Raw genomic sequence first — 142,366 nt, 5'->3', positions numbered from 1 at the left:
TTTGATCAGTTCTTGATCAAAGCACACCTGATGAAGGTGACTGACAGGCAAGAACTTTTTGGATGTAAGTGCTGTTTCCTAATGTATTAGCTATTCTTTCATGTTGTGTCTTTGTTTGAAAATGTAAACAAGGTGTCATCAATGTTGTCATCCAAATCATTATGATTTTCAACAGGATGAGATTTGGAGTGAATCCTGTGACACGCAACTGGAGACCTATCTCTATGCCTGCACTGATGGTTATAGAGGAAATGGGGAAATGGTCATTCAGGAATGAATCCACTTAAGTTAATTCTCCTCTGATCTATTTCTTTCTTGATACAATGTCTTTTTTCACAATTAAGTCAATGGTGCATACAGGGGATGCATAATATAAAATGGTAAAGTATAAATTAAAAATCAGGACAAAGGCAAATTAAATGTTGTCAAGACCAGAGTGGGTATAGGGTGAGGTAGGACATAAAGAAGATATGACGGCAATAAAGTTCTACTGTCGCTCTGAATTGGCTGCAGATCTGCTTTGGACTTCCTACAAGGGAGAGGCAAAGTTCACTTTTCCCCCTCTGGTCCACAAATGTCTTGCTGGAACACCAGTATACCATGTTTCCATTGTTCCCTAATCTGTAGCCCATTACCTCCTAGGAAAACTAACTAAAGATGATACAATTTGCTCTCTGTGACCCAGCAATAGCCCCCAGTGGTCTTCACTTACATTTGTAAGAGCACTTGGGGTATCTCTGCCTGGCTCTGTGCTGCTGTTCCATTCTTGTTTCTACCCTAGGCTTCCACTGCCTGTTCAGAGTTTGTCTCCCTCATAACTCTAGCTCACCTATGGCTTTGCTTCACCATGGGCCTGATTCCACCTTAGGGCTTCTTTTTGAATTCGGCTACCTTTATTAGCTGGCTCAAGTGGCTATTAATATTTCCAAGAGTGATGATCTGGTTGGTCCAGTTCATCATTTTATATCTGGCCATGTTATAGGTTGTTGGCCAGTCTGTGGTCTAGTTAGCCAGGGGTCAAGTTACATGGTCCAAAATATGAGGCAGGGAGTGGGGTGGGGATGTGGAGGGAGCTGTGAGTGAAACCATTTTCCTTACAATGAGGTTTAAGCATGGCAAGCAACCAAAGACTTCATCTGCTCATCTGGGTGAGAGATTGAGCATAAGCATGGCAGACCAGCTGCCTTCTTGCTCTGTTACATCTGTTTATAAAATAAAGGACTTTGTCTTTCTGAAAACCTTTCCTTCTGAGTTGCTCAAGTCATTCTCTTTGGAAGTATGTTAGAGGTTTGGGGAAGCCCTGCAGTAAACAATCCATTTAAAATGTATTAGGCATATGGACTTCTGAATGTATTTTATTATAACTCCCTCCCCACTTAAAAAAAATGTCATATGGATTTATAGTCGGTGGAACAAGTCTTTTTAGACCTTTGCTACTCAGACTGAGGTCAGCATGGGCATCACCTGGGAGCCTGTTGGAAATGCAGAATCTCAGCCTCTCACAGACCTACTGAATCTGCATTCTGACAAGTTCTCCAGGGGCCTCGTGTGTCCATTAACATTTGAGAAGCAGGGCTTGCAGAACAAACTGTGGGAAGCGCTGAACAACTCTGACCAGTAACTGAGGCTTCAAGAAGTGATGTGGCTTGTTTGAAGTCCCCCAATGCATCAGTAACAGATCTGGAGTCAGAACTCCTCGTCATAGTCTCTTTCCAGCACCCCGATATCTCCCTCATCTAGGAAACGAGGAGGCTTGGTTAGATCATTGTTAGAGAAGTAAATTGGCATGTGATCAGGGTGAGCACAATTTATCATCCAAACATAGTCACTTTTGAGAGTGCAAGAAGACACCACGAACTACTTTGGGACAATAGGTGCCAAGTGACACAGGTAGTCACTCTATATGCTATTTTACGGTGCCCTCCCACATCTGTTAACTCATTTAAACAGCATCAACATCCAATGACTACATGATCTAAAGTGCTATGAAACCTGGTTCTCAAGTAAACACACACACGGTTGTACTATCTCTGTTCATCAGTTTATACATCACATAGATAAAATCACAATCTCACTTAATCAAGGAAAAAAGGAGAAAGCCCAAATCAACAAAATATGAGAATGGGGAAACAATCACAGATACACACACATTTAAAACAAGTTTGAAATTACTTTGTGTAAGTCATTCCAATACATTTGAAAACCTGGATGAAACGACTGGTTCCCCCCATCACACCGCATTGCAGTGGCCCAGCTGGGGCTGGAAGCTAAATGTCATGGCTTTCTGCCATCATCTCCCTGAGTCAACCAGACTTTTATAGAGTATGGTTTCTGAAACTGGTGTTCCAGTGCTTTAACTCAGAGCTAAGGTGTCTAGGTAGCTTGGCAGGAACTCAGTTCTTATCCTGGGATGGGAACCAGATTATCTGTGGAGTTGTTTGCTGAATGCACCTCTTATGGCAAATGCCCACCTGCATTCTTCTGATATCAGCTTTATCTGCCACTCTCCAGCTGCCCAGCCCTAGAAATGAAAAATAGGCATGTCCCTGATTCTGAGAATCCTGAGCATTAGGCCTGAGAGGTCTCATGTTGTCGGAGATTAGTTAATTCTAGTCCCTCTTTTTATAGATGAAGAAATTGAGAATAAGGGGAAGGAAGTAACTGTCAAAAAATAGTTGTACATATATACAATGGAATATTGCTCTGCCATAAAAAAGAATGAAATTTTATCATTTGGGACAACATGGATAGACCTAGAGGGTATTATGCTAAGTGAAATCAGTCAGACTAAGAAAGACAAATACTCTGCAATCTCATTGACGAGTATATGTGGAATCTAAAGAAGAAAATGAATGAACAAAGAAAACAGAAACAGACTCAGATACAGAGAACAAACTGATGGTTACTAGATGGGAGGGAGGTTGGGGGCTGGGTGAGAAAGGTGAAAGGATTAAGAAGTACAAATTGGTAGTTACAAAATAGTCATGGAGATGTAAAATACAGCATAGGGAATATAGTCAATAATATGGTAATAACTATGTACAGTGTCAGATGGGTAATAGACTTCTTGAGTTATCACTTTATGAGGCATATAAATGTTTCATCACAATGTTGTTTTGTACACCTGAAACTAATTAAAAAAATTTTTTTAAGTCTCAAAGATCTAAGAGAAACTGGTTTACCCAACATTCACCACCTGTCAGTCAGGGTTCTAAGTAATTTCACATGTTTTAGTTTCATAATCTCAAAACCAAAACGAAAACCAAAACACCTACTGCCCACCCAACCCTCCCCAGCCCCCACCCCCGGAAAACTTAAAACACGCACGAAGACGGTGCAGTATCTCCATTGATCAGATGGGGAAAATGAAGGCCATCGTTTCTATAACTCCCTTGAGATCCTACAGCTAGTGGCAAACCTGGAGCTCAGAGCCAGCTCATGTGGAAGGTGAACATCATTTGTCACCGCCAACCACACTCCGCTGCCAATTGAACCCGGTTATTCCTTCTGCCACAACACCTCACTCACTCGCTTTTCTCTCGTTAGATTAGGAAACTGACACGTAGTGACTCGGTGGCAGGCTAGCCAGGGCTCCAAAGTCCGTGGCAGACTGCTTTACCGCCCCAGGCTTTAGTGGTTGGTGTGAGCCAAGGCTCGCTCTTTGCGACAGACCCTCCCACTCGCGGGTCGCGGACACCCGGTTCTCACCTGAGCTTCTGCTGGGTTCCCGCGGATCAGGACACCGCCCCCTGGCGCATGCTAATGAGCCCGCGGCGCGGCTCGCTGATTGGCTGGAGCGCATTCCAGGGGCTTTCCCAGGGGTGCCAGCTGAGCGAGAGTAAAGAGGTGCCGCAGGCAGCAGCCACCCCCGCCCCGCGACCTCCTGCTTCCCCCACCTCTCCTTGGTCGCCCGGGCCTTGCGGGGCACGCTGACTCTCATTTGAGGGTTTTCCCGTTTCGGTTTGGATGGCATTTCTCCAGAAGATAAGCGTGGTCGGGCCACCTGGGCCCTGGGAAGGGCGCAGGGACCCAACTCTGGGAAGTGACCGCGGAGATGCTGGGAGGCTCTGAGTGTGTGGGCTGGAGTGGAGGGCATCCTTTACGGTCTTAAGTGACTGGTATGCATTGTAACATAACGGTATCTGTTTAGGTTTCTAAGCTGCCTGTTGGTTCTGAAGAATCAGCACTGCTTGGGCAGCATGTTGGAGGGTGACGAGCCTGTTACCAGGAGCTTTCTCCCCTCTCTTGTGGGCCTGTTCTGAGGGTGTTTCTCCCAGAGGCTCCCGTAGCTTAGAACTCCAGTGGTCCACAGAAGGCATCCTGTATTGCCCTCCTTTCTTTCCCTGGCTCCAAGCCCCTGCTGCCACTTCCCGGATCCATCCTCTCACCAACGCCATGAGATACGTTCGATTATTAACCCCACTTTACAGGTAAGGAAACTGAGGCTAGTAAGGACCAACACTGGAAGGTGAGATACAGTGAAACTGGTCTCAGTGCAATGGTAGTAACATAAAGTACAGCACGCAGTGGGAAGGGCTTTCTATGATTCTACGTGAGGAGTTGGGAAAGAGAGCCTTGAAGCTGCGACTGAAGGATGCTGGGGCTTCTGCTGGGTGGAGAAAGGGCAGAAGAAAGACCCAGGCAGCAGGGCAGAGGTGTGTGAGTCTGGTGTGTTTGAAGCAAGTTGTTCACTGTTGCTGAGCTTATTATACAAGGGGATTTAAAGCTGAACAGGCAGGCAAGGATGGATCATAAAGATCGCCTACGCTGTTCAAAGGTCTCCAATTTTTCCCAAAGTAGTCATTCAGGAATTTGGAGCAGGTGAGTCATGTGATCAGATTCAAGTTCAAAAGATCACTCTGAAGTGAGCGAGAGCAATGGATGGGGTGTCATCTTTTTCCTGAGCTAAGAGTTCCGTCACGGTCCTCCTGTGTTCACTACATTCCAGCTGCCTAGGAAATGACAGGTCGAGGAGAGAGGTGTTGGTCAGAAAGGCCCTTCTTTCTCCTGGGGCTCCTCTGCCTCTATCTCAAGTTCAGTGCAACCCCAGGTAGACAGTCCCACCAGCCACACTGCCACTGCCTCTGATGTCTGTTGCAAGGCCTGCTGACTGGCACCCCGCCGGGGAGGGGTCCTGGGCTTGTTTGAGATGTGGTGGAGTGTCCACAGTGCAGAGCTTTGCCTGGGGGAGTTAGCTGATGACACACAGTGGACTTGAGACTGAATGGCAGCACTGTGGTTGGGATATGAGCCCCTACTAGGAAAGAGGGTGCAGGGGTTTTAGGTCGCTAGAACATTTTTGCACAGCCAAAAGGACATGATTAGTATTGTTCCCAGGGAGCCCTCTGGTTTACAGGAACACTCCCTGAGATCTTATGGAGAGTGACACCAACTTAATACTGTGTTTCCCTGAAAATAAGACCTAGCCGGACGGACAATCAGCTCTAATGCGTCTTTTGGAGAAAAAATTAATGTAAGACCCGGTCTTATTTTACTACAAGACTGGAAGGTTGTGATAACAGTGAAACTGGTCTCAGTACAATTAATCTCTCTGGGGTCTCTTATATAAGACCCGGTCTTATATTAATATTTACTCCAAAAGATGCATTAGAGATGATCGTCCGACTAGGTCTTATCTTCGGGGAAACATGGTATGAGAAGAAACTGAGCACAGGTAAACGGGACATTGAAGCCATTGCTAACACTTTCAGGGACTTTCTGGATTCTTTGAAATACTTTATGTCATACCTCACGCAGATGGAATCTGAGAGGGAAAAAGCTAGGCCTGTTGTGGGGTGAGAGAGGCCAGCGATGACCTCTTTCTTGCAGCATCTGTTTGTGGCCTCAGGAAATAATTGCGGAGAAGTCACGATTCCGGGAGAGCCAGGACACTGTCATCAGAAAGAGAGACAGAGGAGAGAGGAGAGAGAGAGAGAAACAATGTGGGGAAGGGCCAGGGGGTCTTCAGTGTGTCTGGTGAAAGGAGATAGCTCAGGAGGGATGCACACAGTACACAAAAATGAGGGGGGGCTGGAGAAAGGCCACAGCAGCACCTTTTCTGGCGAGCTTTAATATCAAGGTAGATTTTCTGTTGACGGTGGGCAGGGTTTCTGCTTAAGGAGATGGCCAAGATCACCTCTCTGAGACGCTACGAGTTAGTCATACTTTCGCACTTTAGATTTATTATAATTTTTTTTAGGGAGCCACTTAAGTGAATTTACATGGGAAAAGGTCAGAGGAAAATTATTCTGTGCCCTAATGGGAAGACTGCTGTCTTCATGAGTTCGGGTGGCTGTAACAAAATACCAGATACTGGGTAGCTTATAAACAACAGAAATTTATTTCTCACAGTTCTGGAGGCTGGAAGTCTGAGATTAGAGTGCTAGCACGATAGGGTTCTGGCCAGGGCTGTCTGTCCAGTCACAGACTTCTGGTGGTGTCCTCACGCGGTAGAAGGAACAAAGGATCTCTCTGGGGTCTTTTATAAGGACATGAATCCCACTCACAAAGGCTCTTCCCTCATGACCTAATCACCTCCCAAAGGCCTCACCTCCTACCCCATCACCTTGGCGGGTAGGTTTCAGCATATGAACTTTGGGGGGACACATTCAGATATAGCACCTCCCTAAACGTGTACATGGCACACACGGTCTCTTCCCAGCAAAACCTTCCTTCACATACAATGGGACCTCCCTACTTGAAAGAAATCTGCCTCTTTATTGTGTTTTTAAAAGTAGTTCTTATGGTCCTCTTTGAAGTTTAAAATTCTTCATAGATTGATTTTTTTTTTTTTTTTTTTTTAACACAAGGGAAAGGAATGAACCTACTGATATTTTTATCACAGAAGTTTAAATTTCAAACTGGCAGCCGGTAAAACGCTTCCATCCACTGTTCAGTTTTGACTCCCTACTAAGAAGATGGTCATTTCATAGTGAAGTACAGTATTTTCAGAACAAGTTACTTCTAATCTGAAAAGTTATGAGTGAAAAAAGGAAGTTTCAAGGCCTGTCACTAGAAATTAGCATAACAGGGTGTGTGTGTGTGTCTGTGTGTGTGTGTGAGAGAGTTAAAGGGACAGCTGGCTGCTGTGGGAAGGACTCCTGTCCCCTGGTCCCCAACCCCCCTGCTGGGGACATTGCTTTGCTCCCCTCGCTGACCCAGTAGCCTGAGACGCTGCCAGGCCTGGACATTGCAGCTCTGAATGGAGCCGAAATGAATAGTTTCTGTTGCAGAACAGTTCTGTGAGCCAAGGAAGTGTCCGCGCAGATGAAGCCTGCAGTCAGTCTTGCACAAGGGGCCCTGGGCGCCACCTGGGCCCCCACTGGTCCTGCTCGCTGGCTGAGCAGCTGGTGCTGTGCCTGGAGTGACCTTGACCAGGCACCTGATCGCAGCTGTTTCTCCAGAAGATGGTTCAGCTGAAAATGCTAGTTTAGCAGCAGACTGACAGAGGAAATCTGCCCTTAGTGTTGATTTAGAACCTTGTCCCACACTCCTTCCCTCCTTGGGAAGGTGGGAGCCTTCCAGCTTCAGGAGCTGTCTGGCCGAGGGGGGAGGTGGCAGGAAGAGTTTTCCCAAGTCAGGGCTCACCTGCAGGATTCTTTCCCGCCAACGTGGACAGGTCTCTCTACCTGGCCACATCATGGGCTCCTTTCAAAATGCACTTCTTACAGGAATCGTTCCTTGATCACCCCGATGGACTCTGCTCCCTTTGAGCTCCTGTGCAGTTTGGATTTCTCTGACCCAAGTGGGGCACAACTAACTTATCCTGTGCTGTTTGTTAATCTCTGTCTGTATACTTTGCTGCCCAAGCTCCTGGAGAACAGAGCTTGTGTATTTGTAGCAATCATAGAATTGGATGCATAAGAAATATTCAATTAAGTCTCTCTTTAGAATCAGTTGTCTGAGTTTTTCTTTTGTAGCTTTATTGCTGGTTCCTAATGAGCATATTGTGACAAAACTTCCATCACTACCACTCCCATCCCAGCTGTCACTATTCCTGCATTGCCTTAAGAGATTATATAACTGTTTCACATTCAATTATTTTCATTTAATCTTCACAGCTGCCCTTTTAATAGATGGAGCAGGTATTTTACCCCCCAGTGGATGAAAACAGGTTCAGAGAGGTTAAATGACTGGCCCAGGGTCACACAGCTGACCCAGAAAGTTTCACTGGATCTGGAAAACCAGTGGTTCCATTCAGACCACAGGTACATTTGTGCATTATGTAAAAGGACTTGGTGAATTTAGAGCTCATACATTATAGAGGATTAAGATGAATTGCAGGAAAATGGTTACCGCAAGATGGAATCAGTTAAACTAAGAGGGAGCGTTCCATTTGGATGGCTCTGGACTTGGTGGGCAGGAGTCAGGGTGTTGGTTCCATGTGAGGGGCCCTCCAGGTAGGGATGCAGCAGGTGGGAGGAAGTGGTTATGAGAAGGGCGGGAAGGACTGAGCGAACAGGTGAGGAAAGACCTTTGTTGACACTGTACCTGTCGGCACAAATCTTGGTATTTCTCGTCTCCATCCCTCTGCTTATGCTGTATCCTCATCCTGATACCCTTCGTGCCTCACCAGTTTGAGGCTGCGTTCCCAGTTATCTCCTAGACATTTCGGCGTGTATGTTTCAGCACTATGGCACTCACTGAGGGCTTTCTCTACCAAAACAAGCTGCTGCTTTTCTGTTTTCTATTTTGGATATTGCTCCCACTATTTGCTTGGCGAGGAGGCTGGAAACCGTGGAATGATGTCCTCTTTCCCTCACCACATCGCATCCAGTCGCTAAGGACCAGAGTCCACATCCACAGAGCTTCCGCTCTCCATTCTCGTCCTCACTGCTCTCCCTGGACTCCCACCTCTCTGCTTGCCCTCCTTTCTGTTACCTTCTGTAATCTTAGAAAACAAAGCGAACTATGATGCTTCTCGCCAATAGCTTTGTCTATTGTTATGGGATGAATTGTGTCCCCCCCAAAAAAAAAAAAATTCATGTGCTGGAGCCCTAACCCCTAGTACCTCACAGCATGACTGTATTCAGAGCCTTTCTTAGTCTGTTCGGACTGCCATTAACAGAATAGTAGACTGGGTGGCTTAAACAGAAATGTATTTTCTCACAGTTCTAGAAGCTGGGAAATTCAAGATCAATGGGCCAGTAAGGTAGGTTTCATTCTGAGGCTTCTCTCCTTGGCTTGTAGGCAGCTGCCATCTTGCTGTGTCCTCACATGACTTCTGTGTGTTCCCAGAGGGAGAGAGCAGGCTCTCTCATGTCTCTTCTTATAAGCACTAATCCTATCAGATCAAGATCCCATCTTTACGACTTCATTTACCCTTAATTACTTCCTAGAGGCCCCGTTTCCAAATATAGTCAAAATGGGGGTTAGGGCTTCAATATATAAGTTTGGGGGGGACACAAACATTCAGTCCATAACAGAGCTAGAGCCTTTAAAGAGGTGATTAAAGTAAAATGAGGCTGTTAGGGTGGGCCCTACTCCAATGTGACTGGTGTTCTTATACAAAGAGGAGAGTAAGACACACAGGGACACACCAGGGGCATGTACACCACCATCTGCAAGCCAAGAGGAGAGGCTTTGGAAGAAACAGAAAAAACCAACCCTTCTGGCACCTTGATCTCAGATTTGCCAGCCTCCAGAACTGTAAGAAAATACACTTCTGATGTTTAAGATACCCAGTCTGTGGAATTTTGTTATGACAGCTCAAGCAAACTCATACACGTATGAAACGATGTTCAAGGTTTATTGAGTCCTAGATCTATTTGCTCTTCACCACACATACCATATGCATACCGTGCATTTTTATCCTTTCATGCCTTTGCACGTTTCCTCCTCAGTCTGGAATGCCCGATTTCTCTGTGGCTGAGGCAATAAATTCTCACCAAATAGTCTATGTGCTCTTTTAGTTAGAACTGGGCCACGAGCAGAAGTGATGTGTGTGGCTTCCAGGCTGAAAGCACTGAAAGGCAGGTGCAAATTCCCCACATTTTTGTCTTTCTCTCTCTCTCTCTCTGCATAGCGATCCTGCAGGCATGTGATGGAATGAGAGACCACAATGGTAGCAGTCTGGATCGCTGAGTCATGACATTGAGAGAGATTGAGAGAGTGCCCTGGATATTGCCAACTTGAATTAGCATTTGCATGAGAAATTAATCTTTGTGTGTTAAACCTTTTGTTACCGCAGCATAAGTCTGTCCTGACTTATACACTCTCCTTTTCTGCCAGTTAAAAGCTTCATCTTTTAAATCCCAATTTAAAGGCTGCCTCCTTCTTTAAAAGCCTTCTAGAATCAACCCACACCCAGTAAGAATTAATTTCTTTCCTTTGTGCTTTCACAGCATGTGTACCTTATGTCTAGCTGATGTTTAATGCTTAGTGTTAGGGTTAGTTAAGTACATGTCGAGCTAGTGACACAGAATGATGAAGAGTATGAATTCTGGAACCAGATTGGCTGGGTCCACATCTCAGCCCTGCCATAGATCAACAGTGGGCCCTTCGATGAGTTACTTAATCTTCCAGGACCTTGGTGCATATCTGTCCCTCTAGTACCTTCCAGAACACCTGGTACAATAATTAATTGTTCAATAGTACCCACTTGCCAGGCTCCTTCTTTCTGCCCTACAAAATGAGGACCAGTCACTGGAACAAGGGCACTCCAATGTAGTTACTGTCATCCTTGGGCTGGTCTTGCTTGAAACTGCAAATTTAGTCACATACTAGTAAGTCACTTCAAAGCTCTCCTTGACAGAGGTTTGTGCCAAACATGTGAAATTACCTCATTATGATCGTCTATTGTTACTTCAATAACTAAGCAATCTTGAATAAAATTCAAGACAATCCTTGTACTAAATTTTATTCTATAATGTTAGGGGAAGTTTCCAGTGAATGTCACTTAATGCATACATGCAACAAACTTAAATGGTTTTTAGCTATATTCTATTTATAGGAGAAAATGTTAATCCTATTTTACTAAAGAGAGTCCTTCTAGGAGTCCATGAACAAATTTCCTAGGTTTGTCAAGAAGAAGCCCTGAGTTTGTAGAATTTCTACTTGGAACAATTCATTTTTCCAAATAATTATTCCCATTGTTTTATAATTATATATTGATAATATCTGCTCAATAATATAGAGATGTTATCTACTGGTCATGATGGTATGTAGGCGGAAAGTTCACAAGGAGGGTTCACTTCCTTTTCCAAATATTGTATGGCTTACAGTACATCATTAATTACGGACCACTTTCTCCAACGTTTGTAAAATAGAAACTATCCTTACTGAAATCCAGTCAGATGATTTTCAAAAAGGAGTTCTCACCAGTCTTTTGAGAAGTGAGAGTGCCTTTAGAGCAGGTCTGAGCCCAGGTGCATGATTTCTTTATGTCAGCATTTCTCAAAATGTGTTCTGGGAAACACCACCTTGGAGAGATATTACTAGGCTATTACTCAAGTTTCTCTGGTCAAAATACTTGAGAAACATCAGGCTGATCAAAGTTAGAAGAGTTCCATTACCACAGGGCTTCTCAGAACAAATTAATATTCTATTATTAACTGTGCTAAGAGACCACAGTTCAAATCCCAAACCTATCTGTCCGTCTTGTATTTTCCCCTTGGGAACACATTATGGTAAAAGCTTTTTTATATGAAATATTCCCCAACACAACCTTTAAAATCGTGCCAGAGAATAGTAAATCCATTTCACAAAAGAACGTACACCACTGCACAATCACACACAGTAGGACAGGATGCCAGACATTAATTATCCTCATTTTAACACGGAGGAGACGCCACTTCAAAAAGTTTAGGCAGTTGGCGCCTGGGACAAGTGGCTGCCCTGGGAGAAGGAGAACCCAGACCAGTGTTTTGCCAGTAATCTAACATCGCCAGAGTCCCATTTCTCCTTGGCAGGAGAACTTGATTCTAAGTCTTCCTCTTCCACGTGGGAGGCATTCCCACACTCTCCCCCCCACCCCGGACCGTCCTTCCCAGTTACACTCCGCCTATTCTCCTTTCACCCCATTCTTCTTCCAGGCCCACAGGTCCTCGTGGGTTAACCTACCTCCGCTCTCCCACAGCTGACCACAACTCAATACTAAAGTGCTAGATTTTTAGTTACTTGACTTTTAAATGAGCAAGTGGATCGTTCTCTCAGATGCCCGAAAACAGGCTCTAAGTTATGTATTTTTAAATTGGGGCGTTATAATAATGGGGCCATTATTTTCTACGAATCTTCTTCCGTTATAATAATGGAAAATAATGGGACCATTATTTCCTACGAAACAGTTGGCGACGAGAAGTTATAAAAAGGAAACAAGTCCACACCTCTGGGCATTCGAGGGGCCGCCTGATTCCCAGGCATCACTTCGGGGGGAAGGGGCTGCCGGCGCCATGGCTTCCAGGTGGCCCTTCCGTGAGGCCTTCCTCTCCGCCCCCCCAGCTCCGCGGCGCGTGGTTCCGCGGGGCAGGCGCCGCCCAGGACCCTGCGCCGGCTTCTGGGGCCCGAGCCCAAGTCTCACGTCCCACCCGAGCCCCGAGCAGGTGTGTTGAAAGTAACAGGCCAAGACGCCACCCAACGCCCGTGAATTCAACCCACTAAGGCAGGTGGGGCGGAGCCGGAAGTGGGCCGCCGGCGGAAGTCCGCCTCCCGGGAGCCTGCGTTTCCTCTCTAGGAGTTTGGAGGGATCCGTACCTCTATGGCCCAGACTTCGCAAGATGCTACGGAAGGGAATCCTGGGCGCAAATAAGTGTCTTCGGGTCACTTTCCTACCTGATTTCATACCTGTGTGCACCTGGTAGCACTACTAGTAGAGAGTAGGAGAACTGCCCTCATCAAGACTTAAAAAAATGAAGATACAGAAACACCCCCAAACTTTTATACAATAACACTGCTAAAGTGACCCTAAATTTAAAAAAAAAAAAAAAAGTTTTTACATTTGAAGTATCTTTTGAACTTGAACCCCAGGCTGGAGCTGGACCTGCTGCTCTTATCACTTCTTACAGGCCCAGCCCTCTTGTCCCCTGGCACTGCAGGCATGAATGAGCACACCTGTCCTTCCCCTCACCGCCAGGGCCCCAAGTGGCTCATCTGTTGATTCAGGGGTTCATGTTAAAACAATTTTTATACATTCTCTTATTTGGATTTTCCGCTCTAAAAAGAGAAAGAAAGCTATACAAATGTAAATACAGAATCTAATAAAATTAGAATTGTCTAGTTGAAAAAAACAACACAATGGCATCGAACACAAATAAGGGTGCGGTGAAATTAGTTCATTCCGGGCAAACAGAATGTAACTATGCAATCCTGTTGAAAAACCTCTCGCTATTCTATGTCAGAAGTCATTTAACGTCTTTAGGCTCTGACCCATGAAAGATCATTTGTAGAAAATTGACCCCAAGCAAATAATCCAAGAGAAAGGAAAAGCTGCATTTCTGAAGTGATTCTACAATGGACAACTGTTGATTTGGCTTGCCCAACATCCAGTTTTCTTTTTTCTGACTTCAGTGCTAGGATTTTTCTATAGGAAACCAGCTAGCGCTCAGTTCATGTCTGGGGTGAGTGCATGACTCCTGCCTGGCCAATCAGAATATCTCAGGATGGCATGGAGGTAAGGTATAAAGTCAGAGGCCATGCTGGCTGGTCCCAACCCTGGCTCTGCTGCTTAATATGTGCGTGAACTTCAGCTTGTTGTGTCTCCTCTCTGAGTCTCAATTTACTCATTTGTTGAATGGGAGTATTAATAATAGATATCTACTTCATAGGGTTGTAATGAGAACTAAATAAATGAATGGAGGTGTACTAATGTCTGTCATGTATGTACTACCATTATCTTTTCCTACCTCCACACCTCTGAGCAGGACCTTATCACCTTTCCTTTCTTTACTTTTCTTTTGCCTTCCACATACTCCAGTATCATTTCCTGCGTTATCCCATAATTACATTTTATGCCTTTCTTTCCTATTGGAAATGTCCTTGTAGTATAAACCCTGACTTTTTTTTTCCCTTCTTTTTTGTAATGCAAGTGTCTGACTTAAGCTTTGATTGCCACTGGCATCCACTTCAAAGACAGCTATTCCAATAAACACTTTGTCAGCCACACAACTTGATAAAAGAGTCAAGCTGCTGAGGTTCAATTGTTTTAGAGATCTTGGTTGATTTCAATAACTGACCAATTGGGCTGCTTGTTGTTTTCTCTTCCTGTGCTTCAAATTCCTGCTCTCATTTTTAAAATTCACTGATAAAGAGTGAGCTCCCGAAACCCTAGGCTCCCACCCTCAACCCCAATAAAAGCAGAACTCCAGGCATGTTCTCTCTCTCTCTCTCTCCCCCTCTATCCCTCCCCCCACAACCTCACTGTGTGGCCCCAGGTGTTCTGTGTAAGTTCCAAGTTCTGTAAGTAATAAACCTGTATCTTTTCTGTTTCCTGATGGTTATTTCTGAAGCGCATCTTGCAATCACAATAAGAACCACGAAGACTGGTTCAGCCACAACATTGGCTATTGATAGGCCGAGACCAGTACGAAACAACCCTAAAGGCAGGACCCCATCTTGTTCACCCTTACACCATGGTTGCTTAATATAGTTTCCACTCCAGAAACAATGCTCCATAAAGGTTTGTTGAACAAAATTGAACACTCTCTAACACAGAGGAGAGAAAATTGGAACAATGAATGAAAATGTCATAAATCCTAGAGGATTAACAAAAGGGAACTAGAACCACATGAAGCTAGAACAATTTTCTTACCAAAAAACAAACAAACAAACAAAAAAACCCAGCTTGATTCTTGGGGATTACAGATTCTGTTTCTTCCTGGCCCTGAACTTCCTCTTGTATAGTGAGCAGATGAATTCTAGCAATAGACTTTCTGAATTACTGCTTCCTTTTTCTGCCTTAGAACCCATCTCTTCCCTTGGGAATTGGCAGGAGAAATGACCATTGCCTTCAGAGAGCCTTGGAGCCACTGAAGATTTCTAAGAAAGGGAGGGATATGATAGTAGCAATAACTTGGGAAAATGAATTCTCTGAGTTTGCACTTTTAAAACTTGAGATATAATTCATGTGCCATAAAATTCACCCTTCTATAGTGTACAATTCAGTGGTTTTAGTATGTTCACCACTGTCCAATTCCAGAACATTTTCATTACTCCAAGAAGAAATTCCGTGCTCATTAGCAGTCACTCCCCATCATTCTTTCCTCCCCTAAAGCTTTGTACTTTTTACAAAATGCTAAATTTGGTGCCTGTAAAGTGGCTTGAATTTTGAACCCAGAAGCGTTGTCTATCAAAGATAAAAAGAGAAAGGAAGGAGCAGAACTAGCCTTTCCAAAGTTCAAGTGATGTAACCAGACATCCGTCTATGTAGAAAGAGAAGAGAGAGAGAAGAGAGAGGAAGCAATACTAGATCCATGATCCATGCATGGGAGCACAGGGAAATGAACATGGGCAAAGCAGATCTTCAAAAGCAGCATCTAGGCTGGCCCGGTGGCTCAGGCAGTTAGAGCTCCATGCTCCTGACTCCGAAGGCTGCCGGTTTGATTCCCACATGGACCAGTGGGCTCTCAACCACAAGGTTGCCAGTTCAATTCCTCGAGTCCCACAAGGGATGGTGGGCTCTGCCCCCTGCAACTAAGATTGAACACGGCACCTTGAGCTGAGCTGCTGCTGAGCTCCCAGATGGCTCAGTTGGTTGGAGCGCATCCTCTCAACCACAAGGTTGCCAGTTTGACTCCCACAAGGAATGGTGGGCTGTGCCCCCTGCAACTAGCAGTTGCAACTGGACCTAGAGCTGAGCTGCGCCCTCCACAACTAAGATTGAAAGGACAACAACGTGTCTTGGAAAAAAAAAAGTCCTGGGAGTACACACTATTCCCCAATAAAGTCTGGTTCCCCTTCCCCAATAAAATCTTAAAAAAAAAAAAAAAGCAGCATCTAAATAAAGTAGAAGTTATGGATGTTAAAAAAAAGGCCTTGCAGGGGTTAATGTTTTTATTTTCTTTGCATTTCCTGTATCAATCATCTTCCTGAACCCTTCCAGAGTAGTTATTCCTGGGGAAACCAAGGGAAAAAAGCAGAAGGGGCAGAACTTTGGAAAATCCCTTGCTCTGGAAAGTCTTAAAAAAGACACTTGCTCTCTGTGCCCTCGGGGCCCTTCACAAAGGGTGGTGACGGCTGCTGGAAGCCAGAGGAGGGGCTGTGGTGCGGAGCCTGCCCCACACAGGCAGAGGGAGCCTCTGCTCGTCAGTAGAGGACCCTCAGCTGGTGTCCATTCGGTTTAAACGTCCTTAGCAGGATGGGTGTGTTTGACAAAAGAAGGGGACTTCAGTAAGACTAATACAAATGGAGTGCACCAAGTAGTACATTTTCTTGGGGGATGGGGGGATCTTCTAAACTGGGTCCTTCTTGGCCCTCACCCCACCCCCTCTGACCACTCTGACAGGAATGGTTGGGATATGTAGATGGTAGTGTTCAGCTGTTTTGAATGTCTGTCACATGGAATCGCATTTTGGGGTGGCTGGTCTAAGTCCAGAGGGACCTCGCTTTGTCAGGAGCACTAAATTCTACCCTGCCAGCCTTCCGGCTAATTGCGTTTTTACTCAGAATACTAAAGTCATATGATTTTAAAATAGCAGGAGACTTTTGAATTCAGCAAGTCTGATACTTTTTTATGACTAGTAATAAACTAGAGAATCAGAGCGATTAAGTAATGTGATCAAAGTCATCCCTCTAATTCATAGTGACAGAAAGGACGAATGGTTTCTGGGGACAGCGGGGGCGGGGCGGGGAGGGGTGAAGAGCACAAAGGGCACAAGAAAACTTTTGGGGGAAATAGATGTGCCCATGTCTTGATCGTGGATGCAGTTTCATGGGTGGATATACATATATACATATCAAAATTATCAAACTGTACATAGTTGAGTGTGCGTCCATTATACCTCAGTAAAGCTGTTTAAAAATGTCACACATCAGTCAGAGGCAGGGCAGGGACCAGAACACACTTCCTGTGCCACGAGGCCTTCATACTTCCCTTAATCTCAGCGCTGTCTTAAAACCAAAGCCTATTTCAAGTTGTGCAAATGCCTTTTCCCGTAATGTCATTTTTTTTAAACGGTCATAGTTCCAAATTTTCTATAGTGAAAAATAATAAGATCCTTAACAAACAAGCAGCAGATGCCGTTCAGCAGTTTCAATCTGACCTGGTCGGTAGGTAGACAGAAATGTACCCCACGGAGTTGGCCGTGGGGGGGGGGGGGCGCAGAGCTCGGCGTGATTTTGTTCTATTTACCTATGTTTACCTCTGGCAATGCTCATGAAAAGTATCATCTCCGGATGCGTCCAAAGAATTTAATTGAGGATAAAAAAGATAAGGATGAGGTTTTTATAGGACTATATTTTGTGGTGTAGTTGGTGGCTCCCATGGGCCAAAATAGTTTCTGAACAATTCCTGGATGAGGAAGAGGCAGGAAACCTTCCAGAAAAGTTCTAGCTCTTCTCTCCCCCTCCCCGCCCCTCTCTCTCGCCCTCACTGAACAGCCAGAGTCACCAGGTGTGGCCAGCTTCCGGGGGTCTCAAATAGCTTCTTTGTGGAGAAGGTGAAAGTGCAGGGAGAAGGGTGGCTGCTCCACCCTTACTTGCTTTGTTGCTGACCAGCAGGTGGCCTGAGAGATTCTGTCCCGCTGGTCCTGTGTGCTCGCTGGGTAGAAGATAAGGCCCTCTGGTGTGCCCACCAGAATATGTTTTCATGAGCTGTTGCCTCTCTAACAGGAGCTAGGAAGAAACTTGCTTGCATCTAAGGTGTTTCTTTCCTCTATACGACTTTTTAGAATTGCAAATGTAATACATACTTGTAACACAGTCAAACAAGATAGAATTACATGAATTGCAAATCGAGGGGAGAGTACAGGCAGCGCCCCAGGGAGTCGGATGAATTCACTGTGGTTTCTGTCCTGTCAGGGAGACTTCTGTGTGGGTGTGGGCGGTGCTGTTAACAAGCTGTCCGAGGTGCTTGGGGACACGAGTCAACTCAGAGACCTGTCAGAGACATTTAACCCCTTGTGCTGCTTCTCCGCAGTTTCCTTCCCCTGGTCCCTCCCACCCTGGAATCCTTTGCCCTCCTGCGCAGGCTGTTAGTCACCCAGGAGGCTAACAGACGGCATCACCCAAGCTCCATTGCCCTCTGGCTTCTGGTCAGGACTAAACAATGGGAAGCAGCAGAAGGAGAGAGTGAGGGTATTTATTCCCCTGTGTTTTTTTGAAGCTTTCTCTTCTCAGCCCTTAGCACAGTGGACTGAACTAAACTGTTCAGTGGACTAGGGCTGTTGGAACATTTTGCTGTGGGAATGACCTTAGACCTTTTAAAGGGCACTGCTGTATGGACGGCCCCATCCTTGTGCCTGGACGAGGCTTATCCTACAGGGACAAGGTCCAGGTCCAGGTCCATCACATTGTACAGCGTCCAATGGGCATGACCCCAAGTTAGGCCCTGAATCACACCCTTCTCTTGATGAGGACACTCAAGTCCATAGTGACGACAATGGTGGTGCAGTCCACTTATGTGACTGAGTCACAGGAGCATTGCATTTTAGTCTGATGGCCCTCTGTCACATTGCAAGATAATATTTGTTTTTTGGGTCAGTCCTTTTATTGAGGTATAGTTTACATGCAATGTCATGCTGCAATTTTAAGAGGACAGTTGGATGAATTTTGACAAACTTATTTACCTGTGTAACCACACTCCCATCAAGATATAGAACATTACTCTCACTCCAGAAAGTTCCATTACATTCCTTTCCATTTAATCCCTGATCCAAACTCTCCAAACCCCCCACTCCTACCAAAGCCAACACTGTCTGTTCCCTGCTCACCTCCCTTTCCCCAACCTCCTGGGACCTTGTGTCCAGTGAATTCCTTGTTACTTCCCTCAAAGGATGCTGATCCTTGCCTCTGTTCCTAATTTTGTGCTGTTCTCTGGGATGTACCTGCATTTATCCCTTTTCACCTGATAAACTCCCTGACTTCCTTTAAGACTCCTCCTCCAGGAAGTCTCCCTGACCTTCTCTTTTACTCAGGCTGGATAGGGTGCCCTGCTACCAAATCTTGTATTGCGTTGAGTGGATCTCCACTATATATAGATTCTGTTTTATAACATTTTTGTTCAAATATTCTTCTCCCCATTCACCGGTGAGCTCCATGAGACAGGGACTGGGTCATATTCCGCTTTGAATTCCTGACTCTAGTGCAATGCCTGACATGCACTATGTTTGTTGTTTAAATGAATAGGTGAAATTAAATTGATGGTTGTTTTCAGGACATGGTCACCAAACTTTTAACACCACATTACACGTTAGGCCCTTCTGGTTGCAAGAAGCAAAGACTCAGGATTAGTGGAGGACTTGCGAAGATGCACTTGCCCTTGGAAAGACATGGAGCCAGGTGAGCTGTAGGGACTTCTCTGTCGGCCTCTTGGCCCCTCTGCTGCACTCCGCCTGCTCCGTTTGTTTGCTTCTCTTTTCTGATCGGTTCTGCTCACCTTTCTTTTTGCATCCCCATAACTTCAGCTTGTGCTTGGCCTCTGCTTCCTCTGGCCCTGACTTTACCTCTGTTTGGCTCAAGCTGACATTAGTGAAGGTAATAATAATCTAACAAGTTCACCTAAGCTTTTCAGATCCACATCTTGACCACATCGTGGGCTGGGGAGTGGTCATTGGGTCACATGTCCAGCATCTCTGGTCCAATGAGCTAAGGGTAGGTCCTACAAAATGTGGTTGCTTGGAGAGTGGGACCAGACAGAAGAAAGGGTGAGGAGGAGAGTGGCAGGCATTCTGAGGCTCTCCTATCCTATGATAGAACAAAATCCCATGTACTTTTGCCCCTCTTCGCTCCAGAATAATTTAAGTTTCCTCATCCTTGATCTTAGGAAAGCCAGTTATCTCTTCTCTGCTTAGGGTTTATAGAATTAAGGGATGTTGAAGCTGGAAGGAACCTTATAGTTCACTTGCTCCAGCATATCCCAGTGTGTGTTCTGTGTAACGCTAAGCCCAAAAGATGCTCCAGGAAAAATGTCAGGATAATCCTGCACTTTCCTTGGATCTCAGCTCATACTTCTCAGCGATGGACCCCTGTAGAGTCGAGGTTCCTTTAAAAGGGGTGTGTGTGGGGGGCTCTCTGGCTCTGAATCAGGAGTCCATGGAAAGCTCCACAGGGGACCAGCCAGAAATCCCTTGAAAATGTTTGCAAACTTGAGTCAGTGTTGTGTGAATGTGAGAGTGTGTGCACGTGCATACACAAGCATGTTTCCTGAGAGAGTGTCCATAGCTTTCATCAGTCTTACAGGTGTGTACCACCAAAAATATAATAAGAACCACTGCTTTAAAGGGCCGTTGGCTGACTGTGCCTTCCTGAGGTAAATCCCTCTTTGTTCTCTTCCAGTTTATCCATTTTATCTGCTACAATTGATGGCCATCCAACTTGTATAAATAGGAAAAGGTGCTTTGTATGACACAATTTGAAGGGTCCTGATGATTCCTTATCTTTCATTTTCTAGATAAGAAAACACTAAGGACCAGAGAAGTAAAATATAACTTGCCTAGACCAGGCAGCTGGCTCAGTAGGGCCTACAACTTTCCTCCCTTTCTTCTTTATTTCCTTTCTTTCTTTTATTAACCAACATCTCATCAATGCCACTTACGATTTCTTTCCCTTAAATATTTATTGAGGGCCAAGCAGTGCGTTACACATTTCCCCATTCAATGATATAGCGATCCTTCTGTTGGAAATTATTGTCTCACTTTTTATTTTTACTTTTCAGATGAAGAAATTGAGACCTAGAGACTTTTAAGGAACTTGCCCAAGGTTGCCCAGCAGGCTAGTGGAAGAGCTGGGAGAGGAATTATGCTTTCCACTGCACTTATTAGTGACGCTGTCTTGTCTCACTTCCGTACATAATTCCGAGCCAGGTTTCAAGGCTCGCTCTCTGCGACAGATCCTCCCACTGGTGGGTCCGCGACACGCGGGTTCTCACTTGAGGGGCCGCTCGGTCCCGGCGGAGCCCAACACCTCCCCCTGGCGGCAGGTGGACGCAAGCGCAGCACATATTAATAAGCCCGCGGCTCGGCTCGCTGATTGGCTAGCGCGGATTCCAGCTGCTTTTCCAGGGGCGTGAACTGAGCGAGAGTAAAGGGGTGCCGCAGGCAGCAATCGCCCCAGCCCCGCGCCCTCCCAGTCCCCCCACCTCCTCTTGGGCGCCAGGACGTTTACAGGGCACGCTGGCTTTTTCACTTGGGGGCTTTTCCTTTTCTCTCCCTTTTGTGTTCTTGTTCTGAATTCATCCAAGGTCCAGGATGACAATCCGACACCAAGGCCAGCAGTACAGGCCGAGGATGGCATTTCTCCCGAAGGTAAGCGTGGCCCAGTCACCTGGGCCCTGGGAGGTGCCCAACTCTGGGAAGTGTCCGCAGAGATGTTGGGAGGCTCCCAGCTTATGGGCAGAAGTGGACGGCATCCCTTCTGATTCATTAGCTGCTGCTGGATTCTATGAAATGACTCGTTTGCTGTGTGTGTGTGTGTGTGTGTGTGTGTGTGTGTGTGTGTGTGTGTGTAAAGACTATAATGTAGTCTTTACACTCTACTATAATGTAGTCTTCATGTAACCTGTTTGTAGTGGAGAATCGAAGCCAGGGGGGATGGTCTGCTGGAGGCTCAAAACAACCTGTTACTCGGGTGCCAGAAGGCAGTGCTGTGGTGGCTGTCAGATTCCAGATTGTCTCCTGATACTGTTGTGAGGCACCCAGGTGTTAAATGAACATTTCGATCATTTTTTCTGATCCAAAACTGCAGGATGTTAAAGGAAGTGTGTGTGGCGTGTATGTACACAGAGACCTTGGAAATGGTGTGATTTGTAGGATAAAGGGACACCCCACTTCTAGCGCCCCCAGATCCCTCCTTCAAGTATGTATATCAGCGTACCTTGGGGGCTCTCTGAGAGAGCCCCCCACCCCTTTTAAAGGAACCTCGACTCTACAGGGGTCCATCGCTGAGAAAGACCCCTGTGCTGGCTGCAGAAGTCAGAACCTTTTCTCTTGTCACAAAGACTTTCTCAAACCAAGTGAAGCCAGGCTCAGAGTGTTCTGTAGTCACGGGGGAAGTAAAATGCATCTTGTGGGGTGATGTGTTTGGGGACAAAGTGGCTCGTTTTGAAGTTTTAAAATAACCAGTGTCGGAAGAGATCGGCAGAGGATTAGGTCCCAGGTCACTTGCCCACCCTTCCTTCCATCCACAACCTCTTTTCACAGAGCAGTGTCCATCTTCTTAGGCTTATCTTGTTGACTAGAATTAGCTGAATGCTTCGTGACAAGCAGGGCCCTGCCCTGAGCCCCTGGAGCTCGGCAAATTGGTGTAGTCAGTGATCAACTGTCCTTATTTGTCCAGGGCTTTCAATGCTGAAACCTGGACAGTGCCGGGCATGCTGGGGTGGTTGGCCGTACTCTTTTCACTTACTTCAAAAGACTTGTGCTATTGCAGGTAGTAGAGGTGGAAGCATCATCCATAAAACAGAGAGGCGGAATGATGTCTCACCCAGAAAGACGCTTGAGACCTTTTATTGCAGACATCAATTCCTAAAAGCAGAAGAAACCACCTAAGCCTGCTATCTGAAAGCCAAACGTCATCTCCCAGGATTTCCCCAGGACTACCTTCTTCTCCCAGGCAGGGCAGCTGTGGCTTGGAGGCTCAGAGAGTAATGGTCTAGAGGCATTCTGTTTGTTTTTTGAATCTCAGACATTCTCATTATGACTCTTGTCTAGCAGATTTTCTTCGCAGTATCTTGGTCTTCTGACTGGGGTCTTGGTCTCCAGCTTCCCCTTCTCCACCCCAGCTTCCCCTCCCACTTCAGCCTTCCCCTCCTCCACCCAGCCGCTCCTCCCACCCCAGCCGCCCCTCCTCCACAGTATCCTGCGTAATTATGCACAAAAGTTTTCTTTCACAAACCAGCGCTGATTTTCTTGACCCTGACACCCTCCCCTGGCTTCCCATGTTCACAGGATGAAGTCCAAACGTCTCAGCCCAGACACTCAGCATCCTGCTCCGACCCATCTCTCTGGCTTTACCTGCCAGGCACCTTCCACACCTGCCCTCCAGGGAGACAAAACCAAGCAGCCACAAGCACTCAGTGAGGCCCTTGCCTCAAGGACCTGCTGACCTTTCTAAGAACCCCGTGCCCTTTTACGCCTCAGGTTCTTCTACTGGGAAAGCCTTCCTCCGCTTCTCACTTGCTAAGCTCCCACGCAGCCTCCTCCTAGGCCCAGCTCAATGTCCCCTTCTCTGTGAAGACCAGTTCTCCTGGCCTTCTGAGCAGAGCGACTTCCTTCTTTGTCCTGCAAGGGTCTGCCCTCACCTCCAGTACTGCCCTTTCCCTTTGCTTTGAGGGAAGAGACCCCGTTACTGAGGTCCTCGGCCAGGTCACAGAGCTCCTTAGAGCAGGAGACAGACTAGAGGTCTGCAGAGCACGTCTCAAGAGCCTGGGCCAGGGGACCCTTAACCCTGAGCCCACTGAAGTAGATGTCCAGCCTTCTGAAGAAGGACCCAGACCACAGGAATGGGAACCTGGGTGCAACTGTCATTAACCACTCAATGAATGAGTGTTCATTGAAACGTTCAATGAATATTTATGAAGGATGTTGTGTCTCCAGTGGAGGTCTTACCAACATCATCTCATTTATAGCACAAGACAGTGGTTATTATCACCATTTTTATAGAGGAGAAACTGAGACTTAGAGAACGTTAAGTGTCTCGCCCCAGTCACATAGCCACTAGGTGGGGGAACCAGGAAAAGTATAGGACTGACCATCATCTTTTGTCAAATGATTACAATGCTATGAATATAAAACTATGTCTTCTATCTTATGATGTCGGGCAGAGTGAAGGCTGTAGGAAGGCCTGGCTAAACGTGCCTGAGAGACGTGGAGCTGAAGGAGAAATGGGTGTTCTAGGCAGAGAGAAAGAAGACTATTCCAGGCAGAGGGAACAGCATGTGCTAAGGTGCAGAGGCATGGGAGAGCTGGTGGGGCTGAGGATATGTTGTTCAGGATGGATGGAGTTTGAAGTATGAAGAGAGTGAGGGGCTGAAAAGGTAGGCAGGAACCAGGGGGCCATCACGTACCTTTTGACCCTTTTCAAGGTCGTTTGATTTTAGCCCATAAGGAGCCATTGAGAAATTTGGAATAGGCAATTGACATGGGCAGACTTGTAAATTAAAAAGACCGCCGATGTGGGTGAGAGGAATAGACGGGTGTCTCTTTCTCCCTAAGCTAAGAAGGTTCACTTGGGGTCCTCCTGTGCCCCCTACAACTCCAGCCACCTAGGAAGTGATAGGCTTGTCACAGGGCTGGGGAGAGAGGTGTTGGTCCTAGGGCCCTTCTTTGTCCTGTGGCTGCTGAGGCTTTCACACCTGTGCTCCATCTCAGGCTGGATGCAGTCCCTGAGCAGAGATGCCCACCAGCCAAGCTACCACCACCTCTGACGCCTGGGCTTGTTAAGATGTGATGGAAAGAGGTGGAGGACCCACTTGTCCATGATTTTGTTGGGGTCAGTAGGGGGGTCGGGGCGGGAGTTAGCTGATGATACACAGCAGAAGACTGCCTTCCATGGCTCCAGCGCGGGCCCATCTCCCTCTGCAATTTCAGATCAACATCCCAGTTTGTGCCAGCTCCCGCTGGCCTTGAGGTGCCCCATGGGATTGACTCTCTTGGTGCCATCTGGAGAAATGTCCTGTTAGACTGCCTTGCTTTCCTGTGTTGCTTCTGGCACCTCCTTTTGCTACAGAAGGGAGTGCAGAAACAGAAGAATTAGGAGACCCGGCAGAGTATGGTTTCTTTTGCTGGTATCATTCTTTCATTCGGCACACATCCATAAATGTGCACTCATGTGCCAGGCCCTGGGCCAGGTGCTGGGGACAGACATGGCTTCTGTCCTTCCGCAGTGTGGAGTCTAATAGACAAAGACAGATGTATAAATAAGGAGAAAAGTGTCCCATAGGTCATGGCAGACGTCGTTACAGGAGCTATGTCTACAAATCCATATCTCTGTCTCTGTCTCTAGCTCTCTATAACAAAGGAGGGAGTCGTCACTTCTACCTGGGGTGGGAAAAATCAGGGCAGGTTTCACAAGGGGAGCTTGCAACTGAGTCGAGGAGTGAAAAGTTAGTAGTGTTTCTTTTTTCTTTTTCTTCTTTCGCCAGGAGGATGATAATTGGAGTGACATTTTAGGCAAATACAAAACATGGACATGTGAAGTTACACGGTGGTTTGGTAGACTCACCAAAGATTGGGATAGCTGGCTGGGTGTGAGCAAGAGATTGATGGTGGAAGGGCCTGGAACGAGGGGCTTTGTATATCAGACGAAGGAGTTTGAGGCTTTCTGTGTTCAACAGGAAGCTGTTTGATGTTTTAAAATCAGGGCTGAATAAAGAGAACTGGTGTACATGTTAGAAAGATGGTCCTGATTAGACGGTCTGAGTGCTTCTGTGCCCTGGCTGCACTTTAAAAAATATTGCTATCAAGTTACCATCCTTAGCGTTTCTGATTTTCTTAACAGGTAATTAAGTAATTAAGTGGGTGGAGGTGGAGCCCAAGCATTGGTGTTTTAAGTAAAGCTTCCTAAGTGATTTGAATGCACAGCTAAGATGACAGCCCCTGGGGACATTTGGAAAACTCTGGAGACGGTTTGGGTGGTCACAGCTGAGGAGAGGAATGATACTGGCATCTTGTGGGTAAAGGCAGGATGTGGCTAGGCATCCTGCAGGGCACAGGAACACCCCACAACAAAGTGATCTGGCCCCAAACATCGGTCATGCCTTGGCTGGAGGGCATGCTGAAGGCTGTAGACATGCCAGTGGAAATGCAGGTGCCAGGTGGGCAGAACCTGACAGCCCAGCGGGGAGGTTGGATATTCCACTGAGGCAGGAGTTAGTGCGCAGATAGGAAACATGTCAAAAACAAAAGTCGAGTCAACAGATATTGGCCACTCTTGACTGGGTCATCTGGAATGCTCTCTGGGCTTTGGACCAGAGTGGAAAGAGAAGGTTTCGGAGAAAGACGACTAGTGCTGATGGGTTGGTGCACATGAAGGTATGCAAGACATCGGGGTGAGATGGCCGGGAGGTCAGCTAGTCTCTGTGTGGTCAGACTTATTGGCTGGAGGCCCCTCTCCTCGGTTAGCAAAACAACCCAGTGGTTCTGGGTCGCTCTTCCCACCCTTGTACAGAAAAGTACTGATTATTATCACCCCCCTGGGAGCCTTCTCTAGCTTAAAGGAAAATTCCAGCCCCAGACTTCTTGCACAGTGAGTGACAGCTCCTTAATTCGGGGAGTGGTGTGGGCGTGGAGGGTGGGATGTGGAGGCCTTCAAAGCCATCATTTCTGCTCCTTCGTGATGTCGGAGGCCCCTGACAGGCCTGCACTCACACCACAGCACGTTGGCAACTGAGAAAGGAAATGTGGGGCTGACATCTCGACCCCACCCCCCACCCCCAACACGGGGTCAGACAGGGTCCCGCACAGCCTGGTTATGTGACATTTATCTGTTGCCTGGGAAGGAGATATGGCTCCTGGGAGGCGCCGGGGAGCTGAGTCTGGTTAGGAGTGGGCATTGACATTTGGGGTGGGGATGGTTGTCCTTTCTCTCATCTCCAGAGGGGAGGGACTCCCACAGGACACAAGGAGGAGGGTGTAAGAGTTGGCGGCAGTTTGGATCAGAAAGGCAAGTGCTTCTCGCTCTCTGGAGAACTTGGGAAACAATTCAGATGCTCTTATCTACGATGGGCAAAGGGGTTTTCTGAGGGAGGTGAGATAGAAACCAAGCGTGTGTGAGTTTGCTTGGGCTGCCATGACCAAGTACCACAGACTGGGTGGCTTAAACAACAGAAAGTTATTTGCTCACACTTCTGGGGGCGGGAAAGTTTGAGATCATGGTGATGGCAGCGTTGGTTTTATCTGCGGCCTCTCTTCTGGGCTTGCAGATGGCTGCGTTCTCCCTATGTCCTCATGTGGTCTCCCCTCTGTGTGTGTCTGTATCCTCACTTCCTCTTCTTAAAGGGACACCAGTCATATTGGATTAGGGTCTACCCTGATGACCTCATTTTAAATCCATTACCTCTTTAAGACGCTATCGCCAAACAGTCACATTCTGAGGTCCAGGGGGTTAGGACTTCAACATAGGAATTGGGAGAGGACACAATTCAGCTCCTAACAGAATCCCTCGAGACACTGCCACAGCCAGAATTTTACTGTTTCCTTGTGGGGTGATTGGGGAGACCCCTCTGATGAATTTATATGAGGAAAGTTCTGAGGAAAATTGATCGGAATTCCAATGGGCAAAACGCCCTCAAAATGTTATCCATGTGACGAGATTCATGTGATGTTCCCTCCTCCCACCAGCCCTTCCTTTCTTGAAAGGGTAACACACCTGCTAGAAAGGAATTTGACACCCCTTCATTGTGCTTTTAAAATAACTCTAATTATTCCTCCTCTGAAGGTTATTTTCAAATTCTTTATAACCACATATATATATGTATTGTTTTTTTTTTAAGTGAAGAGAAGGGATCAAATCTTCTTTCTATCAGAGAAACTCAGGTTTCTTAACTTGGAAGGTAGGTTTCTATTTCGCCTCCAATATCTGGACCCTCTGTTTCCATGAAACGCTGCTGTTTCATCTGAAAATTATATCTGAATAAATGTAGGGTTTCATCTGGCAGGTAATGTGGGGAAGGGGAGGCCTGGGCCCTCACATCTGAAAAGCAGGCACTTCCTGGAGTAGCATCTCAATCAATGAGAACCCTGGACGGCCAGCCTGAGGCTCCTCTGTCCCCTGGTCCCCAACCCCCCTGCTGACGTTTCTTTGCTCCCTTCACTGACCCAGTGGCCTGAGACACTGTCAGGCCTGGACATTGCAGCTCCGAATGGAGCCGAAATGAACAGTTTCTGTTGCAGAACAATTCTGTGAGCCAAGGAAGTGTCCGCGCAGATGAAGCCTGCAGTCAGTCTTGCACAAGGGGCCCTGGGCGCCACCTGGGCCCCCACTGGTCCTGCTCGCTGGCTGCGCAGCTGGTGCTGTGCCTGGAGTGACCTCGACCAGGCACCTGATCGCAGCTGTTTCTCCAGAAGATGGTTCAGCTGAAAATGCTAGTTTAGCAGCAGACTGACAGAGGAAATCTGCCCTTAGCGTTGATTTAGGACCTTGTCCCACACTCCTTCCCTCCTCGGGAAGGTGGGAGCCTTCCAGCTTCAGGAGCTGTCTGGCCGAGGGGGGAGGTGGCAGGAAGAATTTTCCCAAGTCAGGGCTCCCCTGCAGGATTCTTTCCCGCCAGTGCAGCTGAGTCAATCTCGCTCTCTCTCTCTGTCTCTCTCCCTCTCTCTCTCTCTCTCTCCAATTTTATTTAATTGTGGTAAGAACACTCAATATGAGAATCTACCTTTAAGTGTACACACAATATTGTTACCTTGTAGAGCAGATCTCCAGAACCTATCCTCTTGCTTAAACAAAGTTTCGTGCCCGTTGATGAGCAACTCCCCATTGCCCCCTCCCTCCAACCCCTGGCAATCACCATTCTACTCCTTGATTCTAGAAATTTGCCTTTTGGATACCTCCCATAAGTGGAATCAAGCAGTTCTGGTGGGCCTGACATATTTCACTGAGCAGAATGTCCTCCAGGCTCATGCATTTTGTCGCATATTACAGGACTTCCTTCTTTGTAAAGGCTGAATAACATTCCACTGTATGCATGTGCCACATTTTCTGTATCTATTTATCAGTCAATGGACATTTGTGTTGTTGCCACCTCTTGCCTCTTGAGAATAGTGCTGCAGTGAGCATGGGACTGCTAATATCTCTTAGAGATTCTGGTTTCAATTCTTTTTGATAAATACCCAGAGGTGGGATTGCTGGATCCTATGGTAATTCTATTTAATTTATGGAGGACCCTCCATACTGTTTTCCATAGCAGCTGCGTCATTTTGCATTCCCATCAACGTACTACGTACCACAAGGGCTCCAATTTCCATCTTTTCCATTTCTTGCATGGAGGGACCTTTTCACTCCCCCCCCCCCTTGGAATGCAGCCCCTTCCCACTGTCTAGAAAAATCCTGCCTCCCTTCTATGCACTGTGCTTTGATCATCTCAGCCGTCCTCTTCTTCCTGGCTCTTGTTCCAGGCGGTTCCCTCCCCATTTTTTTGGTGCATAATTCCGTCTGCAGTTGCCATCTGATACATTCTTTCTTCGCGCATGGCACGGTACTAAGTGCTTTCAATGCCCAGTCTCACTTAATCTTCACAACATCCCTCTGCTGAGGTAGGTACTACTGCGATCTCCACTTTACAGAGAACTGAGTCCTACTGAGATTGAGCAATTTATCTAGCTTACACATTGGAGCGGGGATTGAACTAAGCTTTTTCTGCCTCCAGGTCCCTAGTGTTTATCTTAGTTAACTTTTTATTCTCATACAAAGGTCTTCCCAACTCTCCGAGGACTGGGAGTATGTTGTTCACCTTTGTGTATCCCCCACCCCAGTGCTGGGTACTTAGTTTGAGCTCAATAAATACCTATATTTGACTGGTTAGTAGCGCAGGATTTTTATTACACAGCCCCACGTGCAAAGTTTCCAAGATGCACTAATCGTACAAATGCTACTCATATTGGTGATTCTAACCATAACTACTGGCATATCTTTCCTTACAAAGTATACATCTTTTTGCATATATAACACATCTGTCCTTATAACGCATCTTCATACAAGTGCTTATATTCTGAGAGATTACAAAACCATACCAACTAGTTGGGCGTAAATGCCCCCATTTTGTGGTAGAGGAAGGAGATTCAGAAAGGAAATCTTACAGTTAGTAGAGAAAAGAAGTCCTACTGAGGCTGCGAGAACCTTGGGTTCCTTTCCTTTGGGCCACGAACACACACAAACTGTGAAAGGACTTTGTAAACTGTAAAGGGCTGTACAGTGTCATTAAATAGCAGGAGAATAATGATGATGTACCACATTAGTTAAATTGAGGGGAAACAGGTGGACCAGCGAGCTGTTTTAGTTTGGGGTGTGGCTTGAATGTGGATGGGTTGGTTTTGAGGTGCCACATTCCATGAGGATATGTCCAGCTGTACGCTGCTGCCCTGACCTTGGGAGAGGGCTGCCGGCCAGAGAAGGACAAGAAAGGTCTTTGTTCCCACTTGCTCCTTCAGGTTCTTTTCTCCTGTTCCTGCTGCCACTTGAGCCTGGAATGCCCTTGCCCACCATCTTGTTTCCTTTCCACTGCCTAATTCCTATTCATCTTTTTAACATTCACCCCAGGGTCCTCCCACCCATCCTGACCCACTCCTGGCACTGTCATGCTCTCATGATATCATGATTCGCCTTCCTCATGGTACTTCCCATGTTGTCCTGTACTAACTTGGCACTAGACAGAGAGCTCCTTGCACTCAGGGACCACATCTTCTTCTGTCTGGTTTCCCAGAGTCAACCAGGACTACCTGGTTACTTGAACAACTGGCTGACCATTTGCAAGCATGTGAGGGGTGGGGTGGGGGAGTGCACCGTTTCCCCGTCAGTGAGGCGTTTCCTGAGGGAACATGAAGCTTGAAACCTTTGCATGTGAGGCTTTGTCAATGCCAACCACAGATATTGATGAGAGAAACACTTGGCCTGTCTTTTCTTTAAATTGTACCAACCCATCCAGTTTGTTTGACGATAGCCTTCCGTTGATTTTACTTCCATTTAAGTTTTTCAAGTGGGAAAATATTTTTTTATTAATAAAACATTTAAAAAATACTCAAAAGACAATCAAGGCCGTCCTTGTGGCTGTCTTCCTGCAGCTCCACCTTCCTCGGACAGCTCGTGGATTCGCTTGGGCTGATTCGCTTTCTCACTGATATTCATGACTCTAATTCATAATCTCTGACCCTTAAGTCTTTGGAAGTTGAGACAGACATTTGCAGTCACCTGCCAGACACGATATCTCAGCAGCCCTTCCCAGACAACATTTCAAAGCAGCAGCTTTTGCTGTCAGAAGGTGCTCCTTTTGCCTTTTCTATTTTGGCAACTGGCAACTCTGATCACATATGTTCATAAACTTTGCTACCCTTACTGAACCAATCACTTGCAAATACAGTTAATTCGAGTCAACTAGAATTAGAATTAGGGCTCTAAAAGCCACACTTTCTTATCATCTTTCCTGCTGCTGCCTTCTTTTGTTTATTACTTCCTGCCTCTGCTGTTTATTGGGTACCACCTGGGTGCCAGGTACTGTTCCAGGCAGTTGCAATAGAGCAGCGAACAACAGACAAAAGACCTGCCCTTGAGGAGCTTAGTTTCTCAGAGCAAGGGAGACACACAATAAGCAATATAATACGTAAGTATATTATTTAGGATATTAGAAGGGGAGTGCTGTAGGAAAAGCGAGTTGGGGGTCAGGAATGACAGAGGTGGAGTTCAAGATTGCAGCCCTAAGTAGGATGGTCAGGGTGGGCCTCCCGAAACTATTACAAGAGGAAGGAGGTGAGGGAGTGAGACACATAGATCTCTTGGGAAGAGTGGACCAGGCACAGGGGTATGGCCAGAGCAAAGGCCCTGGGGCAGGAGGCTGGGCACCTGATTGGCATGGTCAGGAGAAGCACGGTGGCCAGTGTGGCTGGATCGGAGGTGGGGAGTGGTGGGAGAAGATTCAGGAAGGAAGGGGTCCCAGCCATGGAGACCAGTAGGGGGACTTTGCTCTGACTCTGAGTGGAATGGGTCTTGCAGGGTTTTGAACAGAGGAGCGACATGTTCTAAAATAATAGAAAGACTCACTTTGGCTGTTCTGCTGAGAACAGACCAAGGGATAGAAGAGGCAAGGGTGAAGCCCCATCGTTTTTTTGCCCAGATTATTGCAATAGCTTTGACTGGGTCTCCCTGCTTTTCTCTATCTTGGCAAACTTCTTTATACTTTTGTGTTCTTCTCTCTGTCACGGACCCGTTTCCAAAACGCAGGCCACATTATCCTTCCCTACAAAATCCACACCCTGGGAGTGGCATTCGAGGCCCATTGTGATCTGGCCTCCACCTGCCGTTCCAGCTTCATCTCCCACTCACACCATGGGTACTGTCATCCTCTTATGCCTTTGCTCGTGTTGTCCTCTCATGTTCTGTCCAGCAAAATTCGTTTTTCTTAAGTCCCACCTCCTCTTAAGAGCCTCTGCAGAAGCTCCAAGCCAGGATGAATCTCTCTGAGCTCCCACACTCAGGGAGGGTGTTTGTGTCTGTGAAGCACATGGGTGGTTCTGGTTGCGTTACGGTTACTCCGTGCCACCGAGGCTGCCAGCTCCTTGGGTTCATCTTCGTGTCTTTTGATGCCCCGGTGCTGCAAAAAGAGCCTGACTCAGCTTTGGAAATGGTGCTGCTCAGCCAGATTTTTCGCTCTGTCTTGCAGATTGAAGCGCTGGTGAAGGACATGCAGAACCCAGAGACAGGGGTCAGAATGCAGAACCAGAAGATCCTGGTCACCAGCGTCCCTCATGCCATGACAGGTAATGTGCCTTGTGATTTACTCTTGGCCTGGAACGACCATAAGCAGGAGGTGGCATGCTATAGCTCATGGGCCACATTAGGCCCGTGTCCTGTATTTGTCAATAAAGTTTTATTGGAACACATCCACGTCCTCATTTATGTATTGTCTTTGGCTGCTTTTACACTTCAGTGGCGGAGTTAAATTGTTGTGTAGAGACTATATCATGGCCCACCAAACCAAAAATATTTACTCTCTAGCCCCAAACAGAATAAGTTTGCTGATTGCTGGACCACAGGCTTCTTCTGCGGAAGGGGTCAGAAAGGAAGGAGAAAAGGACTCAACAGGTCGCTTTTGAAGCCATTCCTCCCAGGAGGTCACTGAAAAAACTTTTACTGTCATTTTTTGTTTGTTTGCCTTGTTTTGTTTTAAAGAAGTCAGGTAGCAGAAAAACAAAACTACGTGGCAGAAAAAAATTGGCCTTTCTAAGCTCTACCCGCCCCTACCTTCTAATTCATATTCACACCCTTCTTAGCTCCCTTGTGGGGATGGCGCCATTGTCTCCTGTCTCCGGGTGTGGGGTGTGGGGCTCCAGAGCATCATTTGAGGAGATGGGTGGGCAGAAGAGGCTGGACCCCCAAATAAGAATGTATTTTGTTACATGCGTTGCATATGTTTCATGGTTTGAGGTTTGCAGTAAAGGGTAGGTTTCCCATTGAGGCAGACTGTCTACAGAAGCACACAGCTTTTCAAAGCACAAGCTGGGGACTCCCGCCTGTGCTGAGCTCCTTGGGAGTCCTCTGTCTCTACCCCTCCCACGACCTCTTCATTTTTCACTCAAGGTGCTTTAGTCTTTGCAGAGGCAAGCTGGCTAACAGTCTCCCATTTCCCTTTCTGATCGCTTGGAAGAAGGAGTGCCCCCGCCAGCCATGTGTCACTTGGGGTTCCTTGAGGGCAAGCAACAGGAGATCAACTCCCATCCCAGCCAGTTGGTCCAAAAGAGGAATTGATTGGAATGTGACGGGGTAGCTCCCCCAAGAAAAGGAAACTTTGGAAAGGCTAGAAACCAGAGTAGCTCGGGCACCCAGAGAGCAGGGCTCCATGGGCAGACATTTCAGGGTGCCTCCGCTGTCCCCCAGTGTTTAAGATGCAGCTGTAGCAATTCTTCCTGAAGGCATCCCTGCCTCGGCCCCCTTTCTGTGCCTGGCTGTCATTAATTCTGGCCCGCATTCTCCACTAGATTAGCAAGCCCTTGCGAGGAGAAATCTCGTCTTGCTCATCTGGGTAACCCCAGTGTTTAGCACAGCTTTGGCTCAGGGTGGAGGTTAAAAGTTTAGTGACTTGTGCTCGCTTTGGCAGCACATGTACTAAAAGTTTATTGACTGAGGGAACCTCAGTCCTGGTCAATCACTGGGCAAAGAGCACTGGACAGTGAGTCAGGCTCCCTGGGACTGAATCATTCGGATGCCTTTCTCTAGCTGTGTAGCCCTAGTTTCAATTTTCTCATTTTAGAAGCAGAAATAGTAACCCCTGTCTGAGAGAGTGATTGAAGGAATTAAATGAGATAGTACTGTGCACGCGGTCAGCATACTAGATGCTCCACGGGTGGTGATAGCGAGCAAGTTCCCGCACAATTATAATCAAGGCAAAGTTAGGGATAGATGTGGCCATCCCCTTTTTGCAGATGTGGCCATTGAGACACAAAGAGGCTCGGCAGCTTGTCCCCATATCACTAAAATCATACATGGCTGAGCGTGGATTTGAGCCCAGCTATGTGACTCCAGCATCTGTATTCTTGTCCACTGTCAATGTGTGTGACCTGCTGTCCTTCTTTGGTTCCTGGTTTTGCCCACCCTGTCATGCTTTCCTTTGTTCCTCCTGCTGGTGAATTCCAGCTGTTTTCAGCATAGGACACAGGAAAAGCTTTGTCCTGCAGTTGTAGCATTAGCACTAATAAAAGCAAATTGGATAATTGCCATTCTTCTCCTTGGATGGCAGGTGACCCAGGACTTCTGGGGGTGAAGGTGGCTGACGTAGGAGCCTGCTGTGCTGTCAGCACAGACCACGTGAGGCAGATGCCAGTGGCCCTGTAATCTCATTCGATCTATTTCAGGGAGCAGTTAAGTGGGATGAGAAACCCTGGGCTCCTTGAAGAGCGCTAACAGTCTGCTGTCTGCCTCGGTCTCTCAGTCTGCACACCACTGTACAGCATTCAATGAGACAGAGGGTGGAAAGTCTAAAACACCCAGTCCTAGGATTTTAAGTAGGATTTTAGATGAAGAATTTTTGCTTTTGAACAGCCAGCTGGGGGTGAATAAAGCTAAGAGCAACAGTGAAAGCAATAACGGTGGGCACTGACAGAGAGAATGGCTGGACATTGCCCCAGGGCGTGGGTAGGAAGGGCAGCATTATTGCTTGCCTATCCTCAGCCATGCTGTGGGCAGGTAGTGAAGCTCAGAGAGTCTGTGAGTGGGTCATAAGCCACCCTCCCCCACTGAAGGGCACCAGAGGAAATGCCCCTACGCCACCTCTGAGTAGGGAAGTCTCATTTGCCACGGTCCAGCCACAAGGACACAGGCAATGGCCTTCTTCTTGGTGTGTTTTGTGGGTTGGTTCCCATGTAGGCAGGGACCCAGCTTGGCCTTTGTAAAGCAGGCTGAAAGTTGTTGGAAAGTGACGTCATTGGCATTTGCAAGATGGCACCTGAATTGAAGCGCTTGGTTCCAGGACATCTTGTCTGTCTTCTGAGATGCTGCTGCCCTTCTCCTCCAAAGAGTGTGTTCTGCTTATGGGGCTGGAGGGTCCAGATTGAGTAGGAGGCACACAGCTTCCCTGGGGCCTGGACTTGTTGGAATTTGGCTTTGCCTTGGCCCTTAGGTAAATCTGAATCCTTGGTGGGTGGGTGGGAGGGGTGCACATTCTCCTCCGATCTCATCCTTGTTTGCCTCTCCTGCTACTTCTCATACCAGTTTTCACTCTGCATTGTTCCCAGACCAGCCCTAAGACTTGCAGGTTCCAGGGCAACAGTACAAATGGAGCCCACATTCCATTGTCCGAAGTTATAAATCGCCCTACTTAAAATAAGTGCCATCCTCCTGCTTCGACGAAAGAACCTTCACAATGACCTGGAAGGCCAGGATTGAATTTAGAATTCTCAGACTCAGTTCTGCCCAGGGACTTGAGGGCATAGGAGAACCAGCCTCCCCATCCTTAGCCCCCCCCCCCCTTCTCCTCCCATCCCTGGCTCTGATTTACTCCTGTGTGTCCAGGCTCCATCTAGAGCTCCCCAGACAGCATGTCTTGGGTCTGTTTTTTCTCAGTGTAAGACTTAGTCTGTTTACTTCCTACTTGACGAATGCTAGTCCATGCACAAATTATTCTAAGGTAAGAAAATAAGTCCCACAAGAGAAGCAAAGATTAAGGGTGTGTAGGGGAGGTGAAGCTGGAAATACGGCCGGAGTCAGATCATGGATAGCCCTGAATTATGGGCTGCAGGGTTTGGATTGAACATCGTGTGGTGGTGGGGGTGGTGGGAGTGGGGGTGGAGGGGAGTCCCTGAAAATTTTGAGCAGAAGAGGGATGAGATCACTGCTGAACAGGGAGGAGGCCAGTGGGGCAACAGCATGTAGGTCAGTGGATGTGTTGGGTGGCTCTGCTGATGGGCAAATACTTCTGTTTTGCAGGAAGTGATGTTCTACAATGGATCATTCAGCGGCTTTGGATCTCCAGTCTGGGTGAGGGCATGTCTGGTTCTCATTTATCAAGGACAACTATGTGTGCAGCCTCCTGAAAGAATCTCTGGAAGGTAGACACTAAATGGAGGCTTAGCCTGTGTCACTGAGAAACTGCCATTTTAATTGGAGAGACAAGGCCTTCATGTGTAAAACAACCAGAATCAAAAATGAATGCATGATAGTTGGGGGACAAAATCGTTTCCTACAATAGATAGAAAACATGTAAAGAACAGGGGGCACTGGAGAGGAGTCAGACAAGAAATACTTCTAGGAGAGGGTGGTGCATACACACACCTGGTCTTGAAATAAGTGATGCTCGTGAATTGTGGAGAAGAGCTTGGAGGGTCTGGCTTCCCAGAAGGGGAAACCAGCAGGATTAATGGCGTAGAGATGGGATGGACAAGAAATGAAGTTGGTACCGAGAAGAAATTGGGAGAAATGACTTCAGCTGGGTATGGAGGGTGGTGGAGGGATGGGAGTACATCTGGCACACTTGCAGATGCCACAGTTTTTCTGGGAGCTAGGCAATAGGAAGCCAGGGGCTGTTTGAGCTTGGTGGTGTGTATAATAATCATATATAAGCTAGGATGTTTAGTAGCAACTTGAAGGAAAGAAAGGAGCTGAAAGAAGCTGGGTTGCAGGCTTCCCACTAGAAAAGAAGCTGTTGGTACAACAGGAATAAAACACGAGGGTCTGGTCTGTGATGGAGGGCGTGAGACATGAAGAGGGAGGGTTGGGGAGAAAGTCTTCCCGAGGCTTGGAGGCTGAGCTAAGTGATGGCATGTGGGTTGGGTCTTGGGGCAAGGTGGGCCTGGGGGACGGGAGGACTCTCTTAATGGTGGAAAGATACCTGCTTTCATTGGTGCCTCTAAGAAAGAAGCAGGACAGTTTTCTTTGAATTGAAGCAAATTCAGAAACAAGACTATGTTTCCAAGCAAACTGGAGGGGGGGATAGGGATTAAAATGAGGTGGGGAGGAGCCAGAGTAAATGAACCTGAGGTGCAGTCAGAGTTGAGCTTGGGAGAGAAATTGACAATAAACATGGCCTCCCTTTCCTATGAACTGAAGAAGTGTCTGTTGGTCAAAAAGAGACATTCTCTCCCTACTCCTGGGGACTTCTTCAGACCCTAAGGGCTTAGAAGAAGCTTCTCCAGGATTTCCCCAACTGTTATTCCTAAATGCCTGCAGTGGACCCCCTGTGGCACCTGTTAGCATTCAGAGTCACTGGCTCCCCTCCAAACCTCCTGAGTTGTCATTCCCGGGGGTCTGCCTGGGGAATTCTCCTGTTAGCATGCTCCCCAGCTGGTACTTGTCCACAGCCAAGTTCAGGAGCCACTGTCCTCACTCCCTGGATGAAGTGCCATTAGGATGGGGCCACCTGTCCTTGAATTCGGGGTGCTGTGTGGGGGCCAAGGAATGAGCTTCTGCCTTCAGCCTGTGCTCTTAACTTCCATGTTTCAATTGCTTCTCCCCAGAGGCACAGAACTTGGGCAACTTCATTGTCAAGTATGGCTACATTTATCCCCTGCAAGACCCCAAGAATCTCATCCTCAAACCCGACGGCAGCCTCTACCGATTTCAGGTAAGTCTTGGCCTGGACTTTGGGTATGAATATGGGGTTAATCTTATCTGAAAAGTAGTTGTTTGGCTTCATATCCTCACAGACCAGGACATTAGAAAAGATGGTGGTGGTGGTGGTGGGGGGGGGAAGGCTAAGGAAGTTTTATCTCTTAAGCCACATGGCTGGGAGCTCAGAGGTTTCCTGGTTTCTGTTGTAGACGCCGTATTTCTGGCCAACCCAGCAGTGGCCAGCTGAAGATACAGATTACGGTAAAACTCTTTCCCGTGTTTTGGTAGTGCTTAACATGCTGCTTATTTATTTACTCCCTCCATTTTGGTGGCATTTGTCTTGCTGTCATCATGACCTTTAAGTTAGTTCACATCTGTATTGGGAGTTCCTGGGGGAAGGGAGCAGGTCTGCTGAGTTTTTCTACCAGGCTGAGCACAGCAGCCTCATGCACAGAGAGGCTGCAGATGCGATTTTAAAATATGATGATGATGATGGAAAATGTCATTGTTTTCTTCTGCAGCCATCTATCTAGCCAAGCGAAATATCAAGAAGAAAGGGATTTTAGAAGAATATGAAAAGGTACAAAGATGCTTTGAAGTAGAGGTTATAGTTGAGTGGAATATAATCTTGAGCTGTCTTTTTACCCTGTTCCCCTTATTTCTACATTCCTATGTATTCTTGTCATCCATCCATCCATCATCCATCCATCCATCACACATTCATATATTTAGAAGCAGCTCCCCGAAGTAAATTCTTCCTCACATTGAGCTTCAGTTTCTCCTGCTATAATTTAAGCCCTGCTGTCCCAAAACAATATGACTTAATATGTATGATAATACATATTGTGGCTAACAGATGTGAACTTGAGTGTGTGATGGGAAAACATTAGTATCGACTTTTGTTTTAGGCTAGACGAGTCAGCTTTCTCAGAGGACACATCCTAATCCTCAAAGGGCTAGATTTCTGGGCAGATGGCAGCAATCTGGCTGTGATTTTATTCTCTACACACATATTTTTAGAAGAGCCAGTATCACACCAATGGTAGATCTTATCTTTTGTGGATTTGTGATGTTCTGTTGTTGAATATTGAGTTTCCATATTCTTACCCGCACCATTCCCCTCTTCCTAATCAGATTTGAATACATTTAGTTTAAAAAATACATGCCAAGTTGAAGCTTTTGGAGAATTTGGTGTTACCCCTTGAATGAATGCCTTTGCAAAGCTGGGGCGGAAGGCTCTTTGGGACGGGCTAGTTGCCACAGAAGCGGGAGCATGCCCTCACTGACTTAGGGCTTTCTGCTCACTGGGAATGGCCTATGCCACGGCACTCAATGTCCTCATTTTGTTTTCCTTTTCTAGGAAAATTACAGTTTCTTGAACAAAAAAATTAACTACAAGTGGGACTTCGTCATTATGCAGGCCAAAGAGCAGTACAGGTGAGTGAAAGGTGACATTCGTCCTCTGATTGACCTCCCTCCCTCCCTTTCTTCTTTGATTCCTTTTATTAAAATAAACTCTTATTGGGCATTTTTGTCTCAAACACTGGACCAGGCATAGGGAACATAGAGACATAGTCTAGTGGGTCAGGCAGATGAGCAAACCGGCCATGATGCTACAGTGACATGAGATCCACAGGCAGGGGTTTGAAAAGAAACTGTAGAAACGACATTGAACTTGGAGGCTGCATAGGAGGTACCTGGGTGAAGGATGATGACGGTGGATGGAGAGGAGAGGTAAGATGGGAGGAACGATATTCTAAGCAGACAGAACCAGAGTCAGCACACTTGAATCATTTCTTTGTAGCAGGAGTGGAGAGCACAGAGCCTGGAACTGTCGGAGGTGAGGCTGGAGCTGCACAGTGTGAGAGCACTTTGTGCTAAGGGCCATGATGGGGGCGGTGAGGGGCATAGAAAGATTTTAAGCAGGGGAGGGATATAATCACATTTACATGTTGTCACCACCCATGCTGCTCTCATTTGCCTGCTGTCCACTTCAGAACTGGAGCCGACATCCCCCTTGAGGGCTCTGCCTTGTCTGTAAGAGCCAGATGTAAACGTTGGAGAGAATGTATCTGTCAGGATAAGTTCGGCTAGCGTAACAAATAGCCCCATGTCTCAGGGGCATGAAACCACAGTGTTCACATCTTGCTTCTGTTACATAGCCACTGTGGGTCTGCTGGGGTTCTGACAGGCTTTGTGCTCGGGGACCCATGCTGAAGGGGCAGCACCATCTGGACTTTGCCTGTTTCTAGAGCAGTGGGGGAGAGAAGAGAGGCTGTGTGGGTCACAAGTGGTACGTGTCACTTCTGCTCACAATTCATTAGCCAAAGCAGGCCATATATATAACTTCAAAGGAGGAGGGGTGGGGATGTATAGTATTACCATGTGGCTGAGATGTATGAGAGTTAGGAATATCTGGGGACCAATACCAGTGATTACCAAAATGGATAAGTGCAGCTGGCCCAGCCTTACTCACTTCGACAGGTCCAGGTTCTGGCAGGTCTAAACCTGCTAGAGCATGGCGGGGCTACATGGTGGAGACCCCATGCTCATGAAGCAGCCTTGGGACCGGAGTAGTGGTGGATTAGTCAGGGTTCTCCAAGAGAAAGAACCAAGAGAGTGTGTGTATTCCTTACATATGTTATAAGGAATTAGTTCACACAGTTATAATGGATGAGAGGTCCCAAGATCCGTAGTCGGCAAGCTGGAAACCTAGGCGAGCCGGTGGTGTAAGTTCCAGTCTGAAACCTGGCAGGCCTGAGACCCAGGGAGAGCTGATGATTTAGTTGGGCTCTGAAGGTGGGAAAAGACCGGTGTCCCAGCGCAAAGCAGTCAGGCAGGAGGAATCCCCTGTTATTTGCAGGAAGATCAGCCTTTTTGTTCTATTGAGGCCTTCAACGGAAAACACTCTTATCCAAAAACACCCTCAAGACACACCCAGAACAATGTATGACCGAATCTCTGGGCACCCTGTGGCCCAGTCAGGTTGACACATACAATTAACCGTCACAATAGGTGCAGGAGAGCAGGTCCAGCAAAAAACAAAAATCCTAATGGCAGAATGGCTTGATTGCCTCACATGAGGGAAAAATTGTTCTTAGGCCTTGGATTCAGATAGAGGAACATCACTGAGAGAGCTGGCACTGCCCTTTCATCACTGACATATAACCCTACCTGGGTGTGTTTGAGACAAAGCAACATGGGGGTTGTATGGGAGAGGTATGAGGGAGAAGGTGGGGAGAGAGAGAAGCTCTCTGGTGTCTCCCATTATTAGGGCACTCATCCCATTATAAGGGTCCCACTCTCATGACCTCATCTAATTACCTCTTAACCCTAATATCCTCTTAAAGGCTCTAGATCTCCAGAGACCATCACATTGGGGATTCGGGCTTCACCATATGAACTTTGGGGACATACAAATATTCAGTCCATAGCAGTCTGTTTGGTTCAGCAGTATACTCCCGGTGCTTGGAACACAGTGGGAGATAAATAAACACATGAATACATGAATACATGAAGGCATGAATGCATGCATGCATGAATGAATGAATAATTGATTGATGGAGTGATAGTATTATTTTAAAAATCATATTATGACAAACTAAAATAATTCCTCATTTACTGACGCCTGTGATTCCATGCATCATGACTGTCCTCCAATAACATCTATCAGAGAAGAGCAGAGGAGCAAAGCCAGAAAGGACCACTGGAATACATTAGTGATTTACCCTATTTACAGGGCTGTCCAGCGCCATGGAAACTCCACAGTGCCTCGGGCTCCTGAGGACAGGGGGTAGTTAACCTGGTAGAAAATCAAGTTAGGTTGGCAAGGGGAAGTTGTAATGACAGTGTTTATATTTAATTTCCCGAGGAGGTTGGCAAAACACCCCTCTGGAATGACTCTGCACCCATCTGGTTCTCTGGATGTTGTTGTGTTATTCACAATACATTAGCTGGCAAATAAATCTGCTGTCTTGTAGAGGGCATGTGCGTCATCCCACGTTGCCTAGGAAAACAAGCATTACCGAATGTGAGCTCAGGTCGCCGTGGAAATGGTGCTGAGTGGTGCCCGTGCATGATAATTAAGGTTGCCTGGCTCCTATAGGAAGAAAACATCATTTTCTATCCAAAATGGGAAAGCGGGAGACTGAAAGATAATAAGTAGCCTTTTATGGCAATAAGCTGGGCTCAGAAAAAACCCTGACTTGTCACCAACTCTTTAAAGTGACAGAGTGGAACTGACAGGTAGGGAGAAATGAGGATTCCCCGAGGCCAGCATTTGCCCCATCACATGCTCTGGGATTGCTTGCTGGCTGCTTGTCCAGATGTGGATTATGTGGTTTCCCAAAGCAGCAAACATTAAGAAGGCAGGTGGTTAGTCACATGTCAGCCTAGAATGTCATCCACGCTCACCCCAGTGGTGAAGTTGGTGGAGTTGATGGCATCCCAGCCCAGGGCTCTCAGGCAGAGCGGGGCTCTGTTTGGGGCCAGACCCCCCGGTTGAAGTCCTATTCCTGCTGTGTGCTGACAGTGTGACCCTGGGCAGGGCATTTGATCTCTTTTTGATTCAGTTCCTTGAACTGTGCAGTGAGAAAAGGTCACTGGGAGGATTAAATGAATTAATGACACATGAAAGCATTTAGCTGGGTGCCTAGCACACAAGTGTCCTATGAGTGTTTGCTGTTGTCATTATTATTACGGCAAACACAGATCAGTCAGGCAGAGCTGCGTCATGAGGAATCGGGTCTATGCCTGAGCAAAAAGATCCAGCCTCTCACTGGCCTTAACCATGGCTTCTGGCTTTTCAGGACTGGAAAGGAAAGGAATAAAGCAGACAGGTACGCACTGGATTGCCAAGAGAAAGCGTATTGGCTGGTCCACCGATGCCCTGTGAGTATTCTCCCTCCTGGTTTCACCCATCTCTTCTGTGCCTCCCCACCCCCACCCTGTCCTCAGCATCCCTGTTGCTGGCTCAGCTCCCTCTGGGGCTGGAACTGAATCAGAGGAGGGGCTGCTCGGTGTTGAGTTAGCATCCAGGGCCTTTTGGCTGGAAGAGGAAATGCACCGCGTGGATGGGCTCTGCTCGTGGCCCATCTGCTAGTGCTAGGACCAGGTGAAATGACCTAAGCCAGGGACCTGAACGAGTTTGTCTTTTAAGAGGGCTAGGACCTTTTTTTTTTGGCCAGGATAGCTTGGAAAAAGAAGAAAAAAACTAGAACATAGCCTCCAAAGCAGAAAAATAAAATGTTGTAGAGAACTGACACTCTGTATATCCAAAGCTATGCCTTATGTCTCTGGCTCCCCCTTCTCCTCTTCTGGATTCAGTCCCCAGAGGCTGTGATGGGGGTGGGGGAGGCGTGAGAGGAGTAAATGTGTGCTAAGCTTTATTGCTTAAGGCACATTACATCTCTGGCTGTGGGACTTTAAGTAGCTCAGACAGACAAGCTAGACATTAATGATGTAACTTGTCAAATCTCATCTCTGGGAAGTGGTCGCCTCAGCCCCCAGCACAGAGAAACAAGATGAAACTGTCACCCACTGGAGTTAACGCTGCTGCCTCAGTTTACTCCTCTGTCAGACCCACGTGCTGCATATGGATCATGGGAGATGAAAGATGTGAAAGGGATTCTGAAAAGTGACGAGTTCAAAACAAATCCTCTTCCTCTTCCTCCCTTCGTTTTCTTGGTTGGCAAGCAACCAAATTCTCAGAATCAAAAAGCAAACTGGGTCAGTCATGGTGCCAAAACGTCTGGAGTTTTGAACTCTGAGCCCATTAGATTTTGGCCATTTTGCTTATTTTCTTTCTACGCTCAAAACAAATACCCCATAAGGTGTTCCATCTTGGGGCCATTGGTTTGGGTGCCTTGTGGCTGAGGTTAAGATCCTGGGGTTCATCCCCAAGAAGCTTGTTTGGTTTTGCTTTGTTTCAGGGCTCCTCCTCTAGATAAACTAGTTAGCCGATGCCCGACACTGGGGGCTGGGTGAAAGAGTGGGTGACTGAGTCAGGGTCCTGAAGAAACAGAGGCAAGCACACGCCTCCCTGTTGGTAGCCCCGGAGTGAGATCTTTGTATGAGAAGGGAATCGTGTATTGTTTAGCCTGCATTCGGTCATCTGTTCCTAAAGAGGGAGACTTGGTGAGCCTACGGGCAAGTGGCCCATACAATGCCCTGGTGGCCAGTGACACCCATGACCGAGGGGATCCTGCTCCTTGCAGAGTGGAGAATGGCTGCCATACTACATGCAGGGGCTCTGTGGTATGGACATGCCAGTGACTGCATTCCTGGCAAAGCGGCATAGACTGGCTGTGTACACGATCTGCCCTGGGTCCCTCTCCTCCCCTCTGTCCCTGAACCCAGGAGGCCTATGGGGAACAGAACGAAAAACAGATCTGAGTTCTCCCCAGTCCTCCTGGGGTAACCGTTTAACCCCCACACCAGGCAAATGACTGAGTGGCTCTTCCCAGCATGATTCAGAACTACCTAAATTTGACAGTGTGTCTCTATGATTACTACCTCTACCATCTCCTCCGCTGCCTCCACTGCCTCCCACATTGCCCCCACTTTTCCACCTCCATCACCACCATCACCACCATTGACGTTTTCACCGTCATCATCATCACCATCATCATCATCATCACCGCCGACCTGCATGGAGACCGTTCAGTGTGCCCAGCCCTGCCTGAGGCATCATTTTGCATTCACCGTCTTATTTCATCATTGCTGTCCTGTGTGGGAGGTGATATTGTTCGCCTCATTTTGCTGAGGAGGAAGCAGAGGCTCAGGGATGTTGCTAACCGGCCACAGTGGTACAGCCAGTGAGTGAGAGGGTCTGACCCCAGACTGCACGGCCTTTCCCTCTGAGTCTCTGTACTCTTTTGCCTCCCACGACAATGTCACATGATGTCTCAGTGCATTGAAGACCTTTTCGTAACCTCCTGGGTCTTCAGAGCATTGCATGAGTCACTGCTGCTCTAACAAACATGCTGCCAGGGGTCAAAGGGGCCTGGTCTCTCTTTCATAGCTCGGGGGAGCCAAGTTCAGAATGAGGCTTTGATGTACTCCGAAGTCGTAAAACTTGGACACAAAACTGCTCTTCACATTCAGTCGCTCCTACTGCTGCCCTCTGAGGTCAGACCCAGACCAGTAGTCAAAGATGAGGCTGGAGCGCCTCTGGCTCCTACTCTCTCTCCCCCCCTTTCTTAAAACACTCTCAGCCTCTTGGTGGCCCGAGAGCCTTGGGGTTAGAGACATGCTCTGTGTGAAGAGCGTCCTGTTTGGAGTCTGTCTCAGCCTGGAAATTGAGCAAGCCCGGGAAGCTCAGGAGCTTAGGGACTGTCAGACTGTCTCCCAGAGACCCAAACAGACTGTCAGTTCAGTGGGAAAAGAAGCCAGCCAGGCAAACAAAGCATTTGGCCCCGTGGAGTGTCGAGCAGCCAGGATGTGGACTGACTGTAACCCACTGTGGTGGGCAGGACACGACCTGCGGGTACCGAGTCCATTCATTTCCCTGCTCACTTCTCTGTTCATTAATCCGTGAGACCTTCATGAGGCCCTGCCTCTGTGCCAGCCGAGCAGTTAGGTGCTGGCATAAAGTAACAGCTGAAGGTCGCTGAGCGCCTACTGTGCGCCTGTGATAAGTTCTTGGCATGGATGGTCCCCTTCACCTGAGGACGATGCTGTGAAGTAGGGAGTAGCATCACCCCCATTGTTCCGAAGGGGAGCTCAAGGCTCAGAGAGGTTCAGTAGCTTGCACAGCGCTGGATGTGAATCCACGTCTGTCTGACATGCTGCTGCTGTGGAAGGTGCACCCACACGAGGTCCCCCCTCTCAGCTCAAGGAGCTCAAAATCCAAATTGCCGTAATAGACAGCAGCACTCTCCTAGACATAAGACCCACTGCTGAGGGGCACAGCGGGGGTGATTAAGGGAGGGGGGAGGAATATTGTGTCAGATGTTGTATCAGGGGTTATCATCACGGCTGGAGGCCAAGATGAGATGTGGGTGGCTGAGGGGGTCTGATCCCATTCCCATCCTGAGCCCAAATGCCACCCCTGACTCAGCAACCTGTAATGAAGGAAAACAATGTTCCTCTCTCATTTTTCACCCAAATGGAACAAAGTACAGACCTGGGCACAATGCAAACAACAGTTCATTTTGTAAACGAGCAGAGGGAGAAACGCTTCCTTTATAAAAGTCCTTTTGTGGCCTTTTGTGCATCTTTGCTGCACCATTTGTGACTTTGTGTCTCCGAGGGTACCGGCCACTGACTTATGGACCATGGACATAGGGAGGATATGACCCAGGGACAGTGGTTTGTACTCTAATCAAGCAGTCACTTTTCTGAATATCAAGCTAAATGGCCGTTGTTTCAACCACAAATGCAGACACTCACCAGAGAAGGAGATTTCTGCCCTCCATTTCCTGTTGAGGTGGGCTAAATGTCCAATGACAGAGAGTGGTGACATAAATTCAGGTAAAGCCACTGATGAAACATTGTGAAGCTATGAAAATGGTATTTACAAAGGCCATTTATTGACCTAGGAAAATGGTCCAATATTTAATTTTTTTTTAATTTATAAAAACAGTTTGGAAAATTCCATATGCTCTGATCCAAATTAAAAAAAAAAGTCAACATCTATTTGGCGAATACCCATTTATGCCAGATGCTTACAAGGCGAGGGGTATATTTGAATGATGAGCTAAGATAGGCATGGCCTGTCCCTCAAGGAGCTTACAATTGGCTGGGGACACAAAGACTAAAAGTATTGCACAAATAAATGTGTACTGTGCAGAATGGCAGGACAGCTGTGAGAGGCAGGGATCCCAGGCCAGATCGAGGGTCTGGGAACACCTCTCCATGACAGTGACCTTCAAGCCGAGATCTGCTTCAGCCGACTTCTCTAACCTTTCAGTCTAAACTCATCTCCCTGTTTCAGGCTCATCTCTATCTCTTTCCCCCGTTTTATTTTGTTTATAAAATTATTTGGTATTTTACTGTTTGTTTTCTATCCCACGCACCTAAAGGCTCTGAACTGATACCGCAGGGAAGGGAGTGCTGATGAGAGAAGCAGAGGCAGACAAGGGAAGGGACAGGAGGTCGTGGGGAGTTGTCACCAAGGAGTGTACATCGGTTCCTACCCTGGTCCTTCTCTGGAGTGCTGATTCTGGGAATGTCGCCTCCTTGGGGACCAGATGTTGGGGGCACACAGTTCCTTTTCTCACCCGAATTATGAAGAATGAAACAAACTGCCTGTTTGGCTGATGCCCAAGGGATGCTGTCACAGCCTGGCATTCTCACTTCCGCCGGTTGCAGGGGGAGGCTTGGCTGTCGCTGGAGGGCTTCCTGTGCATGGCACCGGGGCTGAATGTGTCTGCATGTCCCCTGATCTGCTGGCAGCTCACAGCAGGGACGCTGGCTGCCCTTGTTTCCGGTGCACTGACAGTCAGCTCTGGGTTATCTCCATTCAAGCATCTTCTTGCGTGCTAGAAACTGCGTCAGCAGAGGCTTAAGTGACTATCTTGGGGAACAAAGGCTTTACATTACCCGATGAATGAATGAATGAATGAATGAATGAATGAATGAATGAATGAATGAATGGAGTCTGGGAGTTTCCCAAACCAGCAGGAGCAGAAAGGCACCCCCTAGAGAGTTTTGAAGTCTCCATAGGAACAGCTCAGACTTACGGAGATGGCAGGAGTCTGGGCGGTGGGGCAGCCAGAGGAGAGTGCCTGGCCCTTCTGTAGAGCTGAGGGAAGCCGGGGGGCCTGGCGCTGGACAGGTTGGCAGAATAATAGAGCCCAGTGGGTGGCTACCGCTCCGAGAGTCCAAGGCCATGTGGTCTGGGCAGCTGAGGGCAGCCCTGTGCTGGTCACGGTTACGTGGATACCCCATTGAGTACCGGGGCAGCTGATTTTATATCAAAGCATACGTCAAGTTCAAAGGAACAAGCTGGAGAACCAATTCAAGACTCAAGGGGATGACCCCGCTGACGCTTCTGAGGCAGTGAGTGCCTGTGGAAGAGCAGCCAGCCAGTGGTTATAGGGGCACTATGGGCATGGCCTGGGTGTGTCAGTGTGTGCATGCATGCATGTGAGAGTGTGTGCATGTGTGGTGTGAGTGTGTGTGAGCATGTGTCATTGTGAGAGTGAGTGCATGCCTGTGTGAGTGTGAAAGTGTGAAGAGTTTTAAGTAAGTGTGAGGGTGTGTGCAAGTGCGTCTGAGTGTGAGTGTGTGAGACTTGTGTGGGTGTGTAAATATGACTGTGAGAGTGAATGTATCTGTGTGAGATATGAAAGTTGTACGTGTGAGAGAGAGAGTGTGTGTGTGTGTGAAGTCTGTCTTTAGTTAAGCTGGGGGTTTTCTTCGTACCCGATGGAGGGGCCAAATTCCTAGGACCCACTACAGGCAAAGGCACTGATTCTGATGAACACACTTCCCACCCTCCTGCCCCATTGCTGGGTTAGAGCCCACTGAGGGCTGGCTTGGGCTTCTATATTGTCCCTTCACAGCACTTGTCACCATTGTAATTTGTCATTTATGTGATTAATTGCTGAGTGGCTGTCTCCCCCGTGAGACCTACTGGGAATGTCTCAAAGCAGGAATCTCTGTCACATTCACCACGGGCTCCCCAGGGCTGAGCACAACGTCAGCCATCGTAAGTGCTGATAAGTATTTGTTGACTGAGGTCCACATGTAACTACTAGGGTGAGGACAGCCACTCCCTTTCCTTGTCTTTCTCCCAACCCATTTTCTATTTCTTTCTTGTTTTCTCTTCCTTGCCTAGGCTGTATGCCCATGGTAGCCGCTAAGTTGCTAGAATTAGCAAATAAAATATAGGATGCCCAGTTAAATTTGAATTTCGAATAAATAGCAAATGATTTATGTCCCAATATTTTGACACTTATTATATATTTCTACTAAAAACATATGGAATACACTCTTATGTAAAATTACATATCAAAATATTTGCTGTTTATCTGAAATTCAAACTGAACTAGGCATTTTATATTTTATTTGGCAATCATACTTCTGAGCTAAAAATGTGGCTGATCCTACTGGTGAGGCTGAATCTGATGGGAAGAAAGCCCAGTTGCTTCTTGCCTCTGCTTCAATGTCATCAGCCTGGTTAGTCACAGGAGAACTTGGTGGGTGCCCGGAACCAAACCAGAGGGAAGTACAAGACCCAAATTGTTGGCCTGAAGGAACTGAGAGAGACCAAGCAAGACTGGCTGGAGAGGGGTGACATGATGGAAAAGAGAACTGATACAGATTAAAACCCAGCTTTGGGCTAGGCCTTTATTTACAAACATGAGCATAGGATGAATGCTGTCCCTTGCTCAATAATAGCTATCCTCTGTTGAGAGCTTCACACTCCATCTTGTTAAAGTCTCACAAGAACCTGACAGGTAGGAGAGATCATCTCTATTTCCCAGAAGGGCTACCACGTGCAGAGAGAAGTAGTTGCTTCCAAGATCTGTCTCATAGCTAGGAAGTGGCAGAACTAGGATTGAAGCCCAGAGGAGCCTGGATTCTCCAAATCGCTGTACTGTACTTTGAAGAAGGAGCACCATAGGAGGAGCTGGGAGTCCCATGTACTAATCCGAGTGAATTCTCATTGAATTTGAGTGTTATTTATCTATTTATCCATCCATCCATCCATCCATCCATCCATCCATCCATCCATCCATCCACCCACCCACCCACCCATCCACCCACATCACATCCATCCATCAATGCATGCATGCATCCATTCCACCGTGTTAGGTTCTGGGAAGGCTATGGTAGAACAGTCCCGTGAAGCTCTCCAGCTCACTCAGAGGGTCTTACACACCCTCATAGCTCCCCGTGGGCTAGGCCACAAGCCCTTCTCAACTCAGTCTTGCAGTTGGCAGCGTGGCTACGACCCACAGTTACTTAGAAACTGGAGACTCTCCCTGTAGTGGTCCTTATGTTATTTTTGTTCCATTCAGCCAGGAATGAACAACGTGCTGGACTATGGCCTGGACCGAGTGACCAATCCGAATGAAGTTCAGGTAAACCAGGTAGGTCTCTGCTGCATACTCTGGGCAGGGACTAGGTCAGGTTCTTAGGCTGGGGAGATGTTCACATGTCTAGCATATGTTTGTGTCTGTTGGTGCAATGGTATCTCCCCTTTGAGACTGCCAGAGAGAGGATGGCGTGGGCTCTGTGATATCAGTGTCAGGGACGAGGCCATGAGTCACTCTTTCCTTTTGCAAATCTGATGAAAGTTATGAAAGCATTCTGCCCCAAATTGCACAGACTGATATTTTGCATACAATTTCAGCCAGTTTCCTGACTCCCTGAAGACTATAGGCCCCAGGCTTGAAACCCTTGACTGCACTTTGGGTTTAAACCTTTATCCACATGACAGGACCTGAAATGTCACACTTTTCTTTTTGCATCTCTGTGGGGTGGGATCTTTGCAAAGATTCTCCTATGCTTTTTGTTTTAAAAGAACCCTTCCTCCTAATATGCCACCATTTATGATGGATGGCCAATTTCCTGTGATGGTTTCCGATTTAAGGAAACGCAGTTCAGAAGCTGTTGAAAGCACACAGGTTAGGGTTTCTCAACCATGACACTATTGTTCTGGGCCAGGTAATTCTTTGGGGGGAGGGGAGCTTTCCTGCACATTGTAGGATGTTTAGCTGCATCCCTGTCTTTTACCCACTAGATGCCAGTAACATCGTGCCTTTCCCTGCCCGCCTCACAGTCCTGACAATCAAAAATGTTTGCAGACATTGTCCCATGTATCTTGTGGGACAAAATTGCCCGAGTTGAGAACCACTGATCCCCGTAAACCAGTTTAAGCCCCACTTAAACTAGTCTTAGATAGTTTCCTTGCTTTCTGTCTAACGTTGCCTTGGGATGGGAAAGGGTCAGTGACCTCTTTAGCTTAGTGTGTCATCTGTAAGCCTTGGCAGGGCCTTAAAGCCTGAGTGGAAGCTGGAAGGGATGAACTAGGAAAAGAGGAAGAAGGAAGTCGATGGGGAAAGAAAGGAGCAGGAAAAAGGTGGCAGTACGGCAGCTCTGTGACATGGACACTTTTGCCCTCTGGGACCCAGAACTCAAGATGGCTGTGGGTCCCCCCACCAGTGTGTGAGACAGAGGCCCAGGCTTAGGGACACAGTCCTTATGGAGAGAGACTCAGTTCCTAGAGGGTGTCACCTGGGGGGCGTTGCTAAGTCCCTTGTCCACAACTCAAAGCAACCCTTCCTTTGATACATGGATGGCATTGCCAGCCTTCCCCAGCCTTTTCCATGTTCTCGTCAGATGACAGATAATTGCTGAGGCTTGGTTTCCATGGAAACAGAATCATCAAGGCAAATACTGAACCGGGCTGGAAGAGTTGCTTTTTGTTACGGATAACTGGCAGCTCTGGAAGCTTCTGTGGTGTGGAGGAGGGGAGGGTAGAGGTGGAAAGCACCTCACCGTTGGGCTAGGGGAAGAGAGGGCCTTCTGGCTTTCCAAACCCATTTCTTGCCAGATAGATGTTGGCAATTCCGTCAGCTCAGAGTCAGAGCATGTGAGACTGAGGGCTGTGTCCACCGTGCTGATGTTCATCTTTTGTTTACCATCATCTTCTCTGTTTCTCTCTCTCTCCCACCAGCTCTCTTTCTCCTGCCGGCACTCTGGCTGCTGTGACTTGTTAAGAAGAATTAAGAACTGTAGTTCTCAAGCAGTTCTCCCTTCTGTCCCCTCAGCCAGCCCCAGTGTGTGTGTGTGTGTGTGTGTGTGTCTGATCCAGCTGTTAGGGAAATGGGGGCTGGCGCTGGGTTTTATCTGTCTGCAGCACGTCCCTAGTTTGACTAAGTGTCCGCTGTTTTTCCAGGTTTATCTGTCCTGAGACGAGAGGGCGGAGGGAACAGGAAGTGCCTCCACGAGGCCTTGGGAGTGCAAAGGATTCTGATTTTTTTTCCTTTCAGAGAAGAGCTTACAGTGCTGGTTTGAAGAGAGAGGCTTTTTTTGAGAATTAGTGAATTCTTGAAAACATATCCATTTTCCTTAATTGGAGGCAAATAACTCAAGAGAAATAAACACCATCAAGTGTCAGAAAGGAGGCTGTTAGGTCGGCAGGTATCTAGGGTCCTGAGCGACCCATGTTCTCAGGCTGCTGGCTGCTGGTCAGCGTGGCTGCCCAGCCTTGGAAGGACCTGGCCAGGGGCCAGGGGCCCTACCCAGAAAGCGTGTCCTCACTGTTCTTATACTTTGAAGCATATGGAGGCACCAAGCATACACAGCCCCCACCTTTCCTTTATTTCAGAGAGAATTTGGCCCTCCTGGGGGAGGCTGAGTGGCGGCCGGGTGCTAGCCTGGCTGTGGGCAGTGGTGTGCCCCAGGCTGGCCCTTCTTTCCCCAACCCCAGCAGCGTTGCCATGGTCATTTAGTGACGAGGGCCAATGCAGTGTGAAGAGAGCTTTGCCATCAGAATGAATATCACCCAACCCTGCCACTCTCTAGCTGTGCGATCTTAGACAAGCTCTTCAGCCATTTAAAGCCTCAGTTTCCTCGTCTACAAAATGGGAATAACAATAGCTCCTTCAAAGGATTAAATGAGACATATAGGTGAAGTGTTTGGAATGGTATCCAACATGCTGAGACACTCCACAAACAGTAGCTATTGTTGTTATTACAACTGTCACCATGCTACTAGAGAGCCAATTTAGGGAGCCCGGTAGATGCTAGACCCTGGTTTGGGAGGCCATACTTAGCCCGTTTCCTCTTCTGTCCTTATACCTTCTCATGTTTCTGCCTCAGTTGGAGGCAGCGGGAGGAAGGTACATACCACTTTCAACCTCCCTGCCTAGTCCAGTAAACAGCTGCTGAAAACGGCACAGTTTATAAGGGTATGCACACTGGTCTTCGGGTAAAAGAAAAAACGTGGCTCCACAGTATTAAATACTGTGTTCTGCTGAGCCCTCTATCTGGAGCCCTTAGTGGGTGATGGCTCCTCCTGTACTGCCACCACCTGGGGACAAACAGCTTTCTCCTTGCGGCTCCTGTGTGACTGGTGCTGGTTGGGAAGGGACGACTCTAATGGCTGACATTTGCTGACAGCCTCTTGCATGTCAGGCATGGGGTTAAGTGTTTCACACCTAGTCACAGCTCAGTTAAGACTCACAGCAACCTGTGAGGCCATGAGTGTTACCAGCATGCCTACTTCAGAGTTGGAGACAGAGAGAGTGGGCAACTCAGCCAAGACACACGGCTCAGCAATGGGGAAGCTGGGATTCTCAGCTCGTGGGCACCCAAGCCCACTCCCTATCCCGCCTGATGTGTTTGACTGTCCATTATGTGGCTTCTAGGAGCTTTGCTGGATTACATTCAATTCTTGCAGCAGCTTGGTAAGAGAGGTAAATGTCAGTTCCATTTTTCTCACGTGACAAAATAGAAACAGAGAAGTTGAGCAGTTTTGCCCAAGCTGGCCCAGCCAGTTCTAGTGCCCTTGCTGTCCCCTGATACCACCATGATCCCCACCCACTAACCATGCCCTAGGGCCCTGCATCCAGGGCCAGTTTCATGGCAAGTGATTTTGTTCACTGGTCCACAGCTCCACACTCATTAGGGCCCTGTCCTTGGTTTAATGTCTTGTTGTTACCGTCTTAAAATTCTTAATCCATTTTTTTTTGGGGGGGACAAAGGGCCCTGCATTTTTATTTTGCACTGTGCCCTGCAAATCATATAGTCTGTCCTGCCTCTGTCCTATCAGGGAGTGTGTGGCAGGACAATTACTTCAGAGGATCACAACCTTGAACTCTTGTCTCTTTCGACAGCTAGCTGCCTCCCACCTCTTCTCTTGTCTGCTTTGTATTAACAGCAGCAGTTTCCAGATTTCCTGGTTTCTGACTTTTGACTCTGTCTCCGCTCTCAATGCCTGTGTGCCCCAATTCCTCCTGGTTCTCCTCATCTTGCGTTTTGCATCACGCCTTGCCCGACTCTCACCTCTGTTTCTGCACAGAATCCTGCCTGGCTGTCCCATCCGGGGGTCCGTGCTTCTCCCTGCTCTGGGCTCTTGCACTCCTGCCCGAGTGGCTGGATGGCCACTCAGGGCATGACCTTGACCCTCCTGCCCCGTGACACTTGTCTGCAGCCTGAAAGCTGGTTTCAAGGCCAACAGGCCGGCCACAGAGCTGTGTAAACAAGCTCTAGTTGTGTGTCGCTATTTGGGCAACTCTGCAAGTGACAAACAATATGTTAGAATCCCACGCATGCAGAGCATTTGAAGATTACTCAGACAGAATGTCTTACTATACAAAATGTGTCACTCAGAGAGGGAATAAAGAAGTGACTCCACTCCGGGAGGGCCAACTACTGAGAAAGCAGGGGATCTGTGCATGAATTCCAGCATGAAAAAAAAGTATGTTGATTTCTTTTTTTTTCCTCATGAGGTGGTTTTCTTTGAATTGCTCAGAAATGTATGTGTGTATTTTTAAGAAACTTTATTTTTCAATCAATGCTTCTAATGGTCTTTGGTTAAGTAATAATAATATTGATAGGTTTATGAGATTTGGCAAATAAAAATATAGGATGCCCAGTTAAATTTGAATTTGAGATAAATAGCAAATTATCTTTTTTAGTATAAGTATGTCCCAAATATTGCACGGGCATCCTGTATTTTACCCTGTGAGTAGGGCTAAAACCGTGCCATCCGTATTCTCAGTAGCAATACACGAACTCTAAATCAATAGCCACTGTTATGTTGAGTTGACTGTATGCTGGTCACCTGTCTATTGTCTCATTTAATCCCTTTTTCTTCTATCTGCTTTTACAAATGAGAAAGCAGAGGCTTTGACATGCAAAAGTACTCATCCAAAGTCATGTAGCCAATAAGTGACAGAACGAGGATTTTGACCTTGGTCTGATTGCAAAGTCCACACACTTTCTCCCCAAAGTGCATTCTCTCTCAGTCTTTTAGAGAAGTCCAGAACCCTCTCTCCTGCTACCCCAATACACACACACACACACACACACACACACACACACACACACACCCCTCGAAGGACAGATACCCTGTGTGTCAATCTACAGGAAGCTGATTCTATGGACAGCTATGCTTAAAGCTAGAAATAAATGCTAAAATCCACGTGGACAATCCAAGGTGGAGGTGGGGAAACCTCAGATTCAGCTGAATCCTATTATTAGAGAGCTTGTTGCAGTCCTGTTCCCAGAAGATAGCTGGTAATTCTGGGAATCAGAAAACCAATGGCAAACCACACCACCAATGCAGGGCCCTAAAGGGAGTAATAAAAGCGAGTGAAGTGCATTAAAATATAAAAACATTGAAACCCTGAAGATTGGGATCATGGCCCCAGAAACAAACGTATTAGGCCAAAGTCAGACCCTGCTACACAGACTCGAAATGACCTGCAAGGACAGCTCCCTACGGGGCAACTGAGACTCTGGCTTATTTCGTCTGTGATCATCCACCCAGAAGCCCAGTGGCCACAGGACAGTGGCCGACAGGAAGTTTTATCTTGGGTCCTGGGCACTTGGAAGGAGGCTGTTTATGATGCCGGCTGCTGAGCACAGGCCCTGTACGATTGCGAGCTTTACCATCGTTACCATTTCTTTCGCCCCAGCTTTATTGAGATATTATTGGCATATACTACGTGTAAGTTTAAGGTGTACAAGGTGATGATGATTAGATACATGTACATATTACAAAATGATTACCGCAATAAGATTAGTTAATACCGTCATCCCCTTGCATAATTGGTTGTGTGTGTGTGTGCGCGTGTGTGCGCACGCATGTGTGTACGCGCACACAGTGATAACACTTAAGGTCTACTCTCTTACCCACTTTCAGGTATGTAATACAGTATTGCTAATTATCGTCACCACGCGGTGCATTAGGTCCCCAGATCTTATTTATCTTCTAGCTGGGAGTTTGTTTTTACCATCCACAGTGTTAATTAAAGAGTGTTTCCTGTGTTTGTGTTTCATCTTGTGATTGGGGCTCCGCCTCTCTTCTTGTTTTAATTTCACAAGAAATGGCTGGGCAGAGTTATTCCGTTGGGTAGCATTCTGAGCTTCAGGATAAGGAAGGAACTGGTTGGTGACAAGAGCAGGCTGTTTTCTGTTTCTCATGGATCCCTCCTCAGTGCCGCAAAGAGCAGATGAGGTTTGAATTTTAGCTCAGCCAATTCGGGACCGGAGATGTTTAGAAAGTTGCCTGTAAGCTCAGAGCCTCAGGGTTTCCTCAGCTGAATATCAGGATCATAAAACCTCCCTCCCTTAAACATTGTAAGGACTCAAAGAGGTGTAAATTGTTTTGCACTGATGGCTAAGTGGTTATTTTTATGCAGTAGCCCAGCTTTCCTATGACCAGAGATGACAAACCAGTAGGTACTCTTTTTAATCCACTTCAGTAGACGCCAGCAAAAGAATCTGGTTATATTAGGTTTGCATGCAAATCTGCTGTGGCCCCAGGGTCCTTTTCTACTCCTGAAATATTTGTCTTCTGAAACAGTACCTTGTGTTGAGATAGAAGGGGAATGAATATTCAGTGTGGTTGCCAAAATGTTTAGATCATTTGGGGAGTGTCTTCAACTTTTTAAGTGGAAAAATATTCTATTAAGCTTAGACTACATGTCCTTTTTTTTTTCTTTTTTAGGTCTCAGAGTGCAGGGTAGTCATTATTTATTTGATATTTCTTGAGCATCTGCTCGGCACCAGACATTACTATGCCAGGGAAGATAGACATGGTTGGCCTGCTCGTAATGGTGCCTCGTGGGTGATATGTATATTAAACAAAGTGTCACCCAAACAAATATATAATTACAATTTTGATAAGTGCTGTGAAGGAGGAAGCCAGGGTGTGTGTGAGATCTAAACAAGAGACCTACCTGAGATTTACCTTTCTGAGATAACTCTCCCCACTCCCCCACCTAGGAAAATGGATTTCCTGTGGAAAGCAATTACATAATAACAATCTAACAAAGCACAATAAAAGCCAGCGTGGATTAGAAAGGAAAGATGAGTGTGTGACATTCCAGATTGGACCCTCCTTCATTCCTTGTTAATGAACTCAAGGGCCCGTAGTAGTTTTGCTAACTGGCTAAGAGAAGTAGTATCCTCCTTGGAGTTCTGAGTCTATTCCAAGTGAAGCCCCGATATGTGAAGCAGCATGGATATTCGCAGCCAGAAATTAGGATGGTCAACTTTAAGGAGTGTGAGAGTTAGCACTCGGCAACCCCTAGACACAACCAAACCTAGGAAAACTGAGGCTGGAATCACCAACTGTGCCCAGCCTCCAAGAGGTGCATGGAGCAGAAAAGTGATACTAAAGAAGCATGTCTGACTTTAGAAGATTTTAGAAGACAGGTCTGAACGGTTTCCAGGAGCTTCTGAGAGCCCAAACATCCAGCCCTTTTTGGAGCCATTCTTTCTCTGTCAGAACTTAAAAAAAAAAAAAAAAGAAAAGAAAAAGAAAAAGAAAAATCCAGAGAGAGGATGCTCTGCAGGTCCTCCCTAGCAGGAATTTGCTTCAGCAGCTTCACTCAGAGGATGAGCCCCGACATAGCATTCAGGGGATGCTGGTCTTGAGGCTTTTGATTGTGTGCTTTATTTTTGGCAATGTGGCTCCCTCCCTCCACCTGGTGGTAGGGGTCAAGTTGTTATGAATGCCTGAGGAATGAGTCTCAGCATTCATTCAAATCTCTCTCCTGGGAGAAAAGAAACACTCCAGCTCCACACCAGTTTCCCCAACTTTACCTCTCATTCCATGTAAGATGGTTGGTTCTGTAGGCACTATGGTAGATTGGAACCAATCCCTAACTTAGTCTTTAATTCATCTTGGCTTTTAGTAGAGCACAGTTATAGTGGTAAATCATACTTCTTCCCTCACCCAATCTCTTAGTTGATCTAATTCTCCAATAGCCGTGTAGAATAGGGTGGAGGTATTGGTGATGGGGGAATTCTTTTGAGTAAGAAAAGATGGACAGTTTTCTCACGGGGGAAGCATTTTTATTTTTCAAATGGGTGTTTGAACTGTAATGATTTAATGACATCCGTTTAATGGTGTTTTGCTTTGTTTTACAGAAACAAACAATTACTGCTGTCAGGAAAGAGGTAATTAGACTCCCAGTTCTAGGGAAGTTTGATTTTAAATCCTCTAACAAATTATATGTGCTTTGTCTTTATGCTCTGCACTCAGTAATGAGATGAAAGCCATGTGTTCAAAAAGTTCAAATCATTGTCTCCAAATTAATGGACAGCACAGAATGGCAAAGCATCTTTGGGAAGCTCTGAATGGGGTTGATGCTGAGACTCAGGATATGAGACACCCTCAGAAGGCACAGATGTGAGGGACACGGGAGCAAATGCTGTAGAATATCTGTACCCCCACCCTAACCCTGCTCCTACAATTACAGGGCTGTTCAGAATCTGTCCAGGGTGGCAGGTTACTTATTTTGGCAAATCTTGTATCCAGGGCCCAACACAGAGCCCTGGTAATCATTAGCCGTTCAGATTAGATCTGCTTCTGTTAGTCAGAGGCACGTGAGGGAAAAGGGTGCTGTGATGGGTATATGGCGTCTGGTGCTGGAGGTCATATGTTAGTAACACTCCAGGGTGGGGCAGCTGGACATCTTCTAATGACCGTGTCTCTTCCAGATCATGTATTACCAACAGGCCTTGATGAGGTCGACGGTGAAGTCTTCGGTGTCCCTTGGAGGGTATGTCCCTAATTTATTGGTCTTGCTGAGATTTGAACAATAGGTCGACCAGAGGAGAACTTCTGCTTTAAGGCAAACTAGATGAGTCACATACTGACTTAAGATCCTTATAAACTCTGAGGGACAAAAGAGATATGTTACTAGTTCTTCACTCAGCACAAGTGTCCAGGTCTCGTCTTGTGTTAAGCTAAATCGTTGGGTGAGGTTCTATACAAGTCTGTCAGTTTTCTTGGAATCTAATAATGTGTGGATGGGAAGGTGAGAGGAGTTGAAAGTTCATGGACTGGACCCTATGGGGACCCCTAATAGCCTGTGTTCCTGTCATTATCCATTCAAATTTATTAGGGAAATGTGGGATATGTTTACTGGTTCAATGTAGTATTAAATGTCCACTATTAATCTTTGATTTAAAATCCAATCAGGATAAATTGGAAATTTATGTTTGAGTTATAGAACGTTCAAGTTACCTTGACCCAGTTCCCCATAGGACATTACTTGAGAGACACCAAAGGGTTTAGTGTCCCCCAAATGGCAACAGTTATCCTTTTGAAATGTGGAATTCATTTGAGGACCACCTTGCTAACTCTGTGATTTTTTTGCACACTTGAAAATGGACGTGGTTTAGTCCTGGAGAGGCACATGTGACTTATTTATTCAGACTCGAGATGGAAGATGTTAGGGGTTAGGGATTAGGCTCTTGTAAAAAAATAAATCTTCCAATATCTTTTTACATCTTCCCAAATCCCTGATTTGCAAAAACACTACCTGCCTGAGAAAATGTGCCCTGACCTCACCCACATTTTTCAACGACTTCTGTCTGTGGCTGCTGAGCTCAGTCACAGATGAGAGTAGACCTGTGTGTTCAGTGGGCACTCTGGTTGTCATGGTACTCCTAGTTCTGTAATAAAGCCAAACCCGTCTACGCTGAGATTCTAGAAACCCAGTTTTATGAAACCAAACAGAAAGGACACGGAAGGAGACTCAAAGACTGTTGAATACTTCTTAGACCCACTTTTCAATTTTCATTGGCTCAGAGCCTCATTACCATAATTTGACATCATTAGTGTTTAGACCCGTGGACCAGAATTTCTTTTCTTCCCTTCCCTTGCTCCACTAGGGGTCTGATTGAAGAACAAGAGGGCCTTGGGAGTCCTGCACAGAATTGCAAACGCAGCGCTCTGGTATATCTCTGGGGCACGGGTCCTGTTCTATCAGTATCGCATGGCTGTGGGCAGACTTTGTGGCCAGGGCTTTGTGTGTCTACTGTTGAAGCAATCCCTCACCATGGGGTGGAGACACGGCAGGTTTTTCCAAACTGCCCAAAAACCAGAAAATGTGTTGAGTCAGAAGGTCTAACTCAACTAGCAGGGATTAGCTCCTGCCTCACATTTGTGAGTGTGCGATTCATGCTTCAATGAGACCATGGGTTTTGAATAATGGGTTTAAATGCCCAAAGGTAGGCATTATCCTCACAAAACTTGGAACCCAACACATCAACACGTCTCTGGAAACCTTGTGTTTCCAACACGGTGCCAAGACACCAGTCTAACCATGTACAAACTGAGTCTGCTTTGAATCTTGAAAACTCATGATAAAATGTAAAGAGGTTGTATTTTTAATGAAACAGGTACAGAGAAATTATAAAAGGACTGGATCGGGGGACAACACTTTGTTTCACACGTAAAAGAGGGACAGATTTTGTCAACTACCTGCCAACTTGAGAGCTAGTAGAACATTTTTCTAAGAAGACAGTAATAAGTAGGTGACTAAAAAGATAAGAAAAGGAGGACAGGTCGGTTAATCAACCTGAGTATTGATTTAGTCTCTTGAGTGTTGAACTTCTAGGAAATAGTTTTCTATTTGCTTTTCAGGATCGTCAAATACAGTGAGCAATTTTCGTCCAACGATGCCATCATGTCCGGCTGCCTCCCTAGCAATCCTTGGATAACAGATGACACCCAGTTCTGGGATTTAAATGCCAAATTGTATGTATTTGAAATGTTGGTTTTGTAAAAAATAGCTTTTTGAGTTGTAATTCACATGCCATACAATTCGCCCATTTAAAGTGTACAATTCAATGTGTTTTTTTCCTATATTCATAGAGGTGTGCAACCATCACCACAATTTTAAAACATTTTCATCACCCAAATAAGAACCCCCCTTCACCCCATACCCTTTAGCTCTCACTCCCCCTGCCCTGCAATATTCCTCTAGCATCAGGTAACCACCAACCTACTTTCTGTCTCTATGGGTTTGCTTATTCTAGACATTTGATATAAGTGAAATCACATAATATGTGGTCTTTTGTGATTAGCGTTTTCACTTAGCATAATGCTTCAAGGTTCATCTGTGTTACAGTATGTATCAGTACTCAATCCCTTTTTATGGCTGAGTAATATGCATTATATGGCATACCACATTTTGTTTATCCATTCATCAGTTGATGGACATTTGGGTTGTCTCTGCCCTTAGCTAGTAGGAATAATGCTGCTGTGAACGTTGTGTACTGATTTTTGTGTGGACATGTTTTCATTTCTCTTAGGTATATACCTGGGAGTGGAACTGCTGGGTCAAATGGTGACTCTGTTTAGCAATACATTGTTTTTGAAAAGAAAACAATTATCTTTAAGGCTTTGCATGCTGGATATCTAATTAGAGTCAAACTAAGTTCCTGGAGGGCAGGCCCCGATTGCTGCCTTGGCAATTATACCTACCAGTCCTTAGCTCTGTTTGTGCATTTGCAACGTGTTGCTGCTAACTGTCGTTGTCTAAATTAGTTGTTTGGAAGAGGGGGCAAAAGCAGGAATACAGGAGAGTGTACGCTAACGAAGGAAGGAAGGAAGAAGAGAAAGGTGTGAGTGTCAAGGTGGAGGGAGAGGTAGAGGAGGAGGAGAGGGGAGGGGGGTTGGTAAGACCAAAGCTTACTTAGATCAACGCCAAGACCATCACACTTAAGGCATGAGGAACATACAGGTAGCACAGATGTAGCCAGGTAAGCAGGCATAGCTGGGGAGCCCTTTCACCTGTTCCTTGTAGCCTGCTGTGGGCAGCTGATGGGTTAAGGAGGGCACTCATCTGGAGTTTGGGGTCACTTGTGTATTAGTGTCAGTTGCAGAGTGGAAGACTCTAGAACCACCTTCTGGGCAGTCTTCCCTCTCCCTCTGGGGCACTAGTTATTAAGATGGTTGCCTGGAGTCTGTGCCTGTCTCCCAGTTAGCAGATAAGAGAGGCGACCTGGATCTCCTTATGGACAAGGTATGCAGAGTTTGGCTCTCCATGGAGGAGAAGGCAGGGCCACTTGTCCTGAGAGGGTTTGGGAAGGAGACCTTTCAAAACATCGAAGTGGGGGTGGGACTTGCATCTTAGAGGGAGTCTGAGGGAGGGTTCCCAGATGACAAATGGGGTCTACCCGGTGGCACGTGGCTGCAGGCAGGTACAGGAAGGTCCACCAGATGCTGGTGTGTTCCTGTGGTGAAGGGGCAGCTGTGTGGTGGGTGACAGGCACTGAGGTGGGTGGCAGTGGCCACAGCCCTTGTCACCAGTGCTGTCCCAGAATTCTCTCCTGGTCTGGTGTGGCCACTGGCCGTCTCCACAGGCCTTGGAGGAGGCATTCCTGTTCTTTTGCCCTGAAGACAAAGGGAGAGGCTGAGTGTGATGCTCTCCTCTGTGGGAATTCTTCTTACCTTTGGGGTGGCTAGCTCCTGATACAAGGCCCAGGGGACTTGCTGAGGCACGGAAATGGAGGGGGGTGATTAATGGTGGTTAGTGGGGAGCTAACGCCCCTCACCTCACCCAGGCCACCACCTGGCACAATCTCTCCTTGCACTGAGTGTCTGGTGCATTTACAGTTCATCATCCCTGCAGGGTGGAAATCCCAACCAAGATGCGAGTGGAACGATGGGCCTTCAACTTCAGTGAATTGATCCGAGACCCCAAGGGTCGACAGAGCTTCCAGTACTTTCTCAAGAAAGAATTCAGTGGTGGGTCTCTTTGATTTTTTAAGTTTTCACTTTGAGAAACACTCCTGTAATGTCTAGCATGGGGTTGCCAAGGGGCCCCACAGTTGGGGGGAAATTTCATCTGCTCGTATTAGCATATTTACCTATGCTAATCCTGATTTGATTTTAAATCAAAGATTAATAGTGGATATTTAATAGTACATCGAACCAGTAGACATATCCCACGTATCCCTAATAAATTTGAATGGATAAGGACAGGAACACAGGCTATTCGGATTCCCCATAGTGTCCAGTCCATGAACGTTCCCCTCGGGCCACCCTCACTTCCTCACTCTGCTCCTCAGGTCACCAGCCCAAGAGCTCCTGTGTCCCTGTCACTAAGTGCAGCTCCTCAGGGAAACCTGTCTAGAAGAGAAGCAGAAAAGCAAGCTTTCTCTTTTTGTCTCCCAGCCCGATTTCCTTCAACTCAGCGCTTCTCTACCCTGGCTGCACATTTAATTTGCCGGGATCCGATCCCCAGAGGTTCCTTTTTAATTTATTTGGGGTGGAAGGTCCCAAGTTTTGCCAGCTTCCCAGGTGACTCTACTATGTGGCCGCGACTGAGAACCACTGCTCCTGGTCTGCTTCCGTCCGGGTCGTAGGAGGGTGAGGACTTGAATGGACGTGGTGGGGCCACATTTTAGATTCCATCTCTGGACGTGTCATCATGGTTAGGCCCTTGTCGCTTCTTGAATGTACAGCACTGAGAAGCCAAAGGCCAGCCCAGAACCTATGTCATTAGGTTGAGTATTCCACGGACTTCACCACTTTTGTTGAAATATTTACTTTTATGGAGTTCATTTACTGCCTTGTCCAGTCCCCGGCTCTGGGGAGCAGCACATTTGAGCCTCAATACTCAGCTGCTTACTCCTCCAGACCCACCTGTCTGTGGGGTTCCTCTCGAAACTAATTCCACGAGACATGTCATTAGCCTGTTTGACCCGGTACAGCACATTATATTATAATACGGATTCTGGAAAATCCTTTTCTCTAATCAAGCCTACTTGCCAGAATATAATAAAACCCAGAATAAATAGATGGGAAAGGGGAAAGGTCTTAGCGCCGGCAAGAAGCAACTGGCGAATGAGTGGACAGGATGCCATCTAGTGGCAAAGTCACAAACCACATCCTGAGTTTATCCCACCCACGCATTACTTAGCAACAAGATCTGGGGAAGAGATTTCCTGGCATTATTACAAGAGCACTATTGGCCGTCTCCTTAGGATATTCCCGAGGCTTCACGTATGAACAGGGCACATGAATCAGCAGTTTGCTCATTTGATTAAAAACATTTAAAAATTGAGATATAATTCACATACCATAAATTCACATATATCATTCCCGTGCCGTAATACACATACACTTTTAAAGTATATAGTTCAGTGATTTTCGTATATTCACAAAGTTGTGCAACCATCACCACTATATAATTCCAGAAAATTTTCATCACCTCAAAAAGAAACCCCTTACCCGTTAGAAATCAATTCACTGTTCCTCTCTCTTCCTCTGAGCCCCACTTCTTTCCTCCCCCCAGCCTTAGGCAACCACTAATCTACTTGCTGTTTTCATGGATTTGCCTATTTTGGACATTGCACATAAATGGAATCATAAAATATTTGTCCTTTTGTCTTCTCTCACTTAGCATAATGTTTTCAAGGTCCATCCATGTTGTAGCATGTAACAATGCTTCATTTCGACTATTTCTAGGTGCCTCGTATAAATGGAATTACTGTGTTTCCCCAAAAATAAGACATAGCCAGACAATCAGCTGTAATGCTTTTTGGAGCAAAAGTTAATATAAGACCTGGTGTTATTTTACTATAATATAAGACCCGCTCTTAAGACCCGGTCTTATATTAATTTTCGCTCCAAAAGACGCATTAAAGCTGATTGTCTGGCTAGGTCTTATTTTCGCAGAAACACAGTATAAAATATTTGTCCTTTTGTGTTGGGCTTATTTCACTCAGTATAATATCTTCAAGGTTTACCCATGTTGTATTTTGTGTCAGAATTTCGTTCTTTTTTAAGGCTGGATAATATTCCATTTTATGTAAGTACCATATTTTGTTTATCCATCCCTCCATTGATGGGCATTTGAGTTGTTTCCACCTTTCGGCTATTGTGAATAACTGCTCACTTAATTTTAACCTTAAGCACTTAACCATCTTTTGCCACGGGCAAGAAGGTCCACCTTGCATTTGATGTAAGATCAGTTGAGCACCTGTTTACTCAGGCCTGCCATCTCAGTCCTAAGAACGACCTGTGTTCGTGGGGAAGGGGAAGGATCTCTATATCATTCTGGGACAGACGTCAGCCAGCTTAACTTGTACAGCCTTTTCCAATCTGCACTACCTGGGGCTTTCCTAAAAAAATACAATGAAAGGAGGAGAAGGGTCTTCTCTTCTCCATGTCCCTGCACAGTGGCATTCCGTGATTCACACATATGCACACCAGGCACACACATGCACACAGGCTCTTGCTGTCCCCCTGGTGTGATCATCTTTAAAACTGCCACCTGGGATGACTGTACCAAGGTAGGCACTAATCTGGGTGGGGGGGAGGGGGGAAGGGAAACTGGTTGGAGAACTTGAAGTTGGAAGGAAATGGAAATGGAGGAGGAGTCTGGCTTTCCTTCTGGACTCAGTTGACTGACCCTCTGTTAAGTCCCCTTAGTGGCCAGGCCTTTTCTGAGAGTCAGTTCATCAGCGTTGCTGCTTGAGTCTCTGTAAGGACCTTTGGCTGGAATATGCCCTGCGAGGGGCTTTAAAAGATGGGGTCTCTGAGGAGGCAGAAGTCTGGCGCCTTCACTGAACATGAGCAAAGTAAACAGGGCTTTTCACGACATAGAAGACCTATCGCGTAGCAACACGTTTATGAGCCCAGTCATATGTGAACTTGTTCAAGCACATTTGCTACAGCCAATTCTAGGACAGAAAAGAACGTGACAGCCTCTGGGGGTTGATATGAGTTCTGAGCTGTCTTGTTGGGGAAAGAACAGCATTCACAATAGACATGTATAGCTGCAAACGTGGCAGGTGCCAATCTAGTAGTTCATTTCAAAGAATACATGTGGAGCGGTCACTAGGTGAGCGACACTCTCCTGGGCCCTGGAAGTCAGACAAAGCTCCTTCCCTCCAGTGTGTTTTGTCCAGCCCCACACCGTGCTGCGGCTTGCTTTGCAGAAGAAAGATAGTCAACATGCTGGGGAACCACATCTATCCCAACTGACCCATTTCTTTTCTTTCCTCTTTTCTTCTCTCAACTGGTTTCCTGTCTGGCTTTCGTCTGTGTGGACCCCCTCCTCCCTGTGCAGGGGAGAATCTGGGATTCTGGGAAGCCTGCGAGGATCTGAAGTATGGAGATCAGTCCAAGGTCAAGGAGAAAGCGGAAGAGATTTACAAGTGAGGATTAGCCAGATCGTTGGAGAGCCTCCCCTTGGGCCCCTCGCTGGCTACCCCATTGCTTTTGAGTGGGAGGTACCACACCCCCCATGTCAGCGTCAGCCACTGCACCTGCCATGCTATAAATAGCTCTCAGCCGCTTTAGAAGGATTCCCCTGCTCCTAGGGGAATGTGCTTAGGAGTTAAAAAAGCAAGCTGCCCTGAATTACAGTGCTTTGTCTTTGACTAAATCCCCTTATGTCTCCTGAGACGTAGGGGCATGTGTGTCTGTTTGAGAGAGAGAAGAAAGAAAATAGGTGAGATGGGAAAACCTCTTCCCCAGGTCATCTTAGAAAAGTGAGGCCCATGAGGGGAAGGGAGGTTCCCGTCCCTCCCTTCGCCCCCCAGTGTCTGGGACAGTGAGCCCAGCTTGGGGTACAAATGTGGGCACAGCTCTTATTTTGCACTGAGTGACTCTAGCCCGTTTGCTCAGTGTAGCAGTAAGTCTGTCCCTCTCCAGGCCTGGCTTTTCTCCAAATTCCCCTCCAAATTCCCCAAGGGCCAAGGGTTCCAGTTCAGAAGGACCAGCCCTGCTTCTGATGGCCAGGCGGAGAGGGAAGGGGCGGGTGTGATGAGACCACCAGTGTTGCCAAAATGCACAGCTGCTGAAATTGGTACACTGCCCCACCCCCCACCTAGAAGGTGCTCTTGTCTTGCTGTATCACATCCCTGCCAGTCCTCTCTGCACTGACCATAGTAGACACTGGCTTTGGACTCTGAGGGCCCAGTGCAGTTAGTTCATGGTCACGTGCTTGGCCGTGGTTCCTGAAGCTCAAGCCCCATGCTGGGCTGGAACCCGCCCTTCACAGCCACTGGACTGTGGTGCTGAGCTCCGGGTGGCAGGCCAGGTGGCCCTGCTCTCTGAGCACTTAACCCATTGGACCTCTGGTGTCCTTCCTTCAAATGGGCTCAGAATGGAGCATCCCGGCTTTCCCAATTTAGAGGTGCCAACAATATTGAAGTGAGGAGGTTGAGGCCTCACACGTAGCGGTTTCTGTACTTTTTCAAACGTTTGCCCTCTTCCCACAGGGAGGGACTCTGCACACCACAAGAAATGGGGGTGTGGGGGAGATTGTCAGTCCCGGAAGTTCCCGTGACACCCTTCCCCAGGACAATAGTGCTTGACAGCCTTGCACACAACAGCCTTCGCACAGCTCCTAATTCCACAAATCTACCGCAAGGAAACTTGCTGCCTCCACTGTTATATCAGCTTCCTTCCTCCCCAGGCTCCCCAGCTATGGAATCTTAGTCTGAATTCCAGAACTTTCATGTAGAGCTTAGGGGCGTGGCAAAATATCCACGTGAGTATTTCTAACCCTCCACTACTGAGGATGGGAATTATCGGGGAGCCCCCGAAATCCCAGGTCTCAGGAAGTGTGGCCGGGTTTGGGTTCTCATTGGGGCCCAGGCCATCAGATCTCTGCCCAGGTGCTGGGATTATGGGCTGCCTCCTGACTCAGCATTTGAGATACATCTAGACGGGGCCAAGGGAGAGCAGAGGCCACGGAGCACCCGTTTGGAGGTGTCTTTGCCTGATTCCTGGTAAATAAGGAGGCAGAGGCATTAAGTTGGAGGCTGGGTTCTGCGCCCTAATGGCTAGAGTTACCCCACCCATTTCTTGCTCTCCTAGATGCCTGGAAACACCCAGGTTAAACATGCATATTCCCAATACTGGCATGGCTGTTTTCTGGCTTCTAAGAAATGTTGCTTGACAACCTGTGTCTCCAAAAAAGGGACCACTTTCACCCTGGGAGACACAAGTCATGTCAATCAACCCCTCCCTCGCGAGCAGTTGTGAGCTTTTCATTAAACCACCTGGTTTAGCTACTTTTGCTAACCTTTTCCTTCCCACCCCAGGTTATTTCTGGCCCCAGGGGCGAGGCGGTGGATCAACATAGATGGCAAAACCATGGACATCACAGTCAAGGGTCTGAGGCACCCCCACCGCTACGTGCTGGATGCTGCACAAACCCACATCTACATGCTCATGAAGAAGGTAGGTGGGGTCTGTGCTGCAGATCCTCGGGGGCCAGGAAGCCCCTCCCTCCCCAGGCACCCAGAAAGTTCTTTAGATACGGGGGGGAAAAAGGGAGATGCTATGTGGCTACTGCTTTGCTGGTGTTGGCATGCAGAATCGTCAACTGTCTCTTCTACCTGTCCACACGGCAGGAACCTCCTTGAGCCCCCCAAGTTCGCTGGCTGGGGAGGACCAGCGGTAGATGCTGTGTGTGTGTTCTTAGGGGCCTCTTACTCTGCAGTCGTGGTACTGGCAATAATGACATTGATAATGACCGTATTGCTCTAATAACTGTTATTTACTGAGGGCTTCCAAGGTGTAGGTGCTATGGGAAGCATGGAGCTTTGTATCAAAGACAACCTACAAGGTAAGACTTGCTTCTTCAGAGTGCAGTTGTTTGCCCAGGGTTTCACCAGAGGTGGAGCCCAGATTCAAAAGGCGTCTCCCTGGGTCCTGAGACCGAGTTCTTAGTCTCTACTATAGAATGGTGGCAGTTCTGGTGGCCCTGGCCCTAAGCAAATGTAACGCATGGAGGGTTTAGTGTGTATAATTATGGTAAAACCCTGTGGGAATTCAGATCACCTTCTGGATTATTAACATAAAATTAATGGGGTAGAAATTTTCAGGACATTGTTAAAAAATAAAGGGAACCTGAGAGAAAATAAATCACTTCCTTAAGAAATTAGAGTTTGGGGCTCAGAGTTAGTCTTAGAGAAGTTGTCTAGTATGATTCCTATTTGGTGTCATGCCCAACGAGACTTTCTTCATAACCTTCAACTTCTTATATGGCAATTATTCCTTTTATGGCAAAGTATCTCTAGAAATTCTTCTATATGATGTAGGCTGTGTGAATGGCATTTTAAAAATTAGTTTCCCTTAGTGTCTTTCTTTTACTCAATCTTTTACGTATATTGTATTATAAAGAGATTTTAAAATATGTAATAATTTAGAATTTTCACCAAGCCAGATTAGCCTTTTTTTTTTTTCCGCCATTTACTTGTCATCAGTGGGTTTTTTCCCCCTGTATTTATCTTACAAGAAGATTTACAGCAGCTTTCTTTAATAGTGATCTCCCTTAATGTATTTTAAAATGCATTTCGATTCTTAAAAATGCATATTTCATACAGCTTTATAGAGAGACGCCCAGGGAGGCCAGCTACGAGCCAGAACAAAACAGAGTCATGGGAAACTTAATAATCATATGTATATATGGAATGTATGTCGCTAGAGGCCGCGTCTCAAGACAATAAACGCAACATGGCTCAATGGTTTCTTAATCCCTACTCCCAAACTCTCGTATTCTCATAACTTTTATTGCTACTCAGTCCTAAGAATGGTACCCCTCCAATTAAAAAAAATAATAAAGTCTCAATCCCTGGATGTTGCTCTGGGCTCTGTCCCCTATTTGTTGGGACTAGAGTTTTGAGTGTGCTTGGAAGCAGCAAGCATCCATGAAGTGACTGTTCCAAACCTGCGCGGGCGCCAGGAAACCACCACGCAGGAGGACAATGAGTCTGGGCCTTTCCTTGATCAGCTCTTGCCTTTACACCCAAATTCAGGGCAGAAAAGGATGTAAGTGAACTTCAAAGTGGGCCCCATACTCGTGGTTGCCCATCTTCCTTGGAAGAAGGTATTGGGTGGGAGAGGTTGGCTGCAGGTGTCCTCTTGCCTCGTATGTGCGTCACTGAAGAACATCTGGCATGGACTTTAGCGTGGGGGGCTATAGACGCTGGTTCTCTAACTTAAAGTGCAGCAGAATCGCCTGGGGGCTTGTTAAGACTCAGACTGTCCCAGCCCCAGGGCTTTTGTTTCAGTAGGACTGGGGTGAGCCTGAGAATGTGCATTTCTAGCAAGTTCCCAGGTGAAACTGACGCTGCTGGTCTGGGAACCATACTTGAGATCCGTTGTTTTGGACACACACCGAAATGCCTTTCACACAAAGAGACGTATTCTTTTAACCTTGCCATCTAACTGCCAAGGGAGGGCTTGAAACGGCAAGTCTGTTTGTTTGATGTGTCACTTTCCCTCTCACAATTACTGTTTTTCTCCTGTTCCCATTAGGATTCTTATGCTCGCTATTTAAAATCTCCAATCTATAAGGAAATGCTGGCCAAAGCTATTGAACCTCAGGAAACCACCAAGAAAAGGCAAGTAGAATGGCCTATAGTTGCTGGTTGCCTGCTGTTTTGTTTACGGAGAAGCAAGGGTCTCTTTCAGCCCAATGGGCATGGTGGAGATATTTGCTTGATGAAAGTATTGGGGACTGAGAAGTATTTCTTAGGGTATGATTGCGTCATTGGCTTCATAATGGCCTGAAATCACCCTAGCAAGATTTCCTTAGTCATCACTGCCAGTACGTTTTGTTTCCCTTATGCTGGTTTGAAAGAATCTTATCAGACTGATAATTACACTTATCACAAGTGGAGGCATCTCATTGGTTTAAAATTTTCATTTTAACTTTTAATCTTTAAATGTATGTTTTGCAACTCACTGATTTTTAAAAATTGCTACACTTCTTCACCTTTAAACCGATGTAGGGGAATTAGTTTAGTCACATCCTTGTATCCTTGTAATGTCCTAAGACCTCATAGAGAGTAGCAGATTACAGAGTCTACAAAAATGGTAGACTGTTAAGGAAAACAAACAGTGATATTCTAAGTGGACTGCCTCTTAGCATCTGTTAGTTATCTCGGTCATTCCCACCTTCCTCATTGGAGCTGTGCATCATCGCATCTGGCAGAGCCCTTGGGCAAAGGATGAAATAATGTTCTGAGGGGCAGTTTGAACTCTTTTTGGCAGGGGTGGGGGGTGGGGGGCAAGGGGGAGAAGGGCAAGGGCAGGAAGAAGCCTTTATGGGGATTGAAGATTCAAAAGCGTAACCAAACGACAGCTTGTACAAAGATGTAGGACTTTGGTGGAGACTTTCCCAGCACCAGCACGTGTCCTATCCCCCAATGGTTAGCAAATGGTCCTCCGTGTGTCAGCTCAGACCACGTTGGGCTCTTTCCCAGCATCTCCAGGCAATTCAAAAGAGGGGTGGTTGGACCAGAGCATTTATCAAAGGAGCTTTAAAAAAAAACCAACCCAACACAACTTGGTTTCATTCTTGAGGATAATGGCCCTGTTATGAAAAGGAGAGAAAGGAGGTCTTTGTGGGGCTATTCATCTAGGTTTACTGGATAAGGAAAGGAGTTCAGTGTCCCTGGGGACTGGAAAGCTTCTTTAAGCCACAAGAAAGGGCTGAAATTGCCCCGCCAGCTCTGCCAGAAAATAGTGGATAAGGGAGCGGGGTCTCCTACTTCTCTTTCCAGATACTCTATGAGTGGGGCAGACCTGAGAAATCAGCTGGGATCTTCTCCTGGGCACCCCAGGTGCTTTGAGGGCTGGGTGGCACTAGATCACAGGTGTCGTGCTCGGCTTTGGTGTGGGGTACCGCAGTCTGGCAATATTGTCACCGCTAATGTGAGTGGTGACACACGTGTGAATGTTTCTGTAATGTGTGAAGCTCGGTCTGTAACTATGTGGGGACTGTAGTGTGGTCGGTGTTTGTTCCAAGACTTGCAGATGTAAGACAATGTATTAAACTTAATTTTTCCAGGACAAGTTAAATCGAGCTTTAAGTCTCCTCTTTGGCAGGGCTGGTGGGAGCCCTCTTTCTCTCTAGGGTGGACACAAGAGTTCTAGGGGCTGATACAGTCTAGAAATTTGGGGATGTCCTACGTTTTAAGTCTACCATGGCTGCTAAAATGCTTGTGTTCTAAGCTTGTGGATGGCTTAGCTGCTCTCCATCCTCAGATCCCTGGAGCTTTGTCCTGACTTCCAAGTCTCTGGGAGAGAGGGTTTGGTCCCCAGGAATCCATGTTTAACTTTTATGGAAGGATCTGGCACATGTGCACAGTGTCACCGGCTCTCCAACCCTCTTCAGGCCCCTTCCCCCTTTCTCTGCCCATCAAACCTAGCCCTCTTGGACAGGCCCACTTTTTCCCTCTTTCCTAAAACTTTGGCTTTTGAAAACAAATACTCTAACTCTCCCCTGAGGAGAGAACCCTTGGGCTTCCAGTATCCAAACCCTCTTTGCCCCTTCTTTCACAAAGAGCCTCTAGGAAGTTAAAATGACAAATTGGTTTCTAAACATTATAGAAGGCGTGTCTGTAATCATCACCATCCAAGCAGTCTTCCTTGGGCCTGACCTAACTCTGATGGCATTTGGGACTCACACTGGTCCCATGCTCCAAGGGAAGAGGAAAGCGCTGAGGTTGGCCATGCCTCTGAGAACTCCACCTGAAGTTCACTGGGAGAATGAGGGAACAAGTCCAGATTCTAGCCTTCCAGCCCCACCTCCCACCAGGTGTTACAGGGTCATGGTTGGGCAAGCAGTGTGGCTTTCTGCCAACCTCCAATCCTGTCCTTCCTTCCAGCTCCAGCCTCCTGTTTATGCGGCGCCACCTGCGCTCCAGCCCGAGCCCCGTCATCCTCAGGCAGCTGGAGGAGGAAGCCAAGGCCCGCGAAGCAGCCAACACGGTGGACATCACCCAGGTCATGAGCAAGCTGGACCGTAGGAGCCAACTCAAAAGAGAGCTGCCTCCTAAATAAATCTACAAGTCCTCGGGGTGGTTGGGGCATGCACTTGGGAGAGGCAAACAAAGGCAGGCTCAGAATCTAGAAGATTCCATTCCCCATCAGTGGGGCAGCGGGCTAGTCAGGTTCATCCCATATTCCTCTGACCTCCTTCAGGGTGGGCTTCCCAATAACAGTGCAACTAGAGCTAGTTCTCTCACTCTAGCAACCAAGGGGCAGGGTTCGCAATGGTAGGGGAAGGTGTCATGCAGGGTCTCAGCTCCCACTCCTGGCAGGTGAACGCAGGATATGGTGAGGCCGGAAAGGAACACCAACGGAGCCATAGATAGGGGGTTCATACCACTATATTCTCGCTGGCGGCCAGGCGAGACACAGAAAGTAGAATCCACACAATCCACACCATCTGCAATCCGCGCTTGCTAACCACAGTCTGCAATCCACAACCTGCGCTATTGGCACTTGCTAGCGTAGCCACGGCAGTTATATACAAAACAATAGTGGCTAATGGCTAACTGGTTACAGCTGATGGCCATCTAATAACAGAGTCAGCACCTTTCCACGTGAGGCAGATTACCTGGAAACTGCTCTCCTGGCCCTGTCCCTAAACTCCTCCCCTCCAGGCTCTCACCTCACAATCTACACAACAAGCATCTTCCGTGAGGGGCTTTATGTGAGGAACCTGGAGTTGGATGCAATATCCTGGGCACAGCCAGGCTTTCTGGGCACAGTCAGACTTCCTGGACACAGCCAGGGTTTCTCAGGGTACCGCGCTAGAACAATAGTAGCTCATAGCCAAGGTACTTACATGTCCTCGGTGGTGGCTGGTCGAGATACAAGAAGCAAACATCCATCAGTACGCCAACAAGGAGTCTTCCTGCACCCCAGTCTTGTTGGCGGCTGGTCGAGACACAAGAAGCAAACATCCGCCAGTTCTACCACATTGTAGTACGTTCCCAAGCAAACAGTCAAGCGGTCCATCAAATCAGGGATGGAAGGCAATGCAGCATGCACAGGTGGCATCACCTTAGTCAGTTCCCTATAGTCCACAGTCATTCGCCAGGGCTGTGCACTGGCCTCACAATGTGTGCCCTCCCTGCAGGGCGAGGGCTCCAAGTCCTCCCCAACCTGGGGGTGAAGGTTGACCTCGACCTCACCTGCATCCTCCGCTGAGGACTCAGCAAGCGTTTTCTCCTGGGACTGCCTCAGCAAGCACTTCCCAGTCCACACGGCCAGCGATGACCTTTGCTTTCTCCAGCCTGTGCTGTTTGGAGAGTTGTCCACGTCTTCCCACCCCTCCATGGGGGTCCAGCTCTCTAGCAGCTGCACAGCTTTTTCTATGCTGGTCGGAGAGCCATCCATATTTCCTCACCCCTCCACAAGGGTCCAGCTCATGAGCAGCCACTGGGCACCACACGCTGTGTGGGGGCCACGTGTCCTCCTGCCCAGTGGCAGACGACTCCGTTACCTAACCAGGAGAACCCTGCTCGCTGCACCAAGTGTAATGCAGGGTCTCAGCTCCCACTCCCGGCAGCTGAATGCAGGACATGGTGAGGCTGAAAAGGAACAACAACGGAGCCATAGATAGGGGAGTCATACCACTACATTGTTGCTGGTGGCCAGGCGAGACACAGGAAGTAGAATCGACACGATCTGCAATCTGCGCTTGCTAACCGCACTCTGCAATCCACAAGCCGCACTATCGATGCTTGCTAGCATAGCCACGGCAGTTATATACAAAACAGTAGTGGCTAATGGCCAACTGGTTACAGCTGATGGCCATCTAATAACCGAGCCAGCACCTTCCCACGTGAGGCGGAGAGCCTGGAAACCGCTCTCCTGGCCCTGTCCCTACAGGAGGTCACCTGACTTAGCTGCTGTGTGACCTCCTCTCTATAGTCGGGGGTTCTCATAGTGAGAACCACAGAGAAAGGCTGATTTGTTTTCCACCATTTGTTTTGGAAAATTAAAGACAAGCCCTCTCCCCAACCCCCAGGGACAGTTCTTTCAGGCACATTTGTTTCAAATAGCTTAGTGAAGCTCCTACCATTCAGTGTAGACTCTTCTTCTAAAGCAGTTGGAAATCCTGCCAAGGGACTATTTTCAGGGTTCCCCTATAGATGCATGGCCCTGGACACCTCTGTTACACCTGCGGAGAAAGGTCCTGCTAAGACATTTCTGTTGAGCTTGTTCATAGTCACAATTACTGAGGGTTGGTGGACTCTCTCCTTCCCCTTTGTCTCCCCATCCCCTTTTATATGTTAGGTGAATAAGTAGCTGGTAGGAACGAAGGACTCAGGCCTCAGGCCTCTGGAGCAGTCAAGGTGAAATGGCCTTTAAAGGAGCAACTTTTTTGGATGAAGAATGGAGGGGCTTCATTCATGGGAGGAGGGATGGTAGATATTGGCGCCGTTCTCAAGGTGAATCCGGGGCCAAGATAAAACTCTCATGCCTGTTTTCTAGATGCTCGTGCTTCCCTCCTCTGTAGCTGTAGACTAGGCCAGGCTTATGGGCAGGGGTGGAAGGGAAGGGAAATTCAAACTCTGATTTGGGAGGGCTGCAGGTAATTCTTGAAGTTAGACTTATCCCACACACCGGTGTAAGAGTGTAAAGGAGGCAGAACAGGTCTCTGAGCAAGGGACCAATCTTGCACAGCAAGAAGACACATTCAACATGTTTACTGAGCACCTACTGTGTGCCAGGCATCAGTGAATAAATAGACATGGTCCCTGTCTCATGGAGCTTATAATCTGGGACTGACAAAAGATAATGAAGCCGACTATATCAGGTAGCTGTCGATGTGACGCTGATGTCTGCCACAAAGCTAGCGTGGCACACGACAATATGTGTTTATTGCTCATGTGTATAGGGGCATCTGTGTGGCTCTTGATTTTGGTGGGGCTCACTCCCAGCCTGGGGGTTGATCTGTGCTGGCCTAGGCTGGGCTGAGTAGAATGATTCTTCTCTGCTTCACATGACTTTTATCCTCCAACAGCCTCACCTAGGCATAATTCTATGGTAATTGCAGAATTGCAAGGGAGTGAGTGGAAACATATAAGGTTTTTGAGGTGCAGGCTTAGAACTGGCACCTGGTCTCTTCCATCGCATTTTGTTGGCCGAAGCAAGTCACAGAGCCAGCTTAGAATCAAGGGGTGGAAAATACACTTAATCTCTTTAGTGAGAGAAATTTGAAAGTCTCCTGGCAGAAGACAGGGAGACAGGGAGGGGTGAAGAATTGTGGCCATTGCTGGCATCAACAGCACAAACAAATCGGTGATCAAACCTGTAGAATGTGTTACAAAGGAAATGGATATGGTTCTGTGACAGGGAAGATGGGCGGTGTGTAGACAGACTAAGGAGGCCTCTCCCAGGTGGTGACAGATAAGCAAGAGGATGTGAAAGAGTTGGCCTATGGGCTAGGCAAGGAGAACTTTCCAGGCAGAGGGGACTACGTGGGCAAAGTCCTAGCAGTAGGAAATGGCTTGGAGTGAAGTGAAAGGCCAGGTGAATGGAGCCTGATGGACAAGGGGGAGGTTAGAGAGTTGGGCAGGGCCGTCATCGAGGACTTTTTAGGCTGTTGTAAGGAGTTTGTGGCTTTTGGTTTCATGTTAGCAAAATTATTTCATTATTTACTCTCTCCATTTTCCCGAGTCACAGAGTAATACTTTACACTCTGAAAGAGCAACTAGAGATATGCTTTGTTCATTTCTCTTCCAACTCAGGGAGGGCACACTAAAGCAGAAATTTCATGTAACGAAGCACTGTGAACTGCGTCACGTGAGGGGAGGTATCACATCTATCCCGCTCACACTTGGAGCCTAATGGCGAGACCTCGCGGGTTGTGCATAAAAATGGCTTTACTCCTGGATGGCAGCAGTTATTACCTCAATGGATGAATAGGTGAATGAATGAATGAATGAATGAATGAATGAATGAATGAATGAATGAAAAGAGAACTAGATTTGGGCTCTGGTCCTGGTTCTACCACTAGTCATGTTGTTTTGAGCAAGTCACTTAACCTCCTCTGCTTCCTGATTTGTGAAATGTGGGGTTGGCACCAGATTCATGCTTCTTAAAACAGATTTTATGAATTCCAGAAGGACACCCAGCCTGGGGAATCAATTTCACTTGAAGATTTGGAATGGGAGGAAAGTTAGATAATTTTGAAAATTTCACATTAAAGTGATCATGAATATATTATGAATTAGAATGCAAAATGCACATAAATTTTTAAAGATAAAATTTGGGACATCAAAGGCATTTCATGGCTGGCTGTGGCAGATTCAGGCTTTTCCCTCAGACTCCTGGGAGAGAGTGCTTCTTCGGCTCTCTTGCTATTTGTCCTACTTCTGTGGGAAAGTTTGAGAAGCATGAAACCAGAGATATTTGCGATCCCTGCTAACCGAGATCACAAAAATGGTGGTGAAGATGGTGGAGGTGTTGAATTTGTCATGGATTCTTCAGGGCACAGACTACGTCTTGTTAGTCTTTGACTCAACCGTCCACCATCCCAGTCCCCACGTGCGGGACATACCTGCTTCACACGTCTCCCATTCTCCAACAGACTGCCAGACGCTCTGCGTCAGATACCTAGGTACCCCACACTCATTGATGGAAACCTTCTCAATGGCAGACACATGAGGATCTCACAATCTAATGAGAGACATAGGCATGTAAACCAAGTAGGTTGTCATTCTTTATTGGATGAAAGGGTGAATAAGTGTTTTAACCTCACCCATCTGAGAAAAGGTAGATGATAAATGGCTTAACTCCTGGATGGCAGCAGTTATGTTCCACAGATGTATTTGAAACACTTGTTTCGTGTAAGAACCAGTGGTGGGTGCTATGGCAGATGCACAAATGGACAGATGTTCTTTGCTCTCAAGGGCCTGACAAGGGTGCATGGATGCAAATGGCTGCAACCCAAGGCAGAATTCGATTGAGGCTGGGTGGTATAGAACACGCTAGAAAAGCACAGAGATGGGAGAAGATTGTTTGGCCTGGGGGGTTGGGGGGACACACCAGGAGATTCTCTCATGTTTAGTAGTAAAGGAGCCATGGGCCTTGACTCAGTTTTGAGGTTTTATAAGAGTGTCTGCTGCTAGACTCCAGCAGGTGGCAACTGCTCCTGCTAGCTTTGTTTCTATGCATCAAACATAACAGTAGTCCCACAGGGCTTGTTTGAATCTCAAATAGCATCAAAAATATTATTTATCTGGCTAATATTATTGACATATTTAAATCATTATGATGTTCTCTGTTAGGCCATGTCTTAGGCATCGTCTTAATTTCTTAATGCCGTATTTTAAACAGCTTGAGTTTCTCTATTCATGGTGGTGTATATCTTATGCTAGAATATAAGGCATGCTATAAGGTACCAGGATTTCCTTTGTAGAATTTCATTCCCAGGCTTGGCTTTTAGAGACAGGACTGCTTTTGTTGTGAGGGTTGAGTGTAAATGCAAGGGCTAGGGACAAGAAAATCCAACTAGAGTACTTAGGACAATGCCTGGCATATAATAAGTGCTCAATAAATGCTAGCTGCTGATATTATCATGACAACCATTATCATCCTCACCGTCACCATCATCCTCACCAACACCATCATCATCACCATCATCCCACCATCATCATCATCATCCTCACTTTCATCACCACCATCATTACCATCATCCTCACCATTATTATCATAACCATCACCACCATCACCACCATCACCACCATCATCACCATCGCCATCCCTAGTAGCTTCATGTAAGCTTGTGCTTTCAGTGTTGTCCAATATAATGATTTATTATACTTTATTATGTAGGAAATTTCCTGAGGTGTATATAAACCATCTCTCAGAGCCTTGCAGTGTGGCCCTCCCAGCTAGGCAGGAACAAGTAGGATATATTTGAGGGGAGGAGAGTAGGGTGTTGATATCATGTCCTCTGTCTAGAGCTCCTATGAGAGAGCTGACTAGCAACAGTGTAGTGGCTGGTCAGTCCTTTGGTCCTGACTTTCATGGCTGACGAAAGGGTCTTTTCAAATTGGGAAGGGCTTGTGCTGGGCTGTGACAAATGAGATGACTGGTAGGAGAAATGATGTGGAGTTTTCCCCAGGGGGCCAACATTGCTCATTTGCTTTCGGGGGCAGTGAGAAGGGCCTAGAAGGGGGGACCGTGCACACTGCATGCTGAACCTGAATGCAGCCCTCTCCTCACCTGCCTGCTTCTAAGAAGTGGGAGTTCACGTGGCCGCAAGGTTTCCTTCAAACTCTCATCCAGTGTCTGGATGGAAAATGAATTACATCTCATTACATTATCTGCTTTGCCTTTAATTAAAAATCCTGTGATTGTGTCCTCATGTCAACATACCTTCTCCATTTCATGCTCCTTTCTCAACTTCTCTTGGCTGCCTTGCATAATAAAACAACAGCACCAAAACAAACCAAACCAAGCTCTCCTTCACTGTGTCTCTGTCGTGTCACATTTCTTTGCCATGTGCCTTGCATGCCACTGCTTTGCTGCTTTACACCGATGGTAGATATGGCATGGGCTGGAAGGGTGGGGTCTCCAAGTGCAAGCCCCAGGCCTTTGGGGGAGTCATGGTGGAAGGGGGTAGAAAAGGCATCCTGCTTAGAGTGTCCAGGGCCAATTGGGCTAATGGCTATTTGCCCAGAAGAAATGACCTCAGGTCAGGTGAATGAAGCGGGGCAGTGGCTACCTTCCTTACCTCTACTGTCATTCATCCTGGAAAAGAGAAGGTGCTGGGGGAGGAGGGGGGTGGGGAAGAGGGCACAGAATTGTGTGGGCGGGGATGTACGGAGTGGCTCATCTTGTCATGGCTGCATGATCTTGGTCAAGTTGCATCATCTCCACGAGCCTCAGTTTTCTTATCTGCAAGGCAGAGGTTATGACAGGAGTTTATCACAAATTCTGAGTAAGTGGGATTCAAGTTAAGGAACCAGGGCTGGGGGTGTCCTCAATGAGTTGAGGGAAGAGCACTTTGATGCATCTCGATCTCTCTTAACACAGTCTTTTCCCCAGTTTTGGCATTTCAGTTCACTCTTCAAGACCCCATGTCCTATCCAAACCCCACAGCCAATGGGATGGTAATATGCTCGTAGATCCGTAGAAAAAGCAAGGACTTTGGGGTTACACAGACCTGGAATCCGATTCTCATTTAGTCACTGTTGTTAGTTGTTTGTTGCCACATAATAAATTAGGACAAACTGCCACTCTTGATTAGCTCATGGCTGGCCAGGTGAGACTAGGCTGGGTCTCTTCTTAGGGTCTTGCTCTCAGGTGTCCCCAGTCTGTCCGTGTCCTTATTTGGGACTGTTGGGAAGCATTTGCTTCCAAGCTCATTCACATTGTTGGTAAGATTTAGTTTCTGTAAGACCGAGGGCCCCAGTTTTTTACTGGCTATTAGCTGAGGGCTGCTCTCAGCTTCCCGACGCTGTCTGAGTTCCTTGCCACGTGGAACCCCTCCATCACAAAGCCAACAGTGGAGACTTTCTTCCTCACTGAATTCCTATCACGCTTCAGACCTCTTTGACTTCTGTCTCTGGTGTCTAGACTCAGATCTGAAGAGCTCATGTGAGGAGGTCAGGCTTACCTGGATAATCCTTTTTTAAAGGCACCTATCACGTAGCCCGGGAATGACTATCGCATGACATTTGTAGTTTATATGCACACAAAGTACAGGGGCCGGAACCTTAGAATGCTACATACCACACTCACTGATTGATGGCGAGAACCTGGAGTGCGGAATGAACCCCTCTGGGCCTCAATATTCTGTTCTCTAAAATGGGATGATTACAAATTCATGGAATACCTAGCACACAGTAGGCACTTAAAAAATTATAGGGCCCTCTTCTTTCACCTAACAGTTGTCGCCTAAACCCTTAATCAGGGCCCAGTCTTCCCCCATTGTTACTCATCTTTGCAGACTGTGCCCGAAGGGGAGCCACACTTCCCTATAAAAGGGAGGTGTTAGAAGCATAGCTCAGAGCTCCTCAAAGTTACTGGGCTTGATAACAAAATGATGACCTCAGGTGTTAGATACTGTCCCTGAGTTGCAGGCCCCTGAGACTCTCCTTCAGTGGGTCTGCGCTGGGACAGGGCTCTACCTTTGTAACAGGTAACCTGGGTAATTCTGATGTGGTTGGTCTGGAGGCCACACTGAGACATCCAGCTAGCGATCAGCTTGGCTTCTCAAAGCCCAATGGCTCCAGGTCTGGTTTGTTGGCCTGTGGGTGGAGCAGAAACACTGACTCCCAGCTGCTGTTACAGAAAGGAATCTTGCTTGAACCTCAGGGGTGGGTGAGAGAATGGAGACCCCCCACCCCCAATGGCAAAGCCCCCTGTGGCCTCCTAGCCTTTCTTTTCTTTCAAAAGCTATTCTTGGATGTGCCAGTCCTTTCCTCTCCAGGTTGGGACTGGCACACACAGGTGACCTGGAAACCAGGCCACACTCCGTGGAAGCAAGCAGTTTCCTCTCAGCGCCTAGAGCTGCCCTCCTTTGGCCCCAGGGCAGTGCCCAGGCCCTGGGGGCAGGCAGGTCCCTCTAAGTGGGACCTCTGGGTGTCTGAGACAGTTTCAAAGATGGTTTGTTCTTCACTGAAGTCACTGCCAATTCTCTCTTGGAGGTGCTGTTGGTCCAAGTGTCCTAGGGGCATCCCTCCGAGGACCAGCACATTCTCCGGCTGCATTCACTCTGGGCTTTGATGTGGCTTGTGGCTCCAGGAGGCCTTCAAGAAGGAACACAACAAACCCAGATTGACGGGCCCAAGCACTCGAGGAAGGGAAGAGGGGTGATAGCAGAGAACCTCCCTGAAAATTCCGGTTTTAATTTTCTCTGTCAGCTCCGACAGAACTCTCCCAGGCTTCTTTGGCTGAAAACATGTCTGATCCAGCATTCCTACTCCCATGCTCCAGGACACTGGGACCATGGTGGCCCAGGGAGGTTGAGACCGTTCTCTTCTCCAATGAGTAACCTCCTCACCTTGTGTTTCCTGTTTCCTTCGGGCATGTCCAGATTCCACACTTAGCCTTTCTTCCTGGCCACCCTGCTCTGCCCTCGGGAGGCATGGGGACGTGCTGGCGACAGGCCATCCCCAAGGTGTGGTCAGTGTGGACACAGGTAGGGGTTCAGGTCAAGGTGCATGGTCTCAGGCCTGGAAGAGTCAGTAAGGCACAAGCTGGGGCTTCTTCACCTCTGGCACGCTATTAAAAGCCTCCAGTCCTTAGGTTGGGAACCAAGGATAGAAAAAGGATGAGATGGCGTGTGGCAGGTACTAAGCATTGCTCCTTGGGAGGACGGGAGATGAGGGATGATTAGAAATCTAACCTGGCCACACCCCAGCATCAGTCTGCCTTGGGATGCAAGTGCCCAAGTCTGGGGACCATGGCTAGGGCTTGGAGACAGGCAGGCCCCTTGGCAGGAGGTCTCTGTGTGGCTGTGCTGTTGTCACAGATGGCTTTGGGCATCCTTCCCAACTTCCCAGGGGACAGCCATACAAGGCTTGTGCTGTGGGCCCTGGCAGGGGCTCAGTGAGCAGAGGGTAGTCCCTGGGCCCGTTGGCTAGCCACTCAACTCACTCTGAGCTCTCTCTCCTTCCCTGCAGTCGGGCCAGCACACCGCTCCCAGCCCCCACCTGGCTGTGTACACTGGGACCTGCGTGCCCCCCTCTCCTTCCAGCCCCTTCTCCCCCTCGTGCCGCTCCCCCAGGAAGCCCTTCCCCTCACCGAGCCGCTTCATCCGACGGCCCAGCAGCACCGTCTGCCCCTCACCCATTCGGGTGGACTTGGAGAGCACCTTGGGCTCAGAGCAGAAGGGGGAGGCCCGCAGATCCAGTTTCCGCCACAGACCCTCCAGAGACGCCTCCACTGACTGCCCCTGGCCCCGGCCCGCGCCCAGGGCCCCTCCCAAGGCCCGCATGGCTCTGTCCTTCGGCAGGTTTTTGAGACGAGGCTGTTTAGCCTCACCAGTTTTTGCCAGGCTCTCGCCCAAGTGTCCCCCTGTGTCCCACGGGAAGGTACAGCCCCTGGGAGATGTGGGCCAGCAGCTGCCACGGCTGAAATCCAGGAGAGTGACAAAGTAAGAACCAGAGGGTATTGTGCTCTGTGTGTGTGTGTGTGTGTGCGTGTGTGTGTGTGTGTGTACATATGTCTGTCGGTGAGCCGTCTATTGAGTCTTCCCTTTTGGTGTTCCTCCTGCACACCCCCCACCCCACTTCCTTTCCTCTCGCACCCGAAGCTTTTTCCAGATCAAAATGGATGTGCCCATGGAGAGTGGGACCTGCCTGATGGACTCGGAGGATACCGGGACAGGAAGGTCGGGTGACCAGGCCATCAAAAAGGAGGTCATCTGCCCCTGGGAGAGTCTGGCTGAGGGGAAAGCTGGCTGAGCCGTGGCCTCGGACCAGGCAGATGGTCCCAGCAGACTCCGCTGGATGGGGACACCGGACGTGCTCTCGAACCAAAGTGCATTAAGATCATACTTGGGGGCCAGGCAGACAAGGTGGGGTGGATGATGGGGCAGAGTGCTCTGTCTGGGCTCCCGGGGACCAACTCCTTCTCTTCCTCCGACCTTCCCTCTTTTGGGCAGAAGAAAGGCATGTGGACCAGAGGACTTTACTTGTTGCCTTAAAACCGATAAAAGGTTAACTTGGAAGAGTCTCTTGGATTGGACTGTTAGTGTGTGTCTGTCTGTGTTCTTAGTTATTTATGAGCTATTATTTAGACTCACTTAGACTCATGTCTTTGGCATTTTTGACAAAGGGAAGTTGGCAATGAGTCACTTCCAAGGCTTGTTAAGCAGGGATAACTCCTTCCCTGCTTAAATTGGTGTGTGCATGATGCTTTTATCAATGGACTTCCCCAGGGGGATGCCCCAGGATGTGGCATCCTACAGGAAGGAGAGGTCTGGGGAAAGGCATCCTTCTAGAATGCCAGGTGTATTGTTCACATCCACCAAGAAGCAGATGCCAAGATGAGGTTAGGATAAAGAGTAGGGGGTGAGGGACTTCACCTCCTCTTTATCCTGATGACCTCTGGGTCATCCTGGCTGACCTCTGGGGAAGGAAGTGGGGGGAGGGAGAGGGTCAGATAGCAGCACAGTTCCAAGAAAGTTTTGGCCAGGCTGCTGGGGTGTCCCTCAGCCAAAGCCACTGTTGGAGGGGTCCTGTGTCTGGTGGAAATGGTTCTGCATTAGTGCCCTCAGCATGTAAGGTCATTGGCTGGGAGCGCCTCTGGGAAGCCTGGCCCGTATGTGCTGGTGGCCATCAGTCCATGTGCACCTGGCAGCACATTGTCACATCTGCCACACTGTGATTGTCACATCTCCAGTAGTCACTTCTGGAGGTTCGGGCCTTGGCGCCTTCCTCCCACCTCTTCTCCAGCTAGTCACTCAAAGAGATTTTACTGAGCCCCTACTATGTGCCCAGTGCTATGCCAGGCCCTGGGGATGCAGCTGTGACTCCTGGCTTCACGGAATTCATCTAGATCAGTGGTTCTCAACCAGGGGGCAACTTTGCTCCAGGGGACACTGAGCAGTGTCTGGAGACAGTTTAGATTGTTAAGACTGGGTGTGGGGGGTGCTACCGGCATCTAGTGGGTAGAGGCCACAGATGCTGCTAAACATCCTACAGTGCACAGGACAACCCCCTACCCCAACACAACAAAAGATTATGTGGTCCAATAGCAGTGCCACTGTTGAGAAACCCTGAAATAAATGATAGGTTACAACCTGTGCTGCTGGGCATGTGTCCCTTGTCATTTATTTCTGCCCAAAGCCCTGAAGCATTGCCCCAAAGGGTCCTGCTGGGATATTGGGATTGGACAGCGGGTTGAGATTAAGGGTTACAGGGTGAGCAAAACATTTTTAGAAGTTACATGGAAAGTCATCGTAGGGAAAAAAAATTCAAGTGCTTTGCCAAACCACTCATTTTGCCCCTCCCTTTTAATCCTCAGCTTCATCAGAATTCAATTAGTAAATAAGAGCCCCTCACTTACTTTCAACCTTGGACAACTTACCTTATTTAGCCCATAAACACTGGGCTGCTGAGTCATCTCTGCACACTTCTGAAGATGAATGGGGAGCAGGTGCATGGCCAAAACCTGGACTTGTTGACCCTGCAGGAAAACATGCTTCAATACCAAATGGGCACTGCATGTTAGAGTCTACAGAATCCACTCCTCTGGGCTCACACAGGAGTCACTGATCTAGGGGTACGGAAACTTTTCTCCCAGAGAGTAAGAGAAATCAGCTAGGTCTTTCTTGGAAGGTAAGTGGGCCAGGCAACTTGATGTCTTTATTTGCAGAACTGGTCTAAACTGAGAAAGCAAGCCCACGTGGATCCCCAGCATTAATGACCAAAGCCTGCAGGATTCACTGGTTGGATTAGGTACACGCTAATGTGCAGTAACAGAGAGACCCCAGAATGCAGGAAGTGGTGCAAATATGAAGGAATGTCTGCCTCTGTAACTTAATTGTCCAAAGGCAGGAAGCAGTCCAGGACGAGGGCAGTCCAGGGACCAATACTTTTTTTAATCTTGTTGTCCCACTCATCTCCTAGTCACTGGCAGAATGATTCTTCATCTGGTTGGACATGAGAGTCCTCTGGGGAACGTGAAGGATCCCAGTGCCCAGGACATACCTAGTCCAATCGTGTCAGACTCTGGAGGCAGAAGATCAGGGTGTGTTTTAGAGTCTGTCCCACTGCTTACATGTGTCCCGCCCATGTGTTAAGCACCTCATTTGGACTTGGGCAAGTAGTTGGTACCTACTATTCTATTCTCAGCCTTTGGGGCCACAGCAGAAACGGAGACAGAAAACACCCTGTTTAAATATGCCATTACATTTGTCAAAGTTTCAGGAATGTGCTTACTTTCCTTCTCTTGAAAACCAACAAGCTGAACAATTTCTCCAAGAGATCTTTGGCAGTTGTTTCTTTGCCCTGTGGGGAGGGGACCCTGGGTGGCCCGCTTGAGGCTGTGAATTCCCTGAGCCTGAGAGGAGACTGTACTGTCCCTTGCTTATTTGCTAGGAAAGAGAAGAAGAACCTTTAAGGAGTCTGTACCGGCCAGGTACTCCTGGGGGCCTGGGTGTCCAGAAGGTGAGCTGGGGCGGGTGAGGAGACATGAGACCTCTGCTTACCTCAGCCTCACAGCCCAGCCCTCTGCTCTGGGCACTGGCTCCTCCTCACACTTCACCAGAAGAGGGAGTCCGAGGCTCATGGATCCCCAAAGAGAGGTGGTTGGGATTTCCCCTGAGGAACTGAGAGACCTGTGTTGAAGAAGAAAGAAGTACTTGCAGAGTGGTACTTTCCTCTGGACTGGGGGGAGGGACTGGGTGTCCCCTGTGTGCTTTATCCTGTCCTCAGCCCGAGCCCCTCAAGCTGGCCGAGGTGGGGACCCTGGGGGCATCAGTGCTCTCAGTGCTGCCGTTGGCTGTGGGACCCCTGCAGGGTTCTCCTGACTGCTGTGCCCTGATGGGGACTAAGGCCAATGCTCTCTGTTCCCAGTGGCTTTGGGGGAGGGTTGAAACCCTCTACAGAAACACTCCCGCAGAAAGAAAACTAGTTCCCTCATGTGTGGACTGCAGTCAATAAAATACACCCTTTCAGGGTCATCTCTTTGTGTCAAGCTCTGACTCCTAGGACTGGAAACCGATTAAGCCTCATTCATCTTTCCCTCCTCAGCCTGAGTGATTTGCCAGCTTCTCCGTTGAGCAGGTGAGGCTAGAAGGCTAGGGCACCCAGAGGGGCTGGAGTGGGGTGATCCGTAGGGCAAATAAATGGTATGAGAAATCAAGCTTTTCAGTTTTGCTGCTGATGGGAGGGACCCATGTATGGCCCTGTGACAAGAGATTGAGGGAGGAGCAGACTCATTTTCTTCTCAAGAAATAGAACAAGGATATTCAAAGGCCTCTGTGAGTAGGAAGAATATGTTGGGGACAGCTGGATTGGGGTATAGGTACAGGTCGCAGCAGGATCAGCCATGTCTAAGGAGGGGAGGGAGTTTGCCCGTGTGCAGAGGTGCGTGAGCATGCGTACACACACGTACCTGTGTGAGCACCCAGGGCCACATGTGTACACCCTGGGGAGTGAATGCGGGGTGTCCGTGTGGTGCACGCATGGGGCACTGTGGACGTGGGCCTGGTACAGGCTGCAGTGGGGACACGGTGCACAGCCCAACAAGCACTGGTGAACTTGGAGACCACGATGCACTTGGAAAGCATCACACGATGGGTCCTTGAGAAGGTGGATGTTTATGAAGAATGTGTCTGCTTCCCTGACCCCACAACGTTTAGGGAGAGATGACACAGCATGTTAGACACGGGTGCTGGGGTGCGGTGAGGTTCAACTGACTTGACCAAGGCCATGTTCTGGGCTGGTCCTCGGCTGAATTACAGCAGCTCTCTTCTCATAACCTTGAGAAAGACTTCCTTTTTCACAGTCCATCTTCTAACCAGCTTTTGCACCCCGTGTGTTCCCTCCTTAACCAAGTTGTCTTGTCCTGAAGTTCTCCATCTTGGGGAGTTAGGGTTACATTTAAAGAGTCCTTCATGACTTCTTCCATTAATCTTCACTACAGTGTGGTGGGGGCACAGCATCAGTAACCTTATTTTGCAGATGTGATTTCTCCACTTATAGCTGGTAGAAACACACCAATCGAAGTTTCATGCACTTAATTTTCTTCGTGTGTGTGTATGCTAAATATATTTAAATTTTGGAATTAAAAAAATACAGAAAAGTGCAATGAATATTATAACAAACATCCATACCCACATCACCTAGAATTGACCCGTGTTAACATTTTGCCCTAATTATTTGTAATGCTTAAAAAAAGGCAAAACAGTATCTCTATCCTCCTTATCCCAGGTGAATACACTTACTGCCACTGAATCGCACAGTGAATGGTTAAAATGGTAAGTTTATGTGTTTATTTTATCACAATAAAAAAAAAATCAGGGGGAACCATTCTTACCACCAGGGCCACATAAAAACAGGTAGCTGACTGGATGCAGCTCCAGGGCCAAAGTTTGCCAACCTTTGTTCTATATTATTATGAGTTTCATGATGGTTTTAAACAAATGAGTCATTATGGTTGTTTTTATTGTGTGTTAGTCAATGCTCATTTAACTTCAACAATATGTTTACCCAACTCTTTGCTCACCATTGTCCCTCGGTCTCATTTCCTCCTTCCAGGTACAGTTTTCTTTGTACTGAAGTGCATCCTTTAGTTATTCTCGCATTGATGGCTTTGAGAAGTAAACTGAGTTTTTTTTGTGTTTTTTTTTTCCTGAGAAAGTCTTTATTTTACCCTCATTACTAGTTTACTATTTTCATCTTTACTATTTGTTAAATGATTGTTTAGCTGAATCAAGAATGATAGGTTGGGAGAAAATTTCCTCTCTCTACTTCAGATACTATTATTTCCTCATCGGCCCTGTCTTGTTGCTGACAAGAAGTCCCATTGCTGTTGCTTTATACTTTTTCTTCTCCATTTTGCTTCCAAGAACTGGTGCTTGTGTTGAGTGTTCTGCAGTTTCTGCAATGTGTCCCGGTGTGGAGAAGCTTGTGTGCATGCTGCTGGGTGGCCCTTCTTCAATCTGAGGACTCATGTCTTGTTTCCAGTCTTGAATTTCTCATCCATTGTCTCTGAATAATGGTCCTCACTCCTCCTCCATTATCTCTGTTTTCTTTTGGCAGCTTCTATTGTATGTTTGTTATGCTTTAGGGAGAAGTTCTTCTTTTGTCAGAGTCCCCTTTTTCTGTTCTGGGCAGCCCTTCAGGTATCCCAACTTGAGGGACAGGGTCTTAGGTCTGCTTCTCCAAGTCTCTGGGTCCCTGGACATCTCCTGTTGCTGTCTGCAAGGGCATATATAATGGCTGTGTATATTATATATAACAATTATATATATAAAAAATATACTATATATATTATATATAATATATATAATATTGTTGTACATATACTATTATACATATATTTAAATTGATATATTTCATACAAGTTCATATGTATAGATATAGATATAGATGTAAATAGATACATTGCTCCGAGTTATCGAGTTATAGCATTTCCCCCTCCCTTGTAGCTCCATTTTAACAGAGACCTCTGGCTCAAGAAAATACATCTCCAAACTTAGAAATTTAGATAACACAACAAGCTATGGATACAATTTGGGGGCAGGGAAATTTATTCTCATTGAATGTCTTACGAGCCTGTCTGGCTCTGGCCCTGTCATGAAATGCCTCTTTACTCTTCATCCTAAACACACAAATGAGTCTACACCATCCACCTTCATCCATCCATTCATCTGTCCACCCACCTCTCCCTTCATCCACGCATCCATTTGATGGGATCCCCTTGGACTCACCCATGTGGTATACAGCTTATTTCAAGCTAAAAGCATCTGAACAAACAGTAGCTTGTTCCCGGGGGTGGGGAATCTTATCTAAACTTTTATTTTTTTCTGACTTAAGCAAAGCTTCTCAAAAATACGCCTCCATAAATCCCCTCTCTGGGAAGTTTACAGTTGGAAAGGAGATGGACCACTTGCACCTGGATGAGAAATTATATAAACAAAACCTGATCAAAACTTTCTATATCCTTGCTTGTGTTCCACCACTTGTTTCTCATTACTTCCCACCATTTGCTTTCCCTTGAAATCCTAACCCCTCTTTTTATCAAGATGATATAGAAACCATTAACTACAGCTGTTTGAGGAGCCATTTCTTTGTGTGTTCTGAATGTGAATAAACTTTGTCTTTTCTTTGTTAATCTGGGAATTAATCTGTTAATTAACCTGTTATTTTTATTTTATTTTTTTTGTCAGCTAATTTACAGGCTCCCAAAAAAGGAAGACAAGTTGGCAGAAGGAAAAGTTTTTTTCCTTTAATATATCCATCCATCCATCCATCCATCCATCCATCCATCCATCCATCCATCCATCCATCCATGTTTCATGGTGGGCTTACTAGGCATTTGGTATGCTGTCATGAATAAAATTAGGTCCTGCTCTCAAGGATTCATAGTTTAGTTGGGGAACATAGTTTTAAACTAAGAATTAGAATACACTATATTAGGAAAGGGTGCAGAACATGACAACTCAGGGCACACTGCCTGGTGCACAACACTTTAGGTCACATCCAGGTTCTGCTCTTTCCTAGCTAAGTGACCTTGAGCATTTTATTAAAGCTCCCTAACCCTCAGTTCTCTCATCCATAAATTTGGGATCAGGCTAATACCTGTGTCATATAGGGGTACGCAGATTCTGAGCTAATTTATGTATAAAGCTCAGATCAGTGCCTGGTATATGGTGAATGCTTGCTGAATATTTGCTATTTTTATGTCCAAGGTGGTATTAAAGCAAAGAACCTGGAGAAAGTGTTGCGGGCCCTAAAATGTGGCTCTGTGTGAGTGCATTGGGCTAGTGTACAGAAAGCTTTAGTTCCCTTAAGGAACATGTGGTAGAGAAGGCCAGAACATACTTGTATAAAAATAATCTCAGAGCTCTTACCTTTCACGAAATGCAAAAGAACATGGTGAGATGTTACCCGTATGAAATGAGAAGGCACAGAATGAAGGAGACACCCACCTCTGTAAGGAGCCGACATAAAGCATCTTCTGGAATCCGGTTCCTGGAGAACAAGGACCGAGCAGAGTATACCTCAGCCAACCCGCAAACATAGCTACCCACTACGAGGGTACAGCAAGCTTCATTTCCAGTAGGGCCCAAACACTTGACCCAAGTCATCAGCTTCTATTGTGCATGTTACCCATGAGGTATTAGAAAGACCTGGGTTACAGAGCTCTCTGCTTCGCTTGCAGAGTCCCCAGCCCTGGTCCATCCCTTTGCTCAACGTTCTCTCATTCTTCTTTGGCTTCAAAGCAAAGAGAATTTGAAGGCTCACGGTAACACGGCACTCCTGGGCTATTCAGCCAAGCTTCTGGACTACTGGAGGGCCGGCCTCTGCCATTATGTTATGATGATTGGGTTTTATTTTTACCACTCATTACTCTCATCACAGTAAGTTTCTACGATGAGAACCTCTAAAGGGCAGAGTCATACCTACAGCCTCCTCTGTGCAGAGCCTCAGGCAGCACCACACTCGGTTTGGGGTTTGGGGTGTTGAAGACGATCACCTATTAAGATAAAAATCTCCTGATTATGCAGCAAACGTCCAGATACATCACTCTGAGGCTAATACTGTGTATCAGAGGCCCTTTTATTATTTCACTTTTACATCTCTTATTAATCTCTAGTACTTTTGTTGAAACAGGATGAAAAGTCAACAACTTCCTAGAAGTTATTGGTCTGAGATTTTTAGTGTCTTTAAAAAAATCCCTAGTGGTGTTTTTACTGAAATACTAGTCATACTGGATTAGGATGGGCCCTAAATTCAACGACTGAAACCCTTCTAGAAGAAGGGAGGACTCACAGAGACACACAGGGAAGAAGTCTATGTGAAGATGCAGGAAGAGATTGGAACGATGCTGCTACGAGCCGAATAATGCTGAGGACTGCTGGGGCCACTAGGAGCTGAAAGAGGCAAGGAAGGAGCCATCCCGAGAGCTTTCAGAGGGAACGTGCCTCTGCCAACAGCTTGCATTTGGACTTCTGGCCTCCAGAACTGGGAGAAAATAAATTTCTCTTGCTTTAAGCCACCTAGTTTGTGGCACTTTGTTACAGCAGCTCCAGGAAAGTCATACACGATGCTTGCTTGTGTCTAGGTTTGATTATTCTCCTATAGGTGAATATTAAGTTGTTTCCAATTTTTCATGAAAACACGCAGTGCTGTGATAAACGTCCTGGTGTATTCTTTTCTGTGCACATCTACAAGTCTCTCCCCAGCATGGAAACAACACAGAGGGATCGCTGGGTTAAAATGTGCGTATATGTTAAAGACCAATTCCCCATGCCAATTGCCTTGCTAGAAGTCTATGTGAAATTAGATTTCTACCAGCATGAATGCATGAGGGCAATAATTTCCTTACACCCTAGCCAGAACTGATATTGACACTGTTATATTATCTGTGCTAGTGAGTTCTCACTGCTGGAGTTGAGCATTTTCCTCTAGAGGCCAAGGGCATGAGGCCAAGTATACCGGGGCTCCCATCCCCTTGTACAGTCCTAAATCTGGGAGGACGGGACATTGGGGACGATCACAGAGACCGTGGAGCATGTGCTTCCTTGCCTGTCTCCTGTAGGGCATCCCAATCTTGCTGGGGCTTTGGGTGTTTGGTGCCATCAGTGGTTCCAGTGTACAATATATAACAGGAAGTGAGGGAATCATTAGTATGACCTCAGTTACAGTATACTGTGTATTGTTTCAATATGTGATTTATTTCCCCGAGTGATGATGATGGCCACAGGATTGGGTACTATGTCAGTCATCTTTGCATGGATGTAAAAGATAATTAAGAGCCTGGGTTCCTGGAGGGGAGAAAAGTGTGGAGCTGGTTTCAGTTTCCTTCTTGGGTTCTGCCCTAGAGGCTGCTGGTGCCCCCTACGTCTTGCTCAGTAATACATTCTATCTCTGGAGACGTGTGATCCACCCCTTCCCTCTCTAGATCAGGCCTCAAAATGTCAGCTACCAGGTGACCCTAGAAAATGACTCAGGTCCTTCAGGGGCACCCTGGGCCCTCATTGTGGGGTGTCCCGCCTGTAGAGGCTGGCTCTGGGGTTGTTGAAATAGAAGAGACAGCTTCTGCGGAAGCCTACTTAAAATTCACGTTGCCATAGCAGCGTGGCATTAGGCCATGGGTGATCTGGCTGCACGGAGCTTTGATCTCGGGAAAGCAGGGCTTCTTTTACTCTTGAGCTGGTTCTGAGGGGACACTGCCTTGGGGTCAAGCTTTGGCTGCGCTCCTGGGCCTGGGGATCATCTCAGAAGCGGAAAGCTGGGGACAGGAAGACAGAAAATGAGGCCCTCAGAAGTTGGCTAATCCCTGAGACTGAGATTCTAATCTGGGAGAGTTGGCTTGATGCCCTCAGGGCAAGAGATCTGGGTCTGAAGAGAGAGCAGTCAGATGGGTCTGTAATGAGGGATGTGTAAGAACTGCTGGACTTGTGAGGAAAGCACAGATGAGCTGGTCTGTGTGTGATTTTAGCAACAGAGCTATGGGAGAGAGTGGTTTCTCAGTAGAGGTGGCCTGGCTCAGCAAGTCTCAGCAACGTTAATAATTTAAGGATTCATTCAACACCCGTTATGAGGACTTGCTGTGTGGTTGGTGCTGGGGATGCAAGAATGGCTTGCGTGGCTTCTGCCCTCAAGGACTTTCCAAGTTGTCAGGGCACTAAAACATGCATTACGGTGATAGAAAGCAGAATGTGATCAACTGCCTAGAGAATACAGAGTTTCAGGGAGAGAAGAATCACCCCACTGGTGACATCAAGGTTTCATACATGAGTTTAGGTTGAAACTTACATGCCAGGGAGAGGAAAAGGAAAGCATTCCAGTTGGGGGAACCACAAGGACAAAAGATAGAGATAGAGAATAGAGAGGAAAGAGAGGGAATGCATTCAAGAACCACAGGGAGTTGAGATTATTAAAGGGATAGTAGGAGACGATGTTCTAAACAGGTTGATCCCAGAGCTCAGCTGAGGGAAATAGACTTACTCTGATGGGCAATGGGGAGCCGTGGAGGGTTTTGAGCCTGACTATGGCTGATCAGAGCTGCGCTTTAGAAAAATACATCCAGGGACCGGATCTGGGATGGAACGAAAAGAGAAGTAACAGTACGTCTGTGAAATTGCCATAGGATTGGAGAGGTAAGGGGACCGCACTAGGGCAAGACCAGGAGAACTGGGAAGGAAAGAACAGTCAGAGGGTTGAACAGATCTGGAGCATGATGTCAGGGGAAAGGAGAGGATGGAGTTAAAAGTATCTGAGACTGTGGAGCCCAGCGCATTGGAGAGTGGAGTTGCCATTTGATGGGACCTGGTAATCAGGAGGAGGAAGTAAACTGGGGGAGGTAAATTCATGACGTTGAGTTTGAAAATGCCACATGGGTCCCTGGGAGAGGAAACAGGAATGGAGATGTAGCTTTTGTGGACATCTTCAGAGACATAATGAAAATAGTGAAAGCCTGGGAATAGATGAGGGTATTATTGGGGGACAGAGCAAAGGGAAAGAAAAGAAGAGATATAAAAGCAGAATCTGGAGGCGAGTAGAAGTGAGAACGGGTAAGAGGAATCCAGAGGGTGGCCTTAGAGCACTGAGGACCCGCTGGTGGTTAGAGAGTGTGAGTTTCCTTTGAGAGCACCCGGGGAAGTTGTGAGTTGTGTGGCCACTCTGTGTCACAAGAGTTTCATAGGGAAATGCTTCAGCCCCACTCCTAACTTATGTGTCCAAATACATGTCCTTCATTCCATTCTTCATGTAGGCTGATTCTACATATTTGACCTCATAAGTCACATTTTTGGTGACTTTAACCCCTTCTCCTTTTTTCCAAGACATAGTTGAAATTACCTGGTAATATCACATCTATGTAGTATGTAGAAAAAAGTGCTTTATCCTTAAACAACTGTTTCTTCCATATTTCTCTCCACGCACTTGACCCATCATGTGTGACGAGGGGCATACAGGTAATAATATTATTTTTCCTTCCCTCATACATATTTATGATTATTTGTTTCATCTGTATCTCAGTGGTTCCTAAATTTTGTACCACTAAAGACCTTTTTATTATTCCGTTCCACCCATGCAGTCCAAGTTTAAAAGGAATTAAGAAAGGGAGTTTAGTTACACTCATATATTTTCCCCACTTTTATTGATTAAAAATTAAGTAACTCCCAATCATCACTTTTGATCCTTAGCTCTTCTGATCTTTTCAGGAGGTTGTAAGACATTCATATGGCCAGAAACTGGTGTAAGAGATGGAAAGACCAGGGATAAAGCTAGAGGGGTACGCCAGAATATGAGTACCATTCTAAGTATGAGATTTTTCTATGAATACAATGGAAAGCCATCAAAAGATTTCAAATCAGGAAGGACATATGCAATTTGTATGGTTGAAAGTTCTCTCTAGTAGCAACGTGGAAAATGGATTAGCTGAACCAAGGAAAGTGGCAACGAAGAAGGAGAGAAATGTAAAGATCTGAGAGATATGTAGGTGGTGAATCAACCGGATTTAGGAGACCATTTGAGTACAAGAGTGTAAGGGTCAAGGGTAAGAAAATAGTGTTTGGTGGAATGGGATTCAGGTAGGGAATGTAGCAAAGTTAGGTCACACTGGATTCCAACGAGGGGGTAGAGAATGAGAGCGAGAGAGTGAGAGAGAGCTACGCGTATTTGGGAGGCAGATGTAAAAGAATATACAACTGCAGGAAAATTTATTAGCCAGAGCATAAATTCATTCATTCAAATGTCAGTGTAATAACCACTGATTGAACAGCAGTTATGTAAGAAACTGTCTCTTCCCTTGAGGAACTGAGTGTCTCCTTAGGAAGACAGACAATAAATGTCAATACAATCTGCTATAATAAAAATATATGCAAAGTTTATGTGGGTATATGTCCCTAAAGCTATATTTTTGCATATGTAACACTTCCTCAAAAATTTTACTAGACCTTTCTGCTATATTTATTATACATATTTTATTATCATCTTTATAGTTTTACTCTGTTTCTTAACAATGCAGCAAAGAGTTGAGACAGGAATTGGAAAAGGAGGAGAAAAAATATTATTTGTAGATAATATTATTGTAAATATAGGAAACTCAAAACAATCACCCCAAATTATATATATTAATTTAAGAATTTAGTAAAAGGGTTAGATAAAAGACAACAATTCAAAATCCAATAACTTTTCTTACATGGTGCCTCACTTATATTACCCACCTTGCCCCGGTAGGCATTTTCTTGTGCAATCCCTGATTACACACTGAATTTAATCCTTGGATTTTATTAGAGCATCAGAGAGCTCTTTCCCTCAACCACACCACTGTGGCTCTTTGCCATCAGCTTATGGAATTTGTTACTATGATCATTGCAGGAAGCTGTTGAGAATGTGGTTCTCTACAATTTACAGGACAGATTTTCCTCTGCACTCAGCGCTAGTAAATACCTCTGTTTCTCCCCAGCCATAATTTTAAAAAAACAACAACAAAAAACCCCATGGGTGCTGTGAATCACGTGGCCCATCGTGGCTCTCTCAGAACTGGCTTCTGGGAAGATCAGAGCTAAATATTCCATAAAGTACAGTGCGTTAGAGTCATATAACATTTGTTGAATATATGGAAAAAAGAATGGAAGGAGATGCATCAAAGCATCAACAGCAACATTGTCACAGGGTTTCCTAAAAGCAGACCCTGAGATGAGGATTCATGGGCAAGTGATTTATTATGAAAATGCTTCCAGGAGAACCCATTCAGGGAGTAGGGAAAACGAGACAGGGAAGGGAGCAAAGGCCAAGCAGGGATGTGATTTCAGCATAATGGAGAGTAACTTCAGTCTCCTCTTACAGGGGAACTCTGGAATGTAAGTCTCCTTCAGCTTGCATCTGCCCAGCTACTCTGCCTCTCTGTACATTTAAGCAAAGCAGCTGCAGTAACGTAGAGGTAGACTTTCTGCTTGGGGTTAGAAGCAAAACCACACTGAATCCAGAGGAGGAGATCCAGAAATGGTAAACCAATTACACGGTAACTCAGTGGAACGCTAGAGTTTATATATATATATTTTAGCCATTAGTCTTTCTTCTTTCCCTCTTTGCTAAGCTTCTCTCAAAGAATATTTAAGCTACATTTAAGATGATTTAAAATAAATTCAATTTTTTTATTTAAAAAGTAATACATATTCTTTTCTACAAAGAGATAGGAAATATAAATAAGTAAAAAGTAGAAGATAAAATCTCCCTAATCTCACCACACAGACATAACCACTGTGATCACCTTCAGGTATATTCTTCTATTAATAAGTGTGTGTGTGTGTGTCAAGTAGAAATTAGATAGTACTGCAAATACCTCCTTTTAAAGATATTTAGATAAACTTAAATTTGAGAATAGTTTTAGATTTACAGACAAGTTTCAAACAGAGTACAGAGAATTTCCATATACCCCTCACCCAGTTTAATACCTGCTTTTTTCCCCATGAAATCTTTCCCATAACTATATATTCATTTCAACATCATTTTTAATAATGGGATGATATTCAATTATAGGGCTATAGTATAATTTAGTTAACTAATCCCATTTTATTGGATATGTGAGATATTTCTAATTCCCCCCCTTTTTAACTGCTTCTTATAAAAAGTTCCTGTAGGTAGGATTGCTTCGTCATAAAAGAGGAAAAATTTTAAAGCTCTCGATACCTGTTGATCATTTGCCTTTCAGGAGAATACTCAGCAGAATATGTGAGCAGAATACTCAGCAGAATACCCACCTACTGTGGCTATTACAATTTAAAAAGCAATATTTTATTTAACTCCTACTGCCATGATCTTTGTGTCTAGATTATGGTCATTTCTGGAAGAACCTACTGTCTCCTCTCTGGCCATGGGGGTACACTTGGTCTATGTGTCCTAGAAGTGCCATGAACCTAAATGTCAGATGAGACCCTGACCGATGGAGGATGGGCATTTGTGGACCAGTGTTCCAGCTCCCTCATGGTTGGTGGGACAAGTCTGAGGTATATTCCACACAGTCCTTTAGAGTGTCCCCAGAGGTACCGAACTCCAGCGGCTCATGGATTTAACCCAGTCATTAACACACACTTCATTGGCTCTCCTCCCTTCCTGTCTCATGTACCCCATTACCTCACTGTACTTTGTGGAATCACTACAGCCCCACCCCGCAATTAAGCAACTTACTACCGAATCCTTATCTCAAGGTCTCTTTTGGGGAAGGGGGTGGTGATGATATATGGTGACTCAGTACATTCATATCTGAAACAAAAGTTTCAAGAAACAATACTTAACCTGACACATCAAATTAATTCTGATATTTTCTTCTCCATTCTATTCTGCTGGACATGACCCACAAAATTGATTTGATGACCCACTCATCGGTTTCAGTCTGCAGTTTGAAAATCACCATTCTGGAAAGTGGGCATATTAAGGAGAACTGGGTCTTGATCGTAAGGGCCGTTCGATAGTCAAACTCTTCCGTGGGAGGCCCAGCGAGCCGCTGAGGTCAGCAGGGAGGGTTTCTAACAGCCTGTGGCTGCCTCCATTTCATCAGATTTCAGACCAACACTTCTTGTCAGGGGGCGACTTCATTGGCCTTGGCTGACCATCCTGGCAAGAAGCCAAACAGAAACAATGACCCCCTTTTCTCTGAATAGTCCTTGAGGTCACCTCGGAGAAGACCAGGGCTGGGAGTGAGGGTGGGGGAGAGCAATTAGGAAAGAGGAGGAGGAGAAAGAGTGGATGTGAATTTTCAAAGGTCAGCCGGAGTATGATGAGCGAACGCTCAGCGGTTTATTCCAAATGCCTTTCCTGACTGGAAAAACAACAATAAAAGAAAAAAGAAAAAAAAAAAACCCACCCAAACCCACAAGTGGGGTAGAAGTTGAAGAACACTTTAATTCATAAGGAAAAGGGCTTGAATAATTGATGCTGCCGCCATGCCAAAGATAATTTCAGCTCTCTCTCTCTATCTCACAAAGACATTTAGCATTGATTGAGATCAAAGTATCTAGAACCCCTGCTGCCAGGCTGAAAGGCAAAACTTGCAGCGGCCTTTCTCCGCTCTGATAATGTCGTCTTTATGTAGTTAATAAACTGCACACTTCAGTCAAACTATATCATTACAGAAGACTTAGGGAGCTAATAATTTAAAAGCAAAGAATTGCCTCTGTTCTTTACTTTGAACTAAACAACATTCTGTTGAATGAGGAGGACATCAAAGTCTTGTCACTATTACCATGTGGATTGAGCAGAAGGCCGCACAGAGTGGGTACTTCAGTTAGAGAGAGAGAGGGAGAGAGAGGGAGAGAGAGGGAGAGAGAGGGAGAGAGAGAGAGGGAGAGAGAGGGAGAGAGAAGAAAAGATACTGGCGTATCAACCCAAAGGCATACCAGGTGGTTTATAATTATGTTTTCTACTATGCAAGCATAGTAGACAATGGATGTACGTGAACTGGGTCAGACTGTTCATTTTTCACTTTGGCCCCGTTCTGAACTTTGTCTCAACCACCATTGTGTCGACCTCCATCCTGCCTACCCCTCTTGCTACTTCTGGTCCCCCACCCTCTCACCCCGGTTCTGTTTTCCAGCTTCTTTGGCCTCTCTTTGTGAAGGGCAGTAAAACTGTGTATTTCCCTTTCTTAATGCTGGTTTCTCTGTCATTGTGTGGCTTGTCTGTCCCTACTTTGCCTCTCGGACTGCACTGGCTTTGCTGGGAGAGGGCACTCCGGGCACATGTGTTTGGGGTGATGCAACCATTTGGAAGGGGGTGGTCTCCATTTCCTCATCACACACCTGTCCTGCCAGACTCTGTTGTTGGGTAGTTTTAAAGAGCAACCTGGATTTGTAACATGGATTTGTAAGAAGTTGTGTGTTTGTTGTCCCCTTTATAATCATCTTTACCATCCTTTTTTGAACTGGTGTTTGTTGAATACTTTACATGTATCATCTTATGTAATTCTTTCAGTGATTCTAGAAGGTATGGCCAATGTTTTATAAATCAAGAAACTGAGGCTTTTTGCCCTTGCCTTAGAATCCACAGCTTGCGAGTGGCATGCCCGTGGGCTGTTCATTGCAATATTATTTACAGTAATAAGGATTTGGAAATCATCTATTTCTCCAACACTAGATAAGGTAAGGTAAGGTACAGTAAGGTAAATGACTGTACCTCTGTACAATGGGCTAATATGCAGTCAATAAAAATGCCATCGTGATACAGGATGGGTCCATAATACATTGCTTGGTGGAAAAATTAGGTCACAAAGTTGTATCATACTGGTTGGTATGCGTGCATGTGTGTGTGTGTGTGTGTGTGTGTGTGTGTGTGTGTGTGTGTGCATGTGTAGACAGTATCTTCAAAATATCAAGGGATATTTTTGTATCTGCATTTCATTTTACCCTTTGTTAACCTCCTCCCAACCCACTATCCTCTGTATTAAAGTTCTGCTCTTTGGAACTTATTGCCTCAGGGAAGAGATGTGAAACAGAAAGAAGTGGAAAAGGAACGTCATGAGGCTTTGGGGCTTAAAAAACAGAAAGGTCCCAGGGCTGAGACAGCAGGAAGCATGATGGATAGATGTTCCCCTAGCCCCACCACAGGAAAAGATTCTCTGGGGTTGATGGGGTGGTGGGGGTGATGGTGGTATGTTGGGGAGCTGGGGAGAGGGAAAGAGGCTGAAAGCTTAGACTCTGGAGGGTTCCTGAGAAAAAATCCTGAGCCTTGCCTGTCACGGGCCAAGCCTGCCCAGGGCTGTGCAGACATGGAGGATACTTCAGAAGCTCCAAGAACCCAGGGCATGTGAGGCTAATTCCTGAGGGGTTTGACCCCAGACAGGGGATGCTGTGTGGGGAGGATCCTGTGATGGGTCCTCAGGAAGCCTCTAGGGCACACCCTGGCTTGCCCCATGCTCCAAGGGAGCCACGAGGCAGAGGCCCTGAGCCCACAGGGCTTGCAGATGGGAGTCAGGGGCAATGGGCAGCAAACCGTTCAGATGAATGCTGAGATCCACGGGCCAGCTCCCCGGCCCTTCCCTCCTCCCCCTCCTGCCCCTCCCTCTTCCGGCCCTCCAGGAATTTGGACACACCCCAGGGAAAGCAGGGGGACTGAGCTGAAGCGATTGAGGTCCTGCCTACTGTGGAAGGAGGGCTCATAACAGAAATGAAGCCGAACTAGAGGAAATAAAGATCTATTTCTTGCCCATCTGATGCTTTGGACCGAGATTTATGCTCATTCCAGATACACAGGAAAGGAGTGAAAGGACATACCACAAAATTACGAGTCAGGGGTTATCGCTGAGTGATTTCTGTTTCCTTCTGGGTGCTTTCCTGTGTGCTTCATGTTTTTTTGCAATAGAACATTCATTCATTTTGAAATTAGAAAAAAAGATTATTTCACATCTTCCTTCAACAACAGCACTAAAACCTTCCCTTTACTAAGGATGCTCATGATGGGGGGCATAGGGCTGGCTGCTCCATATGATCCCTTTCGTTCATCATAACTGCCCTATGGGGTTGGCATGACCATGATCCCATTTCACAGATAAGAAGTTTGAGGCTCAGAGAAGTTAAGCAACTGACCCACAGTGGCAGAAATATGTTAATGGTATAAGTCCGTCTGTCTCCAAGTCCTGTGCTCTTTCTATCTCCATTCCATTGTCTATCAGGGGAACTTTTTCTGCTCAACACAAAATTAGCCAGAGCATCTGGGATGGGGCGAATCTGAGCTTCTAAGCGAGCACAGGTGCTGAGCAGAGCTGGCCTTGCCAATAAACAGAAGCGTCCATACAAAGGGCTGGCCAGCATGGGGCCTGAGGACACAGCTGTCTGTACAGTGTGAAAGGAAAACTTGCCATGATGAATTATATTGATGCAAACAATGAAAGAATCATTTTTGAAAGAACTGAACTGTTGCTAAAAGACAAAGACACATGACCCACATCAACACTGATCTGCTCAGTGTAATTTCTGAACTAGGCATTTTGTCTTAAGGTACATTTTCATTGAAGTTTAACATAAATAGAGAAGCTTGCACAGTGAACCAGGGTACAGCTTGATGAATTTTAAAAAAGTGAGCAGGTCCATGTAACCAGCTCCCAGATCAAGCAACAGGCATTTCAAGAGCCCCTGAGGCCCCCCCAACCCCTCCTCATGCCCTCTTCCAGTTACTTACCCACCCATAAGGGGGTAACAACCACCTGACTTCTAACAAGTTGGATTACTTTTGCCTGTTTTTGAACTTTATGTAGAACTTTAAAAGACAAACTTTATAGCTTTCTGAGCACTATATAAATGGATCATACAGTATGTTTATGAGGTTTATCCATGATGTTTATATAAAGTTTTCATACTCATCGACGTATGAAGGTCTGATAATTAAGCCCACGAACTAATCCTACGAAAAGTGCTACCTACCTCATTGCTGAGTATCACTATGGTCACCTTCGAAGTGCTCCCCTTGGGAAGCTATGCATCGACGCCAGTGCCTGGTCCACCCTTCAAAGCAATTTTGGAACTCTTTCTGGAATGGCCATCAGAGCTGTCATCGTATTACCCTTGATGTTCTGAATGTCATCAAAATGTCTTCCTTTCAATATTTCCTTTACCTTTGGGTGAAGAAAGAAGTCATTGGGGGCCAGATCAGGTGAGTAGGGAGGGTGTTCCAATACAGTTATTTATTTACTGGCTAAAAACTCCCTCACAGACAGCGCCATGTGAGCTGGTGCATTGTCGTGATGCAAGAGCCATGAATTGCTGGCGAAAAGTTCAGGTCGTTTTTGTCTAACTTTTTCATGTGGCCTTTTCAGCACTTTCAAATAAAATAGTAACCTTGGTTAACTGTTTGTCCAGTTGGTACAAATTCATAATGAATAATCCCTCTGATGTCAAAAAAGCTTAGCAACATTGTTGCAACAAGTTTGTGAACTTAATTGTCAGACCTTCATATAGTATCCATTGAGTGACTGTATTTGTTGTATGTCAGTATATACAGTAGAATTCACCCATTCTCCTGCTGATGGGCATTTGATTGTTTCTATTTCTTTTCATTTTGTTTGGTGAACAGATGTATGCATTTCTTTGGGGGCATATACCTAGGCATGGAATTGCTCAGTCATAGGGTACTTGTATGTTCTGCTTTGGTAGACACCATCAAACCGTTTTCCAAAGTAGTTGCACCAAGTTACATCCCCACTCAGGGAGGGTAAGTGTTTCCATCTGCTCTCTCTCTCTCTCTCTCTCTCTCTCTCTCTCTCTCTCTCTCTCTCTCTCTCTCTCTCCACCAGTGCTTGGTATTTTCTATTTTGATGGGTGTGGAGTGGGTCTTGATTTGAAACGTACTGGGCAGTTCTGAAGACCTCAGATCAGAGGCCCCAGGACTTTGTTCACAAACTCTCACTCTGCCTCCCATCTCTGCTCCTTTCTCTTAGGCAGGGAGCATGGCTGCTGGTAGCTCTGGGTCTGGGTCCTTACCATGGGATGGCGTTCTAGGATTAGACTCTTCTATCAAACATGTCTACCTCAGCAACCAGGGAACTGGGTTTGAGAGGTTGGGGATAGAGAGCAACACTGAGAAAACAGAAACTACAGTTCCCAAGGTGCCTCCGAGGGGTCCCCTGTGTAGCCAGGAGGAAGTAAGAAGGACTGGACTCATGAGGGGCTCGTAGGAAAGGAGGAACATGGGAGGACTGTGGGGGAGAGGGAAATTCCCCCCTTCCCCTCTTGGGTCTTGCGGCTGGTCAAATAATTAAAATGACATAAGACACACACAGGGAATTCACATAAGCATGAGAATTCCAAAGACAGTAAGGCAAAATGAGGTCTATATGTCATATGGACTAAGGAGAGAAAGGCAAGGATCTGGGACTTCAAAGGGAAGTAAGGCAATTCACAGGGAGATGAAAAGAGCTAATGTTTGCTGGGCCATCTAGAGACAGTAGGTTACAGACAGGACTTTGATCCAAAGGGCCTTGCTGGGTACCTCCCTGTGAGCCACACCTACTTCACATTACACTACGGTTATCTATGGTGATAGTTCTTCCCAGAACAGACCTTCTATCTTAATTCTTTTAGGCACTTTGCGGGAAGGTCAAAGGGTTTTCCTGAGTCTTTTGTTTCTGAAAAATAACGTAATTTTCATGCCAGAGAGACACCTTTAGGAGTGGCAAATTCTGCTTCCCTACAACTCCAAAATGAATTTGGTCTTCATTGAGGCAATATTTATTTTCCTTCATAGTGTCAGGCTCCAGATGTGGTGCTGTGAACACAGGCATAAATAAAATAGCATTCCTCTCCTTGAAAAACCCAGTCTAGCTGGGAAGACAGTAATATATGTATAACTAGTAATTATATTATGTGGTAACAGATCAAAACAAAACTTTGTTGGGCTACCCAACAGTGATTTTCCATTATTTTTTTGTTTATAGTGCCCTGAGATTTTTCAGGTGACCACATTCTTAGGACAGGTGGGCTACTCTCAGCCCCAAGGGATAAACCATGATTGGACCAAGCCAAGTGTAATTCCCCCTTCTAGGGATTGTTTAGGGGTGGGCATGTGACCAGAGCTGGTCAATGAAGTGACTTCTGGAGAGAGATTGGGCACCTTCTTCCTGACTTCAGAATGGCTGTGTATAGACATGGCATTCGGAACACAGGTAGTTGCATTGGCACAAGACCAAGGATGAAAAGCCAAATGCTGAGTTTCACAATATGAAAAAAAAAAAAAGAGCCAGATTCCTAGAGGGCTTTGTTGATCTACTGTACCAACTCCAGAACCAGCTACCCCCGGACTGCGTGTTAGGTAAGATAATCATACAACTTCAACCACTATCCGGCACTCTGTATCTGGGAGCAGGACACAGCCCAGGGGGAATGCACACGCAGGGGAATGCAGGAGCATGGGGGAGAGAGGCAGGCCTTGAAAGTGGAAAGGATCACAGAAGGCATCTTGGGGAGAAAATTTCTAAGGTGAGTCATGCAGGATAGACAGATGTGTTAGAAAAAAGAGTGGGGAGGGTAGAGAAGGAATTCCACTTAAAGGAAAAGGTCTGAGCAGGATCATGAAGGCATTTGAGTAACAGGTGAGAAATCTAGTGGAAACAGAGCTTAGGGTGCATTGGGGACAGAACTGAACCTGGAAATCTGGGCTGGGGTCAGGTTGGGTAAGTGTCTTAAACGCAATGTTGCCTTGAGGTGAACTCATTGCCCAGGCCAACTTTCGTTCTGGCAGAAGCTCTGGGTTTATTCAAGTTAGGTTTTAATATTGACTAGTTTAAAATGTATTGATTAAATATCTTCAAGCAGGATGTTTGTTATTACATGGCAAGCTCATGCCCTAAGTTAATGTACCTCCAGGAAGGCAGGTTGCGGTAACAGTTTAACTATTTGAGTAGCACCTGATTCAGAATCCATGGCCTGTTTGTAGAACACCTTCTCTGCAGAAAGTTCTACATGCTTTGTGTGATTTATACTTGCAATGTGGCATGATCTGGGGCACGTTAATTGCATATTTGGAGGCACATGGGAGGTCTAGCAACGTGAAATATCTTTTGTGGAGTCACACAGCTAAAGAGAAAAACAGACCAGATAACTTCCACATCTTTTGGTTCCCTGTACCAAGTAATGTCTAATTTATCACCATCCCAAGAGGATGGGAAAGGCCTCAGGAATGGTGGATTCCATTAATGCAGGCTTCCATTCTCCATCCATGTTAAAAGCCTTCTATTGGTGACCCATTGCTGTGGAACAAACCATGCCACAACTTAGTGCCTTCAAAACAATGGAATCATCTGTTATGCTCACAAATCTGCAGTTTGGGCAGGGCTTGGTGGGGGCAGCTCATCTCTGTTCCATGTGGCCTCAGCTGGGATGACTCAACTGGGGGCTGAAGGATTCCCTTTCAAGTTGACTCACCCATATGGCAAGTTGGTGCTGACTGTTTTCTGGGTGCTCAGCCTCAGCCGGGTCAGTGGGCCTCAGATGCTGTCCACTTGGGCCTCTCCACAGACTGCTTGGGCTTCCTCATAGTATGGTGGTTGCATTCTAAAAATGAGCATCCTAAAAGAACAATGCAGAAGTGTATGACATTCTTATTACATAACCTTAGATGTCACATGGTGCCAATTCTGATATACTCTATTGGACAGGCAGTCATCAGGCCCACCCAGGTTCAAGGGGAGGTAGGAGTGGCAAGGTTCTAGTGGAGCCCGTGGGAAAGGAGATATTATTGCAGACATCTTTGGAAAACACAATCTGCCACAGTCCTTTACCATGGGCTCCAGAACTACTTCACAAAGTCTTATGGCTTTTATGAAGATAAATGTGTCCTAGGGAGAAGGTGACAAAAAAAGAGCTGCAGCCCAAGGCAGAGTAGGTTAAGTTAGTATAGTGGCCAAACGGCGTTTTTTGTGTCCTCCATATCTTTCCCGCTGGATAGAGAATGCTCCCTTTCCATTTGGCCCACTCTTGGTTAGCCACCACTATAATCCTGGCCTGACCAATCAGAATATTTATTCCATATTTCCAGTCACAGTGATTGGTTCAGGAAAAGTCACCTGACCCAAGCCAGGCCTATTGGAGTCAGCCATGGGACCTTAGCTAGAATTACTGGGAAAGAGTCCTACTCTATTCATTGTAATCATTTGCTCTAAGGACCAAGTAAGCTTGGAGCTACTTGGTGTGTAGCATCTTTTTAAGGTTCCATGTGTAAGAGCCTGCCTCAGAATGAAGCCAAAACTGAGGAGAGCAAAGCTGAGAGATAGATGAAGAGAGTTTTCTAATCACATTGTTTATGGACCTGGATTTAGCCACACACAGAGACAAATCTACCTCTGGAGGTTTTGTTGCTAGACACTTTTTGGGGGGCTTAAGCCAGATTGAGTTGAGTTTCTGGCACTTGCCACCAGAAGTATTCTGATTAATCTAGTGCTCTTTCTACGTAAGTATTAACATGGAGAAATTGTATCAGAAGTTTGAAATTTTCAATCTTGGAACAAGATTCAGGGTTCCAAGTATTTGCAATCACCGTGTAAAATATTTCCTCCTCCTTATCCAGAACGGACAAACAGAGGCAAGTCTGGACCTAAAAGACATGGACATATGGCTAAGTGAGACTTGTATGGCTAAGGAAAGCTGGGACACATCTGGTTGGTTCTGCTGTGTTTCTGACACCTATTTCACGTGTGATTTTTATTGTGAATTAAAACCTGGGCAGGATAGAAAACATTTGTTAGTCTGATAGAGTTTTCATCCACCCATTCATCTATTCATCCATCCGTCTCCACGTTAGCCCATTAATTGAGCAAATATCAATTGAGTTTAAATAACTGTTATAAGGCCGTTTGAGAGAGAGGGCTTGAAATACTAGGTCAAGGTCAAATTAGCAAGACATTTCTGTGCCTGGAGGCTGAGGCCCTATTTTTCATCAGAAAAAATGAGAAACTCTAACACAGATTCTTACTATCTAAGTGCTATTACTTGATTCAAACAATTTTCAAAATGGATGATAGAGTGTTATCTGGTCCAATTTTCTCATGTCTGGGATAAGAAAACCCAAACTTGGGGAGCTTGACGGGTTTGTGCAAAGACCTGACATCCACCTCACTCCCCTGTGACTTCATTTGATGATGGCTGGTGGGCAAGAAGAGAAGAGAGGCTGTGGGCAGAACACGCAGGTTACGTGGCAGTAGGGTCAGTTGGGAAGCAGATGCAGCTGGTGTGGTGATGGACGCAGTAGGTGGAACTCACACTGGCATGGAAAGTAGGAAAAAAAAGAGCTGGGAGCCACAGAAAGGCTGCCCCTGTGGGTTTTCTCCCCCAACAGTTAAAACACAGCATATCTGCATAGACTCAGAAAGGAAACAGGCCCAGCGGCCTTGCAGGACACGGTTTCTGAGCGGTGGCTCCAGGAACATGTGAAGTGCCGGCTGCAGGCAGGCTCACGGAGGGTGCCAGGCAGCTCTGCCCAATAGCTCTTTCCCTGACTTCTTTCCTCCAAAAAGGAAATTGCAGGCTTGTTACTGCTTTGCTCAAGACCAGGGATTATGGAGCTTAAACTCTCTCCTTCAAGCCATGTTCAAGTTTTTGACTTAAAAGGGAAGTGTTTCATTTTAGGCCAAATGCATCCCCCTCTTTCCCCCTTCCTGGACCGAGAACAAAGCAATTCAAATCAGAAAACAGAGGTAACTCCATGCGTACTGTCCACAGGGACTCGGCTCCCAACTGGGTCCCAGGGAATGTGATTGAAGTACAACTGAACCTCTTCGCGTTTGTTCAAATGTCATTTAAATAGAAACGTTTCAAATACCTGCCAAGGAACTGCCCAAGGGGTGGCGTGGAATGAAGTAGGGCCCTCACTGCTCTGCGGGCTGCTTGGGCCAGAGACCACAGAGGAGGGACCCAGGCAAGGCTGACTCACCCTGGCTCAAAGGGGAAAAGAGGAGTGGGAAAAGTGAAGAGGGAGGAAAAAGGAAGGAAGGGGGTGGGGACAGAGGCAGGCTTTCTGGGTAGTTTTTCCATTAAAGATACAAGTTACAAATGAGACGCAAGATGCCTGCATTTTGGCATCCTTTTTTTTTTTTTTTTTGTTTCTTTCTTCTTCTTCTTCTTTTTTTTTTTTTTTTTAAAGATATAGACAAATTCAAAGCCTGGAAGGATTCATGATCAAGAGAGTGGTGAGGCCTTGAGATTTGGCCTGTCACTTCTTTGGTGTCATAACGATTCCAGCGTGAATGTACCATGCAGTGGCTCTTTTTCGGCTACCAGTTTAGAAAGAGGACAGCCTGTCTGGCTTGCCTGGGCTTTGTCCAGACAATGGTGGATAGGATTTGATTTGGGGATGGGGCTGAGGATAATGGGTCTTGGTTTTCTTACCCCATATGGTAAAGGTAGCCATGAGGTCAGGGTCTGGAAGCTGTTGGTACCCAGCCCTGGGAGTCTGCAAGCCAGGAGATGTCCAACAAGGAGGAGTCTGGATACCCTATCCTGCCCTTAACGGCAATGGCTACTCTTTTATCAGTTCTGGGTAAAATTTCATGGCAAGAAGAAATCCGCTACTACCAACACTGTTTGAGAGCCACTGAAATAGACATTTCAAAGGCCCTTGACTCTGACATGCTACGAGGTCAAAATTCAGAATTGGAGTGGGGTCATTCTCCCATCCCAAGGGACTTATTATTAATATTGTTGTTGTTATTATTATTATTACTACTACTACTACTATTGCATGGAATTCATTTACTGCATCAAGACCTCCCTTTCCAAGGCAATAGGCTTACCTGGCTGTTGGAAAGCCCATGTTGATGCTAAGATGTAATATAAGCGATTCATTCAGTATATTTGCTTCACGTCAAATCATCGTGACATGATTATGTCTGATGCCTTTGTTTGTCCTTTAGTCTTTGCTCATGGAAAGGCTATAAAGCAGTGGCTCCCACATTTCTCAAGATGAGGACACCTTTTAAATATAAAAAGCTTCTTGCAGATCCCCATATAGTAGCTGGACTTTTCTTATCTGTGGACAGAAAACATATAATGAAAGAAATCCACTATGAATTTAATAATTCTTTGAAAGAAGCTTGTATTTCATTACTATATCGACTTGGGTTTCAAAAGTCATTGCATATATTATGTGTAAGATATTATTCATTCTAGAAATAATGCTTAAGATAAAGACAACTTGAGAGTATAGTTACTTTGGAGTTCACAGATTGGTTAAAAAAATATCTATCTATATCTATATCTATATCTATATCTATATCTATATCTATATCTATATCTATATCTATATCTACTTTCTGTTACATATGGAGGAGGACGGCAAATATATGGATTTATGCCCCTGGGCCCCTCTCCTGTGCACACTCCATCATGCCACTGTTTTCCTGCTGAGCCTAGAACTCAGCTTCAGAATCCTTCTCAACACTGTGCACTAAGAAACCACCACTAATCTCTTGGAGTTGGCATATGAGGTCCCACATAAACTCATTTCCTTCCTTTGATACAGACTGTGAGTTTCTAAAGGGCCAGGGTCAGAGGATGCTTGCTTGGCATTGTTCTGAGCCTAAAGTTAATAATGAAAGACTTCTAGAGCTTGGGAAGCATTCACAGGTGGTGCCTGGTTTAACCAGGCTGGTCAGTGACTTATGCAGATGGATTTATGGGACCTTGAGAGAGCTCAGTGTTGGTGATCTTACAAGGAAAGCCTTCCTCTGAATTTGAATTATTAACCTAAAAATGTCTGAGAAGAACACTCAAGAGTTGCTAAAGCGAGGTCTCCCTCTCTCTTATATTTGCTTTCTTCTCTTAGCGACAACCTCAGAAAGCCACAGGATAGTCTCAAACAGGGCATAGCCCCTTTCATCACTGTGTTCAGTCCAGAAACAGCTCTGAGGAGTCCCTTTCAGTGAGGATCACCAACGGAAGTGATGGCTCATACATGACGGAAGGGCTCCCGATATGAAGGGGCTGCTTACTGCCAGCCAAGTACTGAAACCATAGAGCTTCCAGGCTGCTCGAGACCCAAGAATCATCTCTGTCTACAGATGAGAGAACTGAGGACCACATCAATGAGTGCTCGCATACAATTAACTGTTGCTTTAATTAATTAATAGCGATCTCACTTGGCACAATCAAACTTCCACAACCTTGGTCAAATTTCAGTGATTTTGATGGAAAAAAAATCACAGAAAAGATACCATGTAATTTCAAGAGGACGTGCTAACCCCCAAGTCAAACTCATTGTGCATTTTGACAATCTTGGTAATAGATTAAATTTGATGGAAATTAGTTCATTTCTTTGCAAGTGGCCATGGGGGACAGAAATCCTGTGTCATTCAACTGTCATCACAGTGTCACAGCCATATCAGCTTTTATTAGCCTTTATAAGACCATTAGTCTGGAGGGCAGACATTGTCCTGTCCCCATTATCAATGTGCTGGGAAAGTTCCCTTACCTGCCCATAGCTTTTCTTCTCTTCCGTTTCAGAGATAAAAGGCCATGGGATCAAAATCCCAGACGGAATTGACAAACTGATTCTAAAATTCAGATAGATAATGAAAGGGACCCAGAGTAGCCAAAACAATCTTGAAAAAGGAGAAGAAAATTGAAGGACTCACTTTCTGATTTCAAAATGTACTACTACAAAAGTAGTACAAAATGTACTACTCATCAAGATTATGTGGTCCTGGCATAAAGATAGACCTATGGAAATCATCATGACCTTGGATTAAGCAATGGTTTTTCAGACATGACACCAAAGGCATAAGCAACCAAAAATAACTGATAAATTGAACTACATCAAAATTAAGTGCTTCAAAGGATACTATCAAGTAAGTGAAAAGACAACCCACAGAATGAGAGGAAAACCGGCAAATCACATATCTTATAATGGTATAGTATCCAGAGCTCTTGCAACTCAAAAAGACAAATAACCCAATTAAAGATTGGACAAAGGACTTGCATAAATACTGATTCAAAGACAATTTACAAATGGCCAACAAGCACATGATACTCAACATCGTTAGTCATTAGAGAAATGTAAGTCAAAGCCAGAATGAGATACTACTTCATACCCGCTGGAGTGGCTATAATAAAAAACATGGACAATAACAAATGTTGGTGAAGATGTGGAGACACTGGGACATTTATACATTGCTGGTGGGGATGTAAAATGGTGCAGCCACTTTGGGAAATAGCTAGTTCTTCGAAAAGTTAAATACAGAGTTACCATAAGACTCAGCAGTGCTACCCTTAGGTATATACCCAACAGAATTGAAAACAAAAACAAAAACATTCATGTATACACAAAAACTTGTACATGCCTGTTCATAATAGGATTATTCCTAATGGCGCAAAGGTGGGAACATCCCACATGTTTATCAACTGATGAATGGATAAAAATTACTCCTACAAAGGAATATTTTTCGTCCATAAAAATAAAAAACGGACACATGCTACGACATAGATGAACTTTGAAAACACTGTGCTAAGAGAAAGAAGCCAGACACAACAAGCCACGTATTATATGATTCCATTTGTATGAATGTCCAGAATAGGCAGATCCATAGAGACAGGAAGTGTATTAGTAGTTTCCAAGGGCTGAGCATTGGGGATAGAGTAGAAAGCGATCGCTAATGGGTACAGGATTTCTTTCAGGGGTGATGAAAATATTCTGGAATTACATAGTAGTAATTATTGCTCAAGTTTGTGAGTATATTAAAAACCACTGAATTGTACATTTTTAATGGGTGGATTTTATGCCATGTGAATAATATCTCAATTTTTTAAAGTCCAGGAGGATGAATCTGTAGGACAGATTAAGAGAGCTAAGAGGGCAAGTGAGAGCTTCGGAGGTGTGAACAATCATTTTTCGGGCGGCCAGATGGCTCAGTTGGTTAGAGCGCTAGCACTGAAGAACAGGGTTGCCGATTCGATCCCCACATGGGCCAGTGAGCTGCACCCTCCACAACTAGATTGAAGGACAACGGCTTGGAGCTGTTGGGCCCTGGGGAAACACACTGTTCCCCAAACATTCCTCAATTTAAAAAATTAAGAAAAAAAGAATAATTTTTCTTGGCCACACTAGGATTCTCCTTAATCATCAAATTAAGTGAGGCATGCAAGAGGTCACTTGTCTGTAGTGACAGTGGCCCAAACTAGTGACTGGGACATGCGTGGTTTAGTCTTATTTCTTCTACTGCTGAGTGATTTATTCAGGTCACTGGACGTTGTCTCATTTTCTCTTCTACATGTAGGTGCCTCTACAGAAAACAGAACATGAACTTCGCAGCCAGACAGAATTGTGTTGAATCTTGGTTTTGTCCTTTGCTCACTGGGGGACCTTGGGCAGCTTACCTGGCCCCCCTCAACCTGAATATCCTCATCTACAACATGGATTGGTGGGAAGATTCAATGTCAAGTTCCAGTCACCTGGTACGTACCCAGTCAGTGTTAATAAGGTGCTTTTGTCCCTTCTCCTCGTCTTCCCAGGGTGGTGTGAGCTCGGTGTTTACACATGAGAGAGCATGAGGAGGCAAAGGCTGGGTGAAGAGGCAAATGGCACATACCCCCGCTCCTGCCCCCATGGGCCCTCACCTAAGCTCTAACAGGAAGGAGATCTGATCACAGCCAAATCCCTCAGGTCTAGATTTTTATCTGAGGGCTATTTCCCATGAGCCCTACAAGAGTTCAGCTGGACCATAAGGCTGGACCAGCGCTAGATGACTGTCCTAAACCAGCAAACCACTACAAAGTAGATAAGTATAATGTCTTTCCAGGAACCCAAGCCTCTGCTGCTTCCTCTCCTCCCTTGCAAAAGTGCAGATTGCTTGCCAGGCTCCTATGTACTTACTTGCACCATTGCACTGGCTGCCATGATGTCACTGGACTTCCCCTAGAAAGCCCCTTGCCACCCTCTCCTTCACATCAGAGAGAGCCCGCAGCAGAGGCAGACACTGAGTCAGATGGTTCTTTCCAGAGCCAGCCCCCCTCTCTTCGCCCTCCCTCCACACACTCTGACCCGCAAGCTGGTTTTCATTCTCCTTCTCTCTCAAGCTGCGCAGAGTATCTCTTTCTAACACTTGTCAAAAATTAAAGCGAGACCTGCTTTCAAATGTCCCCTCTGTACTTGCCGATCAGGAAGGCAAGTCTGTCTCTAAAGAATTTGCATTTGCAATTCCAAATATGCACTTGTGCTAAGACGAAAGAATGTCTTCTCGCCTTCAAGCTGGGTTTGGTGTGACCTCTAGGTTTTAATATTTTCAACAAAGTGTCATTTGACGATTCAACCGCATTCAGAAAGAGGAGAACAGTGGACATCCTTTCTTACACGTGCTGATTTGATTGAAAATCAGATGAGAGGACTTAACCCAGGGCCATCTACTTCATTTTTACCTTTTGCTTTCACCCTTTATATAATTTAAAAGCTCTCCAAAGAAACATCATTGTATTTCATTTCTAGGTTTTTAGCTTGTTTTGGTTAAGAGGGTCAACAAGAGATTTCTTAAGAAGATCAAGCTGTCTGCATTTCCTAACACAAAAGCATCAAGTGTTTTTCCTGTCTCTCTGTCTCTCACATTCAGCCCAGCACCCCCCACGCACCCTCTCCCTAGCTCCAACAGGAAGGAAATCTGATCACAGCCAGTCCCCCAGGTCTAGATTCTGAGAGCAATGTCCCATGAGCCCCACAAGAATCTGGTTGGCTGTGGCTTTCTAGGGCTGTCCCACACAACGGCAAATGTCCCTTTCCAAATACTCTGAGTGGTCGGCTCTGGGTCACTGCCAGACAGGGAGTCCTGAAGTGGCTGCAATGGCACAGTCCTGCAGAAGGAGTGTGTCTTGTGCTTCAGACGTCCTGTTTATGGGTCACAGTTCCCCCCTGGGTTTTTAGCTCTGTTATTCTTCCTCCCCTTTCGTGCACAGAAGGCTCCATCTTGACAAATACGTGGCAGTTACTCCACGACTCAGCCGGTGGATCAGCTTGTCACAATAATCAGTGCTGCCCTGGGCCGTGCCACCCAGCTCCGTGTTACTTAGAAGTCAGCTGAACAGCGGGATTTCTTGCGACAGCTTCATTCAACACTCTGACAGGCCTGTGGGCACAGGATGGGCGGGTTGACACAGATGCTGGCCTCTCTGGGGCCCTGAACAGGTGTCTGATAACCTCACTCAGACCACCCTCACAGTAAAGAGCCCCCTCGTGTTTGAGGTGTGAGGGGCCAGTCTTTGGAGAAGACTTCGGGGAATCCACTTCCTGCCTAATGTCCACGGGCTAGATGGGGGTGTGAGGACCTTGACCTAGGGTCAGCATGGGAGAGCACCACCCTTCACTGATGTGTCATGGCCTGCCCTCCAGGTATTAGTACCTCATTTATACACCAGAAAATAGGCTCAGATCAATGGAGTGCTTTGCCAAAGGTCACAGAGCCAGTAGGTCGCAGAGCCGGCCTGATTGGAGGCCCTCTGAGCAATTAGTTCATGCTTGTACCACCGTACCACCTGTAAAAACAGATGTGATCCTTTGGAGGCCAAGGAAATATCCAACCATCATCGTATGCTTTCAACTGGTAAGAGCCTTTTCACATCCACTTCCGGTATTTTGTTTGCTTCTCCCAATAGATCTCTGCTGGTGTGGTTGGGGCAGATGCCAGACCTGGTACTCGTCTCTCCGCCGTGCTGGCCCCACCAACCCTGGGGGGCAGCTTGCTCCCAGGAGTGTGTGCGTGTCCTTCCTCTTCTGAAAAGCCTGCCTGGGCTCACTGGGCTTCATTTGCACTGTGATCCCAGCGGACTCCCGTGGACCAAAGAGAAATGTGATCAAATGAGTTTTTCAGAGCACGTGGAAAGCCTCCCACTCAGTGCGGGATGTGCCATGCTTCTCGACAGCTTCCGCCTAAGTGTCCTTAAGAGAGGAGAGAGAAGACATCTGAAAATTCTTTGAAGTGTTCCATTTTATCTTAAGACAGAAAGAAAAAAAGCCCGTGGAAGATTACATTCTACTTCATCACATATCTGTGTCTTTGTTTTCTTTCTTTCTGAAAACTGTAGTGAAATACACATAAAATTTACGAAATTTACCATTTTTAAGTATACAGTTCAGTGGCATTAAGTACATTCACATTGTTGTGCAGCCCTCACCACCATCTATCTCCAGAATATTTCATCTTCCTAAACTGAAACTCTGTCCTCATTAAACAGTAACTCTCCATTCTCCCACCCCAGTCCCTGGTGACAACCATTCGCGTTCTGTCTCGATGAAGCTGACCACTCTAGGGACCTCCTACAAATGGAATCATATAGTATTTGTCCTTTTGTGACTGGCTTTTTCAGTTAGCATAATGTCCTCAAGGTTCATCCATGCTGTATCAGGTATCAGAATGTTGTCCCTTTTCAAGGGTGAATGATATTATATACATCAAACATACATAAAATATGTATATCACATTTTGTTTATCCATTCCTCTATATCTTTTTCTTTTAAATAAAATGTCTTAAATTACTTACTAGTTAAATAGATTATTCACACAATAAGAAGGCCTGACACGTAAGGCCAGGAGTTGGCAAATTTTTCTTTAACAGGACAAACAGTAAACATTTCAAGCTTTTCAGTTCATATCGTCTTTGTCACAATCACAGAACTACACAACTACACAACTCTGCCGTTGGTAGTACGGTTGCCATGAGCCAAACATAAATGAATGGAGGTGTCTGTGTTGCAATAAAACTTTATTTATAAAAACAGGCGGTGGGTCGGATTTGGTCTGTGATCCGTGGTTTTCAGAACCCTGATACGGGGGTCACTGTGGTGTGTCATTAAGAGCCCAGGCGTCGGTGGCCATGGGATGACTCAGTTCACACAAAAAACTGCTTTCCTCCCCAGGGCTCACACGTTTACCAGGGCCAAGGCCTCACTGGCATGCTCTGCCTAGAACTACACCCAGCTCCGATCTTCAGGTCCTATGGCTGAGTCTGGCAGCCTCTGGCCAAACTCCCTCTCCCAACATGACTGATTCTCACTCGAATGACCTGGGCCTTCCTGGTACCACCACCCAACGTTTGCCATATATGTTGTTGAATGATTCCATGACGATTGTGTACAAGAAGTTTTCCTCAGGAGGGCCTCAGTTCCTCCGAAGACCCGGATGGAGATAGACTTTTGAGGAATTGGGGAGCAACTCCAGAAGCCGGGAGTACCTGAAGCCCAGCGCTGGCCCAAGCAAAACCTCCATGTCACTCTACCCCAGTGACGTGTTTGTAGTGGCTTGCAAAGTATCCAGGTTCATGTCCCCTTTCTGGGAGGGACTTTACTCACGACTTTTGGCACCTCCCCTTGGCCTCCTTGAGGTGATCTTTTAGAATGCTAAGCCCGCTGTCAGACGCCGTCCGCCAATATCTAAGAGCAGAACACACGAGCCTGGGCACCAGGAAAATTATACAACCTTGAAAACAAGATTTCCAAGTGGAGACTTTCTTCTCTGCTTCCTGGAGAGCCTTCAAAAAGCTTTATTAAGGTAGAACTGGCATGTAATAAGCTTCACATAAAATGTATAATTTGACAAATTTTGACCAGGATATACCCGTTAACCCATCACCACAACCAAAAGAGTGAACATATTTCTCTTCTTCTCAAGTTTCCTCAAGTTCCTTGTTAATCGTTCTGTTTCCCGCCTCCCCACACCTTTCTCCCCAAGTAACCACTGGTCTGCTTTCTGTTATTATAGATCAGTTTGCGTTTTCTAGAGTTTTATATAAATGGATTCATAAAGTATGCATTTCTTTTTGGCTCACTTCTTTTACTAAGCATAATTATTGTGAGATTCATCCATGTTATTGGATGACATGGTGGGGGGGGCATGATGGAAGCCAGATCCAGGGTGGGGTAGGGTTAGGGTTGAGGGTCTGGACTTGGAATACCTTGGTTTATCACTGGCACACTCCCCAACCTGGTGACATATGAAGACCCAGGGGTGGTAAGGAGGTCATGATAACCTTGTCTAGACACTAAACTTATTTTTCAGACAGTTCAGTGTGTTCTGAGATGGTGTTAAAAGGATCTACTGTACGGGGGCAGTGCCCTAGGGTTATAATTTCCTGAATAATCCACCATAAACTTAATTGCCTTTTCTTTGGCTTTGAAGCCCTAAGGCTCCCCTTGGCACAGGACTCCCTCCCACACACACGCCCAGACTCCTGGCAGGAAGTAATGATCGAGTACCTGGGTGCCAGGGCTCCTTGACTCATTCTCCAAATGGTTACTTCTGCCTGGCCCAGGAGCTGGACTCTCCGTCTTCAGGAGGTGATGTCAGGGAGAAGCCACTCTGCCAACCACACATTGGAGCATTGGGAAGCAAATGTCCAGAATTTGCTGCTTCTAAGTCCTGTCTTCAGTGCTTTTCTGAGCACTAACTAGGATTCCAGCTCATCCCCTTGCCCATCCAAACCCACCCCTCTATGATGTAGGAGCTCCGCCAACTCTGCTAGATGCTTCACCTGCATTGTTTCAAATCTCATTTAGTCTCACTCTAAAAGCCGGGTTACAGAGCACTCATCCTGCAGAGGAAGACACCAAGGCTTGGGGGAAAGTAAAGGAGTTGTGAGAGGTTACGTGGCTAAAGGGTCTAGAGCTAGGGCTCACATTCAGGTCATCTGATTCTAATACAGCGCTCATTCCATTACTCTACACAAATCTGCATTCGTTTCCTAGGGCTGCCATAACAAATTACACAAACTCGGTGGCTTAAAACAACAGGAATTTATTCTTTCTATGGTCTGGGAGCCAGAAGTCCAAAATCAAGGTGCTGGCAGTGTAAGTTCCTTTTGGAGGCTCTGAGGGAGAATCTGTTCCATGCCTCTCTCCAAGCCTCTGGCAGTTGCTGGCAATCTTTGGCACTTGTTGGCTTGTAGACGCATCCCTTCAATCCGGGACCTGTGTCTTCCTATGGGTCTTTATGTGACCTTCTTCTTGTGATAATAATGAAATGAGCTGGACAGTTGGAGGTGCTGTGGGAAAGGTCCCCTGAGCTAAAAGGAGGATTGAAAGTTAGGGACTTCGGGGCTGAGTCCCAGGCAGTCAACTCAGACTTTCCATGCCTGAATGTCCTCATCTGTCAAATGGGGGTCATGAAGGTATGTACCCTATGGGTTCTTATAAGAGTTAAATGTACATAAAATGCTTAGCCCCATGGCTGACATAATTAAGAGCTCAATTAACATTAGCTATGGAAAAACACAATTGATAAGATGGCTTCCATCTCACTGTGAATAAAACCCAAAGTCCTCACTGTGGTGGAAAGACCTCATGTGGTATGGACCCAGTTCTTTTTCATCTCACCCCTGACCCCTCACCCTCTGCATTTCAGATGCCCTGACCTCTTGGCTGTTGCCTGTGTCTCTCCAGAGCCTTTGCGTTGTAAGTTCTTTCTGCGTTTGCAGTTCTTTCTGCCTGACTTAATTCTAGTCTCTCTTTAAAGGTCATCTCTTTTGAGACCTTTCCTGATGTCCCTTTTTAAAATGCCACCCCATTAAAACAAACAAACAAACAAACAAACAAACAAACAAACAAAGTTCCATCCCAGTCCTCCTAGGTGTTCCCATTCCCAGCACTTCTGGCTTTGTGGGCTGCTTTATTTTTTCTTAGCATTTATCATTAATTGATATATTACATATTTATTTATCTGATTATTTCTGTCTCCCTCCACCAGAGTGCAAGCTTCTCAGGACTGTTCTGATCATTGCCAAATTCCTAATGCCCCTGACAGTGACTGGCAGATAGTAGTTCTCAGTAACTATTGTTCCGTGACTGCATGGTCAGGCTGGTCAGTCCCAGTTGGTAGTTTGGTCCACGTATACAATCCTGCACCATTAGCTACCTTTTGCCGAGGGGAATGGCAGTGAGCATTTCCCATATACTCCAGGCACTGTACTCAGTGCCTCAATTCACTTTACAACTACTTTTATAGGTGAAGAAACAGGCTCAGAGAGGTTAAGTTAGTTGCCTAACATCACACAGTTCATAACGGGGGAGATGGAATTCAAATCCATGTCTGCCGGTCTCAGCGACTGCCTGTTTTCCACCACCCTAAGCTGGGGTCTCCCTCAGCTTTGGATTCTTGAGGAGGAAAATATGGGTAAAGATGGAATTTGTCCCCAGTAGGGGGTTCCATGGGAAACTCTCCAACCTCAGCTCCCAGAAGAGAGTCCTGGCCTCTGGAATTCTTGGCAGGAGACATGAGATGTGCCTGGAGTCACCTGTCACTGACCTTGCAGAAGTGTCTTCGGAGACTCTTTTAATCTAAAATCCCCTGCAGCTCCCAGCCACCCAGCTCTTAAATCGTGTCAGCAGAACGCTCTCACATTTGTCATTCTTTTCCGGAGTCCCTGACCCAAGGGTTCTCCAGCACAGCTCTCAGCGGCATTCCCACCTCCGTGGTTAGTGGTGCGTTGGGAAAGAAGGAGCGGGGTTGGGAGGGACCAGAAGACTTCAGCCGCTCCTCCAGAGACAGGAAGTGGCTTTGTCTTAGAAAAATCCATCTCAAGGAAAAGCTCCAGAAGCTGCCACGAGAGGTTGGAGTCTGTCAAGGGATGTCAAATCAGAGCCACAGGATTGTGGTACAGCTTATGCTAATCCAGCTTCAGAGGCAACTGGCCCCACACAGGCCAGCAGCGTCACCTCCCTGCCACAGGTGTGTCTGTGCTCAGACAATGGGACCCCACACGCTGGATCTCCCAGTGCACACTGCTTTGCTCTCTACTCTGCCACGGCACCACATCGAAGGTGTTTGTGAAGCCAACGTACAATTTATTCCTGGCTCTTGGCCCTTTGTGCTCACCTTCCCTGCCAATCCATTGCCTGGTCCAGACCTAGCTTAGATCTCAAATCCATCCTGAAGCCTTCCCAGGTTAACCCGTACAACTCAGATCCCTCCAAAGTGTACCCCATAAAGAAACAGGGGCTGAGGGTCTGTTTCTAGAGCACAGATCTGATGAGAACACTCAGTCCCTTGCTCAGGATAAGCCCAGGGCCTTGCTGAATCTCTAGCCTCATCTTTGCTGCTCCTGATCTCAAGAGCCACAGAGCCTCCCCAGCCATTCCTGCCATTCTGGCCACTTTCTTTGGCCTGGCTTTCTCTTTCTTCTTCCAGGCATTGCTTATGCTGTTCCCCTTGCATAACTGGGTTGAATGGTGCTCCCTCCAAATTCATGTCCTTCCCAGAACCTTGGCTATGCCCTCATTTGGGAATAGGGTTGTTGCAGATGTAATTTGTTAAGATGAGGTCATACTGGAGTAGGGTGGGCCCTTGATCCAATGGGAGTGCTGTCCTTATCAGAGACAGAAATCCACAGGGGAGACAGACATAGACCGGAATGAGGCAGCTACAAGCCAAGGAACACCAAGGATGGCCTCAACTGCCAGATGTTAGGAGAAGGCAAGGAAGTCTCCTTCTCTACAGCACGGTCCTGCTGACACCTTGATTTCGGACTTCTGGCCTCGAGAACTGGGAGAAAATAACTTTTTGTTGTTTTAAGCCACCAGCCTGTAGCACTTTGTTACAGTGGCCCGAGGGAACCAATCCCCCCATCACGGACACTGCCTTTTCACTCCCCAACCCCACATTCACTCCGTCCTTCCTTGCCCGCCCACCTCCTTCTGACCCTGCAGCCTCGCCACATCAGGCATCGCTTTCTGACCTTGAGAAACCCCATTGGGCCCTCCCAAAACACATCACCATTTTTTTCATATTGTCACCATTTTCTGTGTCCTCCTTACTATGTCCTAATTCCCCAATCCCCCACCCCCAACTGTAGGTTCCTTCAGGGCAAGGATTTGGGAGCCTGGCTCTGAGTCATTCCACACAGATCAAAGCTTATTTCTCAGGGTATCTACCAAGAGAAGAATTCCCCTGAATGGGTCCCGTGGTTGCGCTTGTCATGAACCCATGAACCCTTTGACCATCCCCTTCTTCCTCCCTCTGGGTTGGTGTCCCCCCCCTTGCTAGGACACTCCTCTTCCAGATGTCGATGGAAACTCACACCTCTAGGTATGGGATCTGGGGTAGCTGCCAAGGGGCCAGATGACGGAGCTGGTGGAAGCCCCTCGTGGAGGGAAATTTGACCAATGGGGCATGGAAGGGAGCTGGGCGGTTAAGTCCTCCCTTTTTCTATCTTTGCGGAACTACTGGGGAGGGCATTTCCTCCTTGGGGTCACTCTGGGGAAATCCCGTGTACCCAGCCAGCGCCCCTCCTGAGTAACCTCAGGGGAAGTAGCCACCAGTGGCGCGGCCGCCACAGCCTCTCACGTCTCCTCACCTCCTCTCCTCTTCTTTCATCCTCACCGCCCTGGGCTTGGGCCTCGCAAAGAGAGAGCCAGGCTTTGCTTGCTAGAGGGCCCAGTCTAAAACCGTGGGCAAAGAAGCCTGGGAAATAATCTTGAGCTGATCCCCCTGTCACAGTGCCCGTAAGTACGTCAAAGGCTCTGAGAAGTTCTGAAATTAAAAAAAGAAGAAAAAATCGGTTTACCTTCCAAGCTAACATTTATTGAACACTTACTCTATGGTAAACAGGAGTCTAAGCATTTTACATATATTAACTTGTTAAAATTCCCACTGCAATGCTCTGAGGTAGATATTGTTATTATTCCATTTGACTAACAGGGAAACGGAGGCACAGAGCACTTAAGTAACTTGTCTAAGGTAACACAGCAAGTAGAGAAGCCTGGCTTCTAACCCCGGAAGCCTGGCTCCAGAGTGTGTACTCGTAATCATAATGCTATATACTCTTGCTTTAACTTAGAATTACTCTTATTTTAAGATAGATGAAAAAAAAAAGTCATATCACCTGTATATATCAACTGAGCTGGTTCTATGGAAAACAGTTTATCTTGATTTCCTGCAGAGATGTGGAGTAACCAGCCGTGATCCTTCTGCCCTTATCTGCTCAGAGACCTAGCCCAATACCCTGATGAGCTCACCACTTTGCACTACAATAAATATTTGTCGAAAGGGAAGGAAGAAGAGAAGGAGGGAAAGGGAAAGGTTGTCCTTATAAAAAGACCAGGATCCCTATCTCAAGCGCAGGAATGCTGACAGAAATTCCCTGCCACTTTGAATTCCTGGTTATGACCCTCACATTGAAAGGGTCTTCTCTATTACATGGGTTATCATCAGTTGCTCGACTTCTTTGCAGTCTCTAAACATGGGAATGGCCCAAACGGAAACCAGAAGAGGCTGCTGTGATGATGAGACATGGCCCCTTGGCTTCTGGGGGTGGAGCTTCCATGCACAGTTACATAGGTTGAGCACTGCACAACTTTAAGGGTTGCTGTTCACATGCTTGCCATTGCACAGTTGTCCAGAGCAGGGACCACACTATATAGCAACCACAAAGCTGAGGTTAGGGATGGGTGAAGTGGAGGGTAATTGCAGGACCATAATCATTACAAACACAATCTGGCTTATCTGAGTGACTCAGGGTGTAGTCCATCCCATATCACAAAGCACCAGGAAGTTCTGACACTGGCGCCTGGAAACCTGCCCTGTCTGAGGCGAGGCCTGAGTTCTAGCAGGAGTGTCTGTCGTGGCATCACCCTGACAACTTGGCATTGAGTACCCACTTCCTCCCAGCATATGTGGAGCTCTGACTTGCCTCTATCAACATTTGGGGCTGGATCACTCTTTGTTGTGGGGGGCTGTGCTGTGCATTATAGGATGTTTAGCAGCCTCCCTGGTCTCTACCTCTAGTCGTCACAACCCAAACTGTCCCCAGACATTACCAAATATCTCTGGGGCACAAAATCACCCTGAGCTGAGAAGCAATTATCTAGGGGTTAGTGCAGCATTGTCCAATGCAGCAGCCACGGGCTACAGGTGGCTTTGAGCTCTTGAAATGTGACTGGCCCAAACTGAGATGTGTTCTCAGTGTAAATACACACCGGATTTCAAAGAGTTAGTACAACAACAACAACAGAAGTAAAACAGCTCAATAATAATTTTAAAACATTGATTATATGTGAAAATGATCATATTCTGGATATACGAGACTAACATGTAACATTAATTTCACCTATTTCTTTTTACTTTTTGTGATGTCACCACTAGAAAACTTAAAATTACATATGTATCTTGAATTATAGATATACATTATCTATTATATATATATATTAAATTGAAGTTTATTGGGGTAACAGCGGTCAGTAAAGTTACATAGGTTTCAGGTATTTCTTTTGGACAGCGGTGGGTTAGCTTGTTCCTGCTTGCATTAACGTCCTGTAGGCAACACTGTGAAAGAAGTTTGCTAGGCCTGCCTCTGTCTTACCCTGGCCCTCCCCCTGCCCCTGTCATGGGGAACCCTCTGCTGTATCTGAGCACCTAAAGACCATGCTCAGGACCACCTCCTGGAAAAACGTCCCATGCTTGAATCTTCGCCCTCTGCAGGGAGGAAGGATGCAATAAACCAGCTCCTTTTTACCAGCTGGCCATGCAGGGCCCCCTTGTTCCACAAGCATCTGCATGTTTGCATCCATCAGTCATGGGGTTCTACTGGTTTCACCACCCTGAAACCATTCCATCAGTTTCTTAACCCTTGTTCCTGACTCATCTCCTTCTTCCACATTCGTCCAAACGCACTGCTCTGATTCTATTGATCCCCATTTAAGAACCTTCAATGGCTGCATCATGATCTCTGGAGGAAGCCCAGATATCCCAGCTTGGCACTCGAAGCCAGTTGCAAACTGGCACCATCGACTTTTGGGGGCTCTTATTGCACAGGGTTTCCTTCTGTTCCAACCAAATATCTCCTTGTGTGTCCTCTTCACTTCACATTCTCCCCTCCTTGGTCCTGCCTGTGAAAGCCTATTCATCCTTTAGGTTGGACGCTTTTAAATCCCTCCTTCTCCTCTGAGAACCCTTCAGAGTTTACACGATCCATGGTCACCTTTCCAATCATCAGAACATGTCTGCAGTAATTGGGAGCCATCATCTGATCGTCTTGAGGAAACTCCAGCATCCAGGTGTTCTCAGCTGACTGTCTCCCTCCTTAGCTTTTTGTGTGTTTAGATGTTTACTCGCAGAGTTTGTAAATCCCTTGGATTTGTCTTATCTGAATAAACTCACGAGAACAACTAGACTTGCTATTTTAAAATTAGGAATCTCCCTCTCACACTGGAGATAGACGGTGATCATATCTGAGCCTCTTGCTGTTCCTAAAATGCCAACACTGTGCAAAGCACATCCGGGTATTCATAAATGTATGTTAATTTGTTTAAGGGAGAATGAGGCCCCCGTTTAGAAGAACAAATCAAAGTGGGGGAGAGGGGGTGTCCAGGCAGGATAGAACCTTGGAAACAAGCGTATCCTATACCAACGTGTAACCCACCCCAGCTCTGATGACCTTCTCTGAGGGCAAGGAGGGTGAGGGTGCCCCCATTCTTTGGCAGAGCCTCTGAGGATGTTCTTTGAGATTAGTGATCTCCTAAGAAGTGGCTGTCCTCTCTTCTCCAGCCACTTTATAGGTCAATATTTGAACTAGCAAATTATGGCAATTAACCAGAACGGTGGGCCTCATTTCTCTGCATCAAATGGTGCCGGGCGGGATAAGGGGTTGTAAACCCTGATTCAAAGGGAAGACAGCCTGCCAAGGAGGAGGGTCCTTCCTGAATAACACACTCCACATGTAATCGACTTGCTTGCAGAGCTGGAGCTGTTACTTTCTGCCCCTTTGCATGACAGAAAAGCCACCCTTTGTTTACTTGCCTATAAATGGCTCTGCCTCACACCCTCCAGGCAACCTGGCCAAGCTGGGAGCAGCCTCACAAACTGTGATGCTTTGAAATAAAGTTCCCTTTTCTTTGGCTTTTTTCCTCAGAACAGAAGGAGAGAAAGAGACAAGAGTCCTCCCAGGCTCTCTCAGGGAGTAGTCCTGCCTGGCCTGAGAGGGGGAAGAACAGACCCGAAACTCTGCCAAATGGTGTGTCCACCTGGCTCTCCCAGGAAGGAGCCGGATTCCAGGGGTTTCCTGGGCCTTGTGCTTGGAGCAGCCAGTAGGTGTCTCTGTTACACACTGCTCACATCCCCCTTGGTTCTTGCAGCAGGACACTCACCAGAAACCAGCTGCAGGAAAGGTCTCCCCCCACCTCTCTGCCCAGGTTGCATCACCCACCTGGCCCAGGGGTGCTCTGGGGGTGTTCCTCACTCCCTGACTTCTTAAGAGGAAGCCGGAGGGGACATTTTAGGGACTCAGAGAAGGCTGGGAAGGCAAGACAAAGCATGAAGGGATGGAGGGACTGGAGGGAGAGGGCAGATATGTACAGAACGGAGGAGGAGCTGGGGGGAAGGGAAAGGGGAGAGGGAAAGGAGCCTGGCAGGAAGGGGGAAGGCAGTATTATAGAGGAATTAAGTACACAGCCCCTGGAGGAAGGGCTAGGTCTGGGTTTGCATCTTACCTCTGACTCTTACAAGCTGTGTGGCTTTAGGCAAATGACTCAACCTCTCTGTTTCCTTGGATGCATCTGTAAATTGAAAGTATAATACCTTGTAGGGTTGTTGAGATGAGCACCCACATGAATAGTGCCTGCCACATAGTAAGCACTCGATAAATCTTAGCTATTTCTTATTAAGTAGACTAGGCAGGCAGGAGAGGCTGCTGCAAACTTGCACGACCCCTCCACCACTTACTCACCCCCCACTCCCATTAAAGACAGGAAGAGGAAGTCAGTAAAATAGGGCAGTGGACAGGAATGTCCCCTTCCCTCTGGTGGTACAGAGATCTGATACCACCAGGTGATTAGATGAAGTGTCCGTGGTGAAGGATTCACCTGGAGAAAGCAAGGAGCAGTTGGAGAACTTGGAAGCCAGGTCTATTCAAACCAGCAGGACCTGTGGAGACACACCTGAGGGTTCCCTGAAGGACTGGTGAACGTCAGGCAGAACTGGGAATGTAGTGGTATCACAGACGACCAGGGGAGCCCTGAGGTTGGGAAATGGCAAAGGACTGCTCACCTGTGAAGAAGGAAAAGAGAGCAAAGGAGCCCTGGGAACCAGTGTCCAGCAGATGAAGATGGGAAGACGCTAGAACTAATCACCATCTGGGGGAGCATAGGGGTGGTAGAGCATAGTGACTAAGGGCAGGGGCCTTAGGGCTCAGATCCTAATCCTTTCACTGGCGAGGTGGCTGTAGGGCCACCTTCAGTTCCTGCTACCCACCATGAGGATATTGTAAGGATCCAATGAGTTATGTGACATGCCCAATACTATATAATTATTACTGTGAGACAGGAGAAAATAACCAAATAATGTTGTAAAGAGCACATTCCCAGACCGATTTAATTTTAATTCATCTTCACTTTAAGGGGGAAAAAAAAAAGGCAGGTTGGGGTTCTAAGGGGAATCCAATTATTTTGCTAAACCAAGGCTCCGACAAAAACAACTTATCCAAGGTCTTAAACTCATTAAAAGCAAAGAAGGGATCTGGTCTCTTGAAGTCAAGCGCTTTTAAAAATTATTACTCTTTATCCTGATGTTAAGATTTAATGTACGACAGCATTGCTACAAATGTTTCTCAGAGGAATCATAATAAGTGCTTCTAGAAACAGGGTCTTGTATAGATAACTAAATTTGGGGAATGCTGAGTTAGAGAAATTTACATAGGACTTTTTTTTTTTTTTTTTTTTACAGTGCAGGAGTTCTCAGAGCCTTTAATATGTCTATGCACATTGAGAATCTCCTAGAGGCCAAAATAGTGAAAAACATTTCTCCAACAAATTAACAATACTTCCCTTGTTTTCTTGAAGCATCTGGTGATGCTAGTATTTGTGGACTGTAGTTTGGGGTGTGTATGTGTATGTGTGTGTGTGTGTGTGTGTGTGTGTGTGTGTGTGTGTATGTGTACATTATATATAAAAGCTTTTGATTTGGAATGTCTGTGTCGTTATCGAACATGAACAACTAGTCTCTGGGCACGCTATCCGATCCACTCCACAAACAAGCTCATCACAGTGCAACGAACATCACCTAATCCATGTTGATTAATGTATATATGTTTAACAAGAAGGATCCACAGCAAATGACAGCACTTACATTTGCACGGTGGGATTACAAGTTATTTTTATTTCCTTCTTACGCTTATCTGCACTTTGTAAATGTTCTACAGTGAACGCATATTTCTCCGGCCAACAAGAAAAGCCATTCTTTATTGTATAATCAGTGCTGTGGCATCTACTTGAAAGAGGGCCGCTCCTCTGGGGATTAACTGCTGGGCTGATCTTTACTAATGACTTAAACAAAAGGATGGAGGTTGTGCTCATCAAATCCTCACATGATACTAAATTTGGTGGGGTGGCTCACACTCAGAGAGCCAAGAATAAAATTCAAAACAACCGTGACAAATTGGAAACATGGCCCTACAAAAACCGGATGAAATTCAATAGTACAATTATAAGGTGATATATTTAGGGCTAAAAGCAGGACCATATGTGTAGGATGAAGATAGGACCAGCTTCCAATTGGTCACCAACTACCAGGTGAGCCCCTACTAGGTGCTTGACCCTGAGCTACGGTTTGGGGCCAGTCACAGGTTTACGGAAAAAAGACCTAATGGCCATTGCTGTCCAACAGACTGAGGACAAGTGAGCAAGACTGTGAGCAAAAATATGTGATCATATTTTTGAAAACAAAGTCCTAACAGAGTGGTCTGGTCTGATGTATAACTCCTGGTTCACGAAAGGAGAGGGTGTTTGAAATCAGGACAACCCTTTCAGTCTAGGACTGCCATCATATGACCTCACCACATCAGGATGTCATTTGTCCCCTGCCAGCCGAGGGGAACATTTTAGTGTCACATCCATGTGTAAGAGGCACTTTGGAGGCTGCAGTGGGGAAGCAGAAAAGTTAGAACTTCTGGGATATTTTACTGGGATATGGGGACAATCAAACAGAATATTTGAAATCTGAGCCATCTCTGCAAAGCCCGTCCTGGAAAGTCTAGGGCATCTGGTCGTAGTCAACAGAGTGCCTTGCCATCTTCAAAGCCAACTGGATTCCGTGCACATAAAAGGCCTGTGACACAGCCCGGCCCCCAAGGCATCCCCCCTTTTGGATCCCGCATTAGTCAGCTCCTCATTAGACTGCTGAGTCGAGTCTGTGTCACCCCTCCAGAAAGGGCTTGGAGAGGCTGGAGGGTGTCCAGGCAGGAGCCACAGGCATGATCAAAGCCATGGAAACTGGGGCCTGTGAAGCAAGGTTAAAGGAATTGGAACTATTTCGCCCGGAGGAAGCCAGGGAACGTCTGAAAAACCCAACTCCAGAAATGAACCACACAAACCCATGCTAGCCCTGACTTTCTTCCCATCTGCAGCTTTCATCCAGAGGAGCAACAGAAAGTACTACCAATAGCTCGCAGGGATGGTGCACGCATTACGCTCTGGGATTTCTGTTAAGACCTTTTCATGATTATCTCATTTTGTCATCACTACGGTCCTGGGAGGGCCCCTTCCTTCAGATGAAGCCCAACAGAGAAGTCGTGTGACTTGCTTGAGTTCATTGCCCTGGTGTGTGGCGGACATGGGATTTGAACTCAGGCAGTCAGTCCCAGTGCCATTCCAGACTGTTTTCCAACAGCAAATGTTCTGTCCAGGGACCCTTACAAGAGCACATTCATCTCTCATTGCACAGCATGAGAAACTTGTTGATGACTGACTCAAGGTACTGAGCTGTCACCAGATTCAGCTTCAATAATGCACCTTACACAACGAAACGCAACCGCCGCCCACTACGTTGTATCTAGTGTTACAGGCGGAATTCCTAACCTCCAATCCATATGTTGAAGTCCTAACCCCCCAACACCTCAGATGACTGTGTTTGGAGATCGGGTCTTTATAGCAGTATTAAGGAAAGTGAGCTCATTAGGGTGGGCCCTAATCCAATATGACTAGTGTCCTTACAAGCAGAGGGCGATTAGGACACAGACACTTGCAGAGGAAAGACCATGTGAGGACACAGGGAGAAGATGACCGTTTAGAAGCCGTGGAGAGAGGCCTCAGAAGGAACCAAACCTGCCATCACCTTGATCTCAGACCTCTTTCTTCCAGAACGGTGAGCAAATAAATTCCTGTTGTTTAAGCCATCAGCTTGTGGTACTCTGCTATGGCAGCCCGCGTTGACTAAAATACACCAGGAAATCCTCACACAACCCCCTATTCAGAAAAGGAAACTGAGTCTTGGAGCGTTCCAGGAACTCTTCCACTGTCCCATCCCACAGGGACCTAGAGACAGAAGTAAAGTGAAGCCCCTTTCTTTGACCTGACTTCCTGTATTCCTTTGCATACCCCCCAGGAACACGGCGGAGAAAAAGAAAACTCACAAATATCAGGTAACACTCACCTGAGAGGTCAAACCTCAACTGCCACAAGCTGTGTTTCGGTTCCATATCTCAGCCAGCACAGGCCTTTCAGACTCTCATGTACATTCGCAGAGTGTCAATAGCCAAATTAAACAGGGGGCAGGACCACTGTTGACTGCAAAACAAACAGGGGCAGGAGCACCTGGTAAGGTGATCTTAAAATGCAAGTCTGAGAAAGCTTCCCCGGGCTCCTGGGGGCTGTGTGTGTGTGTGTGTGTGTGTGTGTGTGTGTGTGTGTGTGTGTGTGATGAATGCATCAGAGTGTGGAAACACAAATCCTGCCCATCTTGAACTTGAGTGAAGTTCTTGCAGATCAAAGAAAAATGCTTGGCTATTGTCCTGCCAGGGAAAAAGTGGAATTAGGCCTTCGTAAATAAACCTCCACTTAAGTGCAGGGGAACAATTACCACTGAATAAATAGAAATAGAGGGAGAGGGAGAGGGAGAGGGAGAGGGAGAGGGAGAGGGAGAGGGGAGAGGGAGAGGGAGAGGGAGAGGGAGAGGGAGAGGGAGAGGGAGAGGGAGGGAGAGGGAGAGGGAGAGGGAGAGGGAGAGGGAGAGGAAAAATAAGCTCATGACAAGAGATGCATCTCCAAAGATCAGGACAGGAGGCAGCAGAGACTCTAGTGGGAAGCAGGGAAAGTCGGTGAGCGCTGGTAAGAAACAGAATCGAGCTTCCACCCCATGCCAAGCCCATGGAGTGATGGTGGGTCCCTCTGCTGCCAACTCTTCCCTTTGTGCTGACAGGTGGGCAGAAGGGCAGAGGAGCTAAACAACGTTGGCAGGATGAGGGCTCAACGTCCTGTCAGCGAGGTGACCACAAGTCCCCTGAGTGATGTGGGAACTGCCATCTCTAGGCTGCTGCTTCCAGGGGAGGGGGCAGCCCTAGGACACCTGCCCTCAGAAAGGGCGCTTGGGTGAGGGGAATCAGTACTTGTGTTCTCATCCTGCTTCGGTGAAGTTGACCCATCACGGCCTACTCTGTTTTGAGCGTTTTATCTGCTGAGTGACCTCTGCAAGGACACATAGTCCATGATTCTGAAAGGATCTAGGGAGGCTTAGAGCCCATCAGCCAGGAAGCCAAAAGGTCTGACTCCATGGAAAGGAGGAAACCACACAGCCTCTCCTTCCTTTCTCCAGAGCAGGAGCCCATCCTGGCGGGCCCACGGCCTCACGGCCTCACAGCAGTCAGTTTCAAATATTCCATTCATGGGCCTGTAATGGAATCAAGACCAGGCTATTTATATTTACAGATGGTACAAACTTTAGTGGAACAGCAAATGTGCCAGATGTTGTTAGGACAGAGGAAAAATCAGTGAACTTGGTTGATAGAAAGCAAAGGACCCCCTGAAGGTGTTCTGGAACCAAGATACGCAGGACCCTGAACAGGCAGATGACAAAAACACCAGGATGCGAGACCCATTTGACTTAGTGCAGCTTCTGCAGCCCGGCGAGGAGACTGTATTCCGGCCTGTTTGCTGGGGGAAAAAAATATGCAGTCATTGTCTATCCCATTGTTCCTTCTGAGACCGTGCGGGGGACCCGAGCAGCAGGCATTTCATCTCCAATTATTTTCAGCCAAGGGAAAAAACAGATGGTAAATAGCACTGAAAAAGTTTTTTTTTTTAGAATTAATATTAATAAAAGATGTGTTAGAGACTCTGAGTGAGTCCCCAGGAATGGGGGCCGCCTTGTGTGCCGGGTGGGGGAAGGGAGGTGGAGGTGGCGAGGAGGCTGGGACAGGGAGAGGTGGCTGCAGAGGGAGAGCAGGCACACGGGGCCCAGAGGGTGCCAGAGGGTAGTGGGGGTGGTAGCTCACCCTTGGGCGGCCAGCACCTGGTCGGGGCTGGAGCCCTAATGCCACGTGGCGCCTGTGGAGGCTCTGAGCTCCGCGGGGGAGGAGGGCGGTGGGGGCCAGGCAGAGGGCTGGCCAGTGCTGGCTTGGAAGGAGCACTGGCGCCAGTGGGCCCCCCTTCCTGCCGGGTGTGGCCCAGATGGCTCTTGTGCAGCTGCGGCACACAGAGAGGCGGGTGGGTATCCTCACCTCCCCAGCCAGCGCTGGCCTCCGTCCCCGGCTCGGCCTGTCCCAACGTCCATCTGTCAGCAAGTGCTATCGAGTGTCCACCAGCTGCCCAGCTGTCCTCTGAGAACTGGGATTCCACGTTCAAGCAGAGAAATGGTTCTGAATCCTTCAGGATTTGTAGACTTCATAGGGGGAAGAGTGACACGCCATGGGATGTGTGTGGAGGGGGAAAGGCAGGGTCCTGGGGACACTCTTTTGTTCATCAAAGCCGTTGAGTTCCTCCTCAGTGCTGGGGATTGTTCTAGGCCCTAGAGAAACACTGGGGAACAAAACAGGGTTCCTTGCCCTCCAAGAGCTTACACCCCATCAGGAGAGAAGCAATAGTTAAATGCACACACGTGTATGTGGACTACCATCCATTTCAATTAATTCATATAAAACGACAAATGGTGACAGTGCCACAAAAGAAAGAACTAGCATGCCATCAGAGCTGCACAGGGAGGGTCGGGGAGTGATTCTTTACCATGGTCTCAAAGGCTTCCAGCTTCTGTCTCCCTTCACCCCGGAGCTAAGGGAGCATGAGCTTGGAGAAGCTGGGAAGGGAGTATGCACCACAGTCAGGTACTGTAGACATTATTAGAAAAGAAAACAGCTACTTTATAAGACACAAACCCTCACCAGGGACCATCTCACTGCCACGTCTATCTGATCTTGTTTCTTTCTTTGCTTTGGCTGCTAGCAATCTCAAGCAAAAGCATGGTTCGTCTCCAGCAACAACCATGAAGGGCTTCATGATACGTCTCTTATGAAGTAATCTCGCCCCCAGCTTTAGTTTTCTTCGCTTCTCTCATATTCTCTCTGTTTCATTCCTTTCATCTGAAATTTTAAATGTGTATTTTATCTCATTAAATATTTGTGCCTTTTTCAGTATGCTGTTTGAAATCCTTTCTGAAACCAAGTGGGGAACATAAATACAAAACAGTGTGGACAGCGATGGGGTTCAGATAAGACCTAAAAATCGTCCTTGCTTTCAGTGATTCTAGCTGGGTCATGATCCAGAAGAAAATAACATTGCTATAAAGGACATTATTAGGATAATGGATGAAATCGGAATATAGACGGTAGATTAGACAAAAGCATTGTCTTAAATGGTACTTTCCTAAATTTGATAATTTACTGTGGTTATGTAAGAGAATGTCTTGCTCTTAGAAAATGCATGCTAAAAGAGGTAAAGAGGTATGATATCTGCAACCTACTCTCACATGGTCCGGAAGTGGAGAGGAATAAATGTGTATACATTTGTGTACAAAATGAGAGAGAGAACAGGAGAAGAGGAAAGACTGCAATCTCAAATTTGAAAAATGAAAGCACTTGTCTGTCCAAGTGATTTGCCTTGCGGTTTTAATGACAGTGGATGTCCTTTTAAAGGGAATCAGAAATCGATTTTCTTTTTGCCTTCAACGCTCTCTCTTCTCGCTTTCTGTCTCCTGCGCTCTCCCCCAAAGACTCCCACCCCCACGGGAATGCTAAAAGAAGACTGAAATTTGGAGTGGTTCTGAGAAGTGTTTTCGTCTAATGAGGCATGGTCTGCACTTGCCTCTGGCATTGGTGTAGGTATAAAAATCTCATTTGGGTCATCAGCAAGTGTTTAAGCTTTTAAGCATTTTCTTTTGGAAGCTTTTATTAATCCACTGGAGAAACATCTCAACGTTTCTCTCCCAAGCCCTGACTTCTTGTCATTTGCAATCCAACCACTTTGGACTTCTGAAGAGAGTGTTACCACAGGAATAATCGCAGACTTTCTAGAACTGGAAATAAGCACTTTCCACTGGACCCACTGCAGCCTCTGCTTGGCTGGAAGTCATCTCCTCACTTTCACATCTCACTCGCACCCATGTCAGGATAGGCTTGGGTGGACTGCTCTGGAAAAGACTGGTGAGTGCCAACCTATGACTGTTTACAAGAAAATTTGAGCAGGATGCTCCAGACATTCTCTCCACTCCTATTCCTGAGGCGTCAAGATGACAAGACAAGGAAACAACCCCACTAAGAAGAGCCTTACGTTCTGGCAATGTTCCCACTCCTTTCTCCTGAGGAACCACTGCCTTCAGACCATAAGGAAAACACCCAGTGCCTCACGGGTGGGTTCCAGTCCACTTGAAAGCACTTAGGGCTGCATCTGGCCATAGGAAATGCTGGAATTGACCATACCGGCCTCTGTTGGTAGCAAGGACTCAGGGGCCTTCTTATAGGTCAGACAATTCAGTTCACGAACTTGTTGCAACGATGTTGCTAACCTTTTTTTGATATCAGAGGGATTATTCATTATGAATTTGTACCAACTGGACAAACAGTTAACCAAGTTTACTATTTGGAAGTGCTGAAAAGGCTGCTTGAAAAAGTTAGATGAAAATGACCTGAACTTTTCACCAACAATTCATGGCTCTTGCATCACGACAATGCACCAGCTCACACAGCACTGTCTGAGAGGGAGTTTTTAGCCAGTAAACAAATCACTGTATTGGAACTCCCTCCCTACTCACCTGATCTGGCCCCCAATGACTTCTTTGTTTACCTGAATATAAAGGAAATATTGAAAGGAAGACATTTTGATGACATTTAGGACATCAAGGGTAATACGATGACAGCTCTGATGGCCATTACAGAAAAAGAGTTCCAAAATTGCTTTGAAGGGTGGACTAGGCACTGGCGTCGGTGCATAGCTTCCCAAGGGGAGTACTTCGAAGGTGACTGTAATGATATTCAGTAATGAGGTATGTAGCACTTTTTCTAGGATGAGTTCCCAAACTTCATTGTCTGACCTCATATTTATCTGCCTTCCTCTTACCGCTGTCCTGCTTACCTGCACTTGCTGAGTGAACAGTAGAGGTGATTCTTGGATTGTCCCTTTCTCTGTTTCTCCATGTCACAGAAAAGGCTACTGAACCTGACTTGTTTAGTTCAAAGCAATTCCTGTGTGATTGGGGTGGGGGGGGTCCATGGAGAAGCTGCACCATTCAATCTACATGTCTGCGGGGAGGAGGGAGAGAGAAAACGTGGTAATTGCAGAAAGGCCTCTGCTGAATTAAAGGGTGATGTGAGTTCAGAGAAGTGACTTTCTTCATAGCACCCAGAAGTGGCACTTTGTCCCCAGAGGCCATTATTTTGCTTTTTTCCACCTCTCTTTTTCGAACCCTCTCATTCACACAGTTCAAAGTAGTTTTCGAACTGAGCTCTTTAATCCCAGCAATCACCATGTGAGGCAGCAGATGATGACAGTGATTAGCCTGGGAGTGGGGGGAAGCCAAGCCCCAGCAAAACATGGGGATTTAGCCTGGGACACACTGAGCTGAACTTGGTGGCTCCGCAGGTGCTCCTGGGATGCCTGGTTGGAGCAGGGCTTCCAGGGCAGCTGGAGGCACTGGGAGTGGGTAGCACAGCCCAACTGGGGCTCCAGGATCTCTCCAGTCAGGTCCAGTGATGACCATGGTCCAAAGTCAAGACTGAAAAATGGATGCCTTTCATCTTGAACTCTGCTCCATCTCCCAGCACAGCGCTTGGCTCTGCCCCTTCCCCTCCCACCCTGTCCTGATCCTCTCGTGCTGCTCTCACACTGCCCAGGCCCTCCAGCAGGAGATACTGTGTGTGAGCCAGAGGCCCGGGTCAAGCCCCATGCTACCACCTCCCAACTTCGATGTCTCTGGGGAGCCAAGATATCTGACCTCCGTAAGGTGGTCCATCCTTGAACTGGACAATCTTGTTCCTCTCTTCCTTTAAACAAATCTGTGTGTACTTTCCCTGGAGTCCTTCTGTTCTCAGGCTATAAAGTAGACCTTGTGAAAGTATATAGAGGGCTAAGAGAATGACAATTGGCATTTAGGGAGGTGGTTGAAGGGATGTGTTTGGACAATCTCCCTCCCCACCCCATAACAACAACAACAGCGACCAGAACACTGGAGCGATTACGTTTACTGAGCATTTACTCCGGGCCGGTGCCATGCTACTCCTTCCCAAACCGTTTTAAGATAGGCTGGTGTTGTCCCATGCTATGCATCTCAGTTCCCCAAATCTGCCCCAAACCCTCCATCCTGAGCCAAAGGCACTTCAAAGAGCTCCCACAAAATCGTCCAGGGGCAGCTTTGTATCCATTGATTTAAAAATGTATATGTACATATGCCAACATGTGCCTTGTTTTGTCCTGGACATTGGGGAAAAGAGGCCTGTCAGACGGACCAAGCTTCCGCGGAGTTTACAGCGTGGATGAGGTCGTACAGATCATCTTAAATTCAGAGTGAAGAGACAGGACCCCCTTTGGGTCAGTGCGTCTGGGAGGACTCCACTGAGGAGCTGACATTTGGGCTGAGATCTGAAGGGTCAAAGAAGCTGGGAGAAGCAGAATCCAGGTGGAGAGTACCACCAGGGCAAAGGCCCAGAGGCAGGGCACAGCCCAGCAAGTTGGAGGACCCGAAATGGGCTCAGGCCAGAGAGGCCGCATCCAGGGCCCTTGGCAGATCGTGCAAGTTGTTGGAGTTGTATTTTTTTGGGGATTCTCTCAGGGAGCAGAATGTTCTGGTTCACGCTCTAAACGGATGGCTCTGGCTGCTTTTGAGGGGTGTACCGCAGGGGGTGAGTGGAAGCTGGGAGACCCCTCAGGAGGATTAGGGAGCAGGCCAGTGAATCTGACACTGGGGCGAACAGAGTGTGGGGCCACAGGCTTCTGGCAGAATAAATAGCAAAACCCCAGTGCGGTACTGATGCTTTACTGAGGCCAGAGGCAGCCGACACAGGAAGGATGACGTGCAGGAAGCCTGCTGGGATGGGACACGTCCCACCTGCATGCAACGTGATGACAAGGCCATCATCGTAGGCCCTATCCAAAGGGGACACCTCCAGAAGCAGCCCCTCCAGGATCCCAAAGACCCCCTGGACAGACGAAATCCCCAAAGGTGCCCCCTTCCTGGAGCCACTGCAGAGTGAGACATCCCTGATTCGGCCCTGACTTGGGCCCCTGAGCTGGAGGCCTTTGTCAGTTCCTGCCCTGTGTTGGAAGGTGATTAAACCTCTCACAGAGGGGCACCACTCAAGGGGCAGAATAATGACAGCTAACAGGCGTCTAGAGCTTACCGCGTACCAGGTACTCTTCTAACTAAGCCCATCACACATATTTGCTCTGGTCTCATCCTCTCACAACCCTATGAGGTAGACAGTATTATTACTCCCACTTTGCATTGAGGAAACTGAGGCACAGCGTGGCTAGGCCAACTTCTCCCAGGTCTGAAAGAGAGAGAGAGAGAGAGAGAGAGAGAGAGAGAGAGAGAGAGAGAGAGAGTCAGGGGTCCAGCCAGCATCCCAACCCACAAGGTGGGGCTGTGACATTCCTGCTGTTAAGTCTGACCCTAATCTGCCTCGCAGAAAGCTTCCTGAGGTGCCAGGAGCTCGCAGATCCTCCAAGCTCGAAGTTCTCAACAGCACTTGATAGCAGCCCAACCCTTCTCTGAACCAGGAGACCCTAGGGGCAATTCGTCCTCCAAAAATACATCGACCAGAAAATGAAGCAACTGAAAAGAGAGAAGAAAAGGCTGCGAATTCTGAGAAACCCGTAAAGTGCAAAATGCTTAAACAGGGTCCTGTGAGCATCAGAAGAGAAATGCCCCAGCCGAGGGCGGGGCGGGGGCCTGGCTTCCCTGGGAAGGAGGACGGCTGGGTTCTGGCTTTCGCAGGGAACCCCCCTGGTGCTTAGTGGCTGGTGCGGAGAAAGCCAAGCCCTTCTGTGGGAAAATCAAGGATGGCAGTGACCGTTCCCCTTGCCACAACAAACCTATACTTAAACATGATTAAATATGCTCTCTGCAAAGGAAATACCCCATGGTTTAGCCAAACATGGGGGCACCCTCTCTCTCCCAAGCGCTGTTATGGTGGTTTGTGTGGCGTATTGTGTTCTGAACCAGGACCAAGCCTATTAGGCCAAGTTCCAAACATTTTTTTTCTTTTTTTTTCTAGCAGCTTTGGTCTCACTGCTGCCAAGGAGAAGGCCAGATGTAGAGGCTTCATTCTTGAGCCACGCTCAACGCTTAGTGCTTGGGGTGATGGTGGGCAAGCCATGAACATACCTGGGGGTACGTTGTGCTGACCTCCCAGCTGGCCTTTCGGGTCTTGGAAACATTCAAGTTCCCTTCTCCAGGGAGAAACATTGAGGGGAACAGAAGCTTCCTAGGTGAGAAAAGAAGAGATGTTTGTCCCTTCCTCATATCAGGCAATTAAAAGAATTAGTAGGTGACTTGGTTAAACCAACCCCCCTGCCCCTGTGCCCCAAACCCAAGTCAGCTCAGAAAGACAGCAGTTTCCAAAGTGACCATTTTCCCTCTGCAGTGCAGTCGGTGCAAAGGCATTTCATTCTCTTAATTATATGGACACCCACTCACATACATAAACACCCACACATGAGATGATCTGTGTGTGTTTGCACACCCTCACACATCTGCTCCCAGAATCCTGTAATTAGTACCCCATAAAGAACAATTCTCCATATTAGAAAACACCAGCCTAGATGCTGGGTGACTGACAAGCCAGAAAACTTAATTTCCCTCTTTGTAGGAGAGATCTTTTAAGCTCCTGTTTGATCGCCTCAGCAGATTAGGCTGGCTGGCTCCGCACTGCTTTGGAGAAAAGCGTTCCTTCGACCAACACCCTCCCCTCTGACTCTCCCTCCCCACCCCTTAACCGATAAGGCATCTGTAAACACTGTGAAAGGCTTTCTCCAGCCTTCTTGGGTATGCCACTTTGAAGTAGAACTGCAGGAACACCTCCATACGAGATGAAAATGTCTTGCAAACTGATAAAGAAGTGAGGATCCAGCTGAAATCCACTCAGTAATAGGGATTAGTGAACCTGAGAAGGTCTGTTTGGATGGAAGACTGAGCTGGAAAAATGTGAGGTTTGAATTCCATCGAAATGAACCTGAGCACCAGTCTCCTACCCTCCACCCCCATCCCACAGACGGGGTTGCCCAGCCAGACACTGGGAGTGCACCCTGCCTCAATTTCCGAAAGTCTTTAAATCTGATAGGACGTTTCCTCTACGTGTGGTTCTCAAACTTCCTCAGGTGCCCAAATCACCTGAGAAGCCTGTCAAATGCAGACCCTGGGCTTCCACTGCCACAGTCTTCTTGGCACGGTCTAAGGTGGGACTGAATTTTCAGTAAGACCCCAGGGGTTTCAATGGCAGGTGATCAAGACCAGACTCTTAAATACACTGTTCCAGAAGCAGCAGCTGACAGTGGTGAATACCACATACGCAGGGTTGTGGTCTGGTGGTTTGTACTAGCACTGCTGGTGAAAAGATTGAACTACTGGGGTAATAGGTTGATAAACAGCCAGAGCCTCTAGTTCTCTGAGTGCTGCCTGGTGCCCCAATTCCCCTCCTGGGACCTCCTGGACTCCCCCACAACTCAGAAACAAAGAGTGAATGCCTGGCATGGTAGAGGGTCTCTGAGACCCTGACCCTGTTGCGAAGGCCCAGTGTCTGCTCCGCTTGGCCAGGTTCTGATGGGTGGCTAAGTATCTTCACCGTCCCCACAGACAGGATTGCCTGGCAGGGGAAACCCAGCTCTCTGGGCTCGGTGCGCATTTCTCCTGGCTGACCACGTCATGGACATCCCTCTCTTCCACTCGCAGCATTTTCTTCTACCGCTTTCGTGGTGGCCCTCCTATCTGCTCCTTTTCCTTGGCTGCTCCTTTGCTTTGTTCCTCCCTCCATGTTGGTCTTGTCTTGCCCAGCCCTAAATACCACCTACATGTCAATGGTTGCCTCGGTGTAGTAACCTCTCTCTGAAACTCCAGGCATATCCCATTGTCACTGACATCTCCCCATGGATGTCCAAGGAGCACCCCAAACTTCACGAGGATGACACAGAGCCCCGGATGCCCTATATTCTCCCCAGCCCACCCATCTCTTGGAACACCCCAAGCTCATTCCTGCCTCAGGACCTTTGCACTAGCTGTACTGTAGGCCCAGAATGTTATTTCCCTGTGGTGAGTTTCTTCTTGTTCAGATCAGAGCTTAAACATACCTTTCCTGACCTTGTAGACTAAGTAGCTACCCAGCCACTCTTTATCACTCTGTATCGTGCTTACCACTAGTGGATGTTTTCATTGTTTACTTGTTCACTCAGTTGTTTATTGTCTGTCTACGTACCTCTTCCTGATGAGGATGTCAGCCTGAGTGCTTTGCTTTGGGAATTTGTATCTACTGCTGCTGCTTGTTTTTTCTTTCCCAGCAGATTTTCTGACTCCTCCCTTTCTATTGAACGCTGCCACTTTTTGGTGTAGTCAAGACTCTCATCAGTATCAGCCACCCTATTGTTAATACATCCTGAGTTAGGAAAGCAGTAGGCACGCTCATAGCAACTGCGTGCAAAGTAAAAGTTAATAATTCTGAGCAAGGCAGAGACTCTCTAAAAATCAAAGGATGCCTATGGTTCAGTGTGATGGTTCCTAGATGCCCACTTCTGGACCAACTACATCCGAATTACTTGGGGACACCTGAATGATACAGAGTCCCACACTCCCTCCCTGGAGAACCCGTTGCACTGGGCATGGAGTGGGGTCTGAGAATCTCTATGTGTCATAAAGCAGCCCACGGCGTGCTCACACTTTGCAAGTTTGGTAACTGCTAGCTTAATGCACAGGCAGGGAGTACCTAATACATACAGACCTGCAGGGGGAGACCTTTACTGCCTCCTCTCGGCCAGGGTTTCTCAGCCTTATCACTGCTGATTTTTGGGTTGGATAATTCTATGAGAGGATGGCCTGTGCAGCCTAAGATGCTTAGCAGCGTCCTTGGCCTCTACCCTCTAGATGCCACAGCACCTCTTTTCCAGCTGTGACAATGAAAAATGTCCCCAGATGTTGTTCAATTTTTCCTGGGTGGCAAAATCACCCCTAGTTAAGATCCACAGCTCTAGGGTTTCAGCTATGTTCCGGATAGCAAGTAGGAGACTTCTGTACTCAATGGTCTAGAACATTCAGTGGCCCAAAATATACAACAACGTATGTGGCCACTCGTAAGGCCAACTTATGTTATGCCAAACGATTGCCTAAAGTAATAAGTGCATATGTGCTGGCTAATTGTGTACATGGAAACCCAGAATCGCTCTTAACTAATCAAAAAGAGATATCCTGGTCAAAGCTTATTTGAAGACTGCCATGTTTTAAAACTTGACATGACTTAACACAAAATCCTATGAGTTCCTTTGCTAAAATACTTTCAGGATATATTAGGTATAACAATAGTTTGCTACATGAAAATGGCTTTGAAAATCTTAAAAGCGTTTTAAAAGAAAGGGGACTTTTTTTTTTTTTTTTGCAAGGCATTAAATTGGATGTGAATATGACAGATTTCAAAGACTGTCAAAATAACGAATTTACATCATAAATGCATCGGCTTTCTTTTAAAAGGCTTTTCCACCACTCAGGAAGGCATTTAATGGTGAGCAGGTTCAAAATGTCGCCAACTCCCACTGGTACAAAAGGGAGGCAATCTCCACTAGAGTTCCTGGGCTTCAGATAATGTCTCTGCCTCTTTTCAAGTTAATAAACTGCACTCCTGTCAAATTGCAGATAAATGAAAGAGACGGCACCATTGTTTTCTCCCACATCTTGCTAAGAAAGATATCTCCCAATATTTCGGGAGGACCGGTATGCCAAAAAATAAACTTGAAATAAATCCACCCTGCCGTGACTTTACCGGATCAAAGACAATGGAATTTCCACAGAAGCACTTTTCTGAAGTTTGCAGGGGTTTAGTTCAGATAGCGGCTCATTAAGAAGCTTCTAATGCATTTGATTGTTTCAAAGTTAGCCATCTAAATTTTTAATCATGTGTGAGTTCAAGATAGTCATGGGGTTGTACCCAAACACTGCAAAGCCTTTGTATCCTAAAGAGTCATGTCAATATAATATTTTCCTGAATAATCAGCAGGTAGGCTTGGGGAGGGGGTGGCTTCAAACAGCTCCACTCTTTGATGGAGCGGTGGACAGGTTTCTGAAGTTGCCTTTTGAAAGAGAAATAAGTCTGAGCATTTTGAAACCTGGATTCCTTTCTTTTTGAGGGAGTAAGGGTGCCGCTCTCTTTTCTACTCTTTCTTTCTTTCAACAGAGATGGAAGTACTATTAATAATAGAGGGGGAAATAGGGCTTAACTGGGACCCCCGCCTCTTTAACTGGGGTCTCTTGGATGAGATACACACTCACTTATTCAGCATGCTGGGGTTAAATTTCTTCCAATACTAACCACAGGTCAGTTTTTCTTGTTTCCTCCTCTTTGAGGACAGTCTGCTTTTCTCTCTTAAGAAACTAATATTTCATTGGGACCACGGAAGGGCATGGGAGCCAGTTACACAGAGTTTTGTAGTGCTCGTGTAGTCCCACGGTGTCTATCAGCTTCCTCCTGCTGACGGGGCTGGGAGTTGCACTTAGAATGGGCCAAAGATGAAGGAGAGAAAGGGGCTTGGTGAGCCCTTGCTGCAACCATCCTGTAGAAGATAAGGCACAGCTCACCTGGGTTGGAAGGTTCTTGGGAGGCCATGAGATCCATGCCTTGGCCTTGAGATAGCTTAGTCCATTCCTTATTTATTGAGCAATTATTCTGCGCCAGTCACTGTTCTAATCTCTACTTGGTTTAGCACATTGAATCGTCACAACAACCCTGAGTGGAGGTTCTTTCATTATCCCCATTTTACAGGTGAAGAAACTGAGGCATAGCTCACGTGAGTTGCAAAGCCAGGGCTTGAACCTAGGCACTCAGGCTCCAGAGCCCATGCTATAAGTATGTTCCTTGTAGCTCTATTTATAAGGGTGAAAATTTTGAAATGACTTAAAAGTCCAGAAATTAGAATATTGTTTGAACAATTTGTAGCAGCTCCATATTAAACATTTTATAACCACTACACATGACATGTGAAACAATAATTAATGACATAGAACACAATTCATACTATATAATTAAGGTAAGAAAGAAACTTAGAAAATCATATACACAAGATAAGATTTTATATTTTGGTAAATAAAAATAAACATTTGCAGAGAAAGATGGATACTGGGACTATATTAACCAACTTGGGCTGCCATAACAAATACTACAAGACTGGGTGGCTTAAACAATAGAAACTTATTTGCTCACAGTTCTGGAGGCTGGGAGTCCAAAATCAAGGTGCCAGCTGATTTGGTTCCTGGTGAGAACCCTCTTCTTAGCTTGCAGATGTCTGCCTTCTTTCTTATTGTGCCCTCACATGG

General features: G+C 46.7%; 1 protein-coding gene and 1 long non-coding RNA gene across 4 annotated transcripts; one reads left to right on the top strand and one right to left on the bottom strand.

The window, feature by feature from the left end:
• Window positions 1–11,192: 11,192 nt before the first annotated feature.
• LOC141568883 (uncharacterized) lies at window positions 11,193–12,603 on the bottom strand. Its single transcript, XR_012492136.1, has 2 exons — window positions 12,324–12,603; window positions 11,193–11,420 (listed from the first exon to the last, which is right to left on the bottom strand). It is a non-coding gene; the product is annotated as an uncharacterized LOC141568883 (long non-coding RNA).
• Window positions 12,604–21,162: 8,559 nt separating this feature from the next.
• Window positions 21,163–84,290, top strand: RGS9 (regulator of G protein signaling 9). Of its 3 annotated transcripts, XM_074319532.1 has the most exons (20): window positions 21,198–21,392; window positions 32,453–32,549; window positions 36,211–36,261; window positions 37,737–37,843; window positions 38,040–38,091; window positions 38,352–38,410; window positions 39,191–39,267; window positions 42,639–42,720; window positions 49,800–49,862; window positions 53,157–53,204; window positions 57,892–57,921; window positions 58,465–58,526; window positions 60,398–60,511; window positions 62,391–62,506; window positions 65,838–65,925; window positions 67,822–67,960; window positions 70,043–70,128; window positions 72,400–72,517; window positions 82,168–82,640; window positions 82,800–84,290. In XM_074319532.1, the coding sequence occupies exons 1-20, from the start codon at window positions 21,336–21,338 to the stop codon at window positions 82,948–82,950; spliced, it is 2,070 nt and encodes a 689-aa protein (XP_074175633.1). In that variant the 5' UTR covers window positions 21,198–21,335; the 3' UTR covers window positions 82,951–84,290. The 3 variants fall into 3 exon arrangements, with proteins under 3 accessions (XP_019588572.2, XP_074175633.1, XP_019588571.2); XM_019733013.2 differs by lacking the exon at window positions 53,157–53,204 and having other exon boundaries at window positions 21,163–21,392; XM_019733012.2 differs by lacking the exon at window positions 53,157–53,204 and having other exon boundaries at window positions 49,800–49,871.
• Window positions 84,291–142,366: the final 58,076 nt, after the last annotated feature.

Source organism: Rhinolophus sinicus, linkage group LG15, assembly GCF_036562045.2.
Source record: "Rhinolophus sinicus isolate RSC01 linkage group LG15, ASM3656204v1, whole genome shotgun sequence".
Taxonomy (NCBI): Eukaryota; Metazoa; Chordata; class Mammalia; order Chiroptera; family Rhinolophidae; genus Rhinolophus; species Rhinolophus sinicus.
This window is presented reverse-complemented; position numbering and strand designations above follow the sequence as displayed.

What these genes read in the sequence shown, in the direction of transcription:
- RGS9 (XM_074319532.1), top strand. Translation starts at nt 21,336, where the DNA reads ATGACAATCCGACACCAAGGCCAGCAGTACAGGCCGAGGATGGCATTT. An exon ending in GGCTGGTCCACCGATGCCCT is followed by an intron (nt 42,721 to 49,799) that starts GTGAGTATTCTC and finishes TGTTCCATTCAG; the next exon opens with CCAGGAATGAACAACGTGCT. An exon ending in TCTACATGCTCATGAAGAAG is followed by an intron (nt 67,961 to 70,042) that starts GTAGGTGGGGTC and finishes TGTTCCCATTAG; the next exon opens with GATTCTTATGCTCGCTATTT.